Raw genomic sequence first — 144,179 nt, forward strand, 5'->3', positions numbered from 1 at the left:
CAAACAGTCGGACATGACTGAGCTGCTGAACAACATAAGAGAAAAAGCAGCTGTTGTAAAGCACCATGAGTGAACTGTGAGGTATCCAGAATCCAGGTAGAAAAGAAAAGAAAAAGTAATGAATTTACTTAAAACCAGAACAGAACTTTCTGCCAAGTCTTGTTGTTCAAAAAAAATCTTACTACATAGATACTCTTTAGTAATTCAGAAAGTTTTTTCAATAATTACTGTTTTTTAAAAGAAATTCTGGGTTTCTTTTTCTAGATTTTTATTTGTTGACTTTCTTAAAATGGGAAACACCATGTATCTTCCATATGGGGAGAAGAGAGACTGCCTAGGGTCAGAGGTGGCTTGAAAATGTGATAGAACCTCTCTATTCTCAACATATAAAAGGCTCTCCTATTAAACTTCTCTCTTGTGTTTCATCTGTTCATCTTTTCTCTTGGTTGACATAATAATCTGTCGATCACATAATCAGGGCCCGGAAGGTAAGTGGCCCACTGACCCAGTTCTCTTCCCAAAGAGCACCCAGGGCACCAGCTGAGACTCAGCCTGCTTGTCCAGAAGAGCTTCTTGCTCATACCTTCCTGATAAGCCTTCATCAGAGTCCAGTTAGCTCTGCAGTTCTTGACAACGTAACTGGCATGGCATTTTTCTGGTAGAAGAAAAGAAATAAATGTCTAAATCAGTGTTATCAATAAAGCCAAATATAATGACTTTTCTCCCTGAAGAGTTGGAGTAAAGTCCTTCTTCAGCAATTTTTTTCAAATTTAGAGTACCACACCTCTCTTAAATATAGACAAAATTATTTTTTATAGAAGAGTGTTAATTTCTTTATGCCAACCAGTCAGTTAAGAATATTTTTGGAGTCCCCTCTGTTTGTAAAGTATTAGTTATATATGATTTCAGAACTCAGAGCTACATTCCTACCATTGTTCCTTGGTGAACCCTCTAACTACAATTTAAAAAAAGGAAATTTAGCCTCCCCTCTGCAGTCCAGACAAAGAAAATTGCAGCCAGAGGTCAGAGGAATGGACTAAATGTCACTCTGACCCAAAGGTTTGGAAAGACTGTAAAAAATGCCATTATGAAAAACAAGGGGCCGAGAGAAATCATGGTATAATATCAAACTGCTAGGTATATTCCTGGGATGATTTATGTTCCCATGATGGATGGACCTGGAACACAGAAGTATAGACAGTCTGTTCAGTTGCCTTTCAGACTGAAGGACAGACTAGACCAGTCAGTCCTTAACAGTCCCAAGGCTCTAACACAGTGCATAACCAGAGTACAGAAAACAATGGAGCAAACCCCCCAAACACAGAGATGTAAGAATAAACATAGCCTAATAAAGGAAAACATTTGTAATAGACTTAAACTCAGAGGATTTCGCTTTGACTTAGAAGGCAGTAGAACTAGTTCCAAATCAGGCTGAGAGAGTTGTTTATTTTGCTTTGCTCGAGTCAGAGCTAATGATCCTAATGACTTTAAATGTTCCTAAATTATTCCCCAGACTTGGTTAGATTTTGTGCTGGGGCCATAGTTTAGACAACAGACGCTGATTTATTTAGTGTTCAATCAATCCAGCTCTCAGTTTGCCAACATTCTGGCCCATTGTTCATACAGTGAGGGTTGAAATTCATACGCCCACCTCTAAAATATTTCAAAGTCATAGCATCACTTCAGATTTATCAAAGTACATTTTCAGAGTTAACTGTATAGGCTTTTATTTTTTCTTTTTTCGTTTCTTTCTTTGATTTGTACTTCCTGAGCCATATGTGTTATCTTTCTGTTACCCAGAAAATTCAACTGACTAGAACCTCTTTCTCTAGAACTTTTCTGCAGTGAGGGACATGCTCTGTATCTGCATTGCCTAATACAGTAGCTACTAGTCACACATGACTTGATGTGTGACTCGTGTGTCTAAGGAACTAAATTCTTAATTTAATAATTTTACTTAAATTTGTATTTTAAAGAACCGCATGTAACTAGTGGTGACTGTGTTACTGGACAGTGCTGTTGCAGAAAAACAGAGAAGGTGTTGTATATTACTAGATTATAGACAGATACTGCCTTTATGTGCAAATGTGTCTGCAAAACAGTGATTCTTTCCATACTCTAAGCAGAAGAAACCTATCTTTTATTATATGGCCTGTAGTAGGCCATACGCAGAACTGATATGGGACTGCTGACAAGATAAGAAGGAGTATTAGTTATACCAAACAGTGGATGGCTTGAAACAATAGGAATATATCGTCTTACAATGTTGGAGGCCAGAAGTGCAAACCAAGATGTTGGCAGGGCCATGCTCTCTCTTCCATCTCCAGAGGAAAATCCTTTCCAGCCTATTCTGGCTTCTGTTGTTTGCCAGCCATCCTTGGTATTCCTTGACTTGTAGATAGCATTCTTGAGTCATATGGATAAAGCCCCCTGTGCGTCTTCATATTGTTTTCCTTCTGTGTCTCTGTCCTAATTCCTCTTTTTTATAGGGATACTAGTCATAGGGACTAGGGCCCACTCAGTGACCAGATTTTAACTTGATAACCTCTGTAAAGACCTTATTTCTGGGTCAGAGACTTTCCCAGTTTTCCTGTAGATATCACGTTTTCCCTAAGGAAAATAGAGGTAAGTTCTGTTTTCCAGTCTTTTAAAAGAATAAAAATAATAATTATAATAAAGACCCTATTTCTAAGTATGGGCAATCTCTGAGGTGCCTGGGATTAGAACTTCAGCATATCTTTGCCAGGGGGAAACTGAATACAGAACATTCACTGTAGCAGTCATTTCTTTGCATGGATGTAAGCGGGTCCCTGAAAGCTGACAAGCCCCGTCTTTCATTCTGATCCTTAAAAGGCAGCTGGTACAGGTCAGAAGTCTGGCGGCCCTCCATTCCCATGTAAACAGTATTGACCACATAACTCTGAAAATAAGATATTGAGAAGCCTCATCTGCTCGTCTTTAACCTTCTCTAGTCCTTGCTGTGTACAAGTTTCACCCTAGACTAAGGAGAAAGTGACTTTGAATGGAAACCAAGGCGTCATTCTCCGGCCTTCAAACGAGACCAGCTCTATGGTCTGGCCTGCACAGTGTTGCTCTCTGAACTCACCACTGTTCACAGCTTTCAGGAAGTTTAGATAAGAAAGGCTTTCCCTTTAATTTTTTTTTCCTTTAGGAAGTGCATGCTTGCCCTTCTCTCCTTTTGCCTGTCTTCTCAATTCCCTCTGCTAAGTGAATCCGATGTGTCTAGTGCTCCTTTTGTGTCAGGCGACATGCTTCTGCTACCCCTTCACTTTATACCTGATGCTTCAGAAAACCTGTTAGGCCAGTCAAAAGCAAAGGGCACAAATCTCCCCCAGATTAAATCAGATCCAGGCAGCAGCTCAGAGGAAAGCCATAGGCCCTGATAAGCTGGGCTGTGGAAAATGTCCCTGATGAAGCTGAAGACCCATGACTTCTAGGAGGGCTGAGGGGGAGGAAGAGGATTTGCATGAGCAAGAAAGTCCAAGGGGCTTCCCAGATGGCCCTACAGGAGAGGCAAAAGACCTGGGTTCGATCCCTGGGTTGGGAAGATCCTCTGGAGAAGGGAATGGCAAACCACTCCAGTATCCTGGCCTGGACAATTCCATGGACAGAGGAGCCTGCCAGGCTACCGTCCATGAGGTCACAAAGAGTCGGACATGACTGAGCAACTGAGCAAAAGAAAGTCCAAAAGCCACAAAAGGAAAGGAAAAGGGTATGAAGGGACTGGAGAGGTGAGGTTTGTCAAGGTAGCTTAATAGGGGACTTTGAGAAGCAGAACAATAAGGAGGGTATGAGATGAGATGCTGAGGAACTTACTGTGTTGTAGCTTGAGGAGTGAAAGTGAATGACTCAGTCATGTCCCACTTTTTGTGACCCCATTCAGTCTATGGAATTCTCCAGACCAGAATAGCGGAGTGGGTATCTTTTCCCTTCTCCAGGGGATCTTCCCAACCCAGGGATCGAACCCAGATCTCCCACATTGCAGGCAGATTCTTTACCAACTGAGCTATCGGGGAAGCCCAACATGAGAGAGGGAGGTGAAAAAATAAAAAAGAGAAAAGCCTGTTCAATCAGCATCTCCAAGGACTGAGTAAGATGATGTCAACCAGACTCTCGATAATACTTCATCAGTGGAAAGCTGAGTTGAGTTAGACAATAAGCTTCTTGAGGGCAATAAAAAGAGACTATCTTATGAGCTTTCTCTATCAGCACCTAGTGTAGTCAGTCCCTGGTGCATGGAAATTGTCCAGTAACTGCAAATGTGTTTTATTTCACCTGCATGGGGTTAAAAAATAGTTTTTAAAACGGAGATTTCCAATGGACATAAAACTCACTGGACTGTGGTTCACAGTGGCATGCCTGCTCAGGCTTACCACAGTCTGCACCACTCTGTTAAATCTCCAGAGTCCATTTTACCCCACCCCTGTGGCCAGTGTCTGTTTTGATTGATAAATGTCACTCCCGTAACAGTGAAACATCATTAATAGCATCTCTACATGTAGGTCACCTGCCAGTTCCCCACAGGCCTTTGAGACTGCCACCTCTCTCAAACATTAGCCATCTCTCCATCTCATCCACAGGTGCTCATCTGAGCTTCTGTGCCCTATATATCTTCTTCTCCTGCTCCCCTATATATCTCAGAATATTTGGCTTGTTGACATCCTTATGTCACCTGTAGGACGTGGGTTTTTTAATAGCCTCATTCCCCTGGAAAGCCCTAAGTAATTTCTGTGTCCAGCCTCTAAGTTTAATCACTCCTCTAGTCCTCTTCATTGTTGGTTGTTAGTTTCCATGATCTCTTCCCAGAAAACCCCACTTTTGCTCACTTCTCTGGGGCTCCGTCCACCCCCATGGTTGCTGTTTGTTTATTACTGGATTTGAATTCTAAATGTTTGGGTACTCTTTGTTTACCTAAAATTTAGGCAAAATAAAACAAGAAGAGGGAGTTTTATTGCAGAAAAATATTCTATAGATTAAAAAAATTACTTTCCTAAAGAAACTTGAATCATCAGCAGATAAGAAAGAAAATCAGAAGCATAAATTTTTGGACCAATTTTCTAAGGGTTCTGTGTAAGCCAAGAAAATATCTAAAGTACTAGGAGCTCCGTCTTAACACTGAACTCCTGTGGTGGCCGGAATTTGGCTGCATTTCAAAATAATAAGCATTTGGTTCAGAAGGCTGTTTAAAGGAAATAAAAAGGCATAAAATCTCAGTCATTCAATATGGTTTGTATTAGAATAAATTGATTACCCAAAACCTAACGTGATTAGAGCTCTGCCAAGAGGCTGGCAAGCAACCACTGTTGACATAGTCCAAATTCTAATCAGTTACTTGTAACAAGTGATTATTTAATAACCATTCACATTCATCTTTGCTTCTTCAGCCAAAAAAACAGGAGAAAAAAAGAGAAGAATCCTCAGAGGGAATAGAGTTCCAAGCTTTTTTTTTTCTTCTCTTCGTGAGTGCAAGAAAATGTATCCATATGCAAAGAAAAATTCAGTGTTGTCAGTCAGACCCTACAGAGTGAAAATCCAAGTCCCTCTCTCCATCCCTGAAACTTAAAGAGCAGTTGACTTACTCAGCGGTCCTTAGGGTATAAATATTGGATGAGATGTGGTGTCATGATGCTTCTCTTAGAGAGAAAATTATTTTTTTCTCTTGTAACCTGTATAAAAGCCTGAAACTGCAAAGCAAAATTCAATTTAAAAATGTTCCATTCTTTCTTGGTACTTTATTGATGAATCCATTTCATCAAGCTTCTGAAATTCCAGAAATGAACTTATCAGGTATACTGAATGATGATAAGCGTGGCAAATTTAAAGAGAAAATTCAGAACATGTTAAAGACAGTGATGCTTTACTAATAGACAATTAACTTAAAAAAAAAAGTTTTTGTTAACCAGAATCTTGAACAGAAAAAAAAAAAAAAAGCAGCATTTCTTTTTACTGCATGTTATCCCTATAAAGAATATTTCTCCTCATTTCTTCCTTGATGAATTTTGGTAAAAACATTTGTAGTTAGCTTTTGACTTCCTAGTATTTTATTTACTTCACAAGACACCCATGAGTTGTTCAGGTTGCTATCCAGTTGTCTTTTGTAACTGTCTAAAAACATGATAGAACTGTCAAAGGTATATGAAACTAGTTACATAAATCTTGAAAGTCAGCATTATTTGCTCTCTGATGGTATATATTTTCAGCCAAAAAGTTAATATAAAGAAAAGCTATAAATGCCATTTGCGGGAGAGATGAGACACAACCATGCCTGTTTACCGGCATCAGCACCAATGACAGCGTCTGTGATGCTGGTACAGAAGTTCCGTGGCCGCTTGCTCTTGAACTGAACGGAGTGAGGTCTTAATGCAGACCCTTCCCACCACCCTACAGTGTACACCTCTGCCCTGGAGAGCACTGAGAGCAGAGTCAGCTACATCTCACCCTTTTCCCACGTTTTCCCAGAAAGGCTGAGCTGGGACAGGCATCTTCAGCACGGGTCAGGAGAGACCCTGTGAGAGGGACCCTAAGAAGGATAGCTTTCTCTGGGTCATCTCTGGTATTCCCTGAGAAGAGCTCGTGTCTGAGAAAATTGCTTCTGCATCTTAGGTTGCTCAGGTGTTCCTAATCTTCTAGCATTTGCTTTTTCATGCAAATAGAAGAAGGCCTTACAGGATGCTAACTCAGCCCGTGTGTGTGTGTGTGTATGTGTGTGTGCATGCATGCGTGCATGTGTCTGTGTGTCTTGCTAACTCCGTTTTCAGCCCATACATGTGTGTGTGTGTTGCTAACTCCATTTTCAGCCCATACGTGTGTGTGTGTGGGTATGTGACTTAAGTCACTCAGTCATGTCCTCATGTCCAACTCTTTGCGATAAATCCATTTTCAGCCTATACCTTCATGTGTGTGTGTGAGAGAGACTTAGTCACTCAGGCATGTCCTCATGTCTGACTCTTTGCGATAAATCCATTTTTAGCCCATACCTTCACGTGTGTGAGTGTGTGGGCAAGTATGCACTTAGTCACTCAGTCGCGTCCGACTCCTTAGGATACCTTCCTAGCTCTGTTAATCGGCAAGCAAAGTCTCCATGGCCACTTGTCAAGGCTACTGTCAGGACCTTCTGGTGCACACACACTCCTGCAGTGGCCGATTTCTCAGCCAAGATAGGGAATTTGGAAGGGAGAAACCTCTCTTTTCGTACCTTTTAATTGAGGCTCACTTCCTTCAAAATCCTACTGAGAAACATTCTAACCCATGAAATCCTCTCCTGGCTTCTAATTAATTCCCTTGACTCAATTAGTTCATCTTATTTAGAGATTATAGTCTTAAAATGTTGCAATGAAAAGAAAAAAGTATCACTGTAGTCTCAAATGCCTTGTCTGTCTCTACAAGGGTACAAGATCTTAAGAAATCATCTAAAGTTTTGTACCTCAGTGTTCTCAACTGTAAATGGGTATTTGAGTATGTTATTCCTCATTTATTCAGCATTTATTTCATGCTCAAACACTAAGAATCACTCATGGCTTTTATAAGTTTCTAGGGGCATCTCTGACGGCTCAGCCGGAGAAGGCAATGGCACCCCACTCCAGTACTTTTGCCTGGAAAAGCCCATGGATGGAGGAGCCTGGTGGGCTGTGGTCCATGGGGTCGCAAATAGTCGGACACAACTGAGCAACTTCACTTTCACTTTTCACTTTCATGCATTGGAGAAGGAAATGGCAACCCACTCCAGTGTTCTTGCCTGGAGAATCCCAGGGATGTGGGAGCCTGGTGGGCTGCCATCTATGGGGTTGCACAGAGTCGGACACGACTGAAGTGACTTAGCAGAAGCAGCTGATGGCTCAGCAGGTAAAAAAATCTGCCTGTAGTGCAGGAGACACAGGTTCAATCCCTGGATCAGGAAGATCGCATGGAGGAGGGCAGGGCAGCCTACTCCAGTATTCTTGCCAGGAAAATCCCATGGACAGAGGAACCTGGTGGGCTACAGTCCATAGGGTCAAACAGTCAGACATTACTGAGCATGCATGCACACATAAGCTCTTCTTTCCTTGAGAAGCTGATAGTTTACTGGGATTACCCCAGACTGTCCCTATTTCTCTTTCTTGCCTTTACTCCCTCATTCCACAAATATGTTATGAGTTTATATTATATTGCAAGCATTATTCTAGGCACCAAAGTGGAGAGAAGGGAATGAAGGGAGAGGAGAGATAAAATTCCCTAACCTCATGGAATTTATTGGGGAGACATAGATTACTTTTTTGAAAAAGAAGATCTAAAATACTAAGCAGGTAATAGACACTGATAGCATAGATTGTATTAAACTCTAAAGGCATTGGAGGGAGAGAGGTGTGTGGATATCTGGCAAGATTTTCCCCAGCAGGGAACATAGCAAAAGCCAATACTGAAACAAGAGCACCTGGCACTTTAACAGTCAGAGAGGCCAGACCAGAACAAGAGGGTGAGACTAGGAGATGAGGGCCGGAGCACAATGGGATCCTGCTCACGAAGGCCATGGAGAGGACATTGACATTTACTGCAAGGTAGAAGGGAGCTCACTGGGGATTTTTAGCAGAACAGTGACATAATTCTACTTTCTTTTAATGGAAAGGCAAAGACATCATCAGAGAACTTTATAAAGCAGCTTAAAAAATCAAGGTGAAAAATAATAGTATCAGGGACCCAAATGGAAATAATCATGACAGAGGTGGGAATAAATTTGCTTTTGTTCAGTCACTCAGTCATGTCCGACTCTGCAACCCCACGGACTGCAGCATGCAAGGATTCCCTGTCCTTCACTATCTCCCAGCGCCTGCTCGAACTCATGTCCGTTGAGTCATTGATGCCATCCAGCCACTGCATCCTCTGAGGCCCCCTTCTCTTCATGCCCTCAATTTTCCCCAGCATCAAGGTCTTTTCCAGTGAGTGGGCTCTTTGCATCAGGTGGCCAAAGTATTGGAGCTTCAGCTTCAGCATCAGTCCTTCCAATGAGTATTCAGAGTTGATTTCCTTTAGGATTAACTGGTTTGATTTCCTTGCTGTCCAAGGAACTCTCAAGAGTCTTCTCCAGCACCACAGTCTGAAGGCATCAATTCTTTGACGCTCAGCCTTCTTTATGATCCAACTCTCACATCTGTACATGACTACTGGAAAAACCATAACTTTGACTATTCAGACCTTTGTAGGCAAAGTAATGTCTCTGCTTTTTAATATGCTGTCTAGGTTGGCCATAGCTTTTCTTCCAAGGAGCAAGCATGAAAGAAAATTTTAGTTTCATGAGAAGAAATGGTTGGATGTTTTATATGTTCTGGGAACTCTGTACGCTGTGTATATTTCCACTGTATCATTTACCAAGCTGTTCTGTGAGCGGTGCATTTATCAGGACTGAGAGCTGCTGAAAACAATGGTTTTGTCTTTCCCCTTTGTACCTAAGCAGAATTCTCTAAACTTTATTTATTAATTGCTTAATAAACATTTTCTGAAAATTGAATGAACCTGGACCAGAACATAGAGCTCAGAATTGACCCACGCGAATACAGTCAACTGATCCTTGACAAAGGAACAGAGGTAATGCAATATAGAAGAGAGAGTCTTTGCAGCAAATGGTGCTGGTACAACTGGCTGTTATACAGATAAAAATCAAAATCTGAATACCTTACACCCTTCGCAAAAATTAACTCAGAATGGATCACAGACCTAAAGATAAAATGGAACACTATAAAACTTCTAGAAGAAAGCATGGGAGAAAAGTCTATGTGCCTTTGGATTTGGTGATAACTTTTTAGGTGCAACATCATAAACATGCCCCATGAAACAAAGAATTGTTAAATTAGACTTCACTGAAGTTAAAAACTTCTGCCCTGCAAAAGATACCATTCCATAATAACAACAACAACAAAAAAAAACACGCAAGAGCACTGCTCTCAGCACAAAAGTTCTCAAGGGAGAAACTTTGCTCTGACCTCAGAATAGCCAACTTCAAGCCAAAGTCTCTGTTCCTAAAGCCCATCTGCACTCATGCTGAGCAATGTTGAAAGGAATATTTAAATCGATTCTGTTGCTCCCACTGGGGCTTCTCCTTCCCTGCCAAGAACAAGAAAGACCCAGGATCACTGCTTCTTGGGGGAGATGATTATCATAATGTCCTGCATTGCCCCCTCCTGTGATTTGGAAGGTGTCACAAGAGTGGAACTGACTTGGATACTCCCATTCCAGTTCATCCCCTCTTCCTGGGATGTGAGGAGACAAGGAGACACAGAACCATATCAACTCTCATCTGCTGGAAATGGAGATTGGTGGACTTTTTTTTTTTTGGTTTCGAGGTATTAGCATCAAGCCTAGTAGATAGATTGTTGCAGAAGGATTTCTAGAACATGTCACTAATTCAGACACATTTGGTGAAAAATTTAAAAGGTGGAAAACATAGAGAATTTTAAATATTTCCATTACCTCCATATACACCAGAGAACCTGTGTGGTCTTTCACACAGGGTCCAACCAGAATGCAGAAATGACACCAACCATTTAAACAGAATGAATTTAATAAAGAATTGTTAATTAGATATTGCAGAACTGAAAAAGCAAACAAAAGAACACGAAGGATTTACAGAGATTGCAAGTGCAATAAGCAGTCATTATTCCTAAGATGAAAGGAACAAAGGGAAGAGGTGAAAATTATTAAAATAAAAATACCTGAAGGAAAGGCCTTGCAGGTGCAGGGTCACTCAGGGAGGTTAATGAGGCTGGTAAGTGCTGGGAATGTTGTAAATTGAATCCATTTGGAAAGCCTGTTCTTCCCAGATAGTGCAGACACATCTCAACCTAGAGTATGTAAGACGTTTTCACAAGTGCCAAATTAATGAAGAATGGATACATTAGGTTTTACTATGCCTGCAAAGTTATATAAGGCTTGAAACTTCTAATCCAATTCTCAGAATTGTACTAGGGTGGCGAATGTGGAAGTCACTCAGTCATGTCCAACTCATTGCAACCCCATGGACTGTAGCCCTACCACACTCAGATGAGCCTGGAAGTCCCTGAGTCCATGGAATTCTCTAGGCAAGAATACTGGAGTGGGTTACCATTTTCTTCTGCAGGGGATCTTCCTGACCCAGGGATCAAACCCAGGTCTCCTGCATTGTAGGCAGACTCTTTACCCTCTGAGTCTAGGGTAGAGGACTGCAAACCATTCCAAGTCAATACAGGAGAGCATCACTGGTCAGAAATGTGAGGGTGGGAGCTACAACTATTAGTTAAATCAGAGTTGGAATCGGAATAACCTGACTTTAAACTTCTTTAAATAAGCAGAGGCTTTTTGACTGTGCCTGAAAAGGAAGTGTGTATGTGTGGAAGGAAGACTTTAAACACTGGATAGAGCCTTGGAGTGGCTTCCATGAGTTCACAGTTGTGAAATGGGTGTTGGCAAGTAATAGCTGTGAGATGGGGTCCAAGGTCTGCCCAGCCAAGAATTAGCAGTCCTCTCATGCAACTGAACTTCCAGTCCTTGAACTGTAACTGTGAAAGTCTCCAGTGCTCTCTGGGTGTGTTCTGACCCCCAGCCTGCATTCCTTTCCCATGTTTTTCCCTCCCCATCTGCTCAATGTTCTCCTTCACACCTTTTTTCCCTTCCTTCACTGTGTATCTTTCCACATTTCCTGATCACCACCAGTAGTACATTCATTACCAATTACTGTGAGCTGGTCATGGTATCTAAGTCAACCAACCCTAAATCCTGGGGCTCATTTACTTCAATGACTAGAAACATAGTCTCTAACATAGTTAGATAACTCTAACATAGTCTTTAACATAGTTAAATTGGAAATATAATATGTGAAACCAGAAAACAAAAAAGACTCTTTTATCTTTTTGAACTTAAAAAATATATAACAGTTAAGAACAGAATTGAGAGGAAACCTTAGTGGGTAACTCTCTAGCTAAGATGAGTGTGTGGTTAGTAACTCTTCTCTGATGGTGTGTCATGAAAAGTTACATGAGGAAAAAGAGTTTTCTTAATATCTTTATCTCTGTTAAAAATAATTTTTGAGTTAGGGTGAGTTTATAGACAATATTTCTATTTTCAAAATTCCATTATTTTTGATATTGACTTAAAATATATCTTCAGGATTTCTCTGGTGTCGCAGCGCTGCATGCCCAATGCAGGGAGCATAGATTCAATCTCTAGTCAGGGAACAACCATATGGTGTGGCCACAAGAATAAATAAATAAAAATAAACACAAAAAATAAAATATATTTTGCTTTTGCAGTGACCACCATGGATTTTTCATCTGTATTTCTACTTGATCTTCAGAGGGTGTAACCCTCTAACTAACCTCACTATTAAATTTCTCTCTAAACACTCTGTCAAGTGATTAATTCTCAAAGCAATATAGTAGAGCTCTCACCCACTGGTACTTCAAGGGAATACCTGGGAATGATTTGGGAAGGTTGATGATATTCATACTCTGATTTTCTTCTGGTCTTCATCAGTTGAATCAAAGTTGAGGATATAGGTTGTATATATGAAGAGAAGGAGTCTGGGAGGAGAAGTTCTTTAAATTCTGACAAATTCTATCTGAGGATTTTTTTTTTTTTTTAATTTAAAGCCCTATTTGTGTAAAAGACACACACGGCCATGTTTGAGAGCTCAGCAGTGGCCGCAGAACTGGAAAAGGTCAGTTTTCATTCCAATCACAAAGAAAGGCAATGCCAAAGAATGCTCAAACTACCACACAATTGTACTCATCTCACACGCTAGTAAAGTAATGCTCAAAATTCTCCAATCCAGGCTTCAGCAATACGTGAACCATGAACTTCCTGATGTTCAAGATGGTTTTAGAAAAGGCAGAGGAACCAGAGATCAAATTGCCAACATCTGCTGGATCATGGAAAAAGCAAGAGAGTTCCAGAAAAACATCTACTTCTGCTTTATTGACTATGCCAAAGCCTTTGACTGAGTGGATCACAATAAACTGTGGAAAATTCTGAAAGAGATGGGAATACCAGACCACCTGACCTGCCACTTGAGAAACCTGTATGCAGGTCAGGAAGCAACAGTTAGAACTGGACATGGAACAACAGACTGGTTCCAATTCCAGGCTGGGATTTCTTTGGAAGGAATGATGCTAAAGCTGAAGCTCCAGTACTTTGGCCACCTCATGCAAAGAGTTGACTCATTGGAAAAGACTCTGATGCTGGGAGAGATTGGGGGCAGGAGGAGAAGGGGACGACAGAGGATGAGATGACTGGATGGCATCACTGACTCGATGGACGTGAGTCTGAGTGAACTCCGGGAGATGGTGATGGACAGGGAGGCCTGGCATGCTGCGATTCATGGGGTCGCAAAGAGTTGGACACGACTGAGCAACTGAACTGAACTGAAGAGAGGAGCCCTTAAGCACACACAGGCATTGGCTTGGGGGAAAGCCCGGTGAAGGAGGTGGAAAGCTTCTGTGATTCTGTCACCAGAAACACTGAGGGTTCATTCTCTGTGTGTCTGTCCCTGCAGTGATTCCATTAACACACACACTCATACATCTCTCTGCGGCTGGCATCCTAATCGTGGCTTCCTTACTGGTTTTCCTAGTGAAATCGCCTGTCTGTAAGGCCAGAACAGAGCGAAGGGATATTCGACCCGCGTAGAACTCAAGATCCAGTTTTCTGGGTGTGGTTCACACTTGTTACTCCTTTGAGGGCTGCAAATGATCATTTCTAGAAAATATTATTCACATTGGTCACATGCTTTATTTTTTTTAAAGCACCATTCTGAGGAGCTGGAATGCAGGTTTCAGGACAAAGTGTGGGGTGTAAAGAAAACAGTTTCTTATTCATGATCTCAATGTCTTCATCTTCAAAGTGATAAAGGAGACCTAGATAATTAAACCATACTGTCATAATAGAAGTTATGGATGCCCCCCAAGGGCATTTGATTTTTGGACTTTGTATTGGATACAATACAAAGTATTGTACTGGATATTTGTACTGGATATTGAGGGAAATCCCAATAGAGTAATGAATGACTTTCAAGATGAGCATTAAGAGGCACTGGGGAGACCTCCCTGGTGATCCAGTGGTTGAGAATCCACCTTCCAATACAGGGGATGAGGGTTTAATCTCTGGTCAGGGAACTAAGCTCCCCCATGCTATGGGGCAACTAAAGTGAGTGCTGCTAGTAAAGAAGCCACCAGGCGCCTCCACTACCGAGCCCATGCACCCCGGAGCCCATGTGCCCCAGAGCCCATGCACCGCAAGGAAGAGCCCACACACGCTAGGACCCAGCACAGCCAAAGATAAAATAAAAACCATCAGGAAGTGATGTTCTTTCTTTATGTCCTCCCGGGTGTAATTTAGGTTTCAGACAGGTACCCTGTGCCAATCCAGGCAGAAGTGCTATTCATGACAGACCTGGAAAAAGCAGGATTGTTAGGCATATGAGCTTCAAAGGGTTCTCTTGCTCAGGTAGCAGACAAAAGACAAAGTATGAAGAGTCCAGGAGCTGGCTAACAAAAATCAGAAAACAGGCTTTGCAATTATATCAGGAAGCTTGTGGGCAGAGTAACAGAGTTTCCTCCTGAAAGTTACCTTAAAATATAATAGCTTATTTTCTGACATGACGAGAAATCCAAGATTGGTTCAGAGGCTTGACATAGTTGTCAATGACCCACCTTTGTGATCTGGCATCTGTGTTTTGGAAATGCTTTATTTCTGGTCTCAGAAGCAGTGACTATAGAGTGGTCATGATAACCAATCTCTGGCAAAAGAGAATGGAATGACCATAATTGGCTTATGCTAATTTCATTCCTTTCCTAGGAATGGGACCATATTTTCTGAGCAAATGCTGCCCAGCATCTGAACAAAAGCAGGTTCCATTGGCAAGAAAGAAAGTGGAAGTGCAGTTGAGTAGGCAATCAACCATCTCTACCACAACAATGAAAATTTTCTGTCTGGGGATAATTTTATTTTTAACTTACTAAATTTGCTTTAAAAATATTAATAATTCTTCATTGACTACAACCTTCATTGACTACAACATTCCAAATATGTTTGGAAGATCAGTGTGAGACTCTGCAAACCAATATATTCTCAATGAGTTTATAACAACTTCAAGGAGGAAAAAATTCTAATTTTGTTATACATGTTGGAATAAGATTTAGGATGCTAATTTGGGCTTCTGGTTTTTATAACAACAGATTGGTAAGTGGGATCTTCAGTAAATCTTCTCAATAAGAACTTGTTTTTACTTCTAGGAATGATGGGTATCTTCCATTTATTTGCTCTGCCATTAAAATCTGTTATATGCAAGCCCGTGAACATCTGGCATTTCAACTTGTCTCACAGGTTGAATACCTAACCTCTGAAAGAACCTAAGTGAGCCAAGGTGTAGCTCACGTACCTGCTCCAAATCGTGGCTGTTTCCAAAGAAAAATAAGACTCCACACTCACTACACCAGTTTACAAATCAGCAGTAGCACTTCTTTCCTTCCCCACAGGTCTATGATTTGGAAGAAAATGACCACCAGCCTGCTGTGAATACATAAGTTGTGGGCCGCCCATAAACAGCATAGAGACAAAGCATTGTGGGCGGACACAAGGCACGCTCATGACCCTCTGCTGGCCCACGTCCAAGATGACCATTAAAACAACAGGCAGGTGGCAACCAGGACAATGGACAGCCCAAGAGATAGCAAGAAGGCAAGGGCTCTCAGCCAGTACATGTGGTTAGAAAACAGCTTCGATTTCAACACCCAGAGAATCAGCTCACATTTAAAACTCAAAAAAATCCCAATATTTCCCTAAAAAGCATGTAACTGCGGAAAGCTGCCATTTTCCTACCTCCTGGCAAAAGCAGCAATGGAGGAAATTTTGAAGTGGAAAAAACTGAAATCCCCTATGATTACAAGAGTGTAACTTTTACTAGAAACCATTCCTGACTAAAGCGTTGCTGCTGCTGCCAAGTCGCTTCAGTCGTGCCCGTCCCTGTGCGACCCCATAGATAGCAACCCACCAGGCTCCCCCGTCCCTGGGATTCTCCAGGCAAGAACACTGGAGTGGGTTGTCATTTCCTTCACCAATGCATGAAAGTGAAAAGTCAAAGTGAAGTCGCTCAGTCGTATCCGACTAGTAGCGACCCCATGGACTGCAGCCCACTAGGCTCCTCCGTCCATGGGATTTTCCAGGCAAGAGTACTGGAGTGGGGTGCCATTGCCTTCTCCTGACTAAAGCGTTAAGTAAAGTTAAATACAGCACATTTTCCTTAGGTGTGGAGTTGTACTGAGCCCTAAAAAAAGAACTCCCCCACCACTGGGTTCAGAATAGGATCCTAAAAAGAACTCATCAGGATGGTATTTGACTTCTTGGTCTCCTTTACTCTCTGCTAGAAGGTATATGGTAATATATGAGGAGCTTTGGCCTGGAGATCAGTCTAGAACCTCAGCTTTGTTTTGCTACAAACTTTGTAACATTTTTGGCTATTTTGGAGGGTGTCTTCTTGAGTGCCAAAATAGGGCCCACTCCAGTATTCTTGGGCTTCCCTGGTGGCTCAGACAGTAAAGAATCTGCCTGCCATGTAGGAGACCTCGATTCAGTCCTTGGGTTGGGAAGATCCCCTGGAGAAAGGAATGGCTACCTACTCTAGTATTCTTGCCTGGAGAATTTCATGGACAAAGGAGCTTGGCAGGCTACAGTCCATGGTGTCACAAAGAGTCAGATACGACTGGGCAACTAACACTTTTCACAAAATTATTAAATATCAAATGAGATAAGCATTTGAAACTGCAAAGATTCCCCTTGACAAGTATGGTTATTTGTATACATATAAACATTACCCTTTGATCACCTTCAAGGTGTCCTAGAAGAGAGGAATAACAAAGGACAGTCATCTTATTCGTCTCCTACGGTCTTTGTTTGGAGGGGATGAGGGCTGGTGGGAATTTTGTGTGCTGGAATTCAATCTGCAAGTCAACAAAAATGTATTAAGTTTGGGGATATGCGTGTTTCCTTGTGGTTTTCTAAAACATCAGTAGAACATTTACATACATAAATACATCCGCATCACATAGGACGATCTTGCTGCAGCATCAGAATCAACACAAAAGCAGTCCCTTTGGCTTTCATACCAGGAAAGACTGCTGCTAGAAATGTGGCAGACAAGAATCTGCGCACCTATTACTCTCCAGAAACCACAGAAAATTCTGTCCAACACTACACCGGGTGGAAGAGTGGGACATACTAGAAAAAGAACTGAGGCGTAGAAAAATGAGTTTCTGTAACTCAAAGCTTAAAATACATTTTTTTCCCAGTAAAACAATGCTATGAGTGGAGGTGTTGATAGTTGAAACAAAAGTATTTCTCATTTTTAATTTATTATGTGTGAGCTCAGTTGACTTTCTAAGCTTCAATTAGGCACAACTCGTAATGTTGTTTCTGTAAAGAAATGTATTTTGAGTTCCAAATGGTCAATTTATATGAACTTCAGCGACACAACTCATTTGTAATTAAAATTACAGCAACTGTTTTCTTTGAGTATTTTTAATGAGCCAAAGAAAAAGCAAAACTAGTGGACAGTACATTTGCAAGATCAGTAATTCAACAATATGAACAAGTCTACAGTGATTAAATTCATTTGCAAAACAAGCATTAGTGGTTTTGAGAATGGTGAGAATTTTGTAGGACAGAACTTCATCTGAAATTAATGTGCAGTGTTGGATGAACAGATTGATCTAACAATTGTAAACTGAAAATTGAAAATCACCTGTGTAATTATCTGTATATAGAATTGTTTGATTGTTAAGTCGTGTCCAAATCTTTTGCAACCCCATCGACTGTAGCCTGCTGGGTCCCTCTCCATGGGATTTCCCAGGCGAAAACACTGGAGTGGGTTGCCACTTTGTTCTCCAGGGGATATTCCCAACCCAGGGATCGAACCTGGGTGTCCTGCATTGGTAGGCGGATTCTTTACCATTGAGCCACCAGGAAGCTCAGGAAGCTACAGAATAACCAACAATTTATTACGTGTAAAATCATTTGTATAAGTAAATAGTAAGCAATGAATTTGATTATCATGACAGCATCAGGAAGTATTGTTGTTGTTGTTTAGTCACTAAGACATGTCCAACTCTGCGACCCCATGGACTGCAGCACACCAGGTTTTATTCAGTTCAGTTCGGTTGCTCAGTCATGTCAGACTCTTTGGAACCTGTTGGATTGCAGCATGCCAGGCTTCCATGTGCATCACCAACCCCCAGAACTTGCTCAAACTCACGTCTATCAAGTTGGTGATGCCATCCTACCATCTCATCCTCTGTCGTCCCCTTCTCCTCCTGCCTTCAGTTTTTCCCAGCATCAGTGTCTTTTCTAAGGAGTCAGTTCTTTGCATCAAGTAGCCGAAGTATTGGAGCTTCAGCATCAGTCCCTCCAATGAATATTCAGGACTGATTTCCTTTAGGAATGACTGGTTTGATCTCCTGGCAGTCTAGGGGACTCTCAAGAGTCTTCTTCGACACCACAGTTCAAAAGCATCAATTTCTCAGCACTCAGCCTTCTTTATGGTCCAACTCTCACATCCATACATAATTACTGGAAAAACCATGGCTTTGACTAGATGGACCTTTGTTGGCAAAGTAATCTCTCTGTTTTTTAATATGCTATCTAGGTTTGTCATAGCTTTTCTTCCAAGGAACATGCGTCTTTTAATTTCATGGCTGCAGCCACTGTCTGCAGTGATTTTGAAGCCCAAGAAAGTAAAGTCTGTCACTGTTTCCATTGTTTCCCCATCTATTTGCCATGAAGTTATGGGACCAGATGCTATGATCTTCATTTTGTGAATGTTGAGTTTTAAGCTAACTTTTTCACTCTCGTCTTTCTCCTTCATCAAGAGGCTCTTTAGTTCCTCTTCCCTTTCTGTCGTAAGGGTGGTGTTGTCTGCATATCCAAGGTTATTGGGTATTTCTCCCGGCAATCTTGATTCCAGCTTGTGCTTCATCCAGCCCGACATTCCCCATGATGTACTGTGTGTATAGGTTAAATAAGCAGGGTTACAATATACAGCCTGTATGTACTCCTTTCCCAATTTGGAATCAGTCCGTTGTTCCATGTCCAGTTCTAACTGTTGCTTCTTGACCTGCACACAGATTTCTCAGGAGGCAGGTAAGGTGGTCTGGTATTCCCCATCTCTTTAAGAATTTTTCACAGTTTGCTGCGATCCACACAGTCAAAGGCTTTGGTGTACTCAATGAAGCAGATGTTTTTTCTGGAATTCTCAGGCTTTATTACTATTCCCAATTTTACCAGAGGAAACTGGGGCACAGAGAAGGTCAAATTTGGCCCAAGGTCACAGGGGGAGCCCAGGCATTCTGACACTTGACTTTTAATGTCTACATTATATTAAACATGCATTTTCAATAGTGCTTATGCATTGAGCTGGGGCTTCCCAGCTGGCGCCAGAGGTAAAGGTATCTCTGCTGCCTGCCAATGCGGGAGAGATAAGAGATGTGGATTCCCTCCCTGGGACAGGAAGATCCCCTGGAGGAGGGCATGGCAGCTCACTCCAGTATTCTTGCCTGGAGAGTCCCCATGGACAAGAGGAGACTGGCGGGCTACAGTCCATTGTGTCTCAAAGAGTCCGACATGACTGAAGTGACTTAGCACGTACACATGCATGCATTGTGTTAGTAGTTATAAGTTTTACAAGTTGAAATTTATAGCTAGTCTCATTTTAAGGTTTTGAAAATTCAACAGAAGGTAACACAAGCCAGATGCCATCATCCTAGACTGAAGGACAGACATCTGCATTGCACAAAATGGAAAAGCTACTTCTATCACAGGAAAATCTGCGCTATCAGAATTATTCTGGAACAGCCTGCTCCCAGAGAGGCACAGTATAAACAAGAGTGGCAATCTTAAAATACTTCAACTCTCTGAGCCCCTGTCATTTTTTATCCAAGGAGGATAATCCCCATTTTGCAAGCTTGTGGTGAGATCCATTGTTATGATTCTTAACAAGCTCTCTCCAGACGTCAGAAGCTCTGTGTCTCTTCCTTAATCTTAGCGGATGAAATGGAGATGCTAATGACTACCTCACGAAGGTGTAAGGTCTGAGCAAACATGTGAAACACTTTGTGAAATGAATACAACTTTCCACACAGTGTCTTAAGTGGCTGAGCCACAGCTCAGGTGACTAGTGCCCTTAGATACACAGCTCCACCCAGAGGGAGGACGCTAGTGTTAGGTCCTCAGGTTTTTCTCACTAGAACGACCTGGTTCTTCTGAAGCTCCCCAAGTTCAATCTCCTCAGTGTTCCCTCCGGTCAGTAAAGCCCGTTTCTCTAAAGGGAAGGCAGCTTCTGTGAATAGAAGTAGGAGAAAAAAACATAGCTCAACTATCCTGTCGTTAATTAATTTGCAGCTACCGATTCCAATGTCCTGCTGAAGAAACACTTGTATCCACTTTGTCAACCACAAAAGGGAAATCAAATACGTGCCAATGATTGGTTCGACTCCTGATTGTGGTATAAGAAACCTCTGACTTAAAAAAGGACTTCCCTGGTGGCTCAGTGGTGAAGAGTCTGCCTGCCAATGCAAGAGACACAGGTTTGATTCCTGATCCGGAAGATTCCACATGCCGCAGAGCAACTAAGCCCGTGTACCGTAACTACTGAGTCTGTGCTCTAGAGCCCGGGAACCACAGCTACTGAGCCCCCATGCCCTAGAGCCCATGCTCCACAACAGGAGTCACAGCAGCGAGAAGCCTGCACACAAGGAGAGTGGCCCCTGTCGCCACAACTAGAGAAAAGCCCACACAGGAACAAAGACCCAGCAGAGCCACACAAATGCATAATCCTTGTTGAAAAAAAAATTGGGCATAGTTTATTCCCACTTATTTTCATGACATCTTGCCCTAACCTGAATGGCTTTGGGAAAGCTAACTTGGAAACTCCAAGATCAATGTTCTGAGCCATCCTAAGAGTAGTAGAACTCTTTTCAACCAAAAACAGTTAGCAAGGGAAACGGATCACCCCTTCTAGAGTTAGGAGCCCCTGGGAAGAAGTATACTGACTACTTTCCAGGTTCAAACAAACCTAAATTTGATAGTTCCAACAAAAGAAATAGATTGGAATTGAATGAGAAAAATCACAAATCTTGGAGAAAATTAGTATGTATACAGAGTTGAGGGGTTACCCTTAGACACTTGGGCTACAATTCCAATGTTGGTTTTTATTCCTTTTTATTGAAGATGCAGTCCCTTTGGACTCCTGATAACTCTCAATAATACAAAGAGCCATCTCAGTTCCTACAAAATATTCAAGATGAAAATAATCATCTCAATCGAGCCTGTCATTGTACAAATGAGAATCAAATACCTAATCTCTGGACCTGGTCTATTTTCCCCTATGATTTGTCAACCGGATCTTATTTGTGACTCAACTGGCTTATCAGGTACTTCGGGGTTAGGACTAGTATATAAAGTTTTCTTGCTCTATGCAATGAGATGGGAATGGCAACTCACGCCAGTATTCTTGCCTGCAAATCCCATGGACAGAGGAATCTGGCAGGCTACAGTCCACAGGGTTGCACCGAGTCAGATACAACAACTAAACCACCACCTATATGCAACTCAGCTCATAGTATAACAAGTATTGTTAGCTTAAGGAAGAAAATATTTAACGTCTTGACTGTCCATTTATAAGACTGTGAACAATTCTCTACAATTATATAAATGGAAGACATGCTGAGTATTTCCCATAACAAGGAGCATCAAGATGCTTACATACAATGGAATATTACTCAGCCATAAAAAGGAACAAAATTGGGTCATTTGTAGAGACATGGATGGACGGAAATAGTGTAATACAAAATGAAGTCAGAAAAATGAATACCGTATATTAATGTATGTGGAATCAAGAAAAATGGTATAGATGATCTTATTTGCAAAGCCAAAATAGAAACACAAACACAGAGAATATACAGATACCAAGGGGGAAGGTGGGAGGGGTGGGAGGAACTGGGAGACTGGGATTGACATATATACACTGTTGATACTGTGAGTAGAATAGATAACTAATGAAAACACACTGTATAGCTCAGGGAACTCTTACTCAGTGCTCTGCGGTGATCCATATGGAAAGGAAATTCAGAAAGGAGGGATTATGTGTATATACATAGCTGATTCATTTTACTGTACAGAGAATACTACATTGTAAAGCAAATATACTCTAGTAAAAAATTAATAGAAAAGGAAAAAAAAGGATGCTTTTAAGGACCCAGGGAACCACCCAGCCAGACCTACTGAGTGGAATCTTCCAATAACTGCAGGCAGCCAATAAAGTTGATGGCCTGGTATTAGTAATATCTCCTCTGGGCCATGCCCTTGAGCACATGGCAGCCTTGGGATGACTTATGATAAGGATATTGTACCAGACCACAACCCCGAGCAACTGAAGAAACAGGAGGAAAGACAGGATATCACGTTCAGCAGATGAATACTAAGCAGCTTCATATTATTGAAGCATTATCCAGCAATACAGGCCACCTAGCTAAGGACAATTTTAAAATATAAATGTTAGTATGTGCAAAGTTTATACATAAATCTGAACTTAAAGTCAACAGCAAATTATCTTTTACAAGTTCATGTCCTGGAAAACTTCTTTACCCTGATTCAAGGACACAAGGACTTGTTCCAGAGTTTTTGGAATTGATATGGCTCAGAATGACTGCATATTTACAAAACTTTGTCATCCATAAATGAGCTGGAAAATACCACATACTTGTAACCTTGTTGATGAGATTTAATGAGTACACACAATGTGCTAGGCACTGGCTGGACGTATTATATGCCTACATAATCTTCATGACCCACATTCCAAACCATGTCTTTTTACTATAACTGAATGTGTTTTCTAAATGTAGTAGTACCATTTGTTAAAACATTTTTACTTTTATAAGAGGCTGTTGGAAGTTAGCAAGAAATGGTACCAAAGTTCATAACATATTTATATTTAGAAATCATTTGTACGTAAAACAAAGGTGAATTGAATTTTTTATTGGAGAAAATGCCATATTTTATAGATCACCATTTATGAGAATCCTACCAAAACACTACAACAAACTGGCCTTGAAGAGAAACAGCACAATGACAGAAAACTCAAAATACTATACCTTTGAGGAGCCTGCAACCAGGCTAATTGAAAATCAACACACAACGCCCACCACACACCACCACACACAAATATGAACAGATTACATAAGTAAGCCAAGATTTAGAACACACACTGGAAGAGGGGACACACCCACACATGTATCTGCGTGCATGTTTTCCTGAAAAACATGTAACAGGGTTTCCTTCATTTTACTCAACTCAAAGGAATTCTTGATCTAAAATTATTCCATGTCTAACATTATACAAAAAAGAAACGTCATAAAGCAAAAGTTTACATTTTCCTGGGAGCTGTCCATTGGAAGCAAGAAAATGTTACTTGCATTTTTTAGTGTAAAATCCACATAAAAACAGGAGTTGTAATATAGTGCTTGCCGTTTAAGTGTAACATTGCCAAAATGCTTTATACAGGACTATTTTACATTACAGAAGAGGAATATCAATGTAGAGGTAATCAGTGCTTCCAAACTTTTCTAATTCTTCTACGGGGGGATCTAAATAGTCAATATATTTCTGTTTAAAAGGAGTTGTTTTCTTCCCTCTGGTACGGTGCTTGCTGATGAATAAAGACAAGCGCAGTCACACTGCTTTCTGTTCAACAACTGGCACCTTCCAGGAGTCCTGACACACACGGGCTCTTCTACTGGACCCTACAGTTCTCGCTGCCCTTGGACTGCAGGCTGGCTTCTGGGCTGGGGGCGTGGTGGCCTCGCTTGGCTCTCAGGCCCTCCCTGGGGCTGCCCGCTGGACTTCTCTCAGGAAGATTACTGATGGAGAGAGATCTGGCAGTGGGATCTCGGAAGGTAGTGCCTGAATCCACTGGGCTCTGCTGAGAAACCTTGACCTGCAACACAAGTATGACAGAGGTCTAAAATCATATTCGCATTTCTACAACATGAAAAATAAAGTACTTATTTAGGTCATCACATTTGAAGTGCAATTCTTCTTCTAGGAGTTGTACACGGTGTGACTATTTCTTCTACTCTGAAAACAGGCCCCCACCTAAACAGAGAAGCTAGAGAAAAGGGTCGGACACCACCTCTGATGAGCCATCTTGCAAAGCTTTCCTTGACATGTCTAATGACCAGACACTCGTTCTGAAGACCACTGTGACCTTCTCAGATCAGAAGGTAAGCTCTCTGAGGGCAAAGACTATGTCCTCTTTACCTTTGCATCCACAATGCCCAGAATATGCTTGACTAATGGCAAACATTCAATATTTGTATAAGAATCCAAACCAGCTTCCATTTATCTTACCTGATCCTCTATCATTCAAATAAACGTGTACCAGTGAGTCATAACAGTTGCATAAGGTGGAAGCTTTATTTACAACATTTAAAAGACCTAGAGCCTCTTCCTCACATAATAACATTTTCATCATTCTCCTTCCATTTGTCCAGAAAAAAAGTAAGTTCCCTTTCCAATGTCCTGCCTTTTAAGAGAAAGGGGGATCTCAAAAAATGTGAGACTTTAAGTAGATGAGAGGGTAATGAATTACCAGGTAACACAACACTGGTAGTGTTGAGATTTTTTGAGGTTTCTATAGTAGTGAGAAAAAATACGGGGTCAGGAGAGAGAAAGAGCAAGACAGATGAAATATAGAAAAACGTCACAACCAAAGTGAAAGGGCAAGAGTAGACGGTTTAGGTAGGAAGATCTTTAACAGAAAAAGAGGAAGGACCCTTAACCAGGGTGATACGTGTTCAGTACCAACTCTGAGAAGCACCTATGTGACAGGCCACTCCCTGCCCAACCGCCTGCCCGGGACCGCCTTCTGAAGCAGAAGAAGAAAGAATGGAAATTATCTCCCTGTGCATATTTTTTCCATAGGAAGTGTGTGGTTTTAAAAGGCAACTAAATACTTTTCATTACAGAAAACATAGTAAATCTGGCCAACAGATCAGATCCCTAGAAAGGTTGCCTCTACCTCAGATGATGTGCGGGACACTTAAAAGGAGTGGCCTTGAAGGATCAGGACTTAATGGAAAATTACTGTCCATGGAAATTTGAAGGAAAAAAACAAGAGTTTTACTGGCACTCTTTTCTTTCCTTTTTTTTTTTTAAAGTAGAAAGTGATACAGAAGACAGACATTTCCCTTGAACCCATGAGCTGCAGGAGAATCAAACCTTTAGTTGCACCCATTAAAAAACAGAGGAGAGAGACTGCACTGGGGAAAGAGAATCTGAGCTAGTAAAACTCCTTCTGAAACCCAACAGAATAGCCAAAGTTCACCCTTGGGCCTCCCCTTCCGGGCTCAATCTCTTGATTCTGAATTGAGGTAACTGTAGTTGGTAATCAGAGTTTTAACTTTGGATTTGATCCTCATGTTGGTTAGTTAGCCTCATTAGCCTCAGACTTATCCGTAACTAGATGAGGTCAGACTTCCCAGATATTTAACCTATTAAGTGCACCATACCCTAACTGTCTTACAAACCGTGTCTGCAGCCACAGTGGGGAGATGGCGGGTATGCAAATAGCTCATTGGAAAAGGAACTCATAAGTAGGAAAAATGGTTAAGATCCCACTGAACTGCTGACAGGCCCTGTGGTGATGACCTCACAATCATCTCGTACAGTTAGTGGACGGCCCTCTGGAGCTAACTCCCAGAGACAAAGCAGAGACTGATCCTCACCTATTCTGCATCTTACCCATGTTCCCCGTCAAACTTGTCAGCTGTCACTAACAGTTCTGTTAAATAATCTAGGAAATCTCTCAACACTCAGCCAGTGACTTCAGGCGAAGATTCATAATCTGAAGTTTCTAAGCAACCGCTTTAGCAAAGGATAACTTGCTGTCTCTTTTTTCAAACTGAATGATGAAATATGCTCAGCAGATGAGGCAAGAATTTTATAAAGTGACTCAGAAAATGTTGAGTTACATTAAAAATCAATAGGCTGGGTTTTGAAGGCTTGCATCTAATCATGAGTCCCCTATAACCTCCTTTCAAGAGGAACCACCCGCCATTCATGTGCACAAGTGCACAAAATTGCTTAGCAATTCATAACCACTGGCGCCTGCTGCAGCCTATAGTTCCTGCACACGCAAGTCTGGAGGAAACCATGGTTACTGCTCTGTCCCCAGCAGATGCGACAGCAGTGTGGAAAGCAGGCCCCCTAGCGTGCAAAGCTCTCTTAGAAAATAAGTTCAAACTCCATGTGAAAACTGCTTTACCGTCAGTTTCTCATAAAAGGAAAAGTGACCCCTATGGTAATCTTATGAGGTGATTTCCTACACACCTTTAAACATCTACCATTGCAATCACTTCAGGACATTAACAGCTCCATTAATTCAGAAGATATCTCTATTAGATATGAGGACACAAGTAAATTGTTAACATAATCAGCAACATCACAGAAGGGATACTGGAAAGAGCCAAAGACTTCACTTCAGGAATTAGGTTGCAGTTAATAGCTTTGGTCAAGTCTGAAAGCTTCACTCTTTAAAGGCACTAGTTACTTTATGGAAAAGAAACTCTTCTTATGGTCCCTGGAGAGTTAGGACCTACTCCAGTATACTTCAGTGTTTTATGGTTACCAACATTTAAAAGTTAACTCCAAATGTGAGTGACTGAGTGAGTAAGAAAGAAAAATAGAGAAAGGTAGGTTGGAGGTGGGAGGTGGGAGGACTGATGGGGAAGGGAAAGAAATATGCACAAAATAGCAGAATATTTCTAATTGCAAGTCATAGATGGGCCCATTTTAATGAGTGAAAGAAAATCTCAGACCCTTCTTCCTCAGCCCTCAGTTAATAAAAGCTTTATTATAATGTAAGTTATGAACAAAACTCAACTGTAAATATAAACTCCTTAATCCTTAAAGCTCTTATATATCAGCATAACAAACATTTGCATAAATGTTGCTTTGATGCAACTAATCACCAACATCTTTGTATTTGGTATCTAAAATCCTAATGAGGAACACGCCTGCCCACTTAACAAGTATTACATTATACAAATAAGGGTTACTACACCTTCAGAGTTTTGTTGGCTGGGTCAGGGTAATCTGATTGAATACTTAAACTCTAACCAATAAGCAATGGAGAAGGAACTGGCAACCCACTCCAGTACTCTTGCTTGGAAAATCCCATGGACGGAGGAGCCTGGTGGGCTACAGTCCATGGAGTCTCGAAGGGTCAGACACGACTGAACGACTCCACTTTCACTTTTCACTTTCATGCACTGGAGAAGGAAATGGCAACCCACTCCAGTGTTCTTGCCTGGAGAATCCCAGGGACAGGGGAGCCTGGTGGGCTGCTGTCTGTGGCGTCGCACAGGATCAGACAGGACTGAAGCGACTTAGCAGCAGCAGCAGCAACCAATAAGCAAAGTAAAATCACAAAATTAAAGACAAAAATTCTGTAAGCTATTCCAGAAACTTCCAACAAGATTCCAGTGATCCCTAGTTTGAGAAACGACAGGAAAAAAGCAAGACTGGAGCTGAGAGAGGTGTTAACCCCGGGTAGGTTCAATCTTTAATGAGTCTTACTTTCTTCATCATTTTATAGTAACTACTTACGAGAGTTCAATAAAATAAAACAAAACTGAGTTCCCTAAAATTCATGTACTTTGCATACATAAATGGTAGCTGCTGGTATGACTGTGAAGCAAATACACTCTGTGCTTTTAACAACTTGACTGGGCTGTTTGCAAGGTGCAGAGAGGTCCCTAAGATTCCAACCCTCTCTCACTTCAACAATCAAAATAGAGACATCCACAGAGCTCCTTTCTTTAGACATCTACTGAAATATGTGCTTTTTGTAGAAAGTCAAGGAGTAACAAACACACAGCCAGGGGGCAGAGGGGTGAGAGAGGAGCCTGTAAACAAGCAAAGACCACTGCCTGTGCCGCGTCCTTCCGTGGTTCTGCCCAAAACTTGCTAACACATCCTTGGAGCTCTGCTCTGACAACACCATTTCCCATCAGACTGTTTATCAGCAGCCTGCTGGGTCAAGGATGAGCTTGTGCGGCAGGATAACATGACACCTATCCTCACATCTGCTTGCTACTCTCCTCACTACCAACTTATTTATACCACGGGGAGAAGGTCAGACTTTTGAAGAGCTCCTGAGTCAGCCAGTGCAATGTCAAAGCCTTGCCCAGATGCCGCTCTCATTTCCTGGATTTCACACAGTCGATACATGTTCACAGAGCTTACCTTTTGTGATCTGCTGCCACCAGCTGTTGGTTTGGAGGTCTCGGTGAGATTTTCTTTGTCGAGACTTAGCGGGGATGCTGCTAACTTCTGGGCAGCAAGGCGGGGGCTGGTCCTGGTTGCCATGGTTGTCCTCCGCAGGATGTACGGGCTAGTCTTTCCGGTTGGGATATCGGCAAACCCTAAGGGCACAAAACTGATTGTCAGCACTGCTGGCTGCAATTCCATCAGCCTCTCCAGTGGGAGTGATATTCACAAGTGACATTCATGAGTGAGCAAAGATAAGGGTGACTCCAAAACCACTTCCTCCTTGCCACAGTGGACAGTGGACCCATTTTATTCATAATTACCCTGGAAGGCAGCAAACAGTAAATCCTTAACAGGTGTGTTTTTTTTTTCTTATTAGAAACATAAGAAACAACATGGGGAAAAGGGAGGTGGGGGCGGAAATAATATTAAAGAGAAAGAAGTTCTTCCTGTTTCTACTAAGAACAAACCGGCAGGCCTTCCTGTAAGACGGATTGGAGGGGAAAATATGGGGGGTAAAATGGAAAGAGACAGGCAAAAGAAAAGGCCTGCTCCCGTGGAAAGGGGGAAAATGTGAAGTCACAACAGCTACTTGCAGTGACTACTCTCACGCTGAAAGACTGGATGGGAGGAGAGTCTGGATCTTGCTAAGAGCGATTTCCCTCGGTATCATCTGCCCCCATAGAGGGAACTGATGCAGCTTGTGATGACCAAGAGGAGAACAGCAATCCCAAGGACACTAAAAGAAAGCATGTCACACAGGCTCGGAACAGCTTTAAAGTAACTACATTAACTACAAGAGCCTGTGTTTTTAACCCTTTACCTACAAATAAAAAACAGTAATGAAAAAGAGCAAGCAAACTATTTGGAGGTTAGATTTCCTAAGGGTTAGAATTACTCAGAATAGTGCCTCTCAAACCATCTATGGCAAAAAAAAAAAAAAAAAAAAAATTTTTTCCCCCAAATCATTTCCCAGAATTTTTTCTTTTTAATTGCGGTATAGTTGATTGACAGTATTATATTAGTTTCAGGTGTACAACACAGTGATTCACAATTTTTAAAGGTTATAGTCCATTTTAGTTATTATAAAATATTGGCTACATTACTGGCTCTATTCACTATGCTGAATGATATATCCTTGTAGCCTATTTATTTCAAACATAGTAGGTCTGTACCTCTTAGTCTCCTGCACCCATCTTGCCCCTCCCCCAGTCCTCTCTCCACTGGTAACCATTTGTTTTCTATATCCCAGAATTCATTTTTAAAAATAAATTGTTACTGGAGTATAGTTGCTTTATAATGTTGTGTTAATTTCTACTGTACAGCAAAGTGAATCAACTATACGTATACACATAACCCCTCTTTTTGGAACTGCGTTTCCGTTTAGGCCACCACAGAGCACTCAGTAGAGTTCCCTGCGCTATACGGCGCATGCCGGTTTAGTCAATTAGCTGTGTCTGGCTCTTGGTGACCCTTTGGACCGTAGCCCACCAGGCTCCTCGGTCCATGGCATTTCCCAGGCAAGAATATAGAGTGGGTTTCCATGCCCTCCTCCAGGGGATCTTCCCGATCCAGGAGTCAGATGCCGGTCTCCTGCATTGGTAGGCAGATTCTTTATTTATCATTCTTAAAGAATATCATTTACTCTTTATCACCTGGGAAGCCCATGCTGTAGGTTCTCATTAGTTACCTATTTTATACATAGGATCAACAATGTCACATGTCAATATATACATATATGTCAGTCCTAATCTCCCAAATCATCCTGCCTCCCCACTTTTCCTCTTGGAGTCCATGATTGTTCTCTACTTGTGTCTCTATTTCAGCTCTATAAATAAGATCATCTATACCAATTTTTTCAGATCCCACATATACGCATTAATACGTGATATTTGCTTTTCTCTAGTTCTACGGAAAGAGGGGTGGGGAGTAATCTCTCATCTGCAGTGGAATGATACTTTTATATAATACAATGAGTATAATAAAAACGGATTATGTGCTTGGATATTGCAAACAGCAAAATAGCAAATGGCTATGAAAATTTTAAACTCTAACTCATGATTTCTATACATTGTTTTGGTCATGGGCCAGTAACAAACATTCCTAGACTGGCCCCAGTCTCTGGGCTACACGTTGAGGAACACTGGGGTTAAAAAAAAAAAAACGTGGTAAGCAGCTGCAGCCAGGAGCCAGCATCAGGGCCCATCCCTCCACTCCCCTACTACCTGGGCCGCACAACACTAAAGGTGGGAAACTTGAAGGGTTATCTTTGATTTGGGGATTTTTCAGCACAGAAATATCAAATTCCAAACAGTTTTCTGACAGTCATTTTTCAAATCTCCTAGTAGTTTTTGTACTGTGACATAAGTAATTAGACCTGTCATTCTCTCACAACAGAAAAGAAAGTATATACCTTACCAATTTAACAGTGGACTATTGCTTCTGAAGATTAACTGGGACCATGGTGTAATAATTCCCAAATACAAATGCCTCTTTTCTTTTTGTATGTGAATTTCTTTAAAAGAACACAAATACTTTTAAAATTATGTCATACCTTTCTTTACAACTTCTGGAAGCCCCTCTGGCTCAAATTCAGCATCTTCTGCATCCTCTGGAGGGTGAGTACCACTTCTGATAGCTTTCCTGCTTTTTTTAGAAAATGTCTCTGGTGTAGAAGGCGTGGTTTCTCCCCCATCTTCCCGAATCCCACTGGACCTTTGCCTTTTGCCTGAAGATTTATTTTGGCCAGATGATAACTTCTTTTCAGTGGCAGAAGGGACTGGGGATGGTCCTGGAGCAACCGAATTCACCAAAGGAGAACTCCGAAGATTAAGTTTAGATTGTTGTGAACTCAAACGAGCAACTTGTGTTTCTAACATCTCTTTGGCTTTCTCTAACTTCTCATGGCTTATAAGCAGGGAACAGTATTTATCCAGGTATTCCTCTGCCTCCTTGGTTTTTTCTTCAAGGGATTCTTTCAGTTCTTTCATTTCAGTTATTAATTCGTCGACATTAGCATCTACAACGGTATCTGTCAAAAGTAAAATGACAAGTTATTTGTAACATGACAGTTCTCTAGTTAATACTGGGCATCATCAAGCAGATAACCTTAGACTTGCTCTTGATTTTTTTTATTTTGGAGGAATGGGGGAAAAGGTAGCTACAGATGTTCTTATATTTCAAACAGCTCTTGTCTGGAAGGGATTGTATGAAGTTACATATTCTAGTGAGTTATATACTTATTGTTGTTTACTCACTAAGTCATGCCCAATTCTTTTGAGACCCCACAGACTGTAGCCCACCAGGCTACTCTGTCCATGGGATTTCCTAGGCAAGAATACTGGAGTGGGTTGCCACTTCCTTCTCCAGGGATTGAACCCACATATTCTCCTTGGCAGGCAGATTCTTTACTACTTTGCAGGCAGAGACTTCAGCCAACAGGGGCACCCACGTACTTACTGGGATAGTTTAAATATAACCCATCAATATCTCAAACAAGTATTTCAGCCAATCCATCAAACCACCTTGTAGTTATACTACCTAAAATGAATTAATTTATTACACTCTCTATATTCCTCTGTCTATTCTTTCTATTTTAAGTGAATGAACAGTAAAAGTCGACAGAGAATATAAAGTTACTGTTGTAAAGGCTTTGGGAGGCAGTTCAGTTGCTCAGTCGTGTCTTACTCTTTGTGACCCCATGGACTGCAACACACCAGGCCTCCCTGTCCATCACCAACTCCCAGAGTTTACTCAAACTCATATTCCTTGAGTCCGTGATGCTATCTAACCATCTCATCCTCTGTCATCCCCTTCTACTCCTGCCCTCAATCTTTCCCAGCATCAGGGTCTTATCTAATAAGTCAGCCCTTCGCATCAGGTGGCCAAAGTACTGGCATTTCAGCTTCAGCATCAGTCCTTCCAATGAATATTCAGGACTGATTTTCTTTAGGTTGGATCTCCTTGCAGGCCAAGGGACTCTCAAGAGTCTTCTCCAACACCACAGTTTTACAAGCATCAATTCTTCAGTGCTCAGCTTTCTTTATAGTCCAATTCTCACATCCATACATGACTACTAGAAAAACCATAGCCTTGACTAGATGGACCTTTGTTGGCAAAGTGACGTCTCTGTTTTTTAATATGCTGTCTAGGTTGGTCACAACTTTGCTTCCAAGGAGTGTCTTTTAACTTCATGGCTGCAGTCACCATCTGCAGTGATTTTTAGCCCTGAAATTAAAGTCTGTCACTGTTTCCACTGTTTCCCCATCTATTCGCCATGAAGTGATGAGACCAGATGCCATGATCTTAGTTTTCTGAATGTTGAATTTTCAGCCAACTTTTTCACTCTTGTCTTTCACTTTCATCAAGAGGTTCTTTAGTTCTTCTTCACCTTCTGTCATAAGGGTGGTGTCATCTGCATATCTGAGGTTACTGATGTTTCTCCCTTGATTCCAGCTTGTGCTTTACCCAGTCCAGCATTTCACATGATGTACTCTGCATGTAAGTTAAATAAGCAGGTTGACAATATACAGCCTTGACGTACTCCTTTCCTGATCCCTTAGGATTATACAGAGGAAGTGACAAATAGATTCAAGGGCTAAGACCTGATAGACAGAGTGCCTGAGGAACTATGGATGGAGGTTCATGACATAGTACAGGAGGCAGTGATCAAGACCATTTCCAAGAAAAAGAAATGCAAAAAGGCATAATGGTTGTCTGAGGAGGCCTTACAAATAGCTGTGAAAAGAAGAGAAGCGAAAGGCAAAGGAGAAAAGGAATGAGATACCCATTGGAATGCAGAGTTCCAAAGAATAGCAAGGAGAGATAAGAAACCCTTCCTCAGTGATCAATGCAAAGAAATAGAGGAAAACAGAATGGGAAAGACTAGAGATATCTTCAAGAAAATCAGAGATACCAAGGAAACATTTCATGCAAAGATGGGCACAATAAAGGACAGAAATGGTATAGACCTAACAAAAGCAGAAGATATTAAGAAGAGGTGGCAAGAATACACAGAAGAGCTATACAAAAAAGATCTTCATGACCCAGATAATCACAATGGTGTGATCACTCACCTAGAGCCAGACATCCTAGAATGCAAAGTCAAGTGGGCCTTAGGAAGCATCACTACAAACAAAGTTGGTGGAGGTGATGAATTCCAGTTGAGCTATTTCAAATCCTAAAAGATGATGCTGTGAAAGTGCTGCACTCAATATGCCAGCAAATATGGAAAACTGAGCAGTGGCTACAGGACTGGAAAAGGTCAGTTTTCATTCCAATCCAAAAGAAAGGCAATGCCAAAGAATGCTCAAACTACCAGACAATTGCACTCATCTCACATGCTAGCAAAGTGATGCTCAAAATTCTCCAAGCCAGGCTTCAACAGAATGTGAAATGAGAACTTCCAGATGTTCAAGCTGGTTTTAGAAAAGGCAGAGGTACCAGAGATCAAATTGACAACATCTGTTGGATCATCAAAAAAGCAAGAGAGTTCCAGAAAAACATCTATTTCTGCTTTATTGAATATGCCAAAGCCCTGTGTGGATCACAACAAACTGTAGAAAATTCTGAAAGAGATGGGAATACCAGACCACCTGCCCTGCCTCCTGAGAAATCTGTATGCAGGTCAGGAAGCAGCAGTTAGAACTGGACGTGGAACAACAGACTGGTTCCAAATCGGGAAAGGAATACATCAAGGCTGTATATTACGATACAAGCAGGGGCCAATGAAAAGACAAGTCCAAAGAAATGCTGAAAAGTGCATGGAGGCAATGGAGGATCTGATGGACAAGTGTTTGAAGGACACTACATGGAAAGATGTCTCAGTCACTTGTAGCCGCCCGGTTGGCCCTGATTCCATCCTTGAAGCCCCAGTCCATTCTGCCTACTCTTCTCAGCAGGGAAGACTATTGACCCCTCACCCCTGCCAAGCTATGTATGGTCCAGAAGAGCCATGCGTACTATATTTGCCGTCATCTATCCATACAGAAAAAGCATTCCACTCTAGGGGTGTGTGTGTGTGGAGAAAAGTGACAAAAAGCGTTGTTACTACTGTTTCATTCTACCTACACACCCAAAAATATAGTCCCCAACCTATTTAGTAGAGCCAAGGACAACTAGAATCATCTGTTTGTAAATTCCCAGTGCCAGCTCAGAGGCCAGTCTTCCTTTGATGTAGGAACTAGGTAATGGACATCCACATGAATAACTCTTCTTGGAAAGGCTCATTAGCAAACGGGGCTGCCAGGTTTTTGAACGTTTGATAGAACAGAAGGTGCAGTCATTCTATTTTTTAAATGCAGTCTTCATTCTGAATCCCATTAATGACCCCAGCCCGTGCACAAAATTCAGAAATTGGGAAACGGTTCACCGCTCAATCTCAGCGTGCCGCCACAAAACAGAGCGCTGACCACGCTTCCCGCGCAGACACACCAGTGTGACGTCACTAGTCGGCGCCAGTCAGGGCCTGTCGATGTGTATGTAACGTCACCAGTCGGCGCCAGTCAGGGCTTGTCTATGTGGGCCCGGCTAGCACCCACCTGCTCTCTGTTTCTCCTGTGCAGCTTCAAGATGAGATAGTTCTTTCTGCAACATCACCTTTTCCTCTTCCAGCTGTTTACAGGATTTCATCAACAACTTTATTTTACTCTGGGCACGATCGTTTTCCTTCTTCAGTTTATCTGCATGTTTTAAATTTTCCATCTACAAAATGAAAGCAGTGCCACTTAAAAACCTTGAATTCCTTTTCGTGAGCATATGGAAAAATAATAATGAGATATAATTAAGAATCATATGCTGTAAGTTTAAGAACAAGACAAAACATCTAAAGATGCATAAAACAATTCCTCGTCTCTGTTCAGTGTCCTAAGTCCCCCCAATAAACACTGTCTTTGTCACTCCCTTTCTTAAGATAATGCCCTACTAAGTAGCCCAATATATCTGTGTTTATCCAACAGGAATCACACCCAGGAGGTAGGGGCAGGGGTCCACGGACATACTCTTGGTGGGCTGAACACTCCAGATGAGAGGATTGTGTCCCATTTGCGATTCTGTGCTGTTGCACAGTTTCAATGCCTGAGATGACATTTGCTGAGTCACACCAGATGACGGCCAGAGATGTGGCTCACAACACTAATTTAAAGCCAAATGATATTATGGTTTATAACATAAATTGAAATGTTATAGTACCTCAAACAAAAAAGTGAACAGAACGGTGGGAGAATTATGTCATCAAGCACTTCTTAGTAGCACATGTTCATAGTTCCTTAAGCACAATTGCAAAATCAAAAAAACAAGTTCTGAAAATGATTTACAGGCAAAACTTGACCTGAACAGATATAAAGGAATTTACAGTCTTTATTTATCCCACCTTGTGAAAATATTCATACATTTTGCTATAAAACTATGAATTTGATTAAAGTATCACCCAGACTTTGATAGGATATTATGTGATATTAGATAATGTAATGCATAAGCCACATATCTAAGAAATACAGAATTCTAAAACAATCTAGCTCTAAGAGTTTCTGATAAGAGATCATAAACATACAAAGGCAGACCAAACTATCAAAAAAAGAAAGAAGCAGCTTAGTAGCACATTGATGTTACAAGTAGATTTCCCTCTTTGTACATTTCACCTTGAAATAATTTCATCAGCAATGTTGCAATAAGTCTGCACCTTCAGAATTTTGTTTCTGATTCCAAACATAAATGGATCAGAGACAGATTTAATTCAATTTCAACAATGCTTATCAACTTCAATAAAACTATGAGATTTGAATAGACTCAACTAACAGTGTACCATTTTGTACATATATAAATAGACATTCCCCACAGTACAACTGTCAAAGATTTTAAAAAAGGAGAAAGTAAGTAAATTAAAAAATAGACCTGAAGCTATTTCTTTGTTATTAAACCTAATATCTCTCATTTTGTAGCAACAGGACATTATTGATCATTAATGTTATTTTAAACTTAGTTTGTATTTCCTTGGTATATTTCCTTCACTGTGATAATTGTATAAGACTATACACATAAGAAATCTATACCTAGTTATCTTAACTTTTCTGAAAGATATTTATTTTCCAGGTTCATATTTTACATTCTGGATGGTATTCGTTTTATGCAAAGTATTTGTGGGAATAAAAACAGCCTCCTTTTCCGAGTAGAATTACTATAGGACTTCCTGTACTCTAACAATGGAACTTTCCAGGTGGCACAGGGGTAAAGAATCCGCCTGCCAATGCAGGAGACACAAGAAACATGGGCTGGATCTCCGGGTAGGGAAGATCCCCTGGAGTAGGAAACAGCAACCCATTCCAGTATTCTTGCCCAGAAAATTCCATGGACAGAGGAGCCCAGTGGGCTACAGTCCACAGGGTCGCAAAGAGTCAGACATGACTGAGCAACTGAGCCCACACACACAGTCTAACAATACTGAGATTAGGGTTCACCTTTTTTTCTAAAGAAAAAAGTTTGATGGTCCCTGCATCGAGAGGAAGAGGAAAACATACACTTATGTGTGGCTGGCCAAGTGGTTGGCCCACCTTGAGCCCCAAAGTCATGGAAAAGAAGATTTGGTGATAGTGAACCTGAAGACCAACCATTAAGACTTTCACCAAATCATTATCTACATCTGGAGGGGCTTGCCGTCATCTGTTACAGGCTTGATCTTCATATCCACTTCTAGAAGTCTCTGACATCCTCTGCTTTGACAGGATTCACTGAGTGATGAATAAAGTCTGCTCAAGCTATGGAACTGCATGCTGTCCTCTCATTTGTAGAAACAACTCAACAGACAACTGATGAATGATTTTATTCATCACTACAAAAACCTTTTTCATGAAAATTAAAATGAAAACACTTAATTTCATACCGCTAAAACCACTGTTATATGTATGAGCCATTCTAAGTTATGAAGTAATGATAAGTGTACATACCTTGGTTTTCTTCAATTCTTCTAAAATCTCAGTGGTCGCTTTCAAAGAATTATTGAGTTCTTCTTTACTGGACTTTAAGAGGTCTATCTCCACCTTCTGTGAGCTGAGACATTCCTCCTTAGAAGCCAGTTTCTCTCGATATGTCTGGATTTCCATTTCATGCTAGGGCAGAAAAATGTTACTTTAGCCAGGAGGCTCAAGTAAAAACATCATAAGGGAAACAAACAGAAAAGAAAACTGCTGTTCCAAAGTGAAGTGAGCTCGCTCAGTCGTGTCCGACTCTTTGCGACCCCATGGACTGTAGCCCACCAGGCTCTTCCAAGACCATGGTTTTTGGAACTCTCTCCAAGATGGAAATGTATTTTTTAAAAACTCAAGGCATAAAATAAGACACGTGCAAATAACTGGGGGAAAGAAAGGAAAGTTAATAGAACGAGACCATTCAAAAAATTGTGAAGCGTAACAACACTGGCTTCCTTGCAAAAAATGCCTCATCACCACCATCGACACATACTCTTCAGCTTGCCCAGTCACCAAACCACCCATTTTTACCTGTTTGTTTGTATCCAGAAGCAAAGCCTGATGTTTGTTTTCAGCTTCCTGAAGCTGTAGCTGATATTCAGCTATTTCTCCTCTCATTTTCCCTTGTTCTTCCATATGGTCTTTGTGTACACAATCCAAACTCTTCTTCAATTCACTATTTTCTAGCATGAGCTCATTCAGTTGACCCTAATTAGAAAAACAATAAAATTATGGGAAGATAATTAAGAACCTGGACATATATATTTAGGAACACTGAGCATAGAAGGGGAAAAAAATCATTTACAGGCAAGACAAAATCTACATAAAATTAGTGCTATAATCCTTAGCAATGTACAGTTGATGTTCTATAGCCACAGATTAAACATCCACAAATTTAACCAACTACAAAGCAGAAATATTCCACCCCCCTCCCCCAAAATTCCAGACAGTTCCAAAAAGTCAAACTTGAATTTTCTGTGTACCAGGAATTTTCCACACAGCATTTACATTGTAATTACATATTCTAGTGAGTTACTTGTTGTTGTTTAGTCACTCAGTCCTGCACAATTCTTTTCAACCCGATGGACTGGGGCCCACCAGGTTCCTCTGTCCATGAGGACTCTCCAGGCAAGAATACTGGAGTGGGTTGCTCTGGAAGATCCAGAGGATTTTCCCAACACAGGTATCGAACCCAGGTCTCCCACATTGCAGGTGGATTCTTTACTGTCTGAGCCACCAGGGAAGTCCAAGAATACTGAAATGAATAGCCTATCTCTTCTCCAGGGGATCTTCCCAAACCGGGGTCTCCTGCATTGCAGGCAGAGTATTTATAACTATTTACATAGTATTAGCTATTTTAAGTAATCCAATATGGGCTTCCCAGGCAGCTCAGTGGTAAAGAATCCACTTGCCAATGCAGACACAGAAGACTTGGGTTCGATCCCTGGTTCGGGAAGATCCCCTGGAAGAGGAAATGGCAACCCACTGCAGTATTCCCAAGGACAGAGAAGCCTGGCAGGCTACTGTCCATGGAGTTGCAGAGTCAGACATGACTTAGCAACCGATCACATGGAGACTTAAAGCATACGGGAGGGTGTGTGTAGGTTAGATGCAAACACTATGCCATTTTATATGAGGGACTTAAACTTCTGTGAATTTTGGAATCTGGAGGGCCTAGAACCCATCTCCTGTGGATACAGAGGGATGACTTAATCCACTTTAAATGGCGACTTCACCTCCAGGGGCAATTTCCTTTGTTCCAACCCCAGGTCACCTCCGCAAGGAACACAGGATCTCTGAAAACCTCAGCTTTACAACTAAGACACCCTGGACCAAACCTTCCTTGGCTCTCTTGGCTTCTCACTTTTTTAAGTACTTCTATTACAGTAATTTCTTGACCTCATCAACAGGACCACCAACACCTTTACACTCAAGCCCCTCCAGCCTTGTGTTTCCTTCCTTGGCCAGCTTAGGTGCATCTTCTGTCACTTTAAGAATTTCCTTCCACATGCTCCCCACTCCTCTGCCCTCTCTCCCTTCTCGGTGCAGGACTAGCAAAATGCAGCCCTGGGGCATCTGGCTTCTCTGTGCACGATCCCAAATAGCTGTTCCTACATGTGTTTATATACATGTTGTGTCCACTTTCTCATCAACCACTCAACCCACTCCCACTCCTTTTCTCCCAGCTCCTCCTGAAACAGCATCATCAAGCCCCATGTTACAGACCCCATCCTTTAGCTCTCATCTCTTTCAACCTCTGAGCAGAATCTGATGCTGCTGACCACTCCTTCAGTCCCAAGACAGCCTCCACTCGTGCCTTCAGGAACAGGACACTCTCCAGGTTTGCCTCCTCTTGTCTTCTCAGTTTCTTTGCTGGCTCTTCCTCCTGTCTCACCCTACGTGCTGGGGGTCACCTGGGCTGGGCCCAGAGCCGCCTCTTCTCCACCTTCTCTTCTCCGTCTGTATCTTCTACCATCCTCATAATTTGTAAACACTACCTATATTGTGAACTAGCCAATTCATGGAGCTATCCTAAACCTTCCCTTCAATCACCAGCCTCCTGTGTTTTGCGTCACTTTAGATTGTACCCTAGTTCTTTACCATCTCTTCCTACTGCTCCAACCTTCCTTCGTACTATTTTCCACCTGACTCCAGCCACAATGGCTTCCTTTCAATTTCGAAAATGTCCGTAGGTGTTTATAATTTCAGAGTTTTGTTCTGCCCCCTGCCCCTCCCCCCCTTTTTTGGCTGCTCCACGTCTTCTCAGCACACAGGATCTTCAATCTTCATCACAGCATGCAGGATCTTTAGCTGGGGCATGTGAACTCTTAGTTGCAGCATATGGGACCTAATTCCCTGACCAGGGATTGCACCCAGGCCCCTGGCATTGGGAGCATGGGAGTCTTCGTCACTGGACCACCAGGAAGTCCCTAATTTCAGAGATTTTGTCATACTGCTCTATAGACTCAGCAGGCTCCCTCCTTGGTCGTGTTCTTCACATGGTGACTTTGTACCTTTTGGGTGGCATTCTCAGACCACCTTGTCTAAATTAGGTTATTCCCTACTCCTATACCCAACTTCCTAAACATTCTGCAGAAAGAATCTTGTTTCCTTTATCACACTTAACGGTTGTTTATTGTTTTGTTTTTTATTTATTTGGCAACACTGGGTCTTCACCGCTGCACACGGGCTTTCTCTAGTTGCAGCAAGGGGGAACTACTCTCTAGCTCTGGTGCCCAGACTTCTCACTGCAGCGGTCTCTCCTATTGCAGAACACAGGCTCAGTAGTTGGGTACATGGGCTTAGCTGCCTCAGGGTTTGGGGAATCTCGCCGGACAAGGGATCAAACCAGTGTCCCCTGCAGTGGCAGGCAGATTCTTAACCACTGGACCACCAGGGAAGTCTTATAGCACTCGAAGCGTTTATGATTATTTTATACATTTCCTATGAGCGATTTACTGTGTCGAGATGGTAAGCTCTGTGAGTGCAGGAACCACTGGGTAGCTATTGTTCACCATTCCGTCCTCTGACCTTAGCAGTGTTTACAGAATGGATAAAGCCACTGCAGACCAACACATACACACGGCCTTCAAGCTGAACACTTTGCTTTTTTTTTTCAGTAGAGCCTATAAATGAAATGCAAGTAACAATATACTAGAGATACTCTCAAACTGCTCAGTTCCAAGCAGATTTCAGCAGGTGCAGGACTCAGATATCATTCATAGGAACTCCTTCCACACAGCATTGCCACAAATCCCATGAACCAACTGCTGAGATTAAATGCCAAAGCTTTTCCACTTTTATTAAATATCATATTTAAAGAAAAGCACAGGGCTTCCCTGGTGGTTCAGTGGTCAGAATCCACCCTGCAATGCAGGGGACATCGGTTCCATCCCTGGTCCAGGAAGATCCTATAAGCCGCACAGCCACTAAGCCCATGTGCCGTAACTACTGAGCTTGGACTCTAGAGCCCATCCTCTGCAACAAGAGAAGTCACGGCAGTGAGAAGCCTGAGCGCTGCAACCCCAGACTAGCTTCCGCTCTCCATAACTAGAGAAGGTCCACAGGCAGCAGCAAAGACACAACAAAGACATAAAGTTAATAATTTTTTAAAAACCTACCTTATTAAAAAAAAAACACACACACACAAATTTCCCCCATTTCTTATACAGGCTATTCCAAATATCATTGCAACTTTATGTGATTATTCTGTGTCATAATCACAATTATATTTTGCTGTCCTTTTCTAAGAACTACTTGGGGATGAAGCTGCACACAGACTATATGGATATAGGAATTTTACCATCTGGCTGCATGGTAGCTGCTACCTAAGGCTCGTTGTTAAGAGATTCAGGAGAAAGCACATGAATCAGCAATGTCTATTATGAGACCAGCAGTGGGAGTGGCAGCCCAAATGCTATAGTTCTGCCACCACCCGCCCTAAAATAGCACCCCAAGAGGCTCCAACTCTACATTTTACTGTGACTCTGTTACCCTGTTAGTTCTTTGCAAGATCAGTGCATCTGTCTCTAGCAACACTCTGGCTTGTAATCTGGGGCAGGCCAGGAAAACAGCCTATTGAAAGCTGCATGCAATCCATTTCTAGTATGAGTTAATATAGTCAGAAGGGCTGTCTTCTATGATAAAGGTATCTGGGCTCCTTGACAGGTATTTTGATGTTTCTGGGGGCCTCTTTGGACTCCGTCAAGGCTCATGACAGTGCTGCATGGCAACGATTACTGCAGGTCTAACCATGACATAGCTTTGGGTTACTCTTTTCAAAAGCTAAAAAAACTTTGATACATCTCAGATCTTACAAAAACAAACAAGGAGACAGTGCACAAGAATTATTAGATTATACTGAATCTGTCATAGAGAAACTTACTTTGCTGCTCTTTACTTCTTCCAACATTAAATTTAATTCTTCCGTTAGCCTGTTTTTCTCCCCACTAAATTCTTCTTTCAGTTCCGCCGTTTTTTGTATCATTGCATGCATTTCCTTCTGAAGTTCAGTTTCCTTCACAGTCATTGCGTTTACCTGAAATTTCATTTTTCATTAGGATCTGCTTATGGTTGTCTGTTTGATCAAATAAATCACTGTGATACAGCATATTCGTGACATTCACATCACTCCAATAATAAAATAAAACCCAGCTAATCCTCCCGTTACTAATCCACTCAACCAATATTCTCAAAACCGACTGATAAACTTGTCTTTTCTTCTCTGCAAGATTTAACATAAGACAGCAATAAGGAAAGGAATGACAAAGAAAAGATAATATTATCAAATCTTAAAATCCTTCATAGAGGTAATGATTTGAATGAAACATCAGAAAGTATTTACAAGGCAGTGACTTAATCTATCAGACCTTGGATCTCTTATGTATTCTCTAGAGCCATGCTAAAATTCAAGAAACAGGATGATGGTTTGTTAAAACCAGTTAAAGCAGGATTGTTTGTATCCATCCCTACACCAGACGGAAATAGCCTGGTAAAGTCTGTCTAATTGTCTCTACCATAACTGCTACACTTGCAAGCTATGCAAAAACTTGAAATTCTTGGAAAATATTGAGATATGATTGACTGTATTTTCTGGATAATCTACTTGTCCAATAAAAACTTAATTTGAAGGAATCACTTTCCTAGATCAGTAAGTATAGGGGAAATTTTTAACTTTTCTTTAATAATTGAGTTTCTTGATGGCAGATCTTCCCTTTCATCATCAGCTAACAAAAGAGGAGACTGCCCAAAGAGGATGGGGCCAAAAGCACCAAATCCCTAGGAGGGACATGTCCTGGGAGCCGCGAGGGTTCTGTTGGTTATATCAGTATCTTTAACAGTTCTTTCTCCTAAAGGTAAAAATGGTAGGGCAGAGGCAAAAGTGATCTCTACTGATTCTGACTAATACGTGTTATACTCTCCGCAGCAGTGGTCCTCCGCTGGGTATGGGTATGCAGGCTACTATTCTGATGTACTACAAGAAATGAACCATACACAGCCCAAAGCTTCTTCCCAGTCCAGGTGTCACAGTGAAAACTGGGCCAATCCATAGAAGCACCCCATGGAAGTGTGTGCCACAGGTAAGACTCACTCATTATTGGAGCCAAGTCAATATCCCCCACAGTTCAAGACCCGCAAACTTAAAGCCTTTACAAAGTTTGATCCAATACAGCAAACGCTGTCCAGAAGGACACAGAATTCACACAGTGGTTGCCCCTCCTCCTGACAACAGATTCAAATGTAAAGACATAAAGCCACTTACTTTTTCAACAAAGGACATTTTTTCCAAATTTGTCAATTCAAGCTCTTTCTCCAGATTCCTGTAAGAATTCTGCAGAGCTTCTAAGGTATCCTGTAAAGCATCATTTTTGGATTGCAGCACCTGAATCTTCTGCTCCAATTCCACCATCAGATTTTCCAGGTCTGCCTTTTGCTTCTTCCAAAGTTGCTGTTCTCCTTCCATCTGGGACAGTTTAGAGACAAGCTGCTCTTGGTCCTGAGTCTGACTTTTTAGTATACTGATTTCTTCATCCTTTTTCTCTAGTTTCTGTTTGCCATCTTCAACTTCTTGAATAAGGTCATTCACAGAAGACTGCAAAATCATGTAATTACTTTTGGTATCATCAAGGCCCTGCAGCAACTGAGCCTTCTCATGTTCAAGGGAATCTACTTGACTACTCAGGCTCTGTTCTTTGACCTTCCAGGTCTCTTGGTCATTACCCAAGGCTGCCATTTTCTCGTTTAGCTCTTCTAATTCTTTCTCCAGCATCTCTACTGCCGCTTTAGACTCCTCCTTCATCTGTACTTTTTCTTGCTCTTTTTCCCGCAACATATTTTCAAATGAAGAATTTAATGTTTCTAATTCAGACACTCGACTCTGCTCTTTCAGTAATTCTTTAGTCAGATCTTCTTTTTCTGATCTTACATTGACAAGATCTAATTGCAAACCTCTCAGATTTTGGTCCATCTCCTCCACTGTTGTTTTCAGGGTCTCTACTTCTGCTTTGGACTTCTCAGCCTCAAGAGTCACATGCTCTTGGTTTTTTCCTGATAGCTCGAGTTCTCTTTCAAGGTTCTCAACTGTATCCTTAAGCAAATCTGCCTGATGCTGACTTTCCTTCAGTTTTTCTAAGATACAGAGCTGCTGCTTTTTATCAGCATCTAAGCAGACTTTCAGCTTTCCAACGTTATTTCTCAGCTGTTGTACCTCCTCAACTGGGGAGTCCAGACTCTGTTCTTCAACCTTCCAGGTCTCCTGGTCAACATACAAGGTTGCTACTTCCTCACTTAGCTCTTTCAGTTGTGTCTGCAGCATCTCCACCGCAGCTTTAGATTCTTCCTTCATCTGTACTTTTTCATGCTCTTTTTCTCGCAATAGGTTTTCAAATGAAGAATTTAATGTTTGTAATTCAGACACTCGACTCTGCTCTTTCAGTAATTCTTTAGTCAGATCTTCTTTTTCTGATCTTACATTGACAAGATCTAACTGCAAACCTCTCAGATTTTGGTCCATCTCCTCCACTGTTGCTTTCAGGGTCTCTACTTCTGCTTTGGACTTCTCAGCCTCAAGAGTCACATGCTCTTGGTTTTCTCCTGATAGCTTGAGTTCTCTTTCAAGGTTCTCAACTGTATCCTTAAGCAAATCTGCCTGATGCTGACTTTCCTTCAGTTTTTCTAGGATATGGAGCTGCTGCTTTTTATCAATGTCCAAGTGGACTTTCAGCTTTTCAATGTTATTTCTCAGCTGTTGTACCTCCTGGGCAGGAGAGTCCAGACTCTGTTCTTTGACCTTCCAGGTCTCCTGGTCGTCACATAAGGCTACTACTTCCTCACTGAGCTCTCTCAATTGTGTCTGCAGCATCTCCACTGCAGCTTTAGATTCTTCTTTCATCTCTATTTTCTCTCGCTCCTTTTCTTCTAATAGGTTTTTCAATGAAGAGAGCAGCGTATCTAACTCAGACGCCTGACCTTGTTTTTCTTGTAGCTGTTTCAAAAGATTTTCTTTTTCAGTCCGTATGGTGACAAGGTCTGATTCTAAATCTTTCAGGCGTTCAGTCATCAATTCTATTTGTGTTTTTAGGGTCTCCACCTCTGCTTTGCAATTCTCAGCATCAAGAATCACCAGCTCTTGGTTTTCTTCTGCCATCTGCAACTCCCTTTCAAGGGTCTCAACCTTGTCCTGAAGCGAGTCATTCCTCCGCTCACTTGCTTTCAGTTTTTCTGAGACATGGAGCTGCTTCTTTTCATCAGCCTCAATGCGGACCCTGAGTTTCTCAATGCCTTTTCTCAACTGGTGCACTTCCTCTTGCGTGGAGCTCAGCCTCACTGCGACCTCACCCTTCTCCATCAGTGCAGTCTCCAAAGCCTTGGTGATGGCCAGCTTTTCATTCTCCGATTCACTCAGTTTGGTCTGCAGGCTTTCGGATTCCCATACAAGTGAGTCTTTCTCTTTATTCAGCTGTTCAATTTGGTTTTCCAATTCACTTCTTACCAGAGACAGTGCCTGTGAGTCCTTTTCCAAACTCTGAAGCTGCTCTTGGAGATGCAGACACTCACTTTGATGAGATTCAAGCTCCCGTATTTTCTCCTTCATCTTTTCAGACATCTGATCTAGCTCTTGATTTTCTTTCGACAAAGTATCTAACTCTCCACGAAGCTGATCTCTCTCACTTGTGACCACAGAGAGTCCTTCCTCAAGACAGGTTATAACTGTGTGTTTATTTTCATTGTCTTTTTCTAAATACAGTTTCTCTGTTTGAACTGCCTCTAAGCTGGCTTCCACAGAGAGGGTGTGATGCTCCATGCAATCTTTCTCAGATTGAATCCTCTGTAGTTCATTTTCCACCTGGAGACATTTCTCTCTCCAGCTGTCAGTCACCTTGGCTACATCATCTTCAATATCTTCATGTGGCAATTTGCTTGTGACCATTTCTAAGCTAGGAGTGAGACCTCCTGAACTTTCTTCTCTCTGATTATGACAAGAAAAGGATGCCAATTTTTCATTTAAATCTAATTTTTCTTTCTTAAGTTCCTCAACTATTTTTTCCAATGCCACACATGCTTCAATCTTGGTAGTTAGTTGTACTTCCAGTAAACGGAATTTTGAATCTAACTCTTTGATTTCATTTAGCAAGTTTTCAACTTTTTGGTCACGTTCCTCTATGCCATGAAGTAATCTCAAATTCTCATTTGATGTCTCTTTTACTTTCAGCTCGAGACTCTGAATGGTTACCTGATCCTCCAGAACATCCCTAGGCACTGAAGCATTAGGCCCAGGAAGGGACAGTTCAGAAATGCACTCTGAACAGCCCTGGGCTGGATCTCCCACTGGGGCCTCAGGGCTGGCTTCTGAGGAGCGCTCTCTGGACCATTCTTCTGTAAGTTTGGCTGCACCAGTCTTTGTTATTTTCTCCATCTCTAGACTGAGGTCCTGCTGAACATCTTTTTCACAAACCTGGTGAATTTCATGCTTTGGGGTCCTCTCTTTAGGTTCTGAAGTATATTCTTCTGATTCTCTTATGTCACAGCTATCGTTTCCACCCGGAATAGTCTGTAGTTGCAAAATATAATAAGAATGCAGCTTACTTTTCAAGAAGAATCAGAATAAATAGGCTTATTATTTTTTTGGAAACTAGATACTTGTCTCTGCTAAACACATCTCTGGTGGAGAGACACCAGATTCATGTCTCTCCATCCAAAGAGTCAACACAATTAAACAAACATTCAGGAAGTGTTCCCCATGTGCAAGGTCCTGGGTATTTATCAAGAAGACAAAGCCTTCAGGTCAGTTTATGTGATCATCATCTAAACTGTGATGTTGTTACATTTCAAAATGTTTTTCCTGTTAGGAATATTCTAAGTAGCCAAATTTGAAATTTTCTTTGGGATTATCAAATAAGAGGCTAACAAATTCCAAATTAAATGGTCAGCTTCCATCTGCAGCATTTATGACACTCTTCAATAAGAGAAGGCAGTAAGGCTTCACGACCAGATTTCCAGGTCAAGGACTTAATCAATCACTTAATATAAGCGGCCTATATTCTTGGACAAATCACATGTTTGAACCTCCCCTTCTCTTATCTGTAAACTGGGGATCTGCTCCTTTGACCATGGTGGCTGTCACCTCTGCACACGCCTCCTGCCACTCTACAGAGGTACAGGGAGGGAATCCAGTGAGACTCATTGACCCATTACTAGTTTAGCTGGTAGACTAGAAAAGACAAAGGTATAAGTAACTAAACAACTTTTTATCCAACAAAGAAAGAAGTGTCTCAGAATAACTGATATCAAATCATAATTTGTACCCAAACAAATTGTTAGAAAAGTATTCATAATTACAAAATAAACACTAATATTTAGCTTCATGACTATAACTCTGTAACATTAAAACCAGTCTGAAGAGAGTAAGAGAGGTAAAAATTCTGATCACCTTACCATTCCTAAGTGCCAGTTTGAGATTCAATGTGTTTTATTAAATCACAAAGTGAAAATAGATAGACATCCTCAAGAAGATATTCTGACTCTGTAACATGATTTTCTCTAGGAGACTTTAAAAAACATCTGTAGTAATGTCCAATATAATAATTTTTAAAGATGATGATGATAGAAATTACCCCCCTAAATAAAGCTGACACATTTTCCTAAAGATCTGGCTTATTTTTTGAAAACTTTGGTATATTTTGTTCTTATTTCCTTAAACCCTAAAAATATTTTCATTTGGATTTAATGTCGATTTCAACAAACACTGCATGCCTCCTAGGCACTCGATTAGAGAAATAGCATGTCAGTCCGTGTACTTACATCTTCTATGTCGGTGCCAAGCAGCGACCGAGAGCTTAAGTCCAGACCCTGCAGCTGGAGCCGCGCCACTTCGAGCTCAAGTGTGAGGTGCTCCGTGTGTCTCTTTTCAGCCGCCAACTTGGACTCCATCTCCGCTGTCACATCTGTCAGCTTCTGCTGCCACTGTTCATTTTCTGACAAATACTGCTTCCTGAGGTAGTCGAGCTCCTCCCTCGAAGAACTCAGTAACTCCCTGAGCTCTTCGATCTCCTTGTTTTTCGTAAGCCCTTGACTTTCAATTTCCTCTTCCAGCTGCTTGAGGGACTGGAGGTACGTCTCACAGAGGGTCTCAAGTTCTCGAGTGCTCCGCAGTGGGACAGAGGGGATCCCTTTCTCGGTCAGATTCTCCTCCTCCAGACTACTGCAAGAGACTTCCTCTACATTGGACTGGTTTGCTGAAACAGTCCCTTCTAAATTATTCAAGAGGGACGATTCTGTTGTGTGCTCTAAAAGATCTTTGTAAAAAGAGGATTCTCCCAAACTTGCGTTACCAGGGCTGTCAGTCACACAAGAGAATGACAAGGACAGCAAATGCTCCTCCCCGGGTGCTGGTGCCACCTCCTTTACCAGGTCACCTTGAGCGCTCCTCAGACTCATCGACAAGACTGAATTTTCAGCCTTTAATGTGTCAACGTAAGACTGCAGCTCTGACATCTTGGAGCTCATCAGACAGTGCTGTTCATGTAAAATTTTGTGTTCACTCTGTAAAGATGAAAATTTCTCCTGTAATTCAGCGAAGTGCATTTGAACCTCTTTGTTTGACATGGTCAAATGCTCATAGAAATGACAGTCACCCAAAGGATTTAAGTTCGCAGATGTCTGCTCATCTTGTTGTTCACCAAATTCACCTTCTGGTGTTTCTTCCACTAACTCGCCTTGGAGAAGTCCATTCTCATCATTCAATGTTTCAACTTCATTTACTAGCTTCCCTACCTCTTCTGCCATTTTACTAGTTGCTCTGATACATTCTGATCTTGAGTCATTCAGCTCAGATATGAGTTCAGACTTTTCAACCTGCAGGGCTTCACGCATTTTCTCTAACTCATTCAGCTTGTTCATGGCTGTCTGTAGAGAGCCCTGCAGGTGGGCATTGTCCTGCTGACTTGTTGACAACTCATGAAGCACTGAAATATATTTTTCTTCTGGATCTATTTCAGAGTCTCCAAGGCTACTGATATCTTGTGACTGAGTATCTTGTTGCAAATCTTCAGTTTCTAATTCTCTAGCTTGTAACTCGTGCTGTAGACACTCTTCCTTCTCACTCTTCTGAAGTCTGAATTCCATGTTTCTGACTTCAGATTCACCTTGCACCAGCTGTGCTTTATAAGTGTCTAGAGAAGAATCTTTAACATCAAGATCCATCGGAAGTTGAACATGACATGTATTTATCTCCCTCTCTCCTTCTTTCTCAGAGTCTTGGATTGGTTCCAGTTCTAGACATTGATGCTCATGTTTCGTCTTCATTAATTCCATCAGGTGTTCATTCTCTTGTAATAAGGCATTAACTGCCTGTTGCATCTTATTTTGCTCTTCCTTTAACTTCATGATTTCTTGCTTTAAACCATCAGCCTCCCTCTTGGAGCTGTTGTGGATATCTGTAATCTCAGACTGCAGGGCTTGCTGCACCGTCTCCAACTCCAGAATTAAATTCTGGTTTCTTTCTTCAGCTGATGCTAACTGCGATACAAATGCTTGGTGTTCCCTTGCAAATGTTTCCTTTAGCTGTCCTAATTCATTTTTTCTGTCTTCACAAACACCCGTGCACTCACTCAGCAAGCATTCTAATTTAGAGTTCTTTTCCTGAACTGCTTTATATTTTTCACTCAGATCCTGAAATGCATTTCCTGTTTCTTCACATCTTTGTAGTAAAGTAAGCCTTTCTTGTTTGTACTGATTAGATAACTCTGAAATGCTTTTATCTCTTTCATCTATACAGTTTGAAAAACTCTCAGTTTTTTGGAGCAAGTTCATCTTCTCTTGAGTTAAGGTGGCATTAATTTCCTTGAGAGTCCCATTCTCTTGGGTCAACGCTTCAATGTCCTTTTTATTTAGAGAAATGATGGAATTTAGTTCCTTTTTCTCCAAGCTCAGGGTTTCAGACAAAAACTGTAGCTCCTTTAGAGATTCCTGAAGTAAATGGTTGTTCTTTTTTAACTCTCCAATCTCTGCCTGCTCAGTTTCTAATTTTTCATTCAAAAGTTGCAACTCTCTTTCCTTGCTCTCCAGGGCAGCTAAAGTTTCAGCAACAACATTCTGATGAACAGAAGTGTCTTCTTGTAACTTGCTAATGCGTTGACTTGTTTCAGCCACAAAACTTTGATGCATCTGTTCTGCTTTCATGAGGTTTTCTTCAATTTCTCCTTTGATTTGCACCAACTCTTCACACTGCTTCTGCAGATCTGAGTTCATCTGCTTTTGCGACTCTAAGGAAAATTCAAGAGAAACGACTCTATTTTGCAACATGGATGAACTTTCCGGACTTTGGTCTGTTGCTACATGGCATCCACTCCTTTCTGAAGACACACTTTCTTGCTCTCCAATTCTACTTGCAAAGGAATTGTTCAGTGCAGACTGCTGTTCAAAAGCCAAACGACTTCTCTGATGAGGTTCAATTGTCACTGCAGAGGAATCTCTGGATTTTAGCAGATCCCTGAGACTCTCATATTCAGCATGCAAGTCTTGGTAACGCTGGTCTTTGTCCATGATTTCACTTGACAGTAACTGAAGCTTATGTTCTAGGTCTTCCACTTGCCCAGTGAGGTGAGAGATTTTCAAACACATATTTTCTATCTCCTTCTCGTGTTTCTGATCTGAGAACTCAGCTTTCTGTTGCAGTTCTCCATAAGCACGTTTCTGTGTCTCTGCCTCTGTGGTCTTGCTGTCGATCACATTTTGAAGGTTCCTGATCTCCACGTTTAGATTTTCTCTTTCCATCTCCAGGGTTCTTACCCTCTCGTTATATTCGTGACTTTTTATTTGTTGTGTCTTAAGACAAGTTTCCAAGTGATTAACTTTACTCTGCAAGCTTTCCTTTTCTGATTCCATCTGATTTAAAAGTTGTTCGTTTTCACTTTTCCAGCGAGAAAACAGAGTTTTCTCTTCTTTTAATTCTTCATATTCTTTCTTCTTTAATTCCAAAGCGCTCAACAATGCTGCAGATTCTCTCTCTGTTTTGCTTAACTTTTCGTTCAGTTGTTCAATGTGGTGTTCCCTTTTCTTTAATAGGTCTTGAGAACAATCTCGCTGCTTTTCCAAGTCAGCCAAGGCAAGCTTCAGTTTCTCTAAAGTCAAGGAATTCTCTTGCTGATTTATCTTTTCTTGAAGATCTCTTAACATGGTTTCCTGAGAGGTGTTCTTAGCTATTAAAACAGAAAAAAATACATAAGTTGTCATAGCTTTAATAAATACTTATTCGACAAGAATTCTAAACTCTGAAAAAAAAAAACTAAAACTAAATGTAAAAATTGGCATTACTGCCTGTATATCTCCTTGAAAGTAAACCACCTGATAATTATCTAAGCTCATATAAAGAAAATGGTCCTTTTCAGGATGGCAATACATTTGTTTATCTTCTTTCTAAGCAGCATAACGAAGTGCTATTGTATAAAACAGCAAAGGGTTATTTTCCTAAGCACTTGAAACTTTCTTTTATTCTTTTACCTTGTATATGCTTATGTATATCATATTTTTGCCCTTTGGAAATAGCTACTCAAGGAGAGAAAAGTGTGACAAGAGCAGCACTAACATGGAAATATCCCACATCACTATGCAACATCCCCGATATCTCAGAAAAGTTAATAACTTCTTTGCCATTTTAGCCAAAAATCCACAGGATCAAGCTTAAGTACAAGAGTATGTGGTGCTACAGGGAATTATACTCAATTATTCTGTAAGGGAAAAGCATTTGAAAACGTGTGTGTGTGTGTGTGTGTGTGTGTGTGTGTGTAACTGAATCACTCTGCTGTACAACTGAAACTAACACAGAATTGTAAACCAACTATACTTCAATTAACAATTGTACATTTTTTTTCCCCCAAAGTATACATGGTTCTATATATCAGCAGCTCTGGAGGCGCACATAGGAATGTCAGTGAGGAGCAATGGCCCACACCCAGCCCCTCAGAGTCAGGGTGGTACCTGTGAAGATGAGAGTCATCAGGAAGATGTCATAGACTCCATCACTGCCTGTTCTCTGCTTAAGAACTCCCCTCTGCCCACGGACCCCTCCGAGTTGAGAATAATCACATGGCTTTCATTCAACAGTGGGAAGTCTTAAAGAATCTCAGTAGGGATGAAAAAGGTAGCATGTATTATAAGCTCAGGTGTTATACCAACTGGACAGCAATTCCTCTTTTTAGCCCGCTCATCTCCATCTACCTAATGAGAGTGATGGCTGCTGGAGACAGCGCCACAGGGGCTATTTGCTTGGGAGAGCCTCAAGCAATGACACTGGAGACCAATGCTGAAAAAAAACCATCCTCTTTCTTTTGCTATAGTTTTCTTTCAAAAAATCTGAAGATTGATATTTCTACCTCCTGCAGTGGAAAACTGAAAGCTGTATGGGGAGGTTAGAATTTAAAAAAAGGAAAGAGTCAGAGAAGTGCTCAGGTTAAAAGAAATCCAAGACGTGCAAACACCCCAGGGGAGAAAATAAATCTAAATAAAGACACATGGCACATACAAATAAATGTGAAACAAACAGTGGAATCATTTGGTGTACGTAGCATCATTCTGTGGCTATACAGAAAGTAAGGAAATAAAATCATTCAGTCAAGTAAGCCATCCAAAAACAATGGTCACTAAGGGCTGGGAAAACATGCAGTTAATACAGAATTTTCCATTATAAGGGAAACGGTAATGGGTGAGTAGATGAGCCGTCTGGATATAACTAACAAACACGCTTGAGACACGAAATAGCACGCTGGGGAATGAGACAGCACCAGCAAGTTACTTTTGTATGGAAAGTATTTACCCTTTTGGTTTCAAAGTGCTGAAAACCAGGCATTTGGGGACTCAATGTGTTTCAATAAAAAAAAAGTCCAACTATCACTCTGGAAACTAAAAAGTGAAAAAGCAAAAACTTTTCCACATCAGCTGCTGACATCTCTCTGGGAGAAGATATGGAAAAATTCAAAGAAGTTTCTAATGACATCCACCCTTCCTCGAGGGAACATTAGCCTAGAGAAAGAACTCTAAAACGCCACTCACCCTTCATTTCTTCTGCAAAATTCTGGCTCTGACTCAAACACTGCTTGGCCTTCTTCAGTTCCTCCTCCAGGTGGCAGACTTCTCGGGCCCTCTGCTCAGACTGACTCTTGAGGAGGCTGTTTTCCCTCTTCATTTCCTAAAAGACAGGTTTAGTTAGTTATCTTACTGCCCAGACAGATGCTCAAGCAACTCAGGACTTCTGCCTTGGTGGGACTTCTGCCTCATGGGACCATGTGTGCCTCTCACTAGGGGAGGAACCACACTTGCCCTTCGAGCAATGAAGTTAGATAGTTTTATTTCAATAAAATGATATTATAAATAGAAGTCAGAAGCACGAAATCTAAAAACTGATGATAATCTTTTTACTTCAAGAAGTTTACTTTTTGAACTTTCCGGGTGTCCCTATGGTTGTTAAAACATTCGCATATAAGGAAAACCCTTTTTACAAGCTTGCCAAAGAAACAATTGCTCCAAGTTTACATCACGCCTAAATAATCAAATATATCTTTGTAAAGTTCCAAAGTGCTAACGAACCAAAAAAAATTCATGTGATGATTTTGATGTTTTTTTGTAAAACTATCTTAAGTTTCACTGCTACAGGGGAATGTCTTTATGAGTAAATTACCTTTAAGAAATGCTTATTAAAGTTTGCAATGTACAAGATGTTGGAATGGGCATTATGAAAGGTGCAGTTACAAATTAAGACAGTCTCTGCCCTCAGGACAGGTACCTGCCAGGGGGCCATTACTTAACACATGGCAGCTGCTGCTGCTAAGTCGCTTCAGTCGTGTCCGACTCTATGCGACCCCATAGACGGCACAGCCCACCAGGCTCCCCCGTCCCTGAGATTCGCCAGGCAAGAACACTGGAGTGGGTTGCCATTTCCTTCTCCAATGCATGAAAGTGAAAAGTGCAAGTGAAGTCGCTCAGTCGTGTCCAACTCATAGCGACCGCATGGACTGCAGCCCACCAGGCTCCTCTGTCCATGGGATTTTCCAGGCAAGAGTACTGGAGTGGGAGGCCATTGCCTTCTCAGTAATACATGGCAGGATGTGTTATTTGCTCAAGAGAGATGAAGTGTGCTATGGGAAATGAGCGGGCTGGAGCATGGAAGGATCAATTCTAGATGGAGGAATCTGAGGCTTCCCAGTGAAGACAGGTCCTTTGGCGGGCACCTGATTAAATGAAGAGCCGTGCACCGATGTGCCATAGACTAGCAGACAGACACATGCAGCCTCACTCTGTTTTCTAGGGAGACCTATTTTTCTTAGTCTTAAAACAAAGTAGTATTTGTCTGCTGAATAAAAATGCTTCTTATTAACCATGTGACTTGCATAATAAATATTATAAATCCTCTATCCATATTCCTCAAACTGCTGTTCAACCTTCAATGATGTTACAGTTGTTAATTATTTCAACCTATATTATATGGCACCTTCTGGATCACTGGGAATTGGCATGTATCATGACAAAGTGACAGAACTAAGCAACCCCCATCCTTGGAGTGGTGTGGGGAGGGGAGACTCATAAGCCTAATTTTAAAAGCACACAAACACATTTAGAAAAATATTCCTCTGAGAAGTAAAGGGAATTTTTGAATTCTTAAAGAAACAGTTAAGACCCATCCTCCAAAACCCTACTGCACCGTTAGAAAACAGATGGCCCTGGCAACGTGGTGCTGGAAGCCTGCCTTCAATTATCAGTCTGGTTACTACCAGCAGATGGGTACTGATGTAGCAAAGCCAAATTCAAGAAGAGGGAGAATCTGGCTGGTACAAAGTACTTGAAAACTTGCTGGCAGCTGCTGTGTTCGTGTATATATGTTCATTTCATCATCAAAATTTAAGAGCCCGCTGCAGTTATATTTCTGTCTCCTTTGTCTTGATCCTCCCACCTTTCCATGTGCTCAACTGAGACTCTATCAAATTAAGAGATCCACCAGAACTAAAGGCCCGCACCGACTCATGTCAAGACTGACGTTCATACCAGTCACTGTGAAATTCTGCACGGGATGAATGATCACTAAGGTGCAAGGATGTGATTGACTTAAACGAGCATCATTCAACTAGAGAATGTGTAATCACTTGTTTGCTCTTCAGACTCAGAATAATCACCACTCAAATGAGATCACAGATGTGAAAGGAAAAATACCTTAACTCACTCTAATGTGGGCAATGGGGCATTAATAGTAGTGTTTCTTCCTAATATTCAACAGCCTCTAGATTCTGTGTGTTCAATGTTAAGATCAGCTAAATGAGCTCAACATAAGAGAGTAACTAGGATGTAACCATCTTTGATACATTTTGCAACTTGTATTTTTTGCTCTAAAAAAATCATTGAATCAAATGGCATCTACATCTAGAGGTGTGACAAGAAAGCTAAAGCTGGGTGCATCCCAGCAGGAGGAAGGTGAAAAGAAGACGAAGGAGGGACCCCAGGAGGGAGGGGGACAACTTATATTTATGTGTCTGCTCGTCTCTATCTATCACGTCCATAACTGGAGACATTTAAGTGAGCACTAAGCCCAGTGGAAAGATTAACGTGCCTTTATTCTGGCATTAGCTCCGTAAATATTTGTTTCAAATGAAGAAATGTTCCGCCAACCCCGAGACCCTGAGGCTTATCATGCTATAGCTGTGGCCAACCCAAGAATTTTAAAAGGCCAGAATTTAGAAAATGAGTATCTGAAAATGAAGCTGTAGGCTGCCATCCATCAGCAATTAGTTTTCTGCACAGCTTACAGCCACTTAAGACTTGATTGGGTAGCTCATTACCAACAATGAGTTAAGCATATAAGGACACAGTCTCCCAGGCATCTCTTGCCACCAAACATGATTCGAAAAATTGGGCACCAGTCTGGAAACACACAACAAAAATCCCTATAAACCACAAGCCAGCATTAGAGCTTAGCAAGCAATTCCACCCAGATCAACTTTAGCTTTAGAAACAGCAAGGGAAGTGTCATTTCCTAGGGCCAGACTAAACACATTTCAGCTACTGTGTGGCATCTCGTGATGGCACCCATGAATGAAGCTTAATACATCCCCTGCTGGTGCAATGTCTATATGGTGAACCAGGGATGGATGCAAAGGATGTGTTTCTCCCCTTCCACCTCATCATTCTTGCCTGCCAGACCAGGTCCCTTAGAGGACCCCGTGTCATACAGGTCCCCACGCTCAGGAAGGTCCCCAAGCAAGTGTTCCCTCATCTTGGCTGTCAAATGACAGTTTATGATCGTCTAACCCCAGTGCTATGGGGCTGGCACTAGATGTTGGATGAGCAGCCTAGCTAAACCCTCCATTCACTTTGATACTAAATGTTAACTTTACCCTTGACTGGGCCATTAAAGCACGTTTCCACTACTGATAATTTCTCATTGTGAGCGGCATATTAGTTTGCTAAACACGGACAAGGAACATTTCGGTACAACTGTCACATTATTTCGGCATCCAAAACCTATCAGCGCACTAAACTTGCTTGCACTTACTTATAATTAGATACAGAAAGACACCCAGAGTGATAGACTAGAATAGGCTATAATTTTAAATGTGAAAAATCTCAAATGCCATGTCCTTTGCTCATCACTTTCTATGCCTCGGGGTGACAGCAAACAGTGGTCACACCAAAAAACTTCTAACAGTTATCAAGACCAAAGGGCCCTTATGGATTGGGCACAGGTCTAAGCATTTGACATACAATACTTAATCATTAACTCAACTCTGAAAACAGAGGGGTTCTGTTAGTCTTCATATGAAGATAAGGCAAGTCACACTCAGAAAGGGTAAGTCATGATCCCAAGGCCACAGAGCAGGTTCAGATCTCACTTCGTCTAAAGCCACCATTTTACCACAAAGTTATACCACCCATCAAACTGGGTAGATTGTTTTTCTGATTCCAATCCCAATTCAAAATGTGAGAGCCAGCTAAGCCCTTTGAATTTCTGATATTATTCTCAAAAGAAGACACATATACACAAACATGCATTGAAGACTAATTCTAAATGAACTCTCTGGCCCTGTGCTAGACACCTCCATGACTGCCCTCACTGGACAGAGAACTTTATGAAATATTGAGCAAAACATGACTGGCATTGACTCAGCACAGCTCGACTTCATGGTGGACAGCTCCTCAGCTGACAAACCAGACCCTGCAGGGACGCGTGAGTCTTCAGAAACACCTGCAAGATATGTCCAGCTCGCTATGCAGCCTTGGCCCAGCAAACCGTTTAAAGAGTGTTTGGATTCATTTAACCAGACAATCACTTTTACAAAATGTTTCCACCAGGCAGCCAGTGGAGTCGCAGGAGAGTTCCTGGCTGAAAGGGAAGCTCAGAGAGGGAAGAGTTTGGTGCCAGTCTGCCTGTGGAAATGTTAGCAGAAGCATCTGTTGGTTGGTCCCCACTGGCCAAAAGGCAAACATTTGTTTTGCTGAAACAAACGCTTCCATTTAAAAACGTTTGCTGATGAAACCATCATCTGATATGAAGCTTTCCTCTACTCAGGCGGCTGGGGCTGGGGCCGCCTCTCTCCAGCAATATTACCCCTCTGAGGCTATAGCTGCTTTAACAACCTCTTCTTTGCCACTGACAGATGTTCTGATTCTAGAACCGATACACTTTTTGAAGCTGAGAGGATAAATACATTTAGACTTGCCTCATCTGGATAAATCACTGTTCCTTACAAAGATCTTAAAAAAAAAAATCTGTACAATCTAACAAGTAATTTTAGATATGTAAAAGATTTAACATTTAATACTTTTAAAAATATTTTAAAAACTAGTGAAAAATAGTCTTCCCTGTGACATTTGATGGAGAAGAAACTTCTACTGTTCTGTTCTGCTTCTTCATAAAACTATGAGGCTGACTTATGGCTCTATTCAAATTGTTTCATCCTATTAACTGTCCCTAACTGGTTTTTAATTAAGTCCTTTAAAATAAACTCCAAGCAACTAGATAAATTCAGAGAGAAGCAAATTAAAGTAAATACGGATAAATCTATTGGTAGAAGCGCTATCAGGCTACTCCGCGCACCCTCGTCACTGGGAAACCGCACCCACCAGGTGTATCGTGACCATGACTCTACAAAGACAGCAGCGTCCCTGCCTGCACAGGCTTAACATGAAGGTCAGTGTGTGACTGTTGAAGCCAGAGTCTACAATTATTAGTTAATGCTTTTGTGACAATATTAAATCTAGAAACCCTTTATCTGTCAAAAAAATTGTATTTAAGTCTATCACTTTGCACAAGGTTTTTAATATTTGATGACTCAAAAGCCAACCCTTGGAAAGGGGACTTAAATCATACCTTCTATCACTAATTTTGTTACTTTTCACTTAGAAAGCCCCTGGCAGGACTTCCCTGGTGGTCCCATGGGTAAGAGTCTGCCTGCACTGCAGGGGACACTGGTTCTATCCCTAGTACTGGAATATCCCACATGCCATGGGGCAACTGGGCGAGCCTGCGTGCTGCAACCACGGAGGCTGAGTGCCCTGCAGCCCCCGCTGCACAACAGGAAAAGCCACCACTGCTAGAGGAAGCCTGTGCAGTGCAGACCCGGCCCGGCAAAAAGTAGACACATTTTAAAATTAAACAGAAGAAAAAGAAAAGAAAATCGCGTGCTTTCTTCCATCCTTCCACCTCGCAGGTGGTCTAAATCTATCTTAAAATAATAAAGAATTGTACTAAATGGTCTTACTATAAGTCATGTTTTCCTATAATTGTTAGATGCATATTAGTAAGTTACATCAGAACAGAAAGTGAAAAAACCACTTATGTTCTATGTCATAGATTATATACAAAACACTTTGTAATACTTCTAGCAAATAAAAAAAAAAAAACACTACAGGAAAATGGTGCAGAAATTCTTTAACCCTCACACTTCCTCACGCACAGAAGCAAATAAATGCTCTCTGCTCCTCACCTCACTGCTTCTCCTCAGCTCATTTTCCTTGGTCTGACTTGCCTGTAAGGCCTGTTCAGTTTTGCTGAGATTTTGCTTAAACTCTTCCAATTTTTTGTCTACTTGGTGTTTTACAGACGTGACCTACAAAGAGAAAACAAGGCAAAGCTTCATTTTTGTTTTCACTTTTCAATAGCTATTCATATTCTTAAATAATAAAAAAAGTCATGGAATGTAAGAACCGAAGCAATCTACTTTGGTTGAGACATACTATATATGTTATAGCTTAACATGGTCCTAGAAGCTGAACTTAAAATACCATCATGTTAACCCATGACATCACTTGGCAATAGCATATGTTGATGAATACGGCTAGGTTTGGGGAGGAAATCACAAAAGAAAAAAAATAACCACAAGAAATAAAACAACTAAATAGTAATAAACAACTAAAATTTGTTTAAAAAAATGAGATGAGAAATAAACAACAAAAGATGGGAAAACAAATTAAGAGAACACATTTGCAATAATACAACAGAATAAAAATGATATTCCCAAAATATAACACATAAAGCATAGCTATGATTCAATGTACAAAAAAGCAAGCCCATTTAAAAATGAGCAAAGGACAGAAATAGAAATTTTATACAAAAGATACACATGGCAAGTCACTCTCTGAAAGAAATAACCTCAGTGGTAATCAAGAAAGTGTGAATTAAAAAATAATAATTTTTCACTCTTTGGCAAAATTTTTAAAACCAGGACTGTCCGCTACTAGTAGGACGGAGGTGACAGGCCTCTTATACCAGGTGTCAGGTAAACTGCTACGACATTCCTGGAGGGCGGCTTGGAAGTACCCTGTCACATGTGAGAAGATATTTGCCCTAGAGGCCACCAATGTCACATGCAGGAAGCTGTCATACAGAAACATCAGCCCCACACACGTTTACCTGCCCAGTGATACTACCAATGGTACTACACAAACCTCAATACCCATCAGTAGGGAAAACAAGTAAACTGCAAAACATCTGACAAGGACGAAGCTCAGACAGTTTTCCTTTTTTAACAAAGATTAAAACAAGCAAGAAAAAAAAAATTATACATCTGTAAATGTTCATTGTTTTTTTAATCTTGGAAGACAGCCAATAAATAATCCATAAAAATTTATCCTGGCACAGGAGGGTTCTGCTAGTACAGAAACCCAGGTGGGCGATGATGTGTATTAGAGCACATATATACACATGCATGCAAATATACACTCAAGTGTATGTGTGTGTGTGTGTGTGAATAAATAAAGGTACAGTCAGCAGAGTTTTAAGGGATTACTTTGACGTATGAGAGGAAAGAGGAGTTGAAGATGACGGGAAGGTTTTGACCGAAGCAACGTGAAGAATGGAATTGCTATTTACTGGGACAAGGAAGCCTAAGCAAAGAACAAGTCTGAAAAAAGCGAGTTCCAATAACACGTTAAGTGTGCAATGCCTGTTAGAAACGTGAGTGGAAATATTGGATGCACACCCCCAGGTCTGAAGTTCAGACCAGACACCCAGGCTGGAGATTTAAATATGGGTGTCATCATCACATGAAGAGTCAGAAAGCCAAAAATCTGGATGAAATCATTTGTGCAGTGGGTGTTAAAAAAGTAAATTATATATTTTTTTAGCGCTTTGCCTGGCGGCATACACTTAGGAGAGCTCCCATGTGGTGGCATGACCAAGAACAGAATATCAGAGATGCCCACAGACCCTCCTATCTGAGATCCCCACTCGGCGTCCCCTTTCTCTAAATGAGAACACCCAGACCCAGAGAGGTTCAGTTTGCTCTCCACTTTAATAACTACAGAAAGTGAGGAAAGTTTTTTTCCTTTAAAGGAATCCTATTTCCACTGAGGTACAGAAATGACACGTTATTTTAAAACGTGGGGGAGGAAGTTACGGAGGAGGGAGAAATAAGTTGGCACCCTACTTTATCCAGTTCAGCCTGTAGGATGTTGTATGTGTTCTTAGCTTGCTGTAGCTCCTGGGTGAGCCTGGCTTTCATCTGAGTGCACTCCTGGTCCAGGGTTTGGAAGGAACGCTGTTGACGGGAGAGCTCCTAAAAAGTGAAAGACAAATGTATCCAACAGACGCTGGTTAACAAGGGAGAGCCCAGGGCGAGACCCAGACATCCTCCAGGCACTGCTCTTCTGAAAGAACAGGAGAGGATGGAGCCAGTCGGCATCTACTTGATGACCAACACAGGCAGCCTTAGCACCGGTCCCAGGAATCAGATCCCAGTCTCTGAGCGGAAGAGGAAGCAGTCCACGAGGAGAACACGTGGAAACTGGCCCGTTGGCACCTCACCCCCATCCTAAATGAATCACCTCTGTTCTGAGGTACCCAGGGACAAAAGGGTAGGGCTGAGAGCCAACCAGTCACAACTCCACTGAGAAATCAACACACTCGAAAAGGGAGCTTAAGACATCAAGTATCACACACCACTGACCATTGAGAATAACCGAAAGTACATGCCACCAATTAACTTTGATAACCACACAGGGACACCAGATTAACAATTCCAATAACTCTCACTGAAGGACTACAGACCTACTTCCAGGCTAACTCACCTGACACTGAAACCAAGATTTATCCAAGTGCATCTTCAGCCCTAACTTGTCTGCCAACTTCTTCCCTTCAGACATTAATCACCTTTCTAATGTATTTGCCAACTCACAGACTTTAGAAACAGCTGGAAGGACCTCCCCTGTGGACCGGTGGTGAAGACTCCACCTTCCAAGGTGGATCAGGTGTAGGTTCAATCACTGGTTGGAGAACTAATATTCCACACACCACAGGGGATGGCCAGAAAATTAAAAAACAAAGAAAACTTTTAAAAAAGTAAAAAACAAAACAAAACAAAACAAAAACACCAGTTGTAGAATGTAATATAATTTCCCTTACAACACAGAGTGTTTGAAACAAGAAGTACTATCCTTTTCTACTTGGTATCAAATTTCAAACAAATCAGAAAACATGGATTAAAAACAAATTTCTAAAGCCCTTCTCCAATCAAAAACTGCAGGATGGAGAAGTGTGAAGGAAAGTACAGTGACCTGTTCCACACACAGCACTTCCCCTCCCGTGGGACATCCCAAATGATGACAGACACTCTTCTCAAACGATCAATCCCGTGGGACATCCCAAATCATGACAGACACTCTTCTCAAACGATCAATCCCGTGGGACATCCCAAATCATGACAGACACTCTTCTCAAACGATCAATCCCGTGGGACATCCCAAATCATGACAGACACTCTTCTCAAACGATCAATCCCGTGGGACATCCCAAATCATGACAGACACTCTTCTCAAACGATCAAACGAGGAAATGACCACAAGAGCCTTCTGGACAAACTCCTCAGGAACCCGTTTACCTTACCTCTTGGAACTCTTTTTCTTTCTCCTTGATTTTCTGTTCCAGAGAACATCTGGCACTTTCTGCATTTTGACGCTGACAACTCAGATCTTCAGTCAATTTTTTCAATTTTTGTTCCAAAGCAGTACACTAAAACAAATTAAGACGTTCAATACAAAACAAAAATTATTCTTGGAAAGAAGCAAACGTTTTGAATTTTAGAAAAATTAGTCCCACGATCTGGTTCAAGTTTAACATTGTGTTTTGACTTTTTTATATCATACAAAGTTGGGGCTAAAACAATTAGCCAAATACCAAAACTACTACAATTATTTTAGCAAACATAAATTTATATTGGGGAAATATCAGCAAGGATATAAACCTACATAGGCTATTTAAATAAGCCCTTCATAAGTTGTACCATAAAAGACATCAGTGTGTCTGAATATTGAGTCACCTAACATTTTGTCGTACAGAAATAAATGAGAGGTTAAAATGCAGTGCTGTTGACTTGTGCAAATTAGAGGCTGCAAAATAACCAGAGGGTACCTATTATCCTCATACGTAGTCTGTTTCAAGCATAATAGATTTTGTGAGAAATTTTAAATATTAATATGCATCGCTCCACAATGCTCCCACTATGTCATTTTAAATGTTTGGAAGTTCACAGCACTCCAGAGAGTATCACAATGGGTTTTAAACCAAGCTGCCAAAAGCAACACAAAGAACACTCACTCGCCTTCTTATATAGCCAGTTATCTCTTTTTTTAAACTGAACTATAGCTGATTTACAGTGTTACAGCAAACTGATTCAATTACACACACACACACACACACACACACATATTCTTTTTCAGATTCTTTTCCACTATAGATTATTATAAGATATTGAATACAGTTCCTTGCGCTGTATTCTTTATCCATTTTATATATAGTAGCGTGTATCTGTTAATCCCAAATCCCCAATTTATCCCTCTCCCCACTACTTTCCCCTTTAGTAACCATATATGTGTTTTCTATGTCTGTGAGTCTTTGTTTTATAAATAGGTTCATTTGTATGATTTTTTAGATGCCACATATAAATGATATCATGTGATATTTGTCTTTGACTTGCTTCTATTCTCTAGGGCCATCCATGTTTGCTGCCAATGGCATTATTCCATTCTTTTTTACACACAGCCAGTTATATTTAAAATAATTTTTAAAACATGAACTACATTGAAATTTAGGATCCTCTTTAAAATTAAATCTTCAAAGTGTTAAAACCCATTCCTCTAATTCTTCCCTGTGGTGTTCAAATCCTAGAACTGCCCTACAAAACAACTCTAAATTCCCAAGGAAGAATAAGAACAACTCACATTGCTGGGGGAGAATTCCTGATCCAAAAGAAATGTACCCCAGTGTGGCAAATCTCTCCACTAATACATTTCTCTGAGACTCATTATAAACCCATTTAGAACTATTAGAAATTTAACAAAGAGGAAAAGAAACCACTATGTAAAATTTTCCCGTAAGACCTGACACCAATTATTAACTAACCAAAGATGAAAAGATAAAGCTGGTCTGATCTTGCAAATATCAGAACTTTCAAGATCCTGAATTAAAAAAGTAAAATATGGAGCCAGTAGTTCGAATTAATTCACTGCTTTGAACATTAAGATACCTCCATCATTATCCTTATTGTTCTTGAATTTTTAAACCCCTAAGGAAAAGTATGAAAGAAATTATTTCTACCAATAATAAATATGAACTCAGCAAATATGTCAAGCACCATGCTAGGCACTGGGGACACAGCAGTAAGCAACTAAGACAAAAATCACTGCCTAAACGATGGTCTAAAATTTTGACAATTCTCGGGGAGGTGGGCGAAACCACGCACAGCAGAATAAATGAATGAATCCCTGGCGCCCTCTGCTGGCACTCCCTCAAACTGCAACCCACAAGATCTCAGAATCAATAATGCTTTCTTATTATTGTACAAACAGTTGGTTTAAGAAAAAAAAGGCCTTTAGGAGTAATTTATATTTTATTTAGATTTTTTTTAATGTTGGTATTTATGATGCACCACCCATATACAAGTACCTGGCCACTAGGTGTTATGAATGCTCCATAATACTCTAAAAAAGGGTTCAAGGCTCTAGTCCTTTAACAGTTTGTAGAGAGTATATACCAGTATGTATATAGAGACCCTACAGGCTCAGTACTCTGGGCCTGAGTTTTTAACCAGAACATATGAAATCCAGATTTGCTGCCCAGCCCCAACACTCTGTCTCTACATGAGTTCAAACCTTGTATCCCAGGGGTCTGTAAATACTTGGAAAAGAAGCATACTAGAAACAGCATATGTTTACTGAAGCGCATGGTTGACTTTGGCTAAATTAGCTCCATTTCATTTAATAGGTAATTCTAAAGGCAGATCAGGGAATAAACAGCATAAGCAAAGGATAATCTGTTTTCAGTAACATACTGGACAATGCCATACTATCTTTAGAGACAAGATGCAGAAAGGTAGACTGAATTTTCAGTTAGGTGGATTCGTAGTTTATGAGAAAAAAATGGAATCCAGAAAACATTGAATAAATGAGTCTTAAGAATCTAGAGGGAAGTCTCTAATAGGAAGAAAGCAAAAGCTACGTTTTCAGCACTGTCCTATTCAAAAATTTTAATTCACGATCTGGTAAGTGACCTCATGATATATGCTAGAGAGAAGGATCTGGTGATCCTGTCACACCAAAACCAACAAAACAATATGTAAAAGTTAGTTGCTCAGTATCTTTGTGACCCCATAGACTGTAGACTGCCAGGCTCCTCTGTCCATAGAATTCTCCAAGTAAGAATTCTGGAGTGGGTAAGCATTCCCTTCTCCGGGGAATCTTCCAGATCCAGGGATTGAATTTGGATTTCCTGCACTGCAGGCAGATTCTTTACCATCTGAGCCACTAGGGGAAGCCCTCAACATGTAAAAGAATAAGCATAATTCTCATATACAAAAGAAGCCTGAGTTGGCAGAAATGCAACTGAAAATGAACCAAACTGACTAGGAACTCAATATAACAATAACAACTATTATAAGTGCACCATATGCCAGGCACTATGCTAAAGCCTTTATAAAAATTATCACAAACTTTACAGCAATCCTATGAGAAAGGCATTATTACTAATACCATTTTATTGATTAGGCAACTGAAGCTCCGAAGTTAATTAAATAGCTCCAAAGTAACAAAACTGGGAATAAATAAAGCCAGGGCTTGAATCCAAGTCTAACTTAGAAAATCGAATTACATACAAACCCAGACTGCACAAAGAGAGTAAATATACATACAGATCAACGGAGGTCATGTTTCGTCATATATGTAACCCAAAGTTGTTGAGAATGTTTCTGTGGAAAGCACTGAACTAGAGGAATTCTAAAAATGAAGCAGGACTACCACCTCCAGGAATATGGAAGAGATGAACATTTCCCTGTAACTCCCAAAACAAGAACAATCGAAACCCCACATATTTTATTAAAACACACATAAGAAAGCTCTGAAAAGAGAAAAAAACGCAGATTAACAAGAAACCTCGAGACCTAAGAAAAAGCGTGACAGTACTGAAAGAAAAAACTGTTAACCCAGAATCCTATACCCTGCAGAAATATCTTCCAAGAATAAACACATTCCCAGACAAAAGAAAATTTAAAGGATTTGTTGCTACACTAAAAGAATGGTTAAAGGATGTTCTTTACAAAGAAAGGAAATGATGAAAGAAGGAAATCTGGAAGAAAAATAAGAACATTTGTATACCCAATAAATGTATATACAATAGGCTTTCCTTTTCTTCAGTTTTCTGAATTATGTTTGACAAGTAAAGCAAAAGTGTAACACTACCTGATGTGGCTCTAAACGTATATATAAAAAATGCTCAAGAAAATTATACTATAAATAGGGGAGGATAAAAGGACAAAAAGAGAAGCAAACTTTCAATAATTTATTAGAGTTGACAGAATGACAACACCAATAAACTGATAAATTGTATGTAGACACACATTATCTAGAACAATCATAAAAGCCCCACAAAGAAATTTACTCAGAAACTATTGATAATTCAAAATGGAATTCTAAAAAGTGTTCAAGTAACCTACGGGAAGGCAGAAAAAATGAAAACAGCCGAATGGAAAATGAAAGAAATAAAACACAAAAACTAAGATGTAAAACTTAAGTCATGACATATCAGTAATTACATTGACTATAAACGGTCTAAAAACACTAATTTAGAGACAGTGTTTCTAAAACGGAATAAAAGAGTAGATTAAAAAATATGACCCAACTATGCGCTGTCCTACAAAACTAACATTAGGCTATTTTTTTAATTCATAGTAAGGTCATATTTTTAAACTTAACAGTATAGACAGGCTGAAAGTAAAAAGAGAGAAAGAAATACATCATGACACTTTAACCAAAGGAAAGCTGGAGAGGTTATATTACTACCAGATAAAACAGACTTCACAGAATTAAAAAAAAAATTATCAGAGACACTAAGGGATATTACATGATAAAGGTCAATCCAAAAGAAGACATAACAATCCTAAATGTGTATGGACTAAACTACAGAACTACAAAATAAGTGAAGCAAAAATTTATAAAACTGAAAGGAGAAATAGACAATTATGGGAGACTGCAATACCCTTCCCTCAACAATTGCTAGAAGCAATTAGACAGGAAATCAGTAAAAATAAAGAGGTATTCAACAAAGAACACTAATCAACAGGAGCTAATGACACCCAAAAAAGATGTCCTTTTCATTATAGGGGACTGGAATACAAAAGTAGGAAGTCAAGAAACACCTGGAGTAACAGGCAAATTTGGGCTTGGAATATGGAATGAAGCAGGGGAAAGGCTAATAGAGTTTTGCCAAGAGAATGCACTGGTCATAGCAAACACCCTCTTTCAACAACACAAGAGAAGACTCTACACACGGACATCACCAGATGGTCAACACCGAAATCAGACTGATTATATTCTTTGCAGCCAAAGATGGAGAAGCTCTATACAGTCAGCAAAAACAAGACCGGGAGCTGACTGTGGCTCAGATCATGAGCTCCTTATTGCCAAATTCAGACTTAAATTGAAGAAAGTAGGGAAAACCACTAGACCATTCAGGTATGACCTAAATCAAATCCCTTACGATTATACAGTGGAAGTGAGAAATAGATTTAAGGGCCTTGATCTGATAGACAGACTGCCTGATGAACTATGGACAGAGGTTCGTAACATTGTACAGGAGACAGGGATCAAGACCATACCCATGGAAAAGAAATGCAAAAAAGCAAAATGGCTGTCAGGGGAAGGCTTACAAATAGCTGTGAAAAGAGAAGCGAAAAGCAAGGGAGAAAAGGAAAGACATAAGCATCTGAATGCAGAGTTGCAAAGAATAGCAAGGAGAGATAAGAAAGCCTTCCTCAGTGATCAATGCAAAGAAATAGAGGACAATAACAGAATGGGAAAGACTAGAGATCTCTTCAAGAAAATTAGAGATACCAAGGGAACATTTCATGCAAAGATGGGCTCGATAAAGGACAGAAATGGTATGGACCTAACAGAAGCAGAAGGTATTAAGAAGAGGTGGTAAGAATACACAGAAGAACTGTATAAAAAAGATCTTCACGACCCAGATAATCATGATGGCATGATCACTCACCTAGAGCCAGACATCCTGGAATGTGAAGTCAAGTGGGCCTTAGAAAGCATCACTACGAACAAAGCTAGCGGAGGTGATGGAATTCCAGTTGAGCTATTTCAAATCCTGAACGATGATGCTGCGAAAGTGCTACACTCAATATGCCAGAAAATTTGGAAAACTCAGCAGTGGCCACAGGACTGGAAAAGGTCAGTTTTCATTCCAATTCCAAAGAAAGGCAATGCCAAAGAATGCTCAAACTACCAGACAATTCCTCTCATTTCACATGCTAGTAAAGTAATGCTCAAAATTCTCCAAGCCAGGCTTCAGCAATACGTGAACTGTGAACTTCCTGATGTTCAAGCTGGTTTTAGAAAAGGCAAGGAACCAGAGATCAAATTGCCAACATCCTCTGGATCATGGAAAAAGCAAGAGAGTTCCAGAAAAACATCTATTTCTGCTTTATTGACTATGCCAAAGCCTTTGACTGTGTGGATCACAAGAAACTGGAAAATTCTGGGAGAGATGGGAATACCAGACCACCTGACCTGCCTCTTGAGAAATCTATATGCAGGTCAGGAAGCAACAGTTAGAACTGGACATGAAACAACAGACTGGTTCCAAATCGCGAAAGGAGTACATCAAAGCTGTATACTGTCACCCTGCTTATTTAAATTATATGCATGAAGTACATCATGAGAAACCCTGGGCTGGAAGAAGAACAAGCTGAAATCAAAATTGCCGGGAGAAATATCAATAACCTCAGATATGCAGATGACACCACCCTTATGGCAGAAAGTGAAGAGGAACTAAAAAGCCTCTTGATGAAAGTGAAAGTGGAGAGTGAAAAAGTTGTCTTACAGCTCAACATTCAGAAAACGAAGATCATGGCACCTGGTCCCATCACTTCATGGGAAATAGATGGGGAAACAGTGGAAACAGTGTCAGACTTTATTTTGGGGGCTCCAAAATCACTGCAGATGGTGACCGCAGCCGTGAAATTAAAAGACGCTTACTCCTTGGAAGAAAAGTTATGACCGACCTAGATAGTATATTCAAAAGCAGAGACATTACTTTGCCGACTAAGGTCCACCTAGTCAAGGCTATGGTTTTTCCCAGTGGTCATGTATGGACGTGAGTGTTGGACTGAGCGCTGAAGAATTGATGCTTTTGAACTGTGGTGTTGGGAGAAGACTCTTGAGGGTCCCTTGGACTGCAAGGAGATCCAACCAGTCCATTCTGAAGGAGATCAACCCTGGGATTTCTTTGGAAGGAATGATGCTAAAGCTGAAGCTCCAGTACTTTGGCCACCTCATGTGAAGAGTTGACTCATTGGAAGAGACTCTGATGCTGGGAGAGATTGGGGGCAGGAGGAGAAGGGGATGACCCAGGATGAGATGGCTGGATGGCATCACAGACTTGATGGACGTGAGTTTGAGTGAACTCCGGGAGATGGTGATGGACAGGGAGGCCCGGCGTGCTGTGATTCATGGGGTCACAGAGAGTTGGACACGACTGAGAGACTGAACTGAACTGAATGACACTTTTAGAATATTGCTCTCAACAACAGAATATACATTTTTTTCCCCAAGTGCCTATGAAATATATACCAAGACAGACCATATCCTAGACCATAAAACAAACCCCAAGAAATCGAAAAGAACTGAAATCGTAGAATATGTTCTCTGACAGCAAAGGAGTCAAACAATAAATCAATAACAAAAAGAGAAAAATCTCAAATACTTGGAAACTAAACAAGGTATTTCTGAATAATCCACCAGACATAAGGGAAATTTATCGCATTAAATGTCTGCATTAGAAAAGAAGAAAAGTCTCACGTCAATAAACTAAGCGGCCCCCCTCAACAACCTAGAAAAAGAGCAAAATAAACTCAAAGCAAGCAGAAGAAAATAACAGAGGGCAGAAAAAAAAAAACTGAAAGAGAGTAAATAGAGTAAATCAATGAATTAAAGAGCTGACTCTTTAGTAAGATCAATAAATGAGCCATAAAACTGGAAACTCTCAGCGACAGTGACCAAGAGAAAAACAGAAGACACAAATATCAGAAAGGAACAGGGAATAAGCCTGGCAAAAGAAGAAGGAAATATTATGAACGTCACATATATAAATTTGACAATTTAGATGAAAGTTACTTTAAAATCACAAACTAACCCACCTCATCCAATGTGAAATAAATCATTTTAATAGCTGTCACTATTTTAAAAATTGAATTTGTCCTTTTAAAACTCCCAAAAACAAATCATCAGGCCCAGACAGTTTCACGGAGAATTCTACCAAATGTTATAAAGAAATAACACCAATTCTACACAATATCTTCCAAAAAATCAGAAGAGGAGGGAACGCTTCCCAATCCATTTTATGAAGCTACAATTACCTCTGATACAAATACCAGACGAAGACAGCACAAAAAGATAAAACAGCAGACCAAAATCCCTCATAAATATAGACCCAAGAATCCTTAACAAATTATTAGGAAATAAAATTCAGAAATATATAAAATGAATTCATTTTTCTCTACTCTTGTCGCCATATAGCGCACTATCAATGTGCCCGATACATTTTCGTTACATCCCTCATTAGGAAGAAGCTCCGTAAGGGCAGTGCTTTTTGTCTATTTACTCACTGCTACCGCCGCATTCTAGGTCTAGAACAGTGCCTGACATACAGCAGACTGTCAATAAATATTTGTCAAGTGAGTCAGTAAATGACTCAAATTGCATCCAGAAACAAGACTCACAGATTTAGAGAGTGAACTAATGGTTGCCTGGGGGAAGGATGGGTGAAGGGATAGTTAGGAAGTTTTGGATGGACATGTACACACTGCTATGTTGAAAATGGATAACCAACAAGGACATACTGTTCAGCACAGGGAACTCTACTCAATGACATGTGGCAGCCTGGATGGGAGGCGAGTTTGGGGGTGAATGGATGCATGTATATGTATGGCTGAGTCCCTTCGCTGTTCACCTAAAACCATCACAACACTGTTATCAGCTATACCCCAATACAAAAGAAAAAACTTACAAAAGAAAAAAGGTTAAATGGCAGAAGGGTATATATTGGTTTCCATGAGTAGATCGATTCAACTCTTATCATATGTCCTAAACCTCTTTTAAAGCTCCATGACTTCAAGCGCCTCTTCTACGTATCGGGCACCTGCCAGATGCTGTATACACATCTCTATTCTTCACCACCCTCTGAGGTGCGAGAGAGATCAGTGACTTGTCCAAGTCCCTCAGCTAAAAAATATACAGTCCAGATTTGACCCAGATCTACCAAATTCTAAAAGAACTTACTGTTCAACTGCAATCAATACTGCCTAGTATATATTAAGGTTCATTACTAATATTTATTTTACAAGTCTAAGCATACTCTTTCCAAATAATTGTATGAAAAAATGCAGATTTATCAATAACTAATGAAAAGTTGAGTACCTTGGTTGAGGCCTGGTCATACTGTGAAGTTGTTCTCACTAGTTCATCCCGGGTTTTGTTCAAAACTTTCTCTTTTTCGTTTAATTCCACTTTTGCTTTCTCCAGTTGGAGTTGGAGTTCTTGAAGTTTATTCACTTGGCCTTTCATTTCTTTTTCTTGTCCTTGCAGACGTAGTTCCAGCTCACTAATCTTGCTCCTTAGTTCTTTAAATCACAAACAAAACCCATACTTCAATTAACACCTATTTTTCACAAAGAAATTTACAACTAAACTCAGAATGTATCACCGTTACCACACTCTGAAATCTTTGGTGAGTCAAACAGAAATCAATTCACATTAAACAAAGAAGCTTTTAATTGGATTTAATTTCAATATTTAGTTTTTATTGTTATTTGTATTCAAAAATCCTATTAAAAGCAGAAGAAAACTTTTATGTTTTCATAGAAAACTTGTGGCAGGGGGGAATGCTTTTCTAAAATCAGGAACAGTATCTTATTGAGAAAACTGCAAAAATTGTATCACATATAACACCCCATGTTAAAATTACCACTTGGTTTTAGACACCCTAAAATATTTGCTTGTACCTGTATCAATGCAAATGAGAGCTAAGCAGTGAAAAATTCATCCTCCTGTGTTCTCCCATGGCTTTACCTCCAGTAAAGCACAAGACAGTGTGAACCTCCTCTACGGCCAAAATTAGCAATAATTCTTTTTCATTTTTTTCTCCCCACATATACACAACACTGGTTCCAAAGGCACTGGCCGTGCAATAGCTAGCTCTCACCAGTGCACGCTGATGGTGATTTTCAATCTATCACAGCACTGGAAATGATCATAGTCTGCAGAGCAGATTCCAAAACACCACCTGGCACCCTTGGCTGTCAGCAGCAGCGTGGCGCAGCAGCCAAGGTTACAGGTTTGCCCCCATATGGACAACCTGGCAGCACACAGAAAAGCCGTTCTGCAGACACACGCCACACCTCTGGCCAAAACTAGCTTGTTCCACGGGCCACAAAAGGAGCCAGGTGGGAAGCGCAGGGAATGTCAACAGTAACCACTTTTCCCTGCTTCGCAAAGTCAAAGCCACTCACCCTACTTTTGAAGTCTTCACGGCACCAGCTTTTTAGTAAAATAAAAGTATCTTTCCAAATGGTGATAGCTTTTTTCATTATCCCAAAGACACTATTTCATATCACCAGGCTGGGATGTTAACCACTGATGTGTCTAACAAAACACATTACCACTTTCTAGGATTAAAAGTGTCTGGAGTCATGTCTGAAATTATCTCAGGAAAATTTAACTCAAGAAGTTACCTTGGTTCTGTGCTTTTAACTGATCCAAAAGATGAGAATTGCTAGAATTATCACAGAAACTGCTATTAGCATCTGTTTTCCCTATTTGCAAAGTTGATCTACTTGGAGTCACTTCTTGTTCCCCAGAAAAATGAGATGCAGAGAAATCTCTCCTAACTGGAGTTTTTAGAGTGTTAGATGAAAGACGGCTTGGGGTTTTTTCTTGTTGCCATGAGAACACAGATGAAGAAGCGTGATGTCGGGCGATGTCCCGGTGATTCATGGTGCTTTGGGGAATAGCCTGGCTTGCTTTCTGTAAAAACAGAAGCCCTTTAGAGCCCTTTAGAAGTCACAATATTTAAGACTACGTACTAGACTCACAGACATAAATATGCTCATGAAAGAGGAAAGTGGTGGTGGGGGAAAAACTACATGTAATATAGATAAACAAGATCTTACACACAGGGAACTATATTCAATATCTTGCAATAAACTGTAACAGAAAAGAATATGAAAATGTGTGTGTGTGTGTATATATACATAACTGAATCACCTGGCTGTACAGGTGAAACTAATACAACACTGTAAATCAGCTATACAACAACTAAAATTTTTAAAAAAGACTATGTACTTATTTTCAAATAGAACATAAAGCCACGCCAAGAAGGTATTTAATAGCACTTCTACCATGTACCAAGAAAGAACATTCATCAAGTCAGGGGACGCACTGAGTCCCATTACCCAGTGAAATGTTCTAACGGTCAGACTTACCACTGGAGGGTGAAGCCAGCAGCATCTGAGGTCCAATCTATTTCAACTGGGCTCAGCTTTTGTATTTATCCTGCATCCCTCATATACTTCATAAAAACTCATGTGAGCACTCACTGCCATTGTGAATTCTGAAATATGATCTTCCTTTGCCCATCCTTGGTCCCCTCCCCCTAGAGCTTTGCACACAGAGACTCAGAATTCAGTACTAACCAAAGAACTCTTCCATCTTCCACCACACCGTTCCCCCCAAGAAATGTCCTAAGAGGCATTCTGTATTACATAAAACACATTTGTGGATCTTCTGCTGTTTAGAAGCCTGTTTGTTCTCTCTGTCTCCATTCTGACAAGCGTCAAGTTGCAGCTACAGTAGCTGAGTTAAATTTTTTATAGCAGGGGCTTTTCTCACCACGGGGAGAGGTTTAATGTTTCTGGAGACTCACAGTCCTCCACAAAATAACTCTGGGAACAGATGTCAGGGCCAGAATTGATACCAATGACTGAAATGGGTAACAAAACAAATGATATTTCCAAGACAATCAGAAGTTTACTGTTTAACTTTTATTTGTGTTGAAAAGCAATGCCTTTGCTATGTATCAAAACTCTGGTGATCTCAAAACAAGGGTTAAAGGCTTAAAAAAAATTAAAATTGCTAAAACTCTAACAGGTACTTTTTGATCCTCACTATTTAAGGCATCTACTTATAAATTCAGCCTTAACCTGTCTGCTAAGTTGGGCCATCTCACCAAGTGCACATGCTTAGTGGAATTGTGCCATTCAGTACTAAACTGGAATTTAAAAAAAAAAAAAAAAAAGAGTAATACCATGTGAGCAGAAATGGGAAAGGTATATTCTACAGATAACAGGACTGAGCCTGAAAATACCTGGTAACTAAAAGCTGGGGTTCCCAAAACATGCGTTTTATTTTATTGATGTTAAGCAAATCTTTCACCTACCTCTCTCAGCCTTTTTTCCCCTATCAAACTGGAGTTTAAATCCCTTGTCAGCTACTTAATTTAAAAGAACTAGAGAGATTATGTTGACAACCTTCTCACCTGAAATAAACATTTCATTAATAATGATCCCCAAACCTCTCATCCCTGGTAAAAGTGAAAGTGAAGTCACTCATTCGTGTCCGAATCTTTGCGACCCCATGGACTGTAGCCTATCAGGCTCCTCCGTCCATGGGATTTTCCAGGCAAGAATGCTGGAGTGGATTGCCATTTCCTTCTCCAGGGGAACTTCCCGACCCAGGAATCGAACCCGGGTCTCCCGCATTGCAGGCAGATGCTTTACCGTCTGAGACACCAGGGAAGCCCTGGTAAGGTCTGAATAGGAACCAGTTGCCTCCAGGTGCCAAAGTCAGCCAGGAATAACTCTGGTCCCACCCTCTCCAAACATATTCTTTATCGTAAGATCTTAAGTATGTTTCCACAGTTTCTGGGGAATTTGGGGCCTATTTGATATTTAGGGATAAAGTCACCTGCCCAATCCATTTTATTCCACTCTTAACCTATTTTTAAACTTAAAAATATCATAACCAATGAGCCAGGAACTCTGTTTTCTCAGTGTAAGAAAAACGGGTCAATCCCATGCAGAGCAGATTTTTCCTTCTTTGCTCTGTCCTACCTATATCAAAGTACCTCTTCAACTGCACACTCCATTAAAAGGCCCATAATTAACTTACCTTTGCCTGCAAGGCTTTTACCTCTGCCTCTAATCTTTTTCGTTCTTCAACTTCTTTATTATATTTCTCTTTTAGATCTTCATATTTGGAACCTAAACACAGACAATGAGATACAGTTTCAGTCTGATCACTGATTTTGCAAAGAATCATTATGACAGTCTAGAAATGAGTATCTTCATACATCAGATAGAAAGAACATTTTGGTTAAGGCAACCAATACTGCTCAAATTACCCAAATATTAAAATGCATGGAAACACAAGTATTTTGAATATTCCAAAGCTGAATTATTTTAAAAAATACCATAGACGGATAAAGTGAAAAGCTTAAAGGCTGACTGATGGTGCAACATATTTCAACAGATACACAAATATATGTGTAACTAATGGCTGCTCTTTGTTGTTGTTTTTAATGCTTAAATTAGAAGCTGAATTCAAGGTTGAATGATTTCATTTTCTTGGGCAGAATTAAAATCTCAACAAAAGAGCTATTTATACAAAGGGAAAAGAATCCTTACCACTATAATACTGGCTTGGTGTAAGCGGAGTTGCAAAAATTTTCTGTGGTGTAAGGCATGAATTCAGAGAGACATCCGCAGATTGTGCCGCTTGCTGGCTTCTTTCAAGTTCAGATTTACACCTGTGAGAAAATGACCCGAGAGGATGCCACACCAGAGTCACAGCTGCAGAACGCCAACACCACACATTCCCAGAGAGCAACAAACTGACAAGAAAACCCACCGGCTAAGAATTCCTGCCACTGCATTTATCCAACAGACACTTCATAAGAACTAATTGCGAGACAGTCCTTTGTCTCCAAAGGAACTCAGTCTGGTTAGGAAAACAGAAATATAAGCCAGCCAATTACAGTGTGATAAAGGCTATAATGAAGATCTGTAATAACCACTATCATAGCAAAGAAGAGTTGGGAGGGTTGGGACACATTCCAACCAAATTTTATATTCTAGGCCAAAGAAAGACACAGTGCTACCAAAAAAAAAAAAAAAAAACCCCAGAACTTAAGACAGGAGGACATTGGTATCATTGAAGCAGGAGCTCAAATCTTGAAACTAGATAACATTACATATAATATTGTCATTATATTAATAACATAGACTTTGGCAAGATCCTTTTGACCTACCTTCTAGAGAAATGAAAAGAAAAATAAACAAATGGGACCTAATTAAACTTAAAAGCTTTCAGACAGCAAACGAAACAATAAATAAGATGATGAAAAGTCAACCCTCAGAATGGGAGAATGGAGAAGGCGATGGCACCCCACTCCAGTACTCTTGCCTGGAAAATCCCATGGACGGAGGAGCCTGGTGGGCTACAGTCCATGGGGTCGCTAGAAGTCGGACACGACTGAGCGACTTCACTTTCACTTTTCACTTTCATGCATTAGAGAAGGAAATGGCAACCCACTCCAGTGTTCTTGCCTGGAGAATCCCAGGGACAGGGGAGCCTGGTGGGCTGCTGTCTACAGGGTCGCACAGAGTCAGACACGACTGAAGCAACTTAGCAGCAGCAGCAGAATGGGAGAAAATACTTGCAAATGAAGCAACTGACAAAAGATTAATCTCCAAAATATACAAGCAGCTCATGGAGTTCAATATAAAACTACAACAGCAGGGCTTCCCTGGTGGCTCAGTGGTAAAGAATCCACCTGCCAATGCAGGAGACATGGGTTCGATCCCTGATCCAGGAAGATCCCACGTGCCGTGGAGCAACTAAGCCCATGCACCGCAACTACCGAGCCTGTTCTCTGGAGCCCCAGAGCTGCAACCACTGAGTGCACGCATCCCAACTCCAGAAGCCTGCATGCCCTAGAGCCTGTGTTTCACAAGAGAGCACCCCCTGCTCACTGCAACTGGAAAAAGAGCCTGCGCAGTAATGAAGACCCAAAACAGCCAAAAATAAATACGGAAATAAAAATTATTTTTTTAATCAATAAAATGGAAGATCTAAACAGACATTTCTCCAAAAAAGACAGACAGACGCCCAACAACATGAAAAGATTCTCAACATCGCTCATTATTACAGAAACACAGATCAAAACTGCAGACAGGTATCACCTCACACAGGTCAGACCAGCCATCATCAAAAAATCTACAAACAATAAATGCTGTAGAGGATGCAGAAAAAAAAGAGAGCCCTCCTGCACTGCCGGTGGAATGAAAATTGATACAACCACTGTGGAGAACAGTACTGAGGTTCCTTAAAAAAGCTAAAAACTACCATATGACCCAGCAATCCCACTACTGGGCATATACCTTGCTGCTGCTGCTGCTGCTGCTAAGTCACTTCAGTCGTGTCTGATTCTGTGCGACCCCATAGACAGAAGCCCACCAGGCTCCCCCATCCCTGGGGTTCTCCAGGCAAGAACACTGGAGTGGGCTGCCATTTCCTTCTCCAATGCATGAAAGTGAAAAGTGAAAGTGAAGTCGCTCAGTTGCGCCGACTCTTAGCGACCCCATGGACTGCAGCCTACCAGGCTCCTCCGTCCATGGGATTTTCCAGGCAAGAGTACTGGAGTCGGGTGCCATTGCCTTCTCCGGGCATATACCCTGAGAAAACCATAATTTAAAAAGACCCATGTACGCCAATGTTAGGGCTTCACCAGTGGCTCAGCAGTAAAAGAATCCGCCTGTAATGCAGGAGACATGGGTTCAATCCCTGGGTTGGGAAGATCCCCTGGAGAAGGGAATGGCTACCCAATCCAGTTGTTTTTTTGCCTGGGAAATCCCATGGACAGAGGAGCCTGGCAGGCTACAGTCCATGGGGGTCACAAAAGAGTCAGACACAACTTAGTGTCTGAACAACGACGACAACCCCAAATGTTCACTGCAGCACTATTTACAATAGCCAGTTCATGGAATCAACCTAAATGTCCACAGACAAATGAATGGATAAAAAAGATGTACAAATATACAATGGAATATTACTCTGCCATAAACGGGAAAGAGATTGGGTCATTTGTAGTGATGTGGATGAATGTAGAGTCTGCCACATAGAGTGAAGGAGGCCAGAAAGAGAAAAACAAGTAAATCACATATTAGGACATATAAGGGATCTAGAAAAATGGTGCTGACGAACCCATCTGCCAGGCAGAAACAGAGAATGGACTTGTGGGCAGAGGAGGAAGAGAGCGGGGGGGTGGAGAGAGCAGCACTGTCATATACGCTGCCATGCATCAGACACTCGGCTGGCGGGAAGCTGCTCTGGACTGCAGGGAGCGCAGCTCAGCGCCCCGTGACAGCCCAGAGGGCTGGGACGGGGGGCTGGCAAGGGGGCTTAAGAGGGTCGGGACGTACACGCACTTATAGCTGGTTCCCACTGTTGTACAGCAGAAACTAACCCAGTATTATAAAGCAATTATACTCCAGTTAAAAATTAAATAAGTAGAAATTTTAAATAAATAAAAAAATAGCCTTGATATACATACCATGCCTTTTATGACATTTTTAAAATGCATATATAAAAATTAAGTTAACTTCATGCATGTAGAAAAGATACTGGCAGGAAACAGACCCAAAGAAATGGAGAAAGTGAGCTAAACACAATCATTCTCAGTATGTGTGGAGCATTGGTTCCAAGACCCCTGCAGATGACAAATATCCAGGGATGCTCAAGTCCCTTATATAAAATTTGCAGTAATATCTTCAGCCCTTCATATTGTTAGGTGTGGAAGCTGAGGATACAGAGAACCTGGACTGTGCAGGTGTCAAGTCTCCTTACCATTTAAGTCCTAAGACCTTTCAAAAGAACTCAATTCTTGCAGCTTGACCTGTGTCTCTGATTTTCCCTTAACACAAGAAACAAAATGAAGCTCCTCAGACAATCGCTAATGATGGGCACCATTCTCTCTGCCAAGGACACATTACTCAAAGCAGGGGGGGAAGAAAGGAATAAAGGAAAAGCCTCAGCGCCCTAGCCCCTCCCAGCTCTAAATTCTGTCCCAGAAAGAAGAGTAAGGTTACGAGCCGAAAATGGCTATGCAGCAAATAAAATCACCTTCGAATTTACAATAGATAATACCTCTCCAATAGAAATGTTCTAGTAGTGTGAAAAAAATAACAAGAAATAAATGAATTCAATCTTAATATTTCACTCAATATTTTTGATATTATCACTTCACTTCACTCAATGCAAAAATCATTAACAAGGTATTTTACATGTTTTTGTACTAAATCTTCAGAATTTGGAGGTTCAGTGTGTACTTCCAGCACACCTGCACTTACACTAACCACACTTCAAGTGTCCCACAGCCACATGTAGCCAGTGGCTACCATACTGGACGCTGCAGGTCTACAGACTTCCCAAGGCGTAAAAGGCTGGTGACTCTGGAGAGAAATGTTGAAGGAACTCGCAAAATTGGTGTTTCTTTTCCCTCTCAAATTCACATCTTATCTCCTTTTCCCTATCTTTTCATTTGAAAAAGTTTCTTAATTTTAAATATTAAATAAAAATATACCCTGTTGTTATTTTTATAAACCTTTATATCACCTGTCTCCTAGGGAAAAAAAACACACAAACTATCACCACTGAAAAAAATGTACTAAATTAAGCTCTTTACTAGGTTTCATTTAGCCAAGCATCTCTTCCTCAAATGTTAAAATATGAATGTTTCTGTCTAAATTATTAAAATCGATATTTCTAACATTGGCACCCAAAATGTTCTTTTCAAAGAAATGATTATTCCAGCATACTGAAGTGAACTTCCTACTTCCCAAGCACCTGCTTTCCAAAACAAAAGCTTCTTTCATTTATTCATCCAACAAGTATTTGAGGACCTGCAATTGCCAGGTGCTAGGAATACAGTGATAAACAAGACAGACAAAGATAAAGTTTAGGAAAACAAAGAATAAAATAGACATTTATCATTCTAACATTGCGACTGAATAGCCACCTTACACATGGATAGAAAACAAAATTAGAAAAAGACTGCTGTGTACCTATCATCTTCATAAAAAGACAAGCATACAGTCAACCCTTGGTACCTTCAGAAGGTTGGTTCTAGGACCCTCTTAAATACTAAAGGGCTTCCCTTGTGTCTCAGCTGGTAAAGAATCCATCTGCAAGGTGGGAGACCTGGGTTTGATCCCTGGGTTGGAAAGATCCCCTGAAGAAGGGAAAGGCTCCCCACTCCAGTATTGGCCTGGAGAATTCCAGGGACTGTATAGTCCATGGGGTTGCAAAGAGTCAGACACAACTGAGCTACTTGCACTTTCACTTTAAATACTAAAATGTGCAAAGGCTCAGTGCTCATATAAAATCACATAGGTAGCATCTGCATAATAATCTATGCACATTTTAAATCATATTTTAAATCATCTCTAGGTTACTTATAATACCTAATATAATGTATATACTGTGTTAATAGTTGTCAGCATGCAAATTTAATTTTTGCTTTTGGAACACTCTGAAATTTTTTCTTCAAATATTTTTGACCCTAGTTGGTTGAATCTGTGGATGCAGAACTCAGACATGTAGAGTCAACTCTTAATTTTTAAATGTTATACCTTTCAAAAATATGTTTGCTTTGTAGGTAGAATTAAAATAACCACAAGCTATGCCTGGGAAAAAGTTCTTGGTATCAAAATACTTATTAAATACAAATGGAAAGACAGTAATTTACAATCCAGAAATTCAGCTGACACCCTAACCAAGTGATGGTTTAAAAGTCAAATTGAATCATGTACCCTCTAATATGAGGCACTGAGAAAGGCATGTCACTAGTTCTGTGATACTTTTACCAAAAATCCATAGCCTCAGTCTGACCCAGAGATTCTCTCCAGGATGACTCTGCCCTCCCAAAGGGCATTTGGCAGTGCCTGGTGACATTTCTGACCGTCAAAATTTGGAGATGGGGTAAGTGCTACTGGCATGTAGTGCGTGGAGGCCAGGAATTCCATGTATCCTATGGTGAACAGGGCAGCCTTCCACAACAAATAATCCAGTCCTAAGTGTCAGCTCTGCCATTGCTGAAACACAGCGGACAAATCCAAATTGAGTACTATTGTACAATAAAGGGGTCTAGTGCTCCTTAAAGATGTCAAAGTCGCAAAAGTCAAGAAACCATCACAGCTTAGGGAGAAAAGAAAACATCCACTAAATGCAACATGGAATCCTGGCCCAGGTCCTAGAGTACAAAAAGGACATTCCTGGAAAAATGAGTAAGAACATGACTGGAAAAATGAGAGAAATTCCAATAAGTTAATAGTACTGAATTAATGTTTATTTCTGGTTTGGTCATTGTACCCCAGTTATGTAAGGTGTTAACAACTGATTCTGGAAGTATGAAGTTATTTAAAAATAAAATTTATTCTTAAAATTTCTAGGGGAACATTTGCAGAATTAACATGGGGCAATTTGCTAGTCTTTTTTGCTTTTAATCTTCCACTGTTAGAATGAGAAGATTCCATTTATAAGCTCGCAGTGCTCAAGTCCCACTAAACTTTGATTAATGCCTCTAGTTGTTTAGGGATTTTTTTTTTTAATGGAAAAATAGTAATAAGCACTTTTTAAAAAATTGCTTAAATATGGCATTGAAATTGGTGATTTTTTCCGCATTTAACAAGTATTTTATTGGCTGCCTTTTGTAAGACGAGCAGTTTTATTTTTTTAATTGGAGTATAATTGCTTTGCAATGTTGTGCTCGGTTTCTGCTGCACAGTAAAGGGAATCAGCTCTATGTATACACTCCCTTCCCTCTTAGACCTCCCTCCTACCCTCCACGCCCCCAGCCCACCCATCTAGGTCGTCACAGAGCACTGAGCTGAGTTCCCTATGCTTTACAATAGGTTCCAACTAGCTATCTCTTTCATACAAGGTAGTGTATGTATCTCAATCCCAATTTTCCCATTTCCCCCACCCACATCTTCCCCAACTGTGTCCACGTGTTTCCAGGGCAGGAACAGAGATGCAGTCATAGAGTGAAATCAGTGAATTGATTGGGGAATACTTAAGATGGAAGAAGGGTCTCCCGGATGGGGATCTCAGTTGCAAAGTCTTCCAGACTTCACTTTCCTCCTCTCCAGCTGAGATTCTGTGGCACCCAGCTGGCACCCAAGTTCATTCACTCTCTTCCACATCCTCAATTACTCCATTGACCTATCCCATCACCCTTGCCCCCAAACCTTAAATCAATCCTCTAGGATATCTTCTCAGCATTTACATCCCACATGATAAAGAAAAAAAAAAAAAAAAAACCTCATACAACTCTATAGACTGGTCCCACTATAAATTCCTGGCCTCCAATCTTAACTGAGCTCTCAATGCTCCTCACCCTTTGGGACTAGTTCTCTCCTCTACAACAGCTTTCCATGCAGAGAAGACACAAGCCATCAATATAACCCACGTTTTAACTTCCCTCCATCTTTCCAGTAACCACTGTTGACAGTTTGGGAATTAATCATTGCACCCCCACCCTCATAACAAACACAGTGCCTGGCACATGAGGCAGCTTAATAAACATATACTGAATAAGTAAATGAATAAGCCAGCAACCATTTAATGAATTTACACAGCCCTGAGCCATGCGACAACAGGACTGAAGTGTATAAGAACTGTCCTCCAATCACTGTTCATTCCGCTGGAAAGGAAAAAACTGCAATAGGTAGTAGTAACATCATAAAAAGGACGCATCTGATAAATACATATGAAGACATCCATAATAAATACTGTCCCCAAAAGTTACCTTTTAAGTTCCTGTTCCAGCTTTTCTATTTGTTTTTTGCTCGAGTTCAGTTGACCTTCTTGGAAATTCACTTGTGACTCTTTGACTTGAAGTTCATGAGAAATCTTCTGCTTAGTCTTCTCCAGATTTTCACATATTTCCATCAAGCTTTGGTTCTCCCTTTTCAGGTTTGCACCCTCAGTTTTCTCATTCTCAATCTAATGGGGATTGTTCAAAAGGAAATACATCACTTACTCATGAACTTATCAGACATTACCTGTGAATCTGAGTCTAACCCTGACGACTAATTTTCTGAGATACGACTGTAATAATCCAGAAGTCAACGCTTGATGAACAGAGAAATCCTAGATGATCTCATTTTGAAGTTTATTAATAGAAAAGTTTTACAAAGTCATGTATTACACTGTCTTTGGCTAGGTCTACACACACCAATCCTAGAGAGGCTTTAATATGCTTTCGAGAATTAAAAAAAAATTAACCTTAGAAACCCTCTCTTAGCTACTCATTTTCAAGTTCAGTTGCCAAAGCCAGTAAGTGTAAGAAATTGAAAAATTCTCCCACTAGCAAAAACATTTTAGAAGCAGTAATTGTTATTACTACTCTAATATGAAAGAAGTACTACTTAAGTTTCCATTTACTAGTCCTGGAGAGATCTGGGAACTCCACCGTGAAAGCTCACTGTCAGAAAGCAGTATCTAGGAGACTTCTTCCAAGAAGGCAATGGCAACCCACTCCAGTACTCCTGCCTGGAAAATCCCATGGACAGAGGAGCCTGATAGGCTGCAGTCCACGGGGTCACTAAGAGTCGGACACAACTGAGTGACCTCACTTTCACTTTTCACTTTCATGCACTGGAGAAGGAAATGGCAACCCACTCCAGAGTTCTTGCCTGGAGAATCCCAGGGACAGGGGCCTGGTGGGCTGCTGTCTATGGAGTCGCAGAGTCGGACACGACTGAAGTGACTTAGCAGCAGCAGGAGGCTTCTTTGGTGATCCAGTGGTTAAGACTCTGAGCTTCCACTGCAGGGAGTGTAGGTTCGATTCCTGGTCAGGGAACTAAGATCCCACAAACCACACAGCCCCACCACCCCCACCCCACCAACCCCAGCAAAAAAAAAGCGGTATCTATTTTGGCTGCAAAGTGTTCTCATACTGACCCCAGATTCAGAGCCAAAGACTTTTGGCCATGTTGGTGCTGAATGCAAAAGCAATGTCCCATTCATGGTCCCTAAGAGAAGCGACAATGGAACTCAGCACTCCTACACACGAGCACATAAGCAGAAATGAGGACAGAGGATGGAGAAATAAAGTGATCACAATAAAAAAGGCTCAGTAGAGGAGAGGAAGGAGGATTACCACCTGAAGACAGCAAAATCATCTTTCTCTAAAGTAAAAAAGGACCAAGATAAAACTGTTGATCCAAATAATGAGTGAACAGTTTTAAATACCAGCATTTCGGTGATACCTTCTGTTTTTGCTTCTGCAACGCAGCCTCCAGGGTCTCAAGCTGAAACTGCCTTTGCTGCCTTTCTTTCTTCAGTTTGTCGAGCTGGCCTTCAAGCTCTTGAATCTTCTGAAGGGCTCTTGTAGGCAGGCCTTCCTTCCATTCTTCCAAAGCCCAGCTCATTTTGCTCTCCTTTCTTTATTACTCAAACATTTATAAATAAACTGAAAAGAATAAACAGACTGTTGATCCTACCACAGTAAAATGAAACTTATAGTCTCAGAGACAAACTAGTCTACATAACCACCTCTAAGAATCAAATTTCAAAACTTCTTTCAAAAAATAACAAAGTATAGCATCCATCTAGCCACCCTCTGCCAGGTGACTCCCAGTAACTCTGACTGTGAAGTAGTACACAATATGCTCATTTGGTTTCACCTTGCTTTCGGTTTTTCTTATTTCTCATTTCTTACTTCTCATTAGGCCACCTGCTTTCTACCACTCAGTTCATTTTCATTATACAAGGTATGAATTTTTTGGTACAAGGCTTCTGGGGAAATTGGGCTTACAGGACAAAGAAGATGCATAAGTTATTTTGCAAACACTTGTCTTTCTTCTCTTCATGTCATTAGTTCCCACTCATACTCCATCCCTCTTCCTCCAGGAAGACTTCCCTGAGGACATCCATCATAATCTGGTGTTTTCTCTCCATCAGAGTCTCTCATGGCACAGGTACCGCCTCCTCCTCCCACGTGATTATTATTTGTTGAGTCAGTGCATGAATGAACAAACTATGAATGCCATACAAGCCCCAGAATCACTGCAAAATGCAGTCAAGTCAGTCTCCAGGCCAACTGTGACCAGGAATCAGGTATATAGCCTCAGTAATTCAAATCCCTTCTCAGCTATAGGCAAGATGTGTGGCCTTGGGTGTGTTATTTAACAGGGCTGTGCTCTGGTTTCCCTGTTTGGGAATAATAATGGTGGTGACTCCCTAAACCTTTAGAAAACTATCTCCTGATAAGCTTTCCATGCATATTAACTATTATATTAGTCCCTGAAAAACACTTTTTCATTTATATATTGCTACATATGGTAACAAGACAGCAATAGCCTACCTCTTTCTGGGACATATCTTAGAAAATTTAAATCAGCTGAGAGAAAAGTATGGCAATTATTCTTTTCTCATTAGCCTTTAGAACGTAAATAGAAGGGAAAAAAAGCATTCATTTTCCAGTTATTTTAGCAAGAGGACGAGAATCTGTTTTTTTTAACTAAATGAAGTTCGTAACCATTTTAGTGTTTTGTTTCAATCGACTTCATCAAGGAAATTTATCAGCATGATTAAAAATTAGTTGATGAAAATACTAAGAATAATAATTTTTTTTCCAAAAATTAAGAGAAGCAAGGGTCTCGGAAAGCACATAATTTCAAGCCTTGGAAAGTGGTTTTCTTTCCCATTCTCCCCTCCCCCTTAATTATTTGAACACAGTATCTTAAACCCCATTCCCATCTACCCAAAAACTACTTCAAGGAGTGTCATGCCTCTCCAGCAACAAAGACAATTTACACTTCCCCAATAGGCAACCTCATCTATTATAAACTAGCTAGTTCATTCAGGAGTTCAGGGGTGCCTTCAGAGGAACACAACTGTAACTCCGAAACAATTCTGCCAGCCATGGAAAGCATTACATCAAGACACCATAGCAAACAAAATATTAAAACAAGCAATTTAAAAAGCTGATACAGACGATGGAAATAAACAGAAGGACGACTGGCAAGTTAAATGCTTTTCCATTTCAAAGTCTAAGATACAGCAAAACATAAACGGTTAAAGCAATCACCAGACCCAAGATAATTTTGATTGGAGGGCACAACTTCGACAGATTTAAGGTATCGGTCATTCACCAATCTATATGGAGCCACTAGGGCAACAGGACCAAAAGAATTTTAAAAATGTAAACCTCAAGATGAAAGAGGCGAAGGGGGTGGGGGGCGGCGCCTATGAATGAAAACTCTGCCTGCTCCTCCAGGACAAGCTCGAGAATAGGACTCAAAGTCGCTCCGCGGTGGCACTGTAGGCGGGGACTCCAGTTTCTTGCCGAAGATGGGGGATTCTGATACAGGGAAAAGTGTGAACCCGGCCTGCAGTACGTGATGTGCGCGAGTCACAAGTTTCTTTGGGCACTTTATGGGGTTGAGTGATTTGACCCTGGGAAGTGTCTTCCACTTGGTTAAGATAGAAAGAGCATTTCTGGAAGGATCGTAGTCCTGCAGATCCTTTTGGCAGGAACCTTGACTTCCTGGGCTTTTCTTCATCACCCCACCCCCTACCCCCTCTGCCTCTTTCATCTTGAGGTTTACATTTTTTTTTGTCCTGTTGCCCCAGTGGTTCCATATAGATTGTTGAATGATTGACACCTTAAACCTGTCGAAGTTGTCCTCTCTCATCAAAATTAAAATTTCTGAGTCCTTATCCCATAGCGCAAGCCAGGTCCACAGGCGCAGTCCAATAAATGCGTAAAGAAAGGGAAGGCAAGAGAAAATGCTCTCGCAACGAACAACAGGCACACCAAAGCGTTGCCCAGATCAAACCTCTCAAATCCCAAGTTGGCATCTCCTCCAAGGGACAAAAGACCGATGTCCAAATTTCAAACAGGAGGTGCAGAAAGGATGCCAGTGAAACACCTGCTGAGCTTCAAGTCCCTTACCGTACAGAGGAATCAGTTCCCCCACAGGGCAGAGCAAGGGCTCCCGACACTAGTGCAAGCCCACTTTCACCGGGAGCACAGGGGCGCCGAGACTCCTAAGAACCTGGCCCAGGGCCGATTCTCTAGTCCCTCGGGTGGGAGGAGGCAGCGGCCCGCGGCACCTTCAGTTCCGAGAAGCGCCATCCCACAGGCATCGCCGCCCAGGAGCCCCCAGCACAAGGACCGCGGCTCCCTCACGCCCGCCGCCAGAGCTGGGACCCAAGGAGAACGCTCACCTTGCTGGCGGGAGAGGGCAAACAACCCTTCTCAAAGGCGAGTCCTTGTCCAGCCTCCGCGAGCTGGAGCACAGAGGCCAATTCAAACTGCCCGCGACCGCCACCCGTTTTCGATTCGACCGCTTCCGGCCTCGAGACTGAACTCGGCTGCAAGCCTATTGGTCACTATCAGAGGGTGTGAGCCAATCGGATTCCGCATAGTCGAACGGCTGCCTCTGATTGGCCCTTTCGGATGGATTTAAAAATCAAGCCGAGTCCGCAGAGGGGCCGGGGCTGGTGCTACAGGGTTTTTTGTTGTTGTGGGGAGGCGGAGCCCACGTGCTGTAGCCGAGGCTGGGAGGCGTTACGAACCGCAGTTTCCTCCAAAGGCAGGGAATGGGACGGCGGATTAGGAGGGTGTGGTCTATCGGCTACAGCCAGCGGGAGAAGGCTGCCAGGTGAAAAATTTTAATACTTCACACACGTATCTACTTACTTATTAAATATATAATTTAGGACATATCTGCTAAAGTACTATTCTGGCAGACATTCTTCCTCCTGTGTCATTCCTAACAATTCTTTCGGAAAGTATTCTTGTTTTTATTTAAAGGTTAACTGAGGCACGGAGAAGCTTAAGTCTTTTGAAACTGAAATCTAGAAGATAACAGGGTCTCACGTTTAACTGCTTCTAAACAAGTGATTCTAAGCATTTGTTATCTGTGATTCCAGGGGAGAAGATTGTACCCAGAAAAACTGAACGTAGGATGTAACCCCCTCTTTTCTTATGAAGCTTCCTAGTAATGTGTGTACTTATGTACCCTAAACTAAAAATAATGGACTTCCCTGGTGGTTCAGTGGTAAAGAACTTCTCTGCCCATGCAGGAGACGCGGGTTTCCATCCCTGGGTGGGGAAGATCCCCTGGAGAAGGAAATGGCAACCCACTGTGGCAACCCACAGTATTCTTGCCTGGAGAATCCCTTGGACAGAGGATCCTGGCAGGCTACAGTTCATGGGGTCGCAAAACCAATCCAACAGGACTTAGCTACTAAATAACAGCAACAAACTAAAAATAAGCCTTAGAAGACAGGATCAAAACAATGAATTGTTAAATTACTATTTCTCTGACACTATTGTGTTCCTCAATAGATTCCAACCTTTCTATTTACCTTCCATTAGGCTATTCCTGCAGCCCCTTATCCTTCACTGAAAGTTTACTCATCCTTCCACCCAACTCAAACACCGCTTTCTTCTTAAAATTTTGCTCTTCCCACCCACCCCTTGAAATAATTCCCTAGACCTTTTGTAGATTTTGGCTTATACTTCACTATAAGGATTTTTGCTGTGTTTTAAAATGGATGGATAGATAAATATGGGTATACATATAGATATCTAATTTTGTCTGGCTCCCCCTGCAGACTCAAAATTTTCTGTAGGGTAAAATCTTTTTGAATTCGTCTTTACATTCCTAGCAACTCCCTAGTAACCTTGCACATTGTAACTTAAAATTATCTTGGCAAGGCCTTGTTCTCCACTCTCCTTGAAGCCCTAAGGAGAGAAGAGGGAGCAGGTAGGGGAGAACTGTTCTCAGACACTGCTGTATGAGTCTAGTATCTGACTGTTCTGGGATTTAAACCAAATTCCAACAATGGTTACAGCTGCATTGTTTTCCAGGGTAATTATTCAACTATTTATTAGCTGTCAAAGGAAAACAGAACTAGAAAGAACAGAACAGAGCAGCCTGGTAGGCTACAGTCCATGGGGTCGCAAAGAGTCAGACCCAGCTGAGCTCATGAGCATATGTTATGAAGTTATGATTGATATTCTTACATTTTCCCATCTAGAGACCCAGTTATTCTACCACTATTTGTTGAAAAGATTATCCTTTCTTTTTTGAAAACGCCTTTATTGAAAATTAACTGAATATACAAATAAGGATGTATTTGCGCCCCTCTTCTGTTTTACGGATCTATGTTGTCTGTCTTTATACCTGTAACACACTGTTTTGATTACTGCCACCTTATAGTAAGTCATGAAATTAGGTAACATAAATTCTTGATTTAAATTCTGATCTTTTAAAATTGTGTCATCTAATCTAGGGCCTTTATCTTTCTAAAAAAAAAAATAGAATGAGAATATACATTTTTCCAAGAGCCTTCTGAAATTTTGATTGGGATTATGTTCCTAGGTGAGAGATTAGTGGTCAACACACTTGGGTTTCACTTGATTTATATCACCAGAGATATTCAAGCATTGGCCCAGCAGAAAGCTGAGAGCCACTGCTGTGCAAAATCAAGGGAGGGCCTTGTATGTGGCCATGTCCTCTGCAAACCTAACAATGCTAGAGATGAGTATAGCAGAAAAGGCCAACCCGCGTGCAAGCATCAGGGAGCAATTCATTGCACAGACTCCCTAGCATCCTGGAGCAAGGCCGTGTTTTTTCCATAGAGAATGACTCACCATCTGAATAAAAGCATCCTGACGTGCTGCTGTCTTTATTAAAGACCGAGCGCCTGACCTGAGAACATCAGAGGTGTCCATCACTAGCTGTGTACTGTCAGACCCACCAAGTCAGGGGTTCTAGTGGGTACAGCAGCAAACCATTCTGTGATGGGGTCCAAGCAGGTCCAAATGGCATAAATAACTTACATAAATAGAAAAGTGGCCATAGGTCACCTGTTCTGTTTCACCAAGACTTTGTGAATATCTGAGCTCTTACAGTGCGTGCGTGCATGCTCAGTCGCTTCATTGTGTCTGACTCTTCGCCACCCCATGGACTGCATAGTCCACCCAGCTCCTCTATCCATGGGATTTTTCCAGGCAAGAATACGGAAGAGGATCACAATTCCCTTCTCCAGGGGATCTTCCCGACCCAGGGATGGAACCCGCGTCCCTTGCAGTGCAGGCGGGTTATTTTAGGTTCCCCCAAACAAGCCAACAGAGGAGAAAATGCCTGATCTTCATTCACAGATGGCTTGGCTTAATTTGCTGATGATAACCCAGCAGATCACATCACCACCAGCAGGGCAGCGGGGCTTTCAGGATATCCTTGCACACGATGCTTCTGCAGCAGAGATCCTAATGGGAACTCCCTGAGTAGGGAGTCCGCACTGACTGGAGAAGCTCCCCCGCTGCCCTGACCACCAGGCACAGGCTGATGCTTCTGCACCTAAGGGGGCTCTGTCCCTGCAGAGGGCGGCTCCATGGGTCCCAGCTCACGGTGTGCTTCCAGAGCAGCAAGGAACCACTGAAAGGTTTTCCCTTTTCCAGTATGCAAGAGGTTTTCTTGAAGCAGCATTTTTATCAAGAATGATTTTTTTTTTTTTAATAAAGGCTCAATACTTCGAGAACTGTGCTGGGGTGTCCTGAAAATAAATTGCTGTTCCCTACAGCACCACAAGGGGAACACCCCGTGGGCAAAGCTGTGAGCGGAACAGTCTACTGCCTGCTTCACACGGAAGAAAAGGTAGCCCACGATCAGGATACACCTCTGGGCAAATGATTTGGCTGATTGATCAGGGGCCTGGAAGGAGCAAGATTAAATTATTAATATTATAAACAGTTTTAGAAAAGGGCATTATGGGTAGACCTTATAGGAAAAAGAACAAAGTTTTCAAGTCTTTGTGTCTTACGTCAGTACTCACTGGAGAGCATCCACCGCAGAGGAGGCACACTAGGTGAACAAGATGATTGATCTGATGGATTGTCCAGTGGATGTCCTCAGTCACCCAAGTGCACAATGGTCCCATCATTAGAGCAGCCATGGTATCAGGGATGATGGCTGTAAATGGACCCAACAGCATGGGCTCAGTAAGGCAATGGCACCCCACTCCAGTACTCTTGCCTGGAAAATCCCATGGACGGAGGAGCCTGGAAGACTGCAGTCCATGGGTTCACTGAGGGTTGGACGTGACTGAGCGACTTCACTTCCACTTTTCACTTTCATGCATTGGAGAAGGAAATGGCAACCCACTCCAGTGTTCTTGCCTGGAGAATCCCAGGGATGGGGGAGCCTGGTGGGCTGCTGTCTATGGGGTCGCACAGAGTCGGACACGACTGAAGCGACTGAGCAGCAGCAACCACCATTTCTGGTGCATAATCAACCTGTCATCATAAGACTGACACTGGGCCCTCAGAAACCCAAGTAAAAACAACCAGCTTCTTGATGGCAGGTCAATTGCATTGGATCCCTTCCACTCTGAAGGACTTTACACCTGCTCTCAATATTGGTTTATCTTCTCTTTCTGCAGTGCCTCTACCAGTTGTACTGTCTGAAGGGCTTACAGAATACCTGATTAACAGTCATAGCATCCTGCAAAAGATTGTCTCGGGTCAAGGCACTCCTTTTATTGGGAAATGTGTACATGACTATGGGATTTGCTGGTTCTACTGTGATGCTGAAGCTGAAACTCCAGTACTTTGGCCCCCTCATGCGATGAGTTGACTTATTAGAAAAGACTCTGATGCTGGGAGGGATTGGGGGCAGGAGGAGAAGGGGACGACCGAGGATGAGATGGCTGGATGGCATCACTGACTCGATGGAAGTGAATCTGAGTGAACTCCGGGAGCTGGTGATGGACGGGGAGGCCTGGCGTGCTGCGATTCATGGAGTCACAGAGTCAGACACGACTGAGTGACTGAACTGAACTGTATCCTACCTTTTTCCTGGAAGTTGCTGTTCAGTCATTCAGTCATGTCTGACTCTTTGCAACCCCAAGGACTGCAGCACGCCAGGCTTCCCTGTCCTTCACCATCTCCGGAAGCTTGCTCGAACTCATGTCCATTGAATCAGTGATGCCATCCAACCGTCTCATCCTCTGTCATCCCCTTCTCCTCCCACCTTCAGTCTTTCCCTGCATCAGGGTCTTTTTCAATGAGACAGCTGTTTGGATCAGGTGGCCAAAGTATTCCTGGAAGTAGCTGGTCTAATACTGTTTGAGTTGAATTGTGTCTTCCCCCCACCACCCCGTAAACTCATATGTTGAAGTGGTAACTGCCAGTAACTCAGAATGTGACTTTAATTGGAAACAGGGTCATTTCAGATATCATCAGCTTGTAGATGAGGTCATTAGGTGGCCCTTGATCCAGTATGACTATGTCCTTATTAAAAGGAGATATTCAGACACAGAGACAGCCGCACAGGGGGAACACCATGTGAAGAATGGAGTTACGCTGCCACGGGCCAAGGGACACCAAAGACTGCTGGTAAATGACCAGGAGCTGGGCGAGAAGCATGGAACAGTCTCCCTCACAGCTCAGTTCATGGCCTCAGAAGCAACCAATCCTGCCAATGGCAGGATCTCAAACCTCTAGAATACAGAAATCTAAGACAATAAATTTCAGTCATTCTAAACCACCCAGTTGTTTGTACTTTGTTACAGCAGGGTCAGGAAACTAATACAAATACCAGATTGGAACAGCCTATGAACAGCACAACTAAGGCAACATCCTATAAACCTGGGAAAATATCCTCCATAACTCACTATCTGTATTAACCAACATATCAAGCGGTGTCCCCCATGGCTAGAATCCAGATGCCAAGAAATGGAACAGGATTTTGCCCTTCTCACTACCACTCCCAATAACCCATTCGTGCTTCCCATTCTAGTGTGGGCTCTACTGCTTAAAGTGGGGAGTGGATCACAGTACTCCTAGTGACACATGAAGGGTTCCACAAAATTAGAAGCTACAACTGATCTCTTTGGTTTCCTTATGTGGATGTAACAGCAGGCAAAGAAAGGAGTTACAATACTGCTGAGGTTACTCAGTCTTGATTAGCATAAAAAGCCAGCACTGGTGCTTTGTTAAGGGGGCAGTGGAGAATATGTCTGGAACTCAGGGGATTTGTTGGGGTACTGTTACGTGTCTTTGTGTTTGATAATAACAGTGAACAAGCAATTGCTGTCACTATAGCAAAATAAGGGCAAGACAGTGAAAGGCCTGACCTCTCAGATGAAGTTCTGGGATTCCCCCACCAGGCAAATAAATTAGACCAGCCAGTGTTGGCCAAGGATGAGACCATCCAGAATAAGTGGTAGTTGATGAATATCAGTCATGGCCTTGGGACCAGCAGGCATCATGACCTTATTCCACTATTTCTCCTGCACAGAGTCCTTTCTAGAAATTGTGGCCACCACCTTGAAGGTACAGTGACAACATGAACTTAATAAGAGGACAAACAGATCTGAGTAATATAAGGTGTGGCCCTTCGCTCGTACTTTATGACATCCCCCTGGCCCAGCTCTGATTTCAGCCACAGTTGTAGTAGAGAATTCCCTGTTGGCTCAGACTTTTTCCACCTCAACAAGCCACATGTCACTCAATTCTCTGCTCCAGGGCCTTCTCTGAAGCTGAGAGAGGCAGCTCAGTCAGCATACAGCACAGCTTGGTGCTATGGGACAGTTACAGTATACAGGAGCAATCCTCAGTAAACGGAGTCAGGAGGCAGATAAACATCACAGGGCTCCATCTTTCCCACAGGCAATTCTGAGAGATGCTGGGAGAATCAAGCCATAGGCATCTACTGTAATAACTGCCATTTGTCCCCCTTCTCCTGGCTTCTCCCCCTCCCCTGTCTCAGCCTCCCTGCTCCCTACTTTGCTTCCTGGAATCATCACCGAAGTGAACTACTTCCAAATGAACTACTACTAAATCTCTATCTTAGTCTCTGTTTGGGGAGAACCGAAACAAAAACAGAAGTTGCCGTCCTCATATGTTTCATTATTATTTTCAACAAGTGAAAATTCCATCTGGGTCCCAAATAGTTTAAAGTTTCTGTTATATAGATAGAACCTCAGCTATCTCAACTGTTAAATTAGAAGTACAGTCCTAATGGATTTACCTGGGCTTCCCAGGTGGCTCAGTGGTAAAGAATCCACCTGCCAGTGCAGGAGACACGGGCTTGATCCCTGGGTCAGGAAGATTCCCTGGAGACATGGCAGCCCACTCCGATAATCTTGCCTAGAAAATCCCATGGACAGAGGAGCCTGGCAGGCTACAGTCCGTGGGGTGACAAAGAGTCAGATACAATTTAGCAAGTAAACAACAACATGGTTTTTAGACCAGAGCTTTCTGATAGGTAAGGGTCATGCTATCATGCTTGTTTTGCACATATCTAGACTTTTTCTGACCTTGAGGTGAAAGTCGCTCAGTCGTGTCTCTTTTTGGACATGGAACCATGAATTTAACACACTCTTTGAGACAAGAGTTAATTTTCCAAGCTTAATGTTAGGAGATTTTTGATCCCTCTAGAAAAGAGAGGCTTGGGGTAAATATTTACATATTCAGCCTATTAGTATGATTTCAATAAAGTTGATCACAAAAATACATATTCAACATCATCTCGTGTTTTAAATAAACTGATTGCAATCCATATGGACCCTCACATAGGAATCTTCAAAAAAGCTTTTCCTAGTTCTACCACTAGGTGATCCCCTATACCGTACCTTAGAAAGTGTTTAAAACTTGCTGCTGTCCCATATCCTGGGTTACTACATCATCCTTCTACTTTTCTCTCTCCCTTCCCTCGGTGGATCTAATGTTTTTGCTTACTTTCTTTTTAAGATGACATGTGTTTGTTTAAAGTAGAGGAAAAAATAATAGCTCATAATCCTACTTACTGCTTATAAAATCTTTCTTACTAACAAAATAATAAAACAATAATGTGCACATGATAAAAATTCCAAACATTCAAAAAGGTTTAAAAGATGAATTCAGGAAACTAGAATGACCATTGGACAACCACTAGACTAAAATCTTTTTGTAGCTGAGGTCAGTGAGATCAAGATATTTCTAAAAATTCACCCAAGCGGTTACTGACCCTCCCCCCACAAAAAAACCCAAAATGCAAATTAAGAAAATAAACAGATAAAACATCATTATTCTGGAATCAGCTACCTTACAGAAACTCAAAACATATCTTATGACTCTAGCAGTAGTAATTTGTACGAATGAAATGAAATAAAGTATGTTTCTTAAAATTTTAGTAGCATTTTTTTTAGGAGGGAAACATCTCACCTAATGCTTATCTCTTCCAAAGTATTAAAAGCGATGTTCATTATATATTCCTTAGCTATAAACTTAATCCTCAAAGAAAGAAAGTGGCTGGTATAGGGCCAAATTCCCCAACAGGCAATGACGTAGCCAAAAATAAATCTCTCAACTTGCAAGACAAGTTTGCTTAAGGAGAGGACAGTATTTTTATCTTGTGACTTAATTTAAGTTCAATTTGTGTCTAGCTCATTTTCAATAATAGTTTTGATCCAAGTGTTATGTCAGCCATGGAGTGAAGCACGTGATCCTCCCAACCTCTCTGACCGTGGGGCTTGACACAGCAAAAAGTGAAGGAATTCCCTAAACCAGGAGGAAAACCTTGGTGTCCCGAAGAATACCATGGAGGGAACTATACTCAATATTTCATAATAATCTATAAAAGAAAAGAATCTGAAAGGAATAGATATATATATGGATGTATAACTGACTCACTTTGCTGTATACCAGAAACTAACAAAACATTGCAAATCAACTACAATTCAATAAAAAAACATTAAATAAATAAGCAAATAAATAGAATTTAAAGCAAACAAGAATATCATGGAAAGCTTCTTATAATACAAATTTTGATGCTATACCTTGTTCAGATTTAACAGGTTTGGAGTAGAGTACAGAAATCCATTTCATGAAGCACCCCGTGGTAGTAGATAAGGTGAATATACTTCCTGATCTGCTTCTATTGTCCTGGCAGCCTTCTGGTTTAACAGGTGTTCCAGAACTGTTGTTGTTTTTAAGAAAACATTATTCAAAACAGGTGTATTAAAATAAGCCAGGCTAGGTCTGATAGATCACTTTGTACTTCCATATTCTATGACTGGCCTTCTTTTTATGTATTTATGTGGTTTTGGCCACTGTTGGGTCTTAGCAGTTGCCATGCCAGCTCCGTAATTTGCAGCACACAGGCTTTAGTTGCGGCAGGCGGACATAGTTGCCCTGTGGCGTGTGGGATTTCAGTTCCCCGACCAGGGATGGAACCTGAATTCCCTTCACCAGAAGGTGGATTCTTAACCACTGGCCCACCAGGGGAGTCCCCCATGGCCTTCTGTGGTAGCTGGTGAGCTACACCGTGCGTAAGCAGAGTCCAGGAATTAATAAGTGGATAAATCCAAACCAGCAGAGATAAGACCTCTGACTTATTCAAAACCAGTTTCGGCACTGGTAACTAACTCCACCACTTTCCTCCTATATGCTGTATAGAATGCAGGCTGATAAAGTGCAGTTGCCTGTAGGCAGGCGGTTTAGGACAAGGAACTTCTGGTTCTCAGTGATGTGGGAGAAGCGTTTGCTGCTGCCCCTGGTGGCCATCTGGTGGATGAATCGTGGTTTCTTGGTCCAGAGAGAGGCCTGTGAGTGAGGAAGTAGACTGCCAGTCTCCCAGTGGGAGAGGTCACTTTGAAATGTGAGATATCAGAAATTCCCAAGCATGTGAAATAAAGGCGGAAAGTGAGGGTGAAGCATGCCTGCAGTAGAGCTTTTACAGAGAAGTGTGAGCAATCTTGCTGAAACAGTTTTGTCTTATACTAGTACGTAAGACCACACCTTACAGCTATCCTCCACTTTTCGAAAATTTGGTTTAAGCCACTTATTGTACCTTTCTTTGATAACTGAACCAAATCTGAAGAGGATTTTTGCTTTCACAAAAAAGGGCAAAAAGGGAAAACAGTATTGCGTGTTTGTTTTGCAGGAGCCCATATTATAGAGGCAGTACACACTTGGCGTCACCAACTTGATGGACATGAGTCTGAGCAAGCTCTGGGAGATGGTGAAGGACAGGGAAGCCTGGCATGCTGCAGTCCATGGGGCCGCAAAGAGACACGACTGAATGACTGAGCACACACTTGGAGCTGGGAAAGAGGCACTGCCAAGCTCCTTCCCCAGGAACTACATCCACCGCAGCTTTGAACTTTGAGCATCCGTGCCTTAGCTGGATTTATTCTGTGCCTCCATTAGCAAGATGTGCCCTAAATAAATTGCTTCCTCACTTCATATCATTTCAGCTTAGGAAAGATAATAGAAACACTCTATTTTTGTAAAGCAGGGGAAACCTGCATTTACTTTATTATTGTAACAATTCTTAAAGATTTTACAATGAGCTCTCTCAGGAACAATGAGCTCAAGAAACAAAACTAAACAAAACGAAAACACAGGTTTAGTGAAAATGAAGTACAGAATTTCTATTTTTCAGTAAGGTTGATAATAATTGTACAACATACATAAAATTTTTGCCAGCATTTACCATAAACCATGGGGTCTGTAGTAACAAAAACTGGGAAGTAAATATGCTATAAAGACCCCAGAATTTACTTTAAATCTTAGATACTATTTTAAGGTTTTCTTGGATGAGTATGAACCATGAAAAATAACTATTAATGTGCTTGGCTTAATTAATAGGAGAACTCTGCAGACAGCTAAATGACTCATTTTTTATATGTCAACCGTTTCAAATTAAAAATTAATTCCAATAATTGTTCAATTTTTTCAAGATTCATGAATCAAAGTTTTAAAAGTTCATTAGACCTTATTGTGAATGCTATTGTAAATTTAGTTAAAAGTTTAATTTTGAAGATAATTTGTTTTGTGAAGATCATATAGGTAAAATTCTGCCTACAGTCTATCTTTTAATAAATTTCTTGCTAAATAAAAAATATAGAGTGCAGAAGTGCGTTTTGAAGCTTTTAGAAAATTGCATTTCTTAAAAACAAATTTGGAAACAGGGAGATATTGAAATGTATACTACAAAAGCAAATTAAACAAATTAAACTATGAGAGCATAATCAATTTGCAAGGTTTACTTTTGAAATTCTACCATTGTGCCTTGGAATATCCAGACTTGTAGAGTAATCTTCTGAGAGAGCCTCTTGCTTTTATTTCATGGATGTATATTCTGTCCCAGAGGGAATGAAACTGCAAAAGCTGACAATTTTGAAGCATCTAAATTGTACAAAATATTTTAAAGAAGTATAAATGGAGACAACTTACAAGTTTTGTCTTGTTAAGTGTATTTGTAAAAAAAAAAATACTCTGAATGAAGGCAAACATAAAGCACCTGTGAAAATACCTTTGCTGAGGTATTTACACAATTAAAAATAAAAAGAATAGAATTGAGAATCTCCTCCATTCAGCAGAATTTGTTCTGAGCTTACCACGAGTCTCACCACCTGAAGAATAAGTTCTCAGTTGAAAATACTGTGGGTTCCAGAGAAGAGTCAATTGGAAAAAATTGCGGCAATTTGATGGAAAAAGTAAAGATCATATTGAAAACAACATATTCTTCAGAAATATCTCAGTAACAAAGTATTAGCAAATGATACAGCTAAGAAACCGAATAAAGTATATAAATACATACCAACAACAATTGTTCTGCTTATATTATTTTTAATATTCAGATAATCAATATAAATGTTTCCAAGAGTTTGCTTTATTATACATAGGTATATATGGGTTTTTGCTTTCTAATTTTTGACTGCACCTCATGGCACCCGGGATCCTACTTCCCCAACCAGGAACGGGACACGTGCCCCCTGCATTGGGAGTGTGGAGTCGACCAGCGGACCACCAGGGAAGTTCCTGGCGCATATATTTTTAAGAGCGAATTTTTTTTGAAAATGATTTTTAATGGAACTATTTTATAGATCCACTGATATAAAAAAAGAGTTTATTGCTCAATGAATAAATATGTTAAAATGACACGTGTTAAATAACTTTAGTTAGCCTTTTTATTCTCAAAAATATCTTTTTCAATTAAATTGTATACTCACTCTCTTTTAAGCCCAAATTTGAGAAACAATTAAATCATTCACACCCTTTATTGGTTCTAGAATTTTTTTTTAAGAAGGTATCGTTTTTTATTTGGCTGCGGTGGGTCTCCGTTGCTGCTTTTTGGTTTTCTCCAGGTATAGAGAGCGGAGGCTAACTCTTTGTCGTCACGTGTGGGCTTCTCACTGTGGTGGTTTGTTGCGGAGCACGGGCTCTAGGTGTGCAGGCTTTAACAGTTGTGGCGTGGCCTCAATGCTCTGTGGCTGAATCTTTCCAGACCAGAGATCAAACCAGTGTTCCCTGCACTGCAAGGTGGATTCTTAACCACTGGACCACCCAGGAAGTCTAGTTCTGGAATGTTTTTAAGTGGATTTAGATGGAGATTCTTTTATTATTTTAGGGTATAAGACATTGAAAAAAAAAAATAAAGGCCAGAGAATGTTTAAAACTGGTTCATTTGCTTCTAAGCAAAACATAATCCTACATATTGAGGGTGTAGGTTTAGCTTGTTGCCTTTCAAGGAATCATTGAAGGACCAACATGACAAACGCCCAAGAGAGAAGGATGGATTCGTGGGTTGTGTGACTTTCAATGCTAAAACTGTGACTGTCTCAAGCAGACAGAATTGATGATCTCCTCATATCTATTACATGAATGCAGACGCCAGGGTGTTTAGCTGAGGCTAGGTTTGCATGAGAAGAAACTAAATCATGAGTACTGCGCCCCTGAGCCAGGATTTCAGAAAAATCTCTTTACCTTCACTATATCACAAAATGAATAGCAAGTTTTATGACTCCCTTATATTCCAGTCCTCACTTCTCAAATTAGAAGAATTCAAGACGAACATGAGGATTCTTTTCCTTCTCTTTTCTCTCCAGGGGATCCCTGACTTTGCTTCTTCACACCCTCGGCCTTAAACCTATTCCTGCTATGAGAGCAGGCGCAATACTTGAACAGCACATAGGGACTGCCTGACTTTACAGATGTCCATTTCCCTGCATAGCCACCAAAACAGCTGAGCATTGAGTCCTTATGCCTAGCTCAACGCTGGGCACATAGTAAATTTCAATGACTGTATGTAGAACTTGTAAATGATAGATCAAAGTGTCCCCCAAAAGAAGAAACTCATCCAACTCTTCTCACCCAGCTCTGCCGTGAAAGTCCTTGGGAGCAGAAGGGAGAGACAAGTTGGGGAATGACTGGTTTCCTTTTTGCCTCACCCCAGACCTCAGAGGATGAATTGAAGTGCAAACGAACCACAAATGGGCAATTCTTTTTTCCTGTCTCCTCTGCTTCTCTGAGAAGGAACCTAGCTCTCCTCTCATGGTTGGTATTGGTTACCCAGACAGCTGAGAGATAAAAAGTATAAAGTTATCCCTTATAGTTTCCCTTCGAGAAGATTTTGCTTCTAGACTCCTAGAACCAGAAAATAGGAATACCTGATTATTTTAAACCAGGTAGCCACCACTTTTCAGATTTTCATGTGACTCTTAATTACCAAGAAAAAAGATATCTTTTTCATGAAAAGTCAAAGGTGACAGAATATATGTTCAGGATGTATGAAGGTGATCCATTGACCATAGCAACTGAAGGGTGTTTTCCTCGCCTTCTAAATTCCTATCCTGCCTGGTGACCGGCAGGCAGCCCAGTGCTGGGCTGTAGGTATCAAACTGAAGATCACGTCTCAGGGCCACCACCTACCAGCTGTGAAATGCTGGGCAAATGACTCAATTTCTTTTCACCTTTATCCACCTAATAGTGTTGTCATGAGGATTAAGTGAGATAATCTGTGGAGAGCTCTTAGTGCCAGGCCACACGGTAAGTACTCAAAAGGTACTGTTCTGGGTAGGCTGTGTCATCTAATTACCTGTGATTTCTGCTGGAAGAACTAAGGTGATTTTTACACCTCCTAGTAAGTTTATAAGGTATATTAATCATAAGAAAGGTTATATGGTGAGTTGGTGGTTGCCTAATTTGATGAGTCAGATTGTTTTCTTTTTTTTCACTTCTGTGCTGAAAATAGAAATTTGGGTCAAATTTGTGCTTGAGGCAGAAAAAGCGTCTGCAAGGAGAACGTAATGCTTTTTAATGCCTGGCCACCGACCCACCCTTGTGGCTCACAGATCTCCTTTAGGAATCACAAGCAGGAGTCTTAGGACAGAATCTGTATCTGGCTCTTAAGTTAGGAAGCATAGATGACAATCCAGTTTAGAGTCTTTTATCTCCAAGCCCGTCTGAACTGAAACGTTTACAGACTCAGAACACTAGAATTCTCCGGTTGACTTTAATGGACAGTGTAGGCTGGTGAACAGCTACACCAGATCGGAGCTCATTACTTCCGTTGCCCAGGGAGGCAGCATCAGGAAGGCTCCAGAGCAAGGGGTGTATGTGATGGGAAACTGGAGGACACCTGGGGACACCCAAGGTGGTCTTCCTGCTAAGAAGAGCTCATCTAATGAATCGCTCTAACCGGCTCCTAGGTGGCTATTAATAATAATCCTATGGCTCTAATGAGCAGAAAATGAGCACCTACTTAATCAACTCAGAGTCCCAAGGTAATGTGATCTAATAAGAAAGGTGAACTGCCTGTGTCATTACCACTAAGTGGCATAACTTTGAACAAAACTGGCAGATTCTCATTTTCCCAGCGTTCTCCTCCGTGCGTGAAACTGGCTGCTGGCTTAACAACTCTCAGCCATAAAATACTGTAACATGTTAGTTCATGCTCAGTGGCAACAGGTTTGTTTTTCATGATTATGTAATCTGAATTCTTTTTCCAAGAAAGGATTTGGAAATGAATTATTACATTGCATGCCAGCAAGCGTTTGGTCTAAATCCACATGTGTATTAGCTACAGACCTTTCCTCTCAAACTGTCCCCGACCCCTAGACAAATCTGTAAACTACAAACCGAGTGTGACCCGTGAGAAATGTCCAGTAGCCGGCTGAGGTTTACAGAAGGCGCTGAGATGCCTACTAAGGACTTTTAGGGAGGGTATTTGATCTCCCTCAGTCTTAAATAGCAACCTAATGAGCCAAGAGATCCAGGCTCTCTGTACGCTAGTACCCATATTAGATTGGCTTTAAAAACTAATACAGTGTTAAAATAGTGTGTAAAGAGTGCATACTGGAGTAGGTTCAAAGACTCTGGGCGCTAGGTTGGTACTTATTGACTAGAATGCTACTTAGAAAAGAGTTCACATTGTTCTTAACTTCTAGGACAAAACTTGAAACCACAGCAAATAACTGCTTGGGGGTTTGCATTCCATAGTCCTGGGCTCAGAGGCAAGCTTCCTGTTCCCTCTTGGCTGGCAGACCCGATCCCAAGGCCAGACAGTGAATGGTTTGATTCTTATACTTGAAGAATCTGCCCTGGCTTTCAGCCCTTAGTGTTCTGGGTGCCAGACCAGGTGTGGGGTTTTTTGTTTTTGTTTTTGTTTTGTTTTGTTTTCAAGTTCCTCCTGGAGACTCGGATTTCACTTGAAGATAACAGGACGACAACAGATTGAGTTAGGCATTTGGGCAAAGACCAAATCTAATAAAGATCCACACACTCATGTAAACCCCAAAGAAGAGTGTTTTAGAAGAACTGAGGACCAAGCTTGGGAAACTCTAATCATTCTCTGGGATCTTCTTGTTAGGTTTCAGGAATTAAGAGGGGAAATAAAAGAACGCTACAAGATTCTTGGGCCAACGTGATTTTTTTTTTCCTCTGGGGGAAATGGCAGATTTTTTTCCCCTGAGTGTTATAATTCTATGCTTTCCTATGCAACGTGTACACACAGTTGAATGTTTAGTATGAGTTGAAAGTCAAATGCTAAGATTTCCTTTGCTGCTTTCACCAGTTAGCACTATTAAGTGGGCCCCAGGTCAGAACCTATGGGAAATTCTGCGTGAGGGAGAGAGATGAGATTGTAACTGGCCATGAGTGTGAGTGTGTGTAACAAAGAAAGAATTCCAAAACTTGTCCTTGTGTGGAGTAGCTATGAGTCTGATACGAATTTTTAGCAAAAAATAAATTACGAGAATACCAGAAAACTTGTTACTCAAATAGCATGCCCAAATTAATTGCTTAGGAAAAACTGTTAACCTTTTCTTCTCTGCCTCATTGTTTCAGCAGTGTTAAAGGTCTTATGGCCAAAGGAAAGGATCCTGAAGGGTTGGTGGTGGGATGGGGGAGAGTTGAATTTTAACTCACCCAAACTGGGGACTAATTTCCTTGGCAGTTCAAAAGCTCTTAATGAAGGCTTTCTGCCAGACAGAAGCAGCGTGGGCCACTGGGCAGGCATGCTGAGGCCATCCTTCAGAGAAGAGGCTGTATCCTGTTCCTCAGAGGCAGCCCCTCCCTTGGCTGGAACAAGCAGCCTTCCTCGACCCCCACCCCCATCCCCATCACTGTGCTCATTCGAACCTCTGTGGCGACCTTGAAACTCTGCTTGGAATTCTTTCCCCCCACCTCTCTAATTTCTCTCCTTCCAGGTTCAACTCAAAATAGCCTTACCAATTAAGACCTTCAACCCAAGGGCACTCTCCTTCCTCCAAACTATCCTGAAGCTGCTACAGTTTTCACTATTTCTGGCAGATTCTTTGAGCTAGCTGGTCAACTCTAGACAAAGTGAAGTGTTAGTTGCACAGTCGTGTCCAGCTCTTTGCGATGCCATGGACTGTGTAGTCTGAGAGGCCCCTCTGTCCATGGGATTTTCCAGGCAAGAATACTGGAGTGGGTTGCCATTCCCTTCTCCAGGGGCTCTTCCCGACCCAGGGATCGAACCTAGGTCTCCTGCATTGCAGACAGATTCTTTACCGTCTGAGCCACCAAGGAAGTCCCACTAGAGACAAAAGCCTTTCTCTTTGATTTCCTGGCTGCAGTTTTTTTTCTTTTCTTAAAAAGTAAATAAAAATACTCTCCCTGCCTGATTTTATCATTGTTTACTATATCCACAGAAGTGGAACATAACCAACTTTTCACTGCTGTTGCATCCAGGCATGATATTATTTCAACTTAATCCACCATGATCAACCCAAGTGCATATTTGGATTTTGCAAAAGTTCTCTGACATTAGGATTTAAAAGCATTCTGAAAGAATGGAAACTATTTCTCCAACAAGGACAGCAGGAACTGAAGAAAAAATGCACAGAGGGTATGTCGTGTTACTTACATTCTCCGCTCTGGGGAGCATACGCAGAGAAGTAACCTAGGGGAACTCTTCAGAAACATGTCCAAAGATACTAGGGAAAATCCTCTATTAACAAAAATGTCTTAAAGGCTTTTTTAGATGAAACAAAAAGTAGAAATGTTTTTCTATTTAGGTCTCCCTAACTTTTAAAATCTCCCTTGGTAGTAACAGAAGTGGATACAGGGAATAGAGATTCATGAGAGAGAAATAATTCTTTCTTGTGTGTCTAGACGTCCCTACCTAGGGAAGCTTAAAGGAAATTGAGTGCAGTCAACCTGCAAGGGTGAGCAGAGATCATGGAAATGCACTGATAATTCAGAATCTCATTTCCACCTCATTAATTTCAACCCCTGTTCCCTTCTACTGGTACTTCTACAAAAGAACAGGTAGACTAAGTTGAAGATAACATCCTCTCTGCACTCCTGCCCTCTCCTCCCCAAGATGCTCAGTTGAGTGGAAGATCATGAACAGAAGAAGGCAAAACAAGTGGCCCACGAGTTTCACAACCTACCTAGCCTCCTCTTCATCACTTAATTGTGCAAAGACTGCAGATGAGTATACCACTTTAATATTGGCGAGATCTAATATGAAAATTATTTCTGGCCTTGATCTGTTTCCAGTTTGTCAATTCCCTAGATTTTACCAAGTTAGGGAACCTTAGCATAATGATGGCTAACGTCGCTTAAATACAGCTAGTGAACTTCTGGGTTTTCTCTCTCCCTCCCATTCTTTGGGAAGGGGGAATTTTGCATTGCTTTCAATAGGACAGTAATTGAAATAATTTCAATAGTTGATAGGGTTATTAATTGTTGCCTTTACTAGAAAGTGATTGAGGTGCTGCCTCTCTCAAATATTTTCCTCTGTTATTTTACAGTATGTGCTCATCCTATTATTGTATAAGAATGTGAATTGTAAATACACTAAGCCATTATAAGGAAAAAAACCCTATATTCTTGCAAGGAAAATTTGAGGATTTACCAATACTAGATAACACATCTGGGTGATAATCTAGGGAACATCAGACATTAAGTAAGTATTCTAGAACAATCAGGTATAAGTGCAAAGAAGAATATTCAAAGTCATAGGAAGCCATTGCAAAGAGAGAGGAGGAAATTAAAGCAGATGTAGACACTAGAGACTAGATGGAAAAAGAGTCAGAGAAGGGAGTTTCTTGTGAGAGTCAGTGAGTCCTACTCAAAACTAGCTGCAGACAAACTTAACTTTCCTTTTTCCTCTTCTTTACCAAGACCAGCTCAGAATTTTCAATAACATGATAATTATTATTACTACTTACAGAGTTTACATTTTAAGTGTTTGACACTTAAATTATCTCTAACTGGCAAAATTTTAGGCTGGAAAAACATGGATGAAGGGAAACTTGTGGAAGCAATTCCCTAGCCCCAAATTTCTCTTGCACATTAAGAGTGCTTTAGTCCAACCTTGAATAGCGATAAGGAAAAATTCTAGGCAGGCCCTGATCAAGGTATCTGGTATGAGGAAATAAAACACATACGCCAGCCACATGAAAAGAAAGATTAAAAAGAGTCCAATACGTCTAGCAGGGTGTGTTGGTTGGCTTTATGTGTCAACTCAGCTAGGCTATAGTATCCAGGTTTTCAATTCAATATTAATCTAGATGTTGCTATAGAAGTATTTTGTAGATGTGGCTAGCATCTACAATATGTTGACTTTCCCTTTTATTTTTTCAGTTGACTTTGAAATAAAAGAGATAATCCTACTTAATGAGGGTGGGCCTCATCTAATCAGTTGAAAGGCCTTAAGAACAAAACTGAGATTTCCCTGAGGAACAAAAGTCTTGACACAACAGTTTTGGGGAAGAGTTTACCCAAGACTGCAGGGTCAGCCCTTGCCTGGAGTTGCCAGCCTGCTGGGCTGACCTATAGATTTCAGACTGCTACCACCCCTCCCCCCATAAAATGTCTATCTATTTATCTATCTACATAGCTCCATCTCTGTCTATCTGTCTGTCCTTCTATCCATCGTCCTTACTGGTTCTATTTCTCTAGAGAACCTCAATACAGAGAGTTACTAGGGAAGACCTGAGGAGGTGACAATAAACTGACCCCCAATGAATAAGGAATCAGCTATATGGGAAATAGAGGTTAATTATATTCCTTTCAAAGGGATGAGCATATATATATATCCAAAGGCCCCGAAATGGGAAGTAGCTTGTGATAAATAAGGATGTGAGGCAGAACTCAGGATGTTTTAAGCACCGTGAGAAATAGAGATGGCCCAATATGAGGTTGGAGAGGTTTGCAGAAGTCAGATCATACAAGACTCTTAGTAAAATACTTGAACTTGTTTTTTAAACTACTATAGGAGGCCACTGAAGGTTTTTAACCTGTAGAAAGATGGCTGCCTCTGCAAAAGACAATGGAAACCAATCAACAGGTAGAATGTTACTATAATTGTCCAGGTGGGTAATGGGAATAGCCAGGCCTAGTATGCTGGCAGAGGAGATGGGAAGATGTGGCCTGAATCAAGATTATATGATGGAATGCATGAAGAAAGTAAGAGGTGAGGGCATCACAGATACTCCAATGATTCTGGGTCATACAGTTGGGTGGATGGTGGTGTTAATGCATACAATGGGCTAGACTGGGAGAGGAACAGGCTTAAAGAATGTAAATTAAGAGTTTAATCTTGCTACTGGAGCTCAGAAGAAAGACTGCAGCATTAGATATAAATTTGGAAGACATCTTTTACCAATGGCATTTGAAGTCACATGAATGAGCATAATTGAGGAATCAAAGACAGAGTGCTCAGGACAGAACCCTGAGTCATTTCAACATTTAGAGATGCATAGAGAAGAGCTAGAGAGTTCGGAAGGGGGCAGTGAGAGGAAGAGTGTACCAAGAGGTGTTGTGTTTCAAAAGAGAAGGTCGTCAACTCAGCGAAATGCTGCCAAGAAGCCAAGCAAAGGGAGAACAGAAAGAAAAATGAACGTAGGGCTTGATAGCATGGCCTCACTCTGAGAGTCCTGATGTCCGGTGTGGCTGATTATTTACTTAAGGTGTCTTCATCTACCATTCACCATTTATCATGACCCATCATGTCTAATTCCCGGCTATTACTGGGTCTCCTGGGTATTGGTTTTCATAACTGGGTGTATGTGTGTCCGTGCTGTCGTTTCAGTCGTGTCCGACTTTTTGTGACCCCATGGACGGTCACCCACCAGGCTCCTCTGTCCACGGGAATCTCCAGGCAAGGACTGGAGTGGGTTGCCATGCCTTACCCCGGGTATCTTCCCGATCCAGAGATCGAATCTGCCCCTCCTGCATCTCTTGCATTGCAGGCAGATTCTTTACCACTGAGCCACAGGGAAAGCCCAGCTGGATGTACATGGGGGCCTAATTGTTTCTGAAAGAGAAGGAAGGAAAGAGTTGGTTTCCAGGAACCTGTGGATGAAGAAGGAAGACCAGAGAGAGGGTTATGGAGAGAAAGGACATTCTACATTCCGCAGCCTGATCTTCAAAAGAACATCTGATCTATAGGAAGCATCTTATATAAAAGACGAATGTTTTAGGGAATTCCCTGGCAGTCCAGTGGTTAGGACTTGGCACTTTCACTGCTGTGGCCTGAAAGTTGAATCCCTGGTCAGGAACTAAGTGGGGTACACCTATGGGGTATAGCCAAATAAGTAAATAAATAAAATTTGGAAATTTTTTAGAAGATGAATTGTTCTAAAGGTTCAAATATCCCAAGTTCTAGGTTACTCTCTCCTTTAATATTGGTTTTTTCTTTTTTTCTTCATTGTATTCGAAGGTTAATTTTATGTGTTGACTTGACTGGGCAAAGGGATGCCCAGATAGCTGGTAAAACATTATTTCTGAGCGGCTGTGAGGGTGTTTCTGGAAGAGATTAGCATTCGAGTTAATAAGATGAATAAAGAAGATCCACCCTCACTGATGTCAATGGGAATTTTCCAAACCATCGAGAACATGGATAGCACAAAAAGGCAGAGGAAGTGGGGATTTGCTCCTTCCGCCTGAGATGGGACATCTGTTTTCTCCTGTTCTTGGACATCTGCACTCCTGGTTCTCAGGCCTTCGGATCTGACCTGGACTTACGCTGTTGCTGCTGCTGCTGCTAAGTCGCTTCAGTCGTGTCTGATTCTGTGCAACCCCATAGACGGCAGCCCACCAGGCTCCCCCGCCCCTGGGATTCTCCAGGCAAGAACACTGGAGTGGGTTGCCATTTCCTTCTCCAATGCATGAAAGTGAAAAGTGAAAGGGAAGTCGCTCAGTCGTGTCCCACTCTTAGCGACCCCATGGACTGCAGCCTACCAGGCTCTTCCGTCCATGGGATTTTCCAGGCAAGAGTACCGGAGTGGGGTGCCATTGCCTTCCCGTTAGCTCCTCTATTATCGGGCCCTGGGACTTGAACTGAACTGCACCCCCAGCTTTCTTGGTTCTCCAGCTTGCAAATGGCAGATCATGAGATTTCTCGGCCTACATAATCATCTGAGTCAGTCCTAAAAGGACTCTCTCTCTCTCTGTCTGTGCATGCTCAGTTGCTCAGTCATGTCTGACTGTTTGTGGCCCCACAGACTGTAGCCCTTTAGGCTCTACTGTCTGTGGGATTTTCCAGGTAAGAATACTGGAGTGGGTTGCCATTTCCTCCTCCAGGGGATCTTCCAGACCCACCCAGGGATCGAACCCATGTCTCCTGCATTAGCATGGAGCCACCAGGGAAGCCAAATATATATATAGCTTCTATTGATTTTGTTTCTTGGAGACCCCTGACTGATACACTCAGCCTGGCCTCAGAGATCACATCTGACCTGGCATAAAAGAGAAATTGTTTTGAACATTCAAGTATCCCAAATTCTAAGTTAGGAGATTTATCCTCTTTCTCCTGATGCTCTTGCTTTTCTCCCTTCATTACATTTAGCACAATTTGTGATTATGAATGTATTTGGTGTAACAATTTATTTAGTGCTTATGTCTGTGCTAGCTGTAACTTTCATGAGGCCATCTACTTGCCTCTAGTGTCTAGTGCAAGGCCTAGCACACAGTAAGAGTTCAAGTTATAGTTGTTGAGTTAGTAAATGATTATAGTTTACATAGGAATAGAAAACGACAGCCATACATTTATAGGCATAAATAAACTCATGAACGAAAATTCAGTATTCTGCTATTTCCCCATCTGCATTCATTTGTTACCTGTTTATAATGCTGTCCTCCACTAATAGACAACCGGTGGAAGACCTTAGAAACTTAATGTTTGGAGAAACGGTAGAGAGCATTTAGTGTATTAACTTGCTTTTCCAGAGATTTTTTTAAAGGAAAAGACAACTGTTTTCTTTTACCTGTAGAAAGTCTCAGGTAGACTTCTGTACTGATATTTGGAGATTAAAAACATTTTTTCTTGACATGTCCCCCAAAGTCCAGATGTATTGAAGCCGAAGTTCTATAAACCACAGGCAGTTCAATTGTGTAGTTTCCAGACCATTGGCCAAAACCACCGCTCTTTAAAATAGGGAGTCTGGGGACAAGGTGTATAAGGGAACTGTGAACTTATACCACTGATGTAGTAAACTTATCTTAGAGAAATAAGAGAATCATATAGTTTAGAGTTAAAACGGGTTTTAGGCCAGTTTTCCTGACTGTATAGTTTGGAAAACAAGGACCCACAAATGAATTGTAGATTTACATGGCCAGTTACAACTTGTAACAATCTCACGCCTGACCTCAAATCAAAATACTACATCGTGTGTGTGTATATATGTGTGTATATGCGTGTGTATAATTTGTATAAATTTTGAATTCTGAAGTGTAATTTTGGAGCACATAATATAAGTGAGCCTGTGATTAGAGCCTTGACTATTTACCTTGAATGGGAAACAATCCCTCAATATATTTAGTTCATGAGTTTGGAATTTTTATATTAGGTTTTCTCCAAAATGAGGCGCCGCTGAACTTTTCTGATGAAATATCAGTTTTAGTATGAGTGAAAATGTCACTTTCTCCTCTTACAAACTCTTGCTAAGACATCGGTGAGCTCAGCAGGGGCTTTAGAGTATGGACAAGCGGCTTGTGCTCCAGTGACCCAGGCCTGGCCAGCAACAGCCTGAGTGGAGGGTCTCACACATGAATTACACCCCTGTCCTGTCAACTGTTTATAACTCACTTATTTCTGTGCATTTTTGAGGAAACTGATAGTTTTGTGTGGCCATATATTAATATTTACTTTCTCGGTTACAGAATTTGGTTTAGAAATGACTACTATAATAGTGTTCTCAAATGTTTTTCCACAATATAGAGAGTTTTCTCAAATGTTTTTCCTAGAGTGCTTGCTTTCTATACTAAAAATGGGTACCAGTGGCTTTGCTGGTTGCAAATCAATAAAAATGTGTGTTCAGTCAGATAGAAAACACACATAAAGATGTAACTCACTCGCAAACAGCTATTATTTAGAGTAAAATTTTTAGTTCCTTATTTTAACATTGTTTTCTTCCTTTGTATGGTTTTCAAATACTAGGAATTTTGAAGTCAGACTCCTTTTATATGCTTCATTTACAGTTCTTACAGCAAAGTGCTATTTTAGCCAGAAATGATATTCTTGTGCTCCTCCTAAGGACTGTCTTCCTAAATCGTCATGATTTGATGATATCATAATATTTTTCAAGTTTTACCTTAAGTATCACTGAATTCGAATGATTCTTTTTAAAATTAAAGAATATAGAAAGACGTGGTAATAGTGTTTCAAGGAAAGTAGCTATTGAACCTTTTCCCCAAATTCTGTTATAAAAAAACACCCTTCATTTGTATCAAAAACCATGTGTTCATGCATAATTTTGTCTTACAGATAAGAAATTATTAAAAGATGATAACAGAGCCTTGCTTTAGTAGAAATATGGAAGATTGTTTAAAAAGTTCACCCCAAAACATGTCTTATTCAACTGTATATTATCAACACTTAACAAACAGTAAGGGCTTATTAAACACTTTTGAATTAATGCTAATATCAGCTGGGTACACAGAAAAGAATAATTAACATTAGCCAGTATTAATCTGTATACCATCTATAATAAAGAGATTAAATTTTACACAAATTCAGTCATGTAAGTGCTTTGAGGAGTTTGCAGAAAAATTGAGTAGGAAATGTGCTCTCCTTAATTGGAAAAAAAAAAATCTCACAAAGAGATACATTGATTTTAGAGACCATATGGAGCTGGCCTGGCAGATGGGTGGGAGTAGGTGGTTCCTGGCATGCAGAAGGGCCCTACAAGTCCATCTTTCTGCTTCCTGTCAGAAAAGAGATAATAAGATTGATGCACACCCTAAGTGTTTCTCTCTCTGTTTTTAAATAAGGTCTGTGTAGTTATGATACTCGGTGGCTATTTATATTCTTATGCTTGCTGAGCTTTCTTTTCTTCTCTTTCCTGGACAGGTCTACTGTGAGTAATTTATCAACTATTTAAATGGAGTATTTCTAGCTGAAACAGATAGTTTTAAAAACCTCACTGACAGGATTGACCAGTTGTTTGGATTCCCAGCACACAGGTTACCAATAGACCCGGCTCTTCTGACTTCAAATCCAGATCATGGATCATGGAGTGTGTGCCTTTGAGAAGGAAATGGCAACCCATTCCAGTGTTCTTGCCTGGAGAATCCCAGGGACAGGGGAGCCTGATGGGCTGCCGTCTATGGCGTTGCACAGAGTTGGACACGACTCAAGTGACTTAGCAGTAGCATAAATTCAGTAGAACTTAAAAATCAAAATCAGCAGTGGAATGCACCACCTAAAGGAGCCCTAAGCTATACTTATGTTTACTTGTTTTGAGTGAAGTTTCCTTCTATCCAATCCCAAACAAATTTGTTTCCTCAGTTTGGAATGTTTATACTGTGTTTTCTCCTAAGTGAAGTATCTTGGAACTTGTTCTGATAGCTTCAAATCCCAAATTTAGTACAAATGAAACTGTCATTTTTCTCTTCTATTTTGTTAACAGTTTAACATGTATAATTACAGACTTTAAAAAAAACTTACAGTCTTGTGTCTATCCTACCCAAAATGTAGGATGGCTGACAGCATTTTGTAGTAGCTAATGCTTCGCTTCAGTTTTCTCTTGCACTTAGCATATATATAGCTATAAAATAACTCATAAAACCTTTGTATCAGTATAGAATTAAAGTGATCGCCTGCAGGGAATTTTAAGATGGAAACAGGATTTGAAAACATGCAACCCATCTTTTAATTATATACTTCACTAATATTTGAGATGAGGACATATTATTCTTATATTTTTCTTTTTTAAGCTTTTTATTATTAGGCTTTTAAGTTTATTATTTCATACTTTTACAAAATTAACCAGAATAGTAAAATGAATGCCCATATATCCATCAACAAGTTTCAGCAATCATAAACTCTTTGCCAATCTTGCTTTACCTATACCCCCATAAATTTCTCACCTCCTATCTTATTTGGAAGCAAAGCAGAAATATAACATTTCAACTATAAATAAATTTTTAAAATATGTGTATATATATGTATATTTAAAACAGAAGAAGCTATTTTTAACATACAAACTATCAGTTATCTAAAATATTTCATAATAATTTCTTAATATCTAATCAGTGTTCAAAGGTCTTCATAAATAGAATAAATAACTTTTTTTTTAGATGCTGTTTGAATCAGGATACAGATAAGGCCATATGTTGTGACAGTTAATATGTCTTTTAAGTCCCTTTTAATCTATACATTAACCTTATTTCTTCCCCACCATTGAAATGTATTGTTTAAAAGGAAAAAAAAGTTTTCTTCTAGACACTACCACAGCCTACATTTTGCTAATACTCATTTACTGATCTCTGAGATCTGTTTGAACATATTCCTCTGACGTGCACGTTTTGTAAATTGGTAGCTGACTCTATCTAGAGGCCTGATCAGGTTCAGATTATCTTTTTCAAAACAAAATAGTCCTATGTTTGACTCTCTTTAGTCTTCAAAATAGTCCTCTTTTTGTGATGTTAGTAACCACTCAAGCTGTTGCCTAGATCCATTCCTTATCAGAAGTTTCGAAATAGTGATATTTTAATTTCATCATCCCTTTCATTTGTTATCTAGGGTATTTCCATCATGTAAAACCCCTCCTCATCTACTATTTGGTTACCAGTGGAGTAATTTCTTAGGAAAGACATGGTGATTTATTTCTATGCCTTCATTTATCATTTTTCAAAATAATGAGTTGGTTCCAATGGTGACTAGTTAGGGGTTTTTTTTCTTTTTCTTTTTCTTGTACCATTATGAACTTACAGGTTTCAACACAGTTGAAATTTTATAACCATTTGCTGTTATTATACTTACAAATGCTAAAATTGGTCTATCTACACCCACTGGGAATCTCTTCAAGGTGGTTCCTGAGTTTTTTGGTTATGACCGTAGTGTTCTTTGGATACCTTTCCTGTACATTTCTTTCCTCAGACTTGAAGTTTGCCATTTCTCCAAGGAGTCCACATTTTGGTTAGTGGGAAACATTTGGAATGAAATAATTTTTTTAGTTGAATGGATAATTTGACCCAATCAGCTTTCAGCAAACCCTGAGCATAGTTTAGGGGCTAACATCACAAGGACTGGCGTAAAAAAGATCAAAGCTTGAACCTCAGCTCCATCACTCACAGCTGGTGATCTTGGGAAATTTACAAAGCTTCTGGTTCAGGGCAAGATAGCAAAGAAACACAGACTGAGTGTTCTCTCCTGGAGAATTGCCACGGGAGATGACAGACCTTGGAACTGTGCTCAGCAGTTAGCCACGGAAAGAAATTCTTGGAGAATATCGGAGTTGACTTGATCTACCAGCAGGGAAACTGGCCAGGGGTGGGGAAGCCCTGGGGTCACAAGCAGGGACTCAAGTTTGGGGGAAATGTTTTAGTTCTGCCCTTTCCTCATCCATGTTGCCCTAGGCAGATTTGCCCCCTCCTTTGGGTACCGTGGAGCCAGGATTTTCAGAGCACAGGCCAGAAGCAATGGGATAACTATAAGGCAGAGCTCAGATCAGGTATGGGTATAAGCAGATGGCAATGAGTGTAGCTGGTCTGACCAGTCCCTAATAATACCCCCTCCTCACACATCTCCTCGCTCTCATTCCCACTATGGTATTTACTTACGATACAGAGTGGCTGCCTCCAATAAAAGATAATTCAGAAGTTCTTTGGAGACCAGTTGAGCAAAGCCCTGTGCCTTTCCCACAGATGCACATAACAAATATAGGCACCAACTCATCTAGAGCAGCATAAGCTTACTATAGATGTCTGCCCCTCTGCACAGACGAATTTTGCTAACCAAGGCAGCCCACGGATAAAGACTTAGCCTGCCAATGAAGAAGATGCAGGAGACGTGGGTTTAGTTCCTGGTTAGGGAAAATCCCCTGGAGGAAGAAATGGCAACCCACTCTAGTATGCTTGTCTGAAAAATCCCATGGACCAGAGAAGCCTGGCAGGCTACAGTCCATGGAGTCGCAGAGTCAGACAAGACTGAGCAACTGAACACACACACACACACAGACAATGGTCCCAAAGGAACAAGGATGAGTTTAGAGGGCAAATACTGAGAACTGTGACTGAACAGCTTATGTCAGAGAAAGCAGAACACATGGAAAAGGGGAAAAGAATTTAAAACCAGAATAACAAATATGCTTGAAGAGCTGAGAGAAGATATTGGAAACATAAAGTGAGAATAAACAGTTCTTACTAGAAAAGTAACCCCGTCCCTGATGGCTCAGAAGGTAAAGCATCTGTCTGCAATGCAGGAGACCCAGGTTTGATCATTGGGTGGGGAAGATCTCCTGGAGAAGGTAATGGCAACCCACTCCAGTACTATTGCCTGGAAAATCCCATGGATGGAGGAGCCTGGTAGGCTACAGTCCATGGGGTCACAAAGAGTCAGACACAACTGAGTGACTTCACTTTCACTAGAAAAGTAAAAGAATTAGAATGAACCCCGACAGAGAAAGACAGTACTGATGTTGTCACTTCTAGGTGGAATCTAAAAAAAAAAAAAATCAAACTCATAGAAGCAGAGAGCAGAAACAGGAGGTCGAGGGTGAGGGGAATAGAGAGAGGTTGGTAAAAGGGCACAAACTTTCAGTTACAAAATGAATAATGTCCGAAGACCTAATGTGTAACCTGGTGACTATGGTCAATCACACTATTGTGTAATTGAAATCTGTTAAGAGGGGTAGAATTTAAATGTTCTAACCCACCTGCCAACAGTAAATATGTGAGATGATAGACGTGTTAACTTAATGGGCAAAATCCTTTCACAATGGTTACATATATCACATCAGGGCACCATATATTTTTAAGTATCTAACAATTTTGTTGATTATACCTCAATAAAAAGGACAAAATAATTTTAAAATCCTGTACTTATTGAATAAATAATTCAATGGCTTGCTTATAGAATGAAGGTATCTAGTAAATATATGAGCTGGAAGATTAGGTTAAGGAGTTTCCCCAGGAGGCAAAGAAAGTGTAAGGATAAAGAATGGAAAATGGAGAGAAAAGAAACGTGGAGAATCAGGTAAGTGTTAAAGCCTCTGTACTAGGGACACAGAAGGAAAAAAAAGGAAATGGAGAGAGATCAAACGTTCAAGAATCATGACCAAGAATTTCCTAATGTTACAGCTAATAAGTGGCAAAACCAGGAGGTCAGTCCAGGCAAACTAGCTGGACCCTTAACTATTATTTACTGCCCTAGACATACAATGTCAAACGCAAATCTGGAGGAAGAGAACCAAGTTAGGAACAGGGCATAAAGAGGGAAAATTATAAAATAAGCAAAAGAGAGGCAGTGTATAAACTGAAGAACAGAGTGTGTTTGGAATGGAGATTCCAGGCTTCTCTGGTGGCTCAGATGGTAAAGAATCCACCTGCCACGCGGGAGACCTGGGTTCGATCCCTGGGTTGGGAAGATCCCCTGGAGGAGGGCATGGCAACCCACTCCAGTATTCTTGCCTGGAGAATCCCATGGACAGAGGAGCCTGGTGGGGCTACAATCCATGGGGTTACAAAGATTTGGACATGACTGAGTGACTAAGCACAACACTTAACTCCATGTGACTGAGGTTCTTATAAACAAACAGTCAGACTTCCCTATGGTCCAGTGGGTAAGAGTCTGTCTTCCAATTCAGGAGACGTGGGTTCAATCCCTGGTTGGGGGACTAAGATCCCACACGCCATGGGACAATTAAGTCCAAGTCCCACAACTAGAGAAAGCCTGTGTGCCTCAACTAAGGCCCAGTGCCACCAAAAACAAACAAGCAAACAAACATCAAAACCCCCTAAACACAGAAACCACCAGCTAGAAATAACAACAAAAACAGATAAGTTATTTCATCTCTCTAACCCTCAATTTCTTCATCTGCAAATGGGAGATTATAGCCCCTACATCATAGGGTTGTTGTAAAGATTAAATAACATAGTACATGTAGAATTCTTAGCACAGGAAAATAACTGTATATAATGACATAAAAATTATACAGTTTTTATTTATCCAAATATAAAAAATTTGTTGAAGGTCTACGTACCAGGCAGTGGAATACAGTCATGACCAAAAATCTCTACCTGTGATGGAGCATCTGGAGGGGCAGGGGTTGGGGTGGGGGGGCAATAAACAAACAAATGTAAATAGATAATGTCAGGTAGTGTATGTGCTATCAACAAAATTAGAGCAGGGTAAAGGAAGAGAGGGCTTCCCAGGTGGCTCAGTGGTAAAGAACCCACCTGCCAATGCAGGAGATGCAGGAGATGTGGGTTCAACCCTGGGTCAGCAAGGTCCCCTGGAGGAGGAAATGGCAACTCACTCCAATATTCTTGCCTGGAAAATTCCATGGACAGGGGAGCCTGGAGGGCTATATAGTCCACGGGGTCGCAAAGAGTCAGACATGACTGAGCATGCGCACAAAGGAATAGAGAATGGAGTGAGAAGAGGTTCTATTTTGACAGGACGGTTGAGAAAACTCTGTCCAAGGAATGAAGTGGAAAAACGCCTAGAAGAGTGGAGTTCTCGGCAGAGGAAACAGCGCGTGCAGAGATCCTGGGGTGGGGAGTACTCCGAGGGTATGTTCAAGGAACAGCCAAATGGCGGCATCCCGGGGGCAGAGGAAGCCAGGGAAGTAGGGTTGGAAATCAGATTGGAAAGTTTTTCTTTCAGCATATAAAAGCTCTGTCTTTGTGTATCCCAGGACCTCAGAGGCGCCCATCGTGGAGGGAAGGCCAGGACACGCCCTCCTACATGAGTAAGCTCCTTCTAGCATCTTAAGGGAGAAGGCAGTGGCACCCCACTCCAGTACTCTTGCCTGGAAAATCCCATGGACAGAGGAGCCTGGTAGGCTGCAGTCCATGGGGTCGCTAGGAGTCGGACACGACTGAAGTGACTTAGCAGCAGCATCTTAAGATTTAGGATGTCAGAAGGTACCTCTGTCTCCTCTTGTAGCAGAAGATATCTCAAAATTGAGCTTCCTAGGCCATTTGCCTTTCCCCTGCTGGCCACCAGAAGTATCTTTCGATCCTCAGTGGTCATTCCAAACCAGTCCTCTAATTGCCCTTGTCTGGGTCCATGGGAATTACTCAGAAATGTTTGAAGTCAGGGAGTCAGCCACACTCTGAGTCACCCCTTATTCTAGGGGAGGCAGCCAGGAAGCAGCCTGGTCTTAGGGAAGGTTTGATTTAGTGCCATTGGATTCACTGACAGAGCCCTGCCCATACTTGGGGGTAACCCTATCTCACCCCTGCAGGCTGGGGAGTCCATGTTCTGTAGAAAGGCATCCCAAACACGACCTGATTCTTCCCTCCCCCAGCAAAGGTTGTTCCTTGTTGCTAATCACAGCAGAAGATTCTTTTCATGGCCCGTCCCTTCCGAGGGGTGTTCTGGCAATAGCAGCCAGTGTTAGAAACAAATGCACCCTTTCTTGTCCTGTTATCCAGTCCTCTGAATCTGTAATCCATCTGGAAGTCTATCTAGCTTTTTTTTTTTTTTTTGACTTCCATAAATGCAGTAGTACAGTTTGCATTATTATTTATTGACAATTTCATTTAGGTGTTTAAATTACATTTAAAAATAAACTCAGAACCAAAGAGGTGAGGGGAAAAGAACAAAGTAATGAATTGCCTTTTATTGGGGCTTTATTTAAATGTCACATTCAGGACACGAGATGGAGAAGAGTCAGTTGCCCATACAGTTGGAATCCAGCTTCCTCAGGCTGGATATATTTTCAGGGAGATTTTAGGGCAGCTGCAAATATTAGCAAACACAGTGTCAGCAAAAGGGCTGTATCTCGCCTGGCCCCTTTAGTCTGAATGCCATCATTATGAGAAGGTACAGACTGACGCTCTGGCTCTAAACATTTTTCCTCTGAGGTTGGTGGGAAAGGAAAATGTACACAGTGGAGAGGGGGGAATCTATTGACATTTTACTCAGAAATGTCCTGGCTGACTTGACTTTGTTTTTTTTTTATAACAGTGTGTTTAGCCATCACTTTATCTCCTATGAAGAATGATTTTAAGATTCCACTCAGGATTTCTCTAGCCCAGTTATTCTTAGCAACCTGGCACCTATAGCCACTACCATGTCACAAAATGACAACAAGCAGATATTTTGGAGATGGTTAGACAGGGATAATTACAGCTCTCACTGACCTGCCCTCACGCAGCTCCTCGAGGTGTTGATGGCTCCTTGGCCAGCCCTGGTAAATTCTATAGCTGCGTACCTTCCTCAGAGCTGGCCCAGGTAGGGATATAAATAGGACCAAGAACAGTTTAGCTCAGTTCATGGATTCCTGAGAGATTCACAAGCCACTATTCTTAGAAATTAGGGTATTTCTGACCTTTTGAGATCTAGGTCATGAACAGAAATGACTCTGCACTACCAGAAACAGTCACTTCATGGCAGAAGGCGAAGGCCATCTGTGTTTTAGGAAGGACCGTGGACCCAAACTGCCACTTCTTGGAGTTCATGTAGCTAAACAGTGAGGACTTTAACTCATAGGAATCTTGGGAGCTGATGACATAAATACTGCTGTTCAGTCGCTCAGTCATGTCCAACTCTTTGCAATCCCATGGACTACAGCACACCAGGCTTCTCTGATGAAATAATTAGTAGTGAAAATTAGACGTCTTTGAAAGGAGCCGCTCCCAGACCATATGGCAGCAGCTTCCCTTCCCCCTTTTACAAGCTGCACTCAGAAAGACATGGGAAAAGAAGGATTTAAAATAATCGGAGATACATACTCTGGGTATGTGCCTTCTTATTTGTAGAATTTAACATCAGCCAAGTACAACTGTCCTCTTCATGGGGAATTTTGACTCTACCCTGCTGATGGCTTAATTTCCCTTTTGGACCATACAAGCTCAGCCACCACCTAACACTATTCCTGAACTATCCTGATACTCAATAAACTTTGCGGCCACATGATGGTTTAGAAAGAACATGAACAACTGGAATTAGAGAGGTCCATATTCGAATCTTGGTTCTGCCATGTACATAGGTATTTAGGTACTCGTCTAAATGCAGCTATTTAATGTCTTGAGATCTCAGTTTATTCCTCTGTTAAACAACAAAAACACTAATCTCAATGTATCAGCCTGCTAGGGCTGCCATAGTGAAACACTACAGGCTGTGTGGTGTGAACAGCAGAAACCAATATTCTCACGGTTTTGGAGGCTGGAAGTCCAAATTAAGGTGCTGCCAGGTTGGTTTTCCTTGGCAGAAGGATGGCCTCCTTCTGTGTTCTCACGTGGCCTTTCCTCTGTGCACACATAGAGAGAGATCTGGAATCTCTTTCTCTACTTATAAAGACACGGGTCCTATTGCATTGGAGCCCCACCGTCATGACTTCATGTAACCCTAATTAGCTTTGTAAAGTCCTTATCCCCAAATACAGCCCTGTTGGGGCTTAGGACTTCAACATATGAATTTCAGAGGGACAGAGTTCAGTCTACAACACTGAAACACCGTCACAAGCACTACTTCAGATCGCGTACATACAGGCCCTAGCCTTGTTCCTAGTGCGTAGCAAGTGCTCAGGGAATATTGGTTCCCTTCCTTCCTCCCTCTGTCACTCCCCTCCCTAGGAGGTCACTTTCTTCTTTACCAGGAGGAGCATCCCTGGGCACTCTCCTGTCTGAGAATTCTCTTTCCCACCCAGAGGGCTGCACCAAGCCTGCTCCTTCTCTAAGACCCTATACTGACACCTGAAGACATATTCTTTCTCCTGGGAATTTGGATTGAGATTCAGATGTATTTTCCTGCTGAAGGCAAGAAATCCACTCTATAAGAAATCTACAGAATGAGGTTGGTGATGATATTAATACGTACGTAACACATTGAGAGTTCGATGTGAACCAGGTGCTGTTTGAAGAGTTTCCTACATAGTGACTCACTTACCACAACCTTACTACTGCTCATTACTGCAACCCTATGAGAGAGACATGCTCATCATTCCTCGTTTTACAGGTGAGGAAGTTCAGGTGGGAGAGCTTTAGTACTTTGCCCAGGGTCACATAGCTATCAAGTCGCTTCCCTGGGGACTCAGTGGCAAAAAATCTACCTACCAGTGCAGAGGAGACACAAGGTCCATCCCTGGGTCGGGAAGATCCCCTGGAGGAGGGCACAGCAAACCACTCCAGTATTCTTGCCTGAAGAATCCCACGGACAGAGGAGCCTGGTGGGCTATAGTCCATACAGTCACAAAGACCTGGACACCACTGAAGCGACTTAGCATGCACACACCAGATCTGTTAGGCTCTAACAGACTATGCTTTTGAGTTTATCAATCGCATGTAAATGACTACAGAGAGCCTTTCTTTCTCTCTTTCATTCCTCTCTCCCTCCCTCCTCCTTCCCTTCCTTTTCTCCTCTCTTCTCTTTCTTTCCTTCTTTTTTAATGACTCTGTTTCATTACAAAGTTTAAAATGGTTGAAATCAAAATGAAGAAGCTCTCCAGAAAAATAGTGAAAACTTTTTTTTTCCCTCTCCTGGGTAATAGATGGCTTTCAGCAGTAAGAGGAGGGTAAACTCTTCCTTGGCAGTGTGCTCCATGGAGCCTATGGTGATGACTCATGTGTGTGTGTGTGTGTGTGTGTGTGTATGTGTGTGTGTGAGTGTGTGTGTGTGCGCACGTGCACGCGTGCACATGTCAGTGTGGGAGGAAAACTGTGTGCTCTCATCAAGCCTGAAAGGCTGAAAGACAAGGCGGGGGCCGAGAGCAGGGGGGAAAGTCAGCAAGCTGAGACCGGTGAATATGACCAGGAACTTTGCACCTTTAAGACATGATTCAAAGTGTGTTTGTGATCTAAGGTGAAATTAGTAGAGAATAATGAATACATTGAAATAGGCAAGATACTTAATGGTGCCTAGGTTTTATTCTTCTTAAAACTTGCTGAAAATAGTGCAAATGTGTGTGAATTAATTACCTTTCTCAAGTGTACTTGATTAATATATATTGCTATTGTATCAAGTTTTAAAGAGTAAACAATTGGCTGCATCTTATACATTTTCTTTGGAAAAACTAGTGATCAGCCTAGAGTGAGGCTGCCTGGTATAAATGACCCTTGCTGATACCATTGCCCATGTGGTCAACTGCAGTTGCCAGGGGAGCTGGCACAGTGTCCCAGAGGACAGATTTATCTTTCTCCTCTCAGCTTGAAAGAACACAACCCCAAAATCTTTGAAATTCTTTCCAGAAGGAAATAACAAGGCAATAATTCATTTGTGACCTTGGTTGATGGGCATGGATCTGGGGGCCCTCTCTTCTTTGACTTAAGTCAGAAGATGATCCCTTTGGAAGGCAGGGAGCATTTTCCTGAGAGGTGGATAAAAGAAAAGAAGTGGGGCAATAATATGGTGGCCAGGTTTGGTGGCCAGAGATCGGAGTATATCAAGAATGAGAGAGCTGAGACATGAGGAAAGATGATGAAACAGAGACAGTATGTAACATAAAGGGTGCAAGTATGGTGGGCCTCAAAAAGAGACTGGAAAAACAGGTATCTTGCACTTTCGTCCTACTCATGCATCCATCCACAAAGGTCTCCTGTTATGTTCAGTTCAATTCAGTTGCTGTCTTGTCCAACTCTTTATGACCCCATTGTCTGCAGCATGCCAGGCCTCCCTGTCCACCACCAACTCCCAGAATTACTCAAACTCATGTCCATTGAGTCGACGATGCCATACAACCATTTCATCCTCTGTTGTCCCCTTCTCCTCCCACCTTCAATCATTCCCAGCATCAGGGTCTTTTCAAATGAGTCAGTTCTTCTAAATAGGTGGCCACAGTATTGGAGTTTCAGCTTCAACATCAGTCCTTCCAATGAACACTCAGGACTGATTCCCTTTAGGATGGACTGGTTGGATCTCCCTGCAGTCCAAGGGACTCTCAAGAGTCTTCTCCAACACCACAGTTCAAAAGCATCAATTCTTCTGCACTCAGCTTTCTTTACAGTCCAACTCTCACACCCATTCATGACCACAGGAAAAACCACAGCCTTGACTAGACAGACCTTGTTGACAAAGTGATGTCTCTGCTTTTTAATATGCTATCTAGGTTGGTCATAACTTTCCTTCCAAGGAATAAGTGTCTTTTAATTTCATGGCTGCAATCACCATCTGCAGTGATTTTAGCATAGTCAATAAAGCAAAAGTAGATATTTTTCTGGAACTCTCTTGCTTTTTCAATGATCCAGAGGATGTTGGCAATTTGATCTCTGGTTCCTCTGCCTTTTCTAAAACCAGCTTGAACATCTCAAAGTTCATGGTTCACATATTGTTGAAGCCTGGCTTGGAGAACTTTGAGCATTACTTTGCTAGCGTGTGAGATGAGTGCAATTATGAGGTAGTTTGAGCATTCTTTTGCATTGCCTTTCTTTGGAATTGGAATGAAAACTGACCTTTTCTGATCCTGTGGCCACTGCTGAGTTTTCCAAATTTGCTGGCATATTGAGTGTAGCACTTTCATAGCACCATCTTTCAGGATTTGAAATAGCTCAACTGGAATTCTATTACCTCCACTAGCTTTGTTCGTAGTGACGCTTCCTAAGGCCCACTTGACTTTGTATTCCAGGATGTCTGGCTCTAGGTGAGTGATCAGACCATCATGATTATCTGGGTCATGAAGATCTTTTTTGTATAGTCTTTCTGTGTATTCTTGCCACCTCTTCTGTTATGTTAGCATTATTTATTTGAGTATGGTGTGACTTTCTCCCTTTAGTCACCATGGGGAGATCTGAGCTTTAGAAAGTCACTTTTTGGGAATTCCCTGGTGGTCCAGTGGTTAGGGTGCAGCACTTTCACTGTCAAGGGTGCAGATCCAATCCCTGGTTGGGGAACTAAGACTAAGATACCACAAGCTGAATGGCATGCTCCCTCCGCCCCCTGCCAAAAAAGGGCACTTTTCTTCGCCATGAAGTCCACAGAGATGCAACCAGGAGGGAAGGGCTCAGTCTTCTATGCCAGAAATGGTTCTTCCAGAGCAGATTCCACGATGTTATTAATATCTCTAAAATGAGAGCTCATAATATCACAGCCACCACAGTGCCCAATCCAGAGGATGCCATTCACACTGCAGACTATTTGAGCTCATGGAATCCTGTATGCTGTGCATGTGGCTGTACGTGACAGTTCTGCAGTCACATAGCTTTTTAAAAAGTCACTAGATAACACAAAGTCCGTATTCCAGTTAACTTCCTAATTTGTTTTCATTGATAAGAAGCTCTGAATGTGTACTACCATTAAAAAACTCTTAAAGTTGGTTGTTCTAAAATATTTTTTCCTCCTCTGCTACTTAATATTTTTTGTAGGTGTTAATAATCTAGGCTTATTTATGATTACTTTTGTTGTAACTCAACAGTTCTGAATTGGAGGTGGCCAGGCATAAAATAATTACTTCGGAAATGTTTTCAAAATATACTTACTTATACTTATATCAACAGAAAGATGGATAAGCAAATTGTGACCCAGACCCACATATACATACACACAGTATATTTATAATTCTATTTATAGGAAGTTTGAGAACCTGCAGAACTAGTCTATGATAGTAGAAGTTAATTTTGAGAGGTGATACTGACTGAAAAGTCACTTAAGGGAAGTTTTTGTGGTGATGGACACTTTCTATATCCTGATTTGGGTGGTTTTCATATCTGCATGAAAAAGTCAAGTTGTATCTACATTTTTATGGAGTATGGATTATATCAATAAAATACTGCCTAAAAATATTATATATATATATATATATATATATATATATATATATATATATATATATGCACCAACTGAAGTCTCTCTACCCTGGACCATGGGGATAAGATGAAAGAGACATGGCGAGCAGGGATTAAAGAGGATGTGTATTTTGAAAAAGCTTCTCTTTTCTCTTTTCCTCTATTACGGTAAACTGCCAAATATCCTCTTAGGAACTGAAATTAGACTTAGGATAAAAGCAAACATTCTCTCTACTTATATATGACTTCACATTTTGTAGAAGGCCCCTAGTGGTTGTCAGACTTCTCCTAAGAGAGCCTGCTCACTTTCCAGGTTTCTTTGATTGGGGAACTTATTTCGTTTTGCTTTTCAATGGTTTTAAAGGTACAAAATTAATAAATTAATGAGAAACACCTCGGAGGCAGGAGGAATCACGGTGGCCCATGAGATTTGGCCTTTATTTGTAGTTTAAATTGGGTTTAGAACCAATTGAAAGATTTGGGAGCATATGTAATATTGACAAGTTCCTAAAATTACAAAGTTTGAAATAAATGTGTAGGAGCTTATCCCATCAACCAAGCTCCTAGTCACTCTGATGCATACTGAAGAGACTCAAGTATAATGAAGACTTAGGCAATGGGTTGCTTTTTTCTCTTAGGAAAGAAACTTGTGACTACTTTTATATATTTATCTAGAGAATGAAAGTTTTTTTAAACCACTTTGTGGGCTTTTAAATTACTAAGGCTTTTTCTTTTTTAGAAACAAAATTATTTAACATAAAAATGAGTCCATAGGAGTAGTACTAAATTTTATTTGGTGGTTTTCTGTTTTGCCATTGAACACCCAGCAACATTCTTAACATTTATTTGGATTCTGAAGGCAGTGTGAAAACAGTCCTTTCCCCAAGACGTCCTGGCTTTATCACTTAGCTTCCTCCATAGGCATGCCATCTGCCGAGAGGAGTGTATATTCATCCTACTTCAGACTGGGAAAGACTTCAGAGATGAACTCCTTCAACCAAGCTCCAAAGTTCATGTCACACTCCACTTCACAATCAAACTCAGGCCTACAGGTGAAGTGGCTTGCTCAGGATCACCCAGGTACAACTGCTGTCTACATACAAGTCTTTTCTCTTCTACACAACAGTCTCAGCATGTTGTGCTCCAGGGTTCGGTAACAAAGTGACTTTTGAGCAAAAATACACAAATGCCACCTCTTTTCCTTTAAACCCCCAAGAGAGCCTGTAGGCATTTCCTTATCTTTGATCTTAATCCTGTCCTGGTTAAATTTTACAGAGTTTATGAGTTTGCATTTTGGGGCCAGACACACCAGGGTCCATTATCATAGTATACTTGCTGTGTGATCCTTGGTGAGACAGATAATGTCTTCACACCTCACTTTCCTCATCTTACAAATGAGGATAATAGTACATGAACCCACGAAGTGCTTTCCACACTTTTTGGTGGACAACAAGGCACTCCCTAATTTTCTTTGGAAATCCAGCAAGTCTATATTGAAAGTATCCAGCTATTTCTTGGAAGTTGGAGAAACTGATCTTAACTCTCTTCAGCCTTTTTCCTTCCATCCCTTAGGGTCTTCTCTGCTTCTTTGTAGTTTTGGATACGGGCAAATGCTCAGAGAAGTCACATGACTACAGATTTGTGCCTGATGGGTACAGGAGACTCTTCCCCAGGAGCCCAGGAATTTCTCTGGGTTGTGGGACACGGAAGGAATTTGGAACGACATCCTCAGTGGCAATTCTCCGAGGACCCTATTCAACCTCGGAAAGGTTGCTCGAGTAAGACCACAGACTAAGGCATCATTTTTGCAATGCCAAGGACCACAGAAAAACAGGCAAATCCTTTAATTTTTACAGCTACAGAGGCCAAGGCTTTCAGGAACCGGGACACTCCTCGGGCGGTGACGGCAGGGCAGGTCCGAAAACCCGGGCTCCTGGGCCTGGCTCCGAGAGCCTGGTTCGTCTTACCAGCTGCGTCTCATTAACTCCACCTCCGAAAATGCTAAGGAAGTTTCCTCCTAATGCCTACGCCGGCTGGGTGGGGCGATTCTGTGGCAAGGAAAGAACCGGGAAAACGATTCTAACTCCTTGGGTACACTAATTCCTTGGGTATACTAACTCCTTGGGTACACTAACTGTGCGATTCCCGGAGGAGCGGGTGAGGGGTGGTTTAGACGCCAGGTTTGGTACCCAGAGGTTCCAGGAGTCCGAGACAGATAACTTAAAGGATTGCCTACTCTGGGAAGCCACCCCTCCTTTCTCCGGGTCTGTTTTCCCTGTGCAGTGACTGCGTGGGGACATCCTGCTTGGAGGGGTCCCCCGAATAAGGTGGGGCGCTCTAGGTCGGGGTGGGCCAGTCCCCGTCGCGGCCCCGCCTCTGCAGGTTGCGGAGTTCTTGGGGCAATTTTTCCTGCCCCACTCCCGCCCCCGGCCTCGGGCCCCGCCCGGGAGAGGCGCTAGGTGGGGTTGCTGTGGTCCCTTCGTTTTCCCCACTCCCCTCGCCTCTTACTCCAGGGGAATTTCACCTCGTCCTTCCTGCTCAGCCCTCACCTTTGAAAACCTTCTCCCAAAGCCACCACATTTATAGAAGTGCGCGACTTCTCCCGGGCCTGCAGAAGGAGCTCCGGCAGCCCGGCATTCCTCGGATTCCAGCGCTGTGACGTCCCCAAGGACGCGCGCCCGGGGCTCGGGAGCCGGGGCTCCCCTTCCCGCGCCGCCCCCCTGCGCCCCCGCCCGCCCCGCCGCATTCCTCCCCGCCCCCGGCGCGCGCCCCGCGCTACCCCCCCCGCCCCGCGCCGCCGAGCCGGGCCCGGGGGTGGGGGAGCCGCGGCCGCCGGCGCCTGCTCCGTCCCCTCCCACTCGCCAGGCCCCTTCCTCCCTCCTCTCGCGGCCGCTCGCATTTCCTGCCGCTCTGGCTCTCCCGGCCCCTGAAAGTTCGTCCCAACTTTTCTCACCCCGGGGAGGGTGCGACGGGCGCAGTCCGGGGGCAGGTTGCTGCGCTCGTGCTCGCTCCGCCGCCTGCCCTCCGGGCGCCGGTCCTCGGCGAGCAGCCGCCACTCCGTGGCCCCTGGCGGCGCGTCCCCCTACCACCTCGGCCAGCCTCCCCGTCCCGGCTCCCTCTCTGGCGGGACAGCCCCGCGCCGGGGTGGTTCTCCTTTCCCCCCTTCTCCGGGCGCCCCCGCACCAACTCTCGCGCCGGGATCGCAGCGGAAACCTCCCTCCCCTTTCGCCTCCTCCGGCTCCTTCCCTCCGCCCCTCCTCCGCCAGCCACTGGAATCAATTCCTTGGGGGGACTTGGGGCTCCGCCGCCCGCGGAGGGCAGCCTTTCGGCGCGGGACTCCGGGGTTCCGACGGGGCCATGTAAGCAGGTAAGCGGCGTCTGGGGCGGGGAGTCGGGCCCCAGGTTGGGGGCCGCCCTGGGCTCTCCGGGCGCCTTGCCGATGACTTGGGCAAACGCTGGCCACGCCGACTTGGGATCGGCGGCCCGGGACGCCTGGCAGGGCAGCCGGAGCGCGAGGGGCCGGGCAGCTGAACTTGTTAAGTGGCGGTGGGAGCCGCCCGCTAATGCGCACGGCTTGGAGTTACGATGGAAGGTGTGCGCCGTCTGCAGAGTGGACGGTGAAACTCACACTCTCGCCCCCTCCTCCCCACTGCTGTTTTCTTTTGGGAAACCACAGAGGGCCTAGTGAGGGCTGCTGAGATACGCAGACGGCGGGGGCCGGAGGATGGAAGCCAAAGACGTCGCTGCCTCTCAAGTTGGAGGGGGTCCCCCGCCGCGACCCTCCTCTGTTCCACACCCCTCCCCCGCCCCCGGTGCCCCCCACTACCTAGGACACAGGATCTTGAGAGGGAGAAATTTCCATGCCCTTCCACTAGGCCACAGCCTTGCCACCAAACTCCTGGGCTTCTTGGCCCCTACTTGGGTGGTCAGCCGACTCACAGGGAGACCCTCTGGCTCCGTAATTTCAGAGCAGGTCTCCACCTCGAACGCCCCAAGTTCTGAGTATTAACAAGTTCCAAGGGTGGTGTTCAGACACCGTCTCCCCTTTCTCCTGGCATGACCCCTACTTCTGGGCTTTTAACGCTCTGAAGGGGTTTTTCACCTTTTTGAGGAGCAGTGAGGGAGCGCTGCCCTGACCCCCACTTTCCTTCCCACTTCTCCAGGTCCCCTCACCCCTACCCTACCCCTCCCTACAGCTTAAGGCCGATTGTGGGCTTTGGCCTTCAGTCCGTCCAGGGGCTGGCTGTTGCTGGGTCTTTGTGAAGGTGAGGAATTTCCAGACCGGCTGTGGATGGGTTACAGGGTTTCCACCAAGGTGTGAATTTCTTCAAGTGGGTTAGTTCGTTGGCCCATTCATTCAACAAACCTAGTATGGCAGTTTCTCCCCCTGGGCTAGGAATTGGGGATACAAAAATGCTAACACAGGATATAACTGCAGCCTGCCGGAGGAAACCCACTGGCTGATCTGCAAGTAGAGTGTACTGAGAGGGCCTGGGAAGGCTTGGTCCAGAGGAGAGGGGGCCAGGTGTGCGCTGAGTCCGGAGAGTTGAGGTGTTGCTCACCTAGAGGACCGATTAGGAAAGTGCCTTCCAGGGGGGAGGAAAGAACTTGTGCAAAGGAAGAGTCATCCAAAATACAGGTGCAAGGAGATCATACCTAGTAGAGAGTTGGGGACTGAAGGGGGGATTTATGGCTTGGTTGGTTCAGTGTAGCCAGGACAGCTTATTATTTATTTATTTATTTTTTAAAATATCAGATATTAAACTGGAAGCACTTAGGAACCAAGTAGCTTCCAGCGGCGCACACATCCCTCTCTTTAGATGCCTGATGCTGGATCTGCAACAAGCAGTGGTTGGGGGACCATCTGTATTTTCATTGACACTAATTGGCTCATGCTCATGCCTGGTTTCAGCAGAATGGTACTGATTCCCTTTCAAAGGGCCACCTGACAGCAATAGGTGATAATACCACAGCTTACAGAACCTTGCATTGAAGTCGCCTTATCTTTTGGTGATGGCGTTAAAAGCATGTGCCTTGAGAATGATAGCCTTAACGAGTGGAAGCTGGAGAGCACAGATGCCCTTTCGCCTAATCTGACTGGGCGTCTGTGCTGTGCAGAGTGCGTTTGTGTGTGTGTCACTGTGTTGTTGTAGTATTCTCCACTTTCCCACGTCATCACGGCATCAGCACCGTTGGAGGAATGACTTTTCCTTCCTCTGAAACTTTATGAAAAGCTGAACGCCTTCTAGCAGATTGTTGTCGCCTCCTGGTCCAGGATTCAGCAGATCCTGCCTAGAAAGCTTTTCATAGCGCAGGAGCCTCCTATGCGTGGTTTGCCGCTCAAGGGTGCCTCTTCACTGGGCTGAAGTGGCGTGTAGTATTATCCGTAGTGGCTGCGTCCTGGCCGCGGTGGCGGAAGTCCAGCTCTCGGTGACCTCACACCAGTACATGCCAGTGTAAAGAGCACACTGACTTCCTACAGTGCTGGGTAGGAAGTTGCCTCAACCTCCCCCAACCGCGCCCCCTCCCCGCAAAAAAAAAAAAGAAAAGAAAAAAACAAAAACACACCTTTCTTTATCTCAAGAACAGCCCCTGGACAACAGCTTTCCTGAAGGTATAGGACCTTCATGAGAGAAACGGCTCAAGAGAAACTCTTGCTATTCCCAGGTACCGGTCCATCCTCCATCATTGGCTTAAACATATACTTGTTACTATTAACACTTCAGATATTCAGGTTTGTGTGGGCCTTGTGGAACAGACAGCTATAATGGAAAGAGCATTTATACTATTTTCATGTGGAGGACCCTTAAAAAAAATCAGAGAAAGATTAGGATGGTTTGGGAGAATTCTTACTTGTCCTGAATGGATGAGCCAGAAGTTGACAACTATGAGAACTTTCCCCCCTAGTGCCTTCCCTCTTTATTAAGGGTTTCTGTTTTGGGCTTCAGGGATGCGAACATATACCCTTGGATTGCACCTTGTCCCCCACCTGGGTTCCGTATTCTTATCCTTTGTCACCTGCAATCCTGCATTCGGACTTCTTCAGTCACCAGATGCTGTGCATTTTTTGAACTCATTCTAAGCCTCAGTGCAGTGTGCCTTGTTAGCGATAAGGCAGGGGAAAGAGATAAGATGAAATCTTTAGCCAATTCAATTATTGCTGCTGTGCTGCTTGAAAAAGAATGAGGGAAAACAAGCACGTTTTGGTGGAGAAGAGGTTAAAATTGATGTCTAAAATAAGATTCTGTGGTCTCCCCTTACTGATTTAATTTACCCTTCCCCCCGCCTGAGCCCTAGGGAGGGCTTATTGAATGGTTCGTGGGGTGTGTGTAGCAAATTCAGCAGCTTTTCTGGCCTGTTGGTGTGCTGGAGCCGGAGATCCAGGGTTGGGAGTTCGAGATATAGCTCAGTTTGTGTCCCAGCTCTGCCGTCTGTTAGCTGTGATGTTGACTGAACTTTGCAGCCCTTGCGAGTCTCCATTCCTTCATCTCTAAGGTGGGGGCGGTAGTTGTTAGCATGCCAGGATACTTGTGGGGAATTGTGCGTAATGCCCTGTGCCCCTCTGCTAGTGGGGCCTCTCTCACACTGAGTAGGTGTTGGGTCAAGGATGGCTATTTATATGTTCCAGGAGTTATATGTGGCCATGAATGTGCTCTTTGTGTGTCACTTTTTCCCCAGCAGCCTGAACTCACATGTGTGCCAACATACACATAAGTCGTTGTCTTTGACCTTTTTTTTTTCAGTCTGTTGGCTCAAAGCAAACGTGTTGGCTGGCAGCTGCTAGCCCCTCATGTAGAAGGAGTGTGTGAGTTGCAGGACCAGGCCGTAGGTTAGTTTAGGGAGGGAAAGTCATGTAGACAAGGGCAGCAAAAGGGATCCTTTCCTCCATATACTGCTTCCTATAATGAGAGTCTAGTGCTAATACAAGGATCCTTGCCTTTCTAATGTTGAAATCCAGTGAATTAAATGATGTTAGAATAAATCCGCCTGCCTTTAACAAGAATGCAAAAGGTAGCCGATTGGCACAAATGAGTCTCTGCAGCCTTGCTCTCCTTCTTTGAAGCTCAGGTCTAAGGAGTCAGTTGCAACGCGCCTCTCAGGTCCTGCCAGCTTCAGGTCGCTTGAACTTTAATGTTGCCTTTCATCCGAGAAGCCTGAAGTATTTGGCAAACATTAACTCACTGATCTTCATGTCAACCTCCCAGCATGAGGGGCTGTTAGAAGAAAAGAACAACTCCTGAAACGTCAGGAGGACAGGTGTTTAGTAACTGTTCCAGAAGCCGAATGGATTGTTAGAGCCAAAAATTGATTGAGTATCCGACATGATGTAGGATTGCAAACAGGTCCCAAGTGAAAGAAGACCCCTTTGAAGAATAGAGGGAGAAAGTTCAGGAAAATGTAGATCAGGCGGTGGTTTTTGCAGTGGAGAGAGGAAATCGCATTGCTAGGACCAGCCTTTGCCTTTGCTGTGTATTGCATGCATGCTGATTATGAAAATAAATAATCTCTGAATTATTTATAATTTTGAATGAGAGGATATGATGCAGTTCTTGTGGATGAGGATTTAGAGTAGCTGAGGTAAAAGGTAAGTGACTAAGTACCTTTTTGTGGGATAGGAGTGGTTCTGTGTCCAAGTTGGATTATAAATGGCATATGAACATTGTTTCAATTTCCTTTCCCTTTTTCCTGTTGGTTCCATATGCCTTGGCTTGGTTTTGTTTCACTCTCCACTCAAGCTTTTGCTGGACTTGTTTTATGGTCCTTGCTACTGGAGAAAAAAACACATTGTGGCCAGGCTTGGATCAAGCTTGTATGTAAAATCTGGTATGTGGCTGATTTGGCTTAGTTCCTGAGGGGACTCCATTAGGCCCAGCTCAAGGATTTCACCCTGAGCCTGGTCAGTTAGCTTGACCCAGAAGTCTGTTGCATTTCCAGAGGTCCTGTAAACCCTAGGTGGCCATCCCATCAGTGCTTGATGCTGGTCAACTGGGAGGTGACTGGTGAGAAAAGGAGGAAAAGTGTGGCATGCCATCCTCTGTGAAGCTGAGCATCCCCTTCGCATTTGTGATGTCTGAGATTTTAGTACTGACCCATATTCCTAAATCGGGGAGCTTTACCGTGAGGGCTGCTGACTTGATCTCCTTCGGCTTCATTGTTGAAAACTTGCAAAAGTTCCGGATGTTTGTCTTTGTGTAAAGTGTATCCTTTTCCAGCACTTCATTTCCTCAGGTCTTTGGGTTCCTCAGGTCTTTGGGAATCTGCCTCCCAGGATTTCTTTCTTTCATACTCCATTCCCTTCAGGTAATTGGGACATTAGCTAAGGAGGCGGTGAGCCTCAGAATCACCTGGAGGGCTCATTAAACACTGTTTGCTGGTATTATCCCCCATGCCCAACCCAGCTTGTGATTCTGTAGGTCTGGGATGGGCACTGAGAATTTGCATTCTTAAGACACTCTCAGGTGATGCTAATACTCCTGGTCCTTGGTCCAGCATTTCGAGAATGGCTGAGCCATTTTGGTCCATCCGTCCTTGTCAGCCTTGCGTGGTAGTCACTTAAGTTTTTCACTGCAGTGGTTTGAATGATTCTGGTTCTGGTAGTTTTGGAGCTCTGGAGAGGCTGGGAGTCACTTAATGGTAACTTATTCCTAGCTAGGCCCATGGAGAGCATAAATTAGATGCTTCCATTTTAATGGATTTGCTTGCTGCCCTCTCCCATCTGACCCCACCGCTCAGTTCTAAACAGTTTGGTTTATCTGGTACTTCTCTCTGTCTGCTTATCCGCTATACATGCCCAATTCTACCTGTCTCAAATTGAACTCATTAGTTTCTTGCCACAAAAGCTGCTGCCTCTGTATTTCCTGTCTTACTGGCATGAATTGAGTTAGCTGCTGGAGCCAGGCACTTGGAGTTCCCTACAGCATGTCACTCTTTGTTAGCACCCAGCGCCCCCGCCCCCGCCCCTCAACCCCCCATAACAAACCCAATTAGTCCTTAGATCCTTTGAGTTTGTGTCTCTAAAGTATCCTTGATTTGTTCCTTTCCCTCCAACACCACTGCCTGTTGGGATTGTTCAAGAGCTTCAAAGGCTGTCTTTCACATTCTCTTCATCTGTTCTCTTAAAGAGCTTTTTAAAACACAAACCTTTTATAGTATTTAAATTCTTACTGTGCTTCTTAGTACCTGTATGATAAGGCTTCCTTACCCTGACTACCTTCGCATTCCCATCTGCGGTTCTTCTTGTCTCTATATGCGAGGGCCCTAAGACCCTAAGGGTGATGTGTAATCCCCTCTCCTTTATTCCTTACATTCCGACCCAGACTGACCTGTTCCCCTTGGCTGCCTGCTTAGCCCCTGCACCTTCAGCTAAAGCTTTCCCTGCCCTGACACTCCTTCCCACCACCAGTTAGGCATTCCTTTCTTTAAAGTTCCAGAACACTTTGCAGTTAGCTCTATTGGTAATTTCTGTCTCACCATATTATTTATGTTTACCTCCCTGTCTCCTCTACTAAGTTATAAGCTTCTCCTGGCAGGATTTACATTTTATTTGGTTCAGAATCTCTGCCCTATGTGGAGGTTGGCTAGAAAGAGCCACGGCTTACCTTTACTGCTGCTGACTCTATCCCAGTGTTGTTAGCACTTTCTATTATGTCTTTCAACAACCCTGTAAAGTAGGTACTGTTATTATTGCTGCTATGCAGAGAATGGAGTGGAGTTGACTTTTTATAAAGAAGTGAGTAAAGAATCCATGAATGAATGCATTTCTGAAATGCTGACCTGGAGGTTTAGAGCCCAGTTTGGTGTGGAATTTATTGTTTATTCTTTAATAGGAGGTGTGGTGCGCTGGGAAGATTATATCATGTTAATGACTGTATGTGATTTTCAAAGTTAAATAGATATCAGTGCTGTTTATGATACACATCTTGTTTGTTCATTTGAGGAGGCGAATCACATCCCTGAGCTGTTTTCTCAAGCTACTGAGACTCTGGCGCTTATTATTGTTTTGTTTTACTTGGTTACTTTCAAACATGTAGTTATTTTCTTTCTCAATTTTTCAAACCTAGGAAACCTTGCAGATCAAGGGAGTGTGAATATCACACAAAAATTAGTAAGTAGGGACATTTGGGACTTAAGGCATAAGATAAAATTGTTTTCACAAGTTTAGATGTAGTATTGATTAGAATATGTTTAATTTCATTTCTGTGCATTATTTTCTTTAGTTCCTTATATTCATGAGGAAAAGGCAAATCACTCATTATTCAACCTCTGAGTTACTAGTCTTTAAAATGGAAAAGAGTGAAACCCTCCATGACATTGTCATAGTGGATACCAACCTGTCCTTAACCAAGATATCCTGTTCGACGTGGTGGTGTTGTTTAGCTGCTCAGTCACGTCCAACTCTTTGTGACCCCCATGGACTGTAGCCTGCCAGGCTCCTCTGTCCGTGGGATTTCCCAGACAGGAATACTGGAGTGGGTTGCCATTTCCTTCTTCAGGGGATCTTCCCGACCCAGGGATCAAACCCGTGTCTCCTGCTTGGCAGGTAGATTCTTTACCACTGAGCCACCTGGGTTCTACATATAGAACCATGTAATAAGCAGCACTGAGATCACTGATGTTATCCCCCAATTCATGAGATGGGCTTTAGTCATTATTTCAGTTCTCAAGTAAAAGGAATTAAGGCAGATTTCATAGTTATGAAAGTGAGTTTGTTATGAATTACATGTACATACTATATATACTTGAGCTTGATCCTTTAAGGTTCTCCACGAATAACACCCCGCCCCCCCCCCCCCCCCCCCCCCGCCCCGCCACAATGTTCCTCTGATTTCTTCAGCTTTATGTCCTGCTCTTCACCAGGGTTCTGCCATGCTGCAGCTGTTTCCTGAACAGGTCCCAGGAATCCTAGAGTTCAGCCATCCTAACCTGTCAAAAGCATCCTCAAAGGTCCACCATAAACACCACTCTCCTGGACAACCTTCCTGATCTCACCCCCACCCCCTGACCGGGCCCCTCTGCCACTTTTTAAAAAAACATGTTCTTTATTTGGCTCTATCAGGTCTTAGTTGCCTCAGGTGGGATCTAGTTCCCTGGCCGGGGATTGAACCTGGGCCCCCCTGGGCTGTCTGTGTTGGGAACGTGGTGTCTTAGCTGCTGGACCACCAGGAAAGCCTCCCCTCTGCCACTTCATCTTGGCATTGACGTCTCTGTGCTCTGTGTCCTGGTTAACCTGTCTCATCCCTCTCTTGACCTGCCAGCTGCCCAGGAGCTGCCACTGCCCTCACTGCTGTCCATGCCCCTCCTCCGCCCTGGCACAGACTGCCCCAGACGGTGGCTTCTCTTCTGCTGCTGGTCACCTGGACCTGTTCATTCGGGTCTGCCTCCTGCTTGCCCCGGGGATCCCCTCTGAGGCTACCCCTTTTCTCTCCATGACAACAGTTCCTTCAGGAAAGACAGTTATCTCCACCTCTCTTTATCACCTGTCTTGCTGCTGCCAGTGCGGAGACCAGTCCACCCTCTACACTTCAGAGTCTTGTTTTAAACACATCTGGGACTTCCCTAGGGGTCCAGTGGGTAAGACTGCCCTTCCACTGAATGGAGGGTAGGGGGGTGCAGGTTTCATCCTTGGTTGGGATCTAAGATCCCACATGCTGTGCAGTGCAGCCCCCCAAAAACAAACCAAAAAAACCCACGTCTGAATTTTCCTTCTCTTGCTTGAAATCTATTTCGCCATTTGATACTATTCAGAGATACATACACCAGTAATAAAAGTGAAGTTGGACCTTGAACAGTGTGTGCATTGGTGGGAGGGCACCAACCCTTTACATGTTTGAAACTTCTCATGTAACACAGACTTCTGTACCGCCCCCCCACCCCCATATCTGTGGTTCCACATCCATGGATTCAACAAATGCAGATCAGGTAGCGCTGTAGGTACTTACTATTGAAAACAATCCAAGTATAAGTGGACGCAGGTAGTTCAGATCATGTTCAAGGGTTAACCGGGTAAAGAAATACCAGAAAGACAATAAACCCCAAATACAGGGGACAAGGTGGTAGTGAAGGTGAGGCAAGAAGTGTAGTGTTCTTTTATTCCCTAAGCTGAGTGGTGGGAACATGTATGTTTACTATGTCCTCTTGTGTGTCTAACGTACTCAATTTTAACAATACACAAAGCTGCCTAAGGTCAAGTGCTGACTTAGCTGAGCCTTCCAGGCTCTGCATGCATAGCTCTTGTTTCCACCTAACCTAACTGCTAGCCTGGGCTGGAAACATTTCTCAGGGTTGAAACATTGTGGCTTTGACTCATGTCTACTGTTACTCTTCCATGGATTCCTTTTCCCATCTGGTCACATACTAATTTCTTCTGTTCTGTATCTTCTTAGATGTTTTGTCGGACATCCCTTTTTTACCATTTGGAAGAGTTCATTGTCACCTGGTCGGTCTTCTTTTGGTCTCCTCATTCTTTACTGATACGCATCACATTAAATTATAGCTGTTTGTTCATCTATCTCCCCACAGTTTTGAGCTCTTAGGGGACATGTTTTGTTGATTTATTTATCTTTGGGTTCTTGGCACCTGCTGCAAAGTAGATATTCAATAAGTGCTTGGAATTTTTGAGTCATAGATGTAAGATTAGGGTTTTTAATTGGAAGTAATTTTTTTTTTAAAGCGTGTCCAAAAAAACTTCAAAGCAAATTGAAGGAAGGAATATCTTGTGGATTCAGTATCAGAAATGTAGACTGTAGACTGAATTGATTTATACATGTGTGTGATAAGTCACTTCAGTTGTGTCTGACTCTTTGCAGCCCTGTGGACTGCAGCTTGCCAGGCTCCTCTGTCCATGGGATTTTCCAGGCAAGAATACTGGAGCTGTCATGACAGTAGTGGGTTGTCATGCTCTCATCCAGGGGATCTTCCCAACCCAGGGATCCATTTATACATGGATTTCTTAACTCAAACCCATGGTTGGTTTTAGACATTATTTCTTCTGCTTCTCCCATTTCCCTGATGGTGACAGGGGACAGTGTAATTGTTTTGGCTTGTTCTCTTTGTTTAGTCCTTTCCCTCCACGGTCATGGACTGTGCTGATGCTTCCTGTAGCAGTGTCTGAGAGTCTGTGTGAGTCTAGGTATGGAAGTAGATCTGGGCTGTGAAGTGGTACCGCTAGTTGTGAGGGAGACTTCTGCCATCAATGCTCCTTGCTCTGGGACATAGCAGCAACACATCCTTGTAGAGGAGAGCCAGCAGAGTTTATTTTTGCAGCAGACATGTCCCACTGCAGAGCTATAATAACCATAATGAAGGAGGATTATGCTGTATTAGGTTTATGAAGGGTGTACTGGTCTGTTACCAGGGTCAGTGGTGACAGCTCAAGCCAGCAATTAGGTTTCATTAAAGACTCCAGCAGGCAATTAGCATTCGTTTCTGCCAATGAAATCCTATGATCTATTAAGCATATTCTTTTTCATTAGACGTTTTGTAAACTGTGCTTTACATGACAGAGGTACACTTTTTTCTTTTTTAAGACATACACACGTCTCCAAATTATCATTTGAAAAATGGGCTTTTAGACTCCCTCTGTTTAATGGCAACCCACTCTAGTATTCTTGACTGGAGAATCCCAGGGACAGCGATGCCTAGTGAGCTGCCTGTCTGTGGGGTCGCACAGAGTCGGACACGACTGAAGCGACTTAGCAGCAGCAGCAGCAGCAGCATACTAACATTCTGGGTGGATTGTGTTGTTTTAAAGTCTGTATATTTTTAAACGTTCATACAGATTCTTTTATTCAAAGGAAAGGAATTTGTTATGGAATATTATATAATTATGTGATTTATGAGGGACAAACAGAGTGACTGATGTGAAATGAATTATAATAAAACTCTAAAATAATGAAATGACACCTACCAGTTTTAATTATATTCTCTAGAAAATTATTGTTTTACTTAAGAGGCATCTAAAAATAAAGGCTGGGAAGGATGATTTGTGCTGTGTTTCAGCTAAGCAGCTGTTTGGTTGTTTGGAAAATGAGGCTTATTTTCCAAGGGGTGGGTTTGGTACAAGTGAATGTTTGATGTAGCTTCATCCTTGGGCATGCGTTCAGGCATTTAAACTTTGCCTGTAAGTATGATGTGATGTTTACACTTACTACATCATTAAAGGAAATTTCCTCCCTCCTCTCTTTCTACCTATTCCCGTCCTTTCTCCTCGCTTCTGTCTTCTTCCCTCCCTTCCTTCTTTTGTAATACATTGCCTTCATGTGGAGGACTCTGATAGGTTAACTGGGGCTTCCCTGGTGGCTCAGTGGTAAAAAATCTGCCTCCAATGCAGGAGACATGGGTTCGATCCCTGGGTCGGGAAGATCTCCTGGAGGAGGAAATGGCAACCCACTCCAGTATTCTTGCCTGGAAAATCCCATGGACAGAGGAGCCTGGTGGGGCTACAGTCCATAGAGTTGCAAGGAGTTAGACACGACGGAAGTGACTGAGCACAGCACACAGATAGGTTAATTACTGTGTGTGTATCAGGGGTGATGAAAGGGAGAACTGCAGAGTACAGCCTGTCAAGCTGGAAACTTGGTGTAAAGGTCTGTACAGATGTCTATTTCCATGAGTTACTTAGGCTATCTTCCTGCTGTTTGATTCTCTTGATTCACTTATCATTTTTCTCGTTTGTGACAGAATGGTAATAGTGGCTGAGCATAGCAGCTTGAGAAGGAAGCTGCTGAGAAGCTACTGGAGAAGGAAATGGCAACCTACTCCTGTATTCTTGCCTAGAGAATTCCATGGACAAAGGGGCGTGGCAGGCTACCGTCCATGGGGTCACAAAGAGTCAGACACATCTGAGCGACTGTCACTCACTCACAGCAGCTTGAAATCTGTGTACATGAGCATATTAAAGACTCCAAGAAGTCTTGCAATAAACAAAAAATAAGTTGAATTTATTTAAGGACTTTTTTTAAAGTCAATTTTATGGAACACGTAATCTCAAGGGACATAAATATTATATAAAATACTTTCTAGGAAAATCTCAGTTTAGAAGGTGGCTGTAATAGAGAGGGCTTGTTTGTTGTCTTTAAGAAACCCCACGTCTAAATTAGAGAGTATAATGACTTAGATTATTAACACAAATAAATAAACATTAAAAGTCTTTGTAAGCAGACTAGGCTAACTTTATACTTTTTATTAGTTGAATTTTGGTGCGGGGAGTGACGATCAGGGGAGAGGCACAGAACAAGAGCAAGTTTAAAATAAAATATCAAGACTTTATTTGCAAACCAACTTTCAAGGAAAGTTGTAGGAATAGTAAACATCTAATGTTATGTATTTGTAATACATAAAGAAGAGTAATGTGCCAATTGGATTTGAGGCACTACAGCAACCTCACCCTTCAAAGAAAGATCCAGGTATCTTTACTAATTCGTCTAGTTGAGGCCAGAAGCTGTGATTAATATATACACTACCAAAAAATCTTGATTCTCTAAATTTTGGCAGCCAGCCATTTCCCCCACTCCCAGCCCTTATCATTTTGCCTAAAGAAAGCAGTCTGGCTTAGGAGGTATAAACCGTTGAGGGCTGTAGAAATGTCACTGCAATTATTTTATTAATAGCTGCCAGTGTGGCAGTTGTTTTGTGTAACTGGGCATTTAACACAGATGCTGTGACTATCACATGACCAGTTTTTCTCTTCCATGGCCTTTTTATTATCTCTAGCTAATTTGCTCATTATTTCCTTCAGTTTTCCCCACTTTCATTCCTGACCTTTTACGAAGTGGAACTTTCTGTGTGGAAACCCCTTTTCCTCTACAACCTTTCAATTCATAACAATCTTATGAAAGAGAAGTTATTTTTATCTATAGTTTATCTTTGAGACATATAAAAGAGATTATTAGCTAACGAATCACAACTACCAAGTGGAAGAAGTGGATTTGAGCTCATTCCACAGCCCAAGTTCTGAACTGCAACCCTAGGAGGTCAGGGACATCTGTTCTTCCCGCCTTTCTCTTTCTTTCCTTTCATCCATTTGTTTAATAAATGTATTTTGATGTTTTTGAAGGTGGAGATGTTTTTCTGAGGTCTTAATCTTTAAAAGACTCAGCAACCATTCAGGTAGCCACTAGGCACATGAGACCAGATGGCATTTGAAATGTGACTAGTTTGAGTTGTGATGTGCTGTGTTAAGTACACGCCAGATTTTTGCAGAATTAGTACAACAACAACAAAAAACAATGTTACGTATTTCATTGTAATTTTAAAAAATTGATTACTTCTTGAAATAATTTTCCAATCTGCTGAGTTGAATACAATCTGTTATTAAAATTAATATCTTGTGTTCTGTTTTGCTCTTTAAATGTGATTACTGGAAAATTTTAAATTACCTATGCGGCTTGCATTTGTGGTCCACATTATGTTTTGAGGACATAATGAATCCTTGAGGACAGGACTGGTACAGATGGTTATCCAACTAAGCTTGGGAAACCTAACCCCTGAGTGATGCCTCAGGACTGAGGGAACAGTGGATGCAGATGAAAATTAGAAATAGTTTTTGGTGATGGTGAAAAGCAAACTTGATGGTGCCTTAGGATGACCAGCAGAGAGAGGCTAATATTAGCTGGCATTTGTTTACTACTTACCATGAGCAAGTACTTTGTCAAGCACAAAGTATCTTTTCTATCCTTATAACAACTCTATGAAATAAGTGCTCTCATTGGCTTATTTTATAGATGAGAAACCTCAGGCTTAAAATGGCTAAGGCACAAGATCCTACACTAAATACTGGTAAATACTAGTATACAGTGTAAATGCACAGTAAATACTAGTTTACTGTGTAACACCATTGGCATGCAAATTCAAGTACATAAATGATGGAACTCAGTGTCAAATCCGGGCATGAATCCAGCACGTGTACTTGTAACCCTTCTGCATCACTGCCTCTCAAAGGCAAAAGAGAAAACATTACCTGGAATCAATCAGTAACAGTTCCTTGATTCATTCAGTGCCTAGGAAGGACACACATTCCTCTCTGCAGCCCTGGCTGCAGTCATCTTTGAGTTAGGGAATGCAGTACAACCATCGATGGCATCAAGTTATCAAGAAATGGTGAAGTTATGCTTAGTTTACTCTCTTTACTAATCCAGGGTTGTCTTAATTAGAAAGGTATTTACCAGAAGTTGATTTTAGAAACTTTTAAGTGTGCTTCAGATTGCTTTTAACTGAGAGACATTGATGTATCTCATAGCAAGTACAGATTTTGTAAATATAAGTATTAGATCTTTTTCCTTAGTATAGCTATAATACTTTTCAAAAATTGGTAAAAGTGTATTTTACAAATCTATTTAATTTTTTAGCCTTTATTCTTATGTAAACATATTTTTGTAGCTTTATATAAATACCCTTGCAAATATGCATGTTTTTAATCTTTTTTACTATGTTAATAATGAATGTTATATATCTGCATATAATTGACATACTGTGAGTTCCTTTTTTTATTGTATTTATATTTCTTGCTATCTCATGAAAGAATATAGTGAGAATCTTCACATTAACAGTTTTTTTGAAAGTCTTTACTGAATTTGTTACAACATTGCTTGTTTTATATATTTTGGGGTTTTGGCCCTGAGGCATGTGGGATCTTAACTCCCTGACCAGGGTTCAAACCCCAGCCCCTAGCATGGCAAGGCAAAGTCTTAACCCGTAGACCACCAGGGAAGCCCCACATTAACAGGTTTTAAAACTTACTGCTGAATTTGTTTGCTAAATTTCTGTGAGTAACAGTACTTGTTCTAATAAACATGATTCTTGAATCATACAAACGTAGTGGAATTTCAAACAGGTCATAAATGAATTCAGAGGTAGCACAACTTATTTTCTGGTTAAGTGATGTCTTTTCAGATCTTGCTTTTGCACAGTGTTTGATGACTAGAAAGTGGATCATCCCTGAAAATAACTCTTGCTTTTGTCTGTTTTTTGTTTTTGTGTTTTGACAATTCCCTTCCTTGTAGTCTGACAAAAGAATTTGATCAACCCTGAATTCTTACTTTCTAAAACCGATTAACCTTTCACACTAGATTCATTTTTAGCCTAATTGTTCACTAATCTTTATATCATTTAATGCAGAAAAAAGTGTGTTGGATAGAATTACTTCTGTTATAATTATGATATGCATATATATTTATATAAGTGAAAGTCGCTCAGTCATGTCCGACTCTTTGTGTCTGAGCCACCAGGGAAGCCCAAGAATATTAGAATGGGTAGCCTACACCTTCTCCAGTGAATCTTCTCTACCCAGGAATCAAACCAGAGTCTCCTGCATTGCAGGCGGATTCATTACCAGCCGAGCTACCAGGGAAGCCCTATATTAATATAAAGGTAGCATTTAAAAGGGAATTAAAGATATATAAGGACCTGCTTTATCAATAAAAATAATCATAAACTTGTTACATCATTCTAAGTTAATTTCTGGTGCTTGTTGGCTTGCCTTATTTTATATAAATGTCTTTGGTAAATGCCTTTTAGTTTCATCTTCTATTTTCTCACAAACATTTTTCAAATATGTTTTCCTATATCAGCTACTCTATACCTTGCCATATTTTCATGACTGTTGTATTAGTTTTTGATATGGTAACAAAAGAGGTTCTAGCATCTCAGTGGCTTATGACAACATTTATTCCCTGTCTGTGTGATGTGAGTGCTGTGGTGTGCTGCGGCTCCTGGTGGCTTGACGGGGCCTTGATACCACTCCACATGTCTTCATATTTGGGACCGAAGCTAAAGGTCAGCCCCCATCTGGGGCATGCTCTTCTCATGACTGAGGGCAGGAATGTGAGAGGTGTGCAGCCTCATTTATAGCTGCTGAATGGAGGTGGCAGGGCTTCCCAGGTGGCACTAGTGAGAAAGAACTTGCCTGACGGTGCAAGAGATGTGAGAGACCCGAGTTCCATCCCTGGGTTGGGAAGGTCTCCTGGAGGCAGACATGGCAACCTGCTCCAGTATTCTTGCCTGGGAAATTCCATAGAGGAGCCTGTCAGGCTACAGTCCATGGGACCCCAAAGAGTTGGATGTGACTGAGCTCCTGAGCATGGAGGTGGCAAGTAATGCTGCCTGCTCACGTCTCATTGGCCAAAGTATATCCCATGGCCAAGCCGCAGGCCAGTGAGTTGGAGACCAACACTGGCCTGATTCCCAGGCAAGTCACAGGGATATGGATGGGATACATTATAGGAAGGGAGCAAAGAGTTGGGAATCAGTAATCTCGTCTTTTATACCATCATTGACTTAACTGTTCTCTTATGGTTTGGTATTTGGATTGTTTTCAACGTTAACAGTTATAAATAGCATTGCAGTCAACATTGTTGAACAAATTGCAT

The 144,179-nt window shown here is 41.8% G+C and overlaps 1 protein-coding gene across 2 annotated transcripts; it reads right to left on the bottom strand.

Annotated features, from left to right (window-relative positions):
- Positions 1–23,790: 23,790 nt before the first annotated feature.
- On the bottom strand, positions 23,791–84,814 carry CENPF (centromere protein F). Of its 2 annotated transcripts, none has more exons than XM_068986294.1 (20): positions 84,653–84,814; positions 83,188–83,384; positions 76,007–76,128; positions 75,492–75,583; positions 73,058–73,349; positions 71,745–71,947; positions 62,656–62,781; positions 61,202–61,330; positions 59,261–59,383; positions 53,343–53,478; positions 48,096–51,493; positions 45,085–46,845; positions 43,558–44,538; positions 42,181–42,333; positions 37,827–38,003; positions 37,275–37,436; positions 34,875–35,037; positions 30,890–31,366; positions 28,312–28,490; positions 23,791–24,001 (listed from the first exon to the last, which is right to left on the bottom strand). In XM_068986294.1, exons 1-20 carry the CDS (start codon positions 84,812–84,814, stop codon positions 23,798–23,800), a joined length of 9,237 nt encoding a protein of 3,078 aa, XP_068842395.1. In that variant the 3' UTR covers positions 23,791–23,797. The 2 variants fall into 2 exon arrangements, with proteins under 2 accessions (XP_068842395.1, XP_068842394.1); XM_068986293.1 differs by having other exon boundaries at positions 43,558–44,042; positions 44,583–46,845.
- Positions 84,815–144,179: the final 59,365 nt, after the last annotated feature.

This window comes from Capricornis sumatraensis, chromosome 14, assembly GCF_032405125.1.
Source record: "Capricornis sumatraensis isolate serow.1 chromosome 14, serow.2, whole genome shotgun sequence".
Lineage (NCBI taxonomy): Eukaryota > Metazoa > Chordata > Mammalia > Artiodactyla > Bovidae > Capricornis > Capricornis sumatraensis.

Excerpts from the sequence above, each read along its gene's own strand:
- CENPF (XM_068986293.1), bottom strand. The coding sequence starts at position 84,814 with ATGAGCTGGGCTTTGGAAGAATGGAAGGAAGGCCTGCCTACAAGAGCC. Across the intron at positions 75,584-76,006 it reads ACCAAGCCAGTATTATAGTG|GTTCCAAATATGAAGATCTA; the intron begins GTAAGGATTCTT and ends GTCTGTGTTTAG. Across the intron at positions 61,331-62,655 it reads AAGAAAAAGAGTTCCAAGAG|GAGCTCTCCCGTCAACAGCG; the intron begins GTAAGGTAAACG and ends TTCACTTTTTAG.